Source organism: Aythya ferina (genome assembly GCF_964211825.1).
Source record: "Aythya ferina genome assembly, contig: HAP1_SCAFFOLD_106, whole genome shotgun sequence".
Lineage (NCBI taxonomy): Eukaryota > Metazoa > Chordata > Aves > Anseriformes > Anatidae > Aythya > Aythya ferina.
Genome location: NW_028181413.1, coordinates 300,955 through 437,971, shown reverse-complemented (window position 1 = coordinate 437,971; position 137,017 = coordinate 300,955). Strand labels below are relative to the sequence as shown.

Sequence of the window (137,017 nt, the reverse complement as noted above, 5' to 3'; positions counted from 1 at the left end):
AGAAGATCAGGTAGGTTTAGGGTGGTTTTGGGGTGGATCTATGGCTTTGGGGGTTTTCTTTCGTTTTTGGGTGTGATCCTGTTCTTGTTTGCGTTGTTTTTGACGTGTTTTGGGGTCTCCGTTTGGTTTCGTTGGGTTCTCGTTGGTCGTTAAGTTAAATGGGAGTGGATGGTGGGTTTTGCCCAAGATCAGGTGAGTTTAGAGTGGTTTGGGTGTTGGATCCGTACTTTTTGGGGATTTTCTTCCAGTTTTGGCGGTGATCCCGTTCTTGTTTGGGGTGTTTTTGACGTGTTTTGGGGTCTCCATTGGGTTTTGTTGGGTTTTCCATGGTCATCATGGTGGAAATGCATAAATGGTGGGTTTTGGAGAACATCTGGTATGTTTAGGATGGTTTTGGGGTGGATCTATGGTTTTGGGGGATTTTCTTCCAGTTTTTGGGTGATCGCATTCATGTTTGTGGTGATTTTGACGTGTTTTGGGGTCTCCGTTGGGTTTTGTTTGGTTTTCCATGGTCATCATGGTGGAAAAGGGTAAATTGTGGGTTTTGGAGAACATCAGGTAGGTTTAGGGTGGTTTTGAGGTGCATCTATAGTTTTGAGGGGTTTTCTTCCAGATTTGGGGGTGATCCCGTTTTTGTTTGGGGTGTTTTTGACGTGTTTTGGGGTCTCCGTTGGGTTTCGTTGGCTTCTCGTTGGTCGTTAATTTAAATGGGTGTGGATTGTGGGTTTTGGAGAAGATCAGGTGAGTTTAGTGTGGTTTTGGTGGGCAATTCATAGTTTTTGTGTTTTTTCTTCTGATCCCGTTCTTTTTTGGGGTGTTTTAGACGTGTTTTCCTGTCTCCGTTGCGTTTCGTTGGGTGTTCCGTGGTCATCATGGTGGAAAAGGGTAAATTGTGGGTTTTGAAGAACATCAGGTAGGATTAGGGTGGTTTTGAGGTGGATCTCTGGTTTTGACGGGCTTTCTTCCAGTTTTTGGGTGATCCCATTTGTGTTTGCGGTGGTTTTGACGTGTTTTGGGGTCTCCATTGTGTTTCGTTTGGTTTTCCGTGGTCATCATGGTGGAAAAGGGTAAGTTGCGGGTTTTGGAGAACATCAGGTAGGTATAGGGTGATTTTTGGGGTGGATCTATGGTTTTGGGGGATTTTCTTCCATTTTTGGGGGTGATCCCGTTCTTGTTTGGGGTGTTTTTGACGTGTTTTGGGGTCTCCGTTGGGTTTCGTTTGGTTTTCCGTGGTCATCATGGTGGAAAAGGGTAAGTTGCGGGTTTTGGAGAACATCAGGTAGGTTTGGGGGGACTTTGGGGGTGGATTCTTGGTATTTGGGGTTTTCTTCTCTTTTTTTGGGGTGATCCCTTTCTTTTTTGGGATGTTTTTGACGTGTTTTGCGGTCTTTGTTGGGTTTCATTGGGTTCTCGTTTGACGTTAAGGTAAATGGGAGCGGATTGTGGGTTTTGGAGAAGATCATGTGAGTTTAGTGTGGTTTTGGGGGGCAATGCATAGTTTTTGGTGTTTTTTCTTCTGATCCTGTTCTTTTTTGGGGTGTTTTAGACGTGTTTTGGGGTCTCCGTTGGGTTTCGTTGGGTTTTCCGTGGTCATCATGGTGGAAAAGGGTAAATTGTGGGTTTTGGAAAAGATCAGGTAGGTTTAGGGTGGTTTTGGGGTGGATCTATGGTTTTGGGGGTTTTATTTCGTTTTGGGGGGTGATCCTGTTCCTTTCTGGGGTGTTTGTGACGTGTTTTGGGGTCTCTGTTGTGTTTTGTTGGGTTTTCCTTGGTCATCATGGTGGAAAAGGGTCAATTGTGGGTTTTGGAGAAGATCAGGTAGGTTTAGGGTGGTTTTGGGGTGGATCTATGGCTTTGGGGGTTTTCTTTCGTTTTTGGGTGTGATCCTGTTCTTGTTTGCGGTGTTTTTGACATGTTTTGGGGTCTCCGTTGGTTTCGTTGGGTTCTCGTTGGTCGTTAAGTTAAATGGGAGTGGATGGTGGGTTTTGCAGAAGATCAGGTGAGTTTAGAGTGGTTTGGGGGTTGGATCCGTACTTTTGGGGGATTTTCTTCCAGTTTTGGCGGTGATCCCGTTCTTGTTTGGGGTGTTTTTGATGTGTTTTGGGGTCTCCATTGGGTTTTGTTGGGTTTTCCGTGGTCATCATGGTGGAAATGCATAAATGGTGGGTTTTGGAGAACATCAGGTATGTTTAGGATGGTTTTGGGGTGGATCTATGGTTTTGGGGGATTTTCTTCCAGTTTTTGGGTGATCCCATTCGTGTTTGCGGTTATTTTGACATGTTTTGGGGTCTCCGTTGGGTTTCGTTTGGTTTTCCCTGGTCATCATGGTGGAAAAGGGTAAGTTGCGGGTTTTGGAGAACATCAGGTAGGTTTGGGGGGACTTTGGGGGTGGATTCTTGGTATTTGGGGTTTACTTCTGTTGTTTTGGGGTGATCCCTTTCTTGTTTGGGGTGTTTTTGACGTGTTTTGGGGTCTCCATTGGGTTTTGTTGGGTTTTCCGTGGTCATCATGGTGGAAATGCATAAATGGTGGGTTTTGGAGAAGATCAGGTAGGTTTAGGATGGTTTTGGGGTGGATCTATGGTTTTGGGAGATTTTCTTCCAGTTTTTGGGTGATCCCATTCGTGTTTGCGGTTATTTTGACATGTTTTGGGGTCTCCGTTGGGTTTCGTTTGGTTTTCCCTGGTCATCATGGTGGAAAAGGGTAAGTTGCGGGTTTTGGAGAACATCAGGTAGGTTTGGGGGGACTTTGGGGGTGGATTCTTGGTATTTGGGGTTTACTTCTGTTGTTTTGGGGTGATCCCTTTCTTTTTTGGGTGTTTTTGACGTGTTTTGCGGTCTTTGTTGGGTTTCATTGGGTTCTTGTTTGACGTTAAAGTAAATGGGAGCGGATTGTGGGTTTTGGAGAAGATCATGTGAGTTTAGTGTGGTTTTGGGGGGCAATTCATAGTTTTTGGTGTTTTTTCTTCTGATCCCGTTCTTTTTTGGGGTGTTTTAGACGTGTTTTGGGGTCTCCGTTGGGTTTCGTTGGGTTTTCAGTGGTCATCATGGTGGAAAAGTGTAAATTGTGGGTTTTGGAGAACATCAGGTAGGTTTGGGGTGGTTTTGAGGTGCATCTATAGTTTTGAGGGGTTTTCTTCCAGATTTGGGGGTGATCCCGTTCTTGTTTGCGGTGTTTTTGACGTGTTTTGGGGTCTCCGTTGGGTTTCCTTGGCTTCTCGTTGATCGTTAATTTAAATGGGTGTGGATTGTGGGTTTTGGAGAAGATCAGGTGAGTTTAGAGTGGTTTGGGGGTTGGATCCGTGCTTTTTGGGGATATTCTTCCAGTTTTGGGGGTGATCCCGTTTTTGTTTGGGGTGTTTTTGACGTGTTTTGGGGTCTCTGTTGTGTTTCGTTGGGTTTTCCTTGGTCATCATGTTGGAAAAGGGTCAATTGTGGGTTTTGGAGAAGATCAGGTAGGTTTAGGGTGGTTTTGGGGTGGATCTATGGAATTCGGGCCTTTATTCTGTTTTTTTGGGTGATCCTGTTCTTGTTTGCGGTGTTTTTGACGTGTTTTGGGGTCTCCGTTTGGTTTCGCTGGTTCTCGATGGTCGTTAAGTTAAATGGGAGTGGATGGTGGGTTTTGCAGAAGATCAGGTGAGTTTAGAGTGGTTTGGGGGTTGGATCCGTACTTTTTGGGGATTTTCTTCCAGTTTTGGCGGTGATCCCGTTCTTGTTTGGGGTGTTTTTGACGTGTTTTGGGGTCTCCGTTGGGTTTTGTTGGGTTTTCCGTGGTCATCATGGTGGAAATGCATAAATGGTGGGTTTTGGAGAACATCAGGTAGGTTTAGGATGGTTTTGGGGTGGATCTATGGTTTTGGGGGATTTTCTTCCAGTTTTTGGGTGATCCCATTCGTGTTTGCGGTTATTTTGACATGTTTTGGGGTCTCCGTTGGGTTTCGTTTGGTTTTCCGTGGTCATCATGGTGAAAAAGGGTAAATTGTGGGTTTTGGAAAAGATTAGGTAGGTTTAGGATGGTTTTGGGGTGGATCTATGGTGTTGGGGGTTTTCTTTCGTTTTTGGGGCTGATCCTGTTCCTTGCCGGGGTGTTTTTGACGTGTTTTGTGGGCTCTGTTGGGTTTCGTTGGGTTTTCCATGGTCATCATGTTGGAAAAGGGTCAATTGTGGGTTTTGGAGAACATCAGGTAGGTTTAGGGTGGTTTTGGGGTGGATCTATGGTTTTGGGGGTTTTCTTTCGTTTTTGGGTGTGATCCTGTTCTTGTTTGCGGTGTTTTTGACATGTTTTGGGGTCTCCGTTGGGTTTCGTTGGGTTCTCGTTGGTCGTTAATTTAAATGGGTGTGGATTGTGGGTTTTGCAGAAGATCAGGTGAGTTTAGAGTGGTTTGGGGGTTGGATCCGTGCTTTTTGGAGATTTTCTTCTAGTTTTGGGGGTGATCCCGTTTTTGTTTGGGGTGTTTTTGACGTGTTTTGGGGTCTCCGTTGGGTTTCGTTGGGTTTTCCATCGTCATCATGGTGGAAAAGTGTAAATTGTGGGTTTTGGAGAAGATCAGGTAGGTTTAGGGTGGTTTTGGGGTGGATCTATGGTGTTGGGGATTTTCTTCTAGTTTTGGGGGTGATCCCGTTTTTGTTTGGGGTGTTTTTGACGTGTTTTGGGGTCTCCGTTGGGTTTCGTTGGGTTTTCCGTGGTCATCGTGGTGGAAAAGGGTAAATTGTGCGTTTTGGAGAAGATCAGGGTGCTTTAGGGTGGTTTTGGGGTGGATCTATGGAATTTGGGCCTTTATTCTGTTTTTTGGGTTGATCCTGTTCTTCTTTGCGGTGTTTTTGACGTGTTTTGGGGTCTCCGTTGGGTTTCGTTGGGTTTTCCATGGTCATCATGGTGGAAAAGTGTAAATTGTGGGTTTTGGAGAAGATCAGGTAGGTTTAGGGTGGTTTTGGGGTGGATCTATGGCTTTGGGGGTTTTCTTTCGTTTTTGGGTGTGATCCTGTTCTTGTTTGCGTTGTTTTTGACGTGTTTTGGGGTCTCCGTTTGGTTTCGTTGGGTTCTCGTTGGTCGTTAAGTTAAATGGGAGTGGATGGTGGGTTTTGCCCAAGATCAGGTGAGTTTAGAGTGGTTTGGGTGTTGGATCCGTACTTTTTGGGGATTTTCTTCCAGTTTTGGCGGTGATCCCGTTCTTGTTTGGGGTGTTTTTGACGTGTTTTGGGGTCTCCATTGGGTTTTGTTGGGTTTTCCATGGTCATCATGGTGGAAATGCATAAATGGTGGGTTTTGGAGAACATCTGGTATGTTTAGGATGGTTTTGGGGTGGATCTATGGTTTTGGGGGATTTTCTTCCAGTTTTTGGGTGATCGCATTCATGTTTGTGGTGATTTTGACGTGTTTTGGGGTCTCCGTTGGGTTTTGTTTGGTTTTCCATGGTCATCATGGTGGAAAAGGGTAAATTGTGGGTTTTGGAGAACATCAGGTAGGTTTAGGGTGGTTTTGAGGTGCATCTATAGTTTTGAGGGGTTTTCTTCCAGATTTGGGGGTGATCCCGTTTTTGTTTGGGGTGTTTTTGACGTGTTTTGGGGTCTCCGTTGGGTTTCGTTGGCTTCTCGTTGGTCGTTAATTTAAATGGGTGTGGATTGTGGGTTTTGGAGAAGATCAGGTGAGTTTAGTGTGGTTTTGGGGGGCAATTCATAGTTTTTGTGTTTTTTCTTCTGATCCCGTTCTTTTTTGGGGTGTTTTAGACGTGTTTTCCTGTCTCCGTTGCGTTTCGTTGGGTGTTCCGTGGTCATCATGGTGGAAAAGGGTAAATTGTGGGTTTTGAAGAACATCAGGTAGGATTAGGGTGGTTTTGAGGTGGATCTCTGGTTTTGACGGGCTTTCTTCCAGTTTTTGGGTGATCCCATTTGTGTTTGCGGTGGTTTTGACGTGTTTTGAGGTCTCCGTTGTGTTTCGTTTGGTTTTCCGTGGTCATCATGGTGGAAAAGGGTAAGTTGCGGGTTTTGGAGAACATCAGGTAGGTATAGGGTGATTTTTGGGGTGGATCTATGGTTTTGGGGGATTTTCTTCCATTTTTGGGGGTGATCCCGTTCTTGTTTGGGGTGTTTTTGACGTGTTTTGGGGTCTCCGTTGGGTTTCGTTTGGTTTTCCCTGGTCATCATGGTGGAAAAGGGTAAGTTGCGGGTTTTGGAGAACATCAGGTAGGTTTGGGGGGACTTTGGGGGTGGATTCTTGGTATTTGGGGTTTTCTTCTCTTTTTTTGGGGTGATCCCTTTCTTTTTTGGGATGTTTTTGACGTGTTTTGCGGTCTTTGTTGGTTTCGTTGGGTTCTCGTTGGTCGTTAAGTTAAATGGGAGTGGATGGTGGGTTTTGCAGAAGATCAGGTGAGTTTAGAGTGGTTTGGGGGTTGGATCCGTACTTTGGGGGGATTTTCTTCCAGTTTTGGCGGTGATCCCGTTCTTGTTTGGGGTGTTTTTGACGTGTTTTGGGGTCTCCATTGGGTTTTGTTGGGTTTTCCATGGTCATCATGGTGGAAATGCATAAATGGTGGGTTTTGGAGAACATCAGGTATGTTTAGGATGGAATTTGGGGTGGATCTATGGTTTTGGGGGATTTTCTTCCAGTTTTTGGGTGATCCCATTCGTGTTTGCGGTTATTTTGACATGTTTTGGGGTCTCCGTTGGGTTTCGTTTGGTTTTCCCTGGTCATCATGGTGGAAAAGGGTAAGTTGCGGGTTTTGGAGAACATCAGGTAGGTTTGGGGGGACTTTGGGGGTGGATTCTTGGTATTTGGGGTTTACTTCTGTTGTTTTGGGGTGATCCCTTTCTTTTTTGGGGTGTTTTTGACGTGTTTTGCGGTCTTTGTTGGGTTTCATTGGGTTCTCGTTCACGTTAAGGTAAATGGGAGCGGATTGTGGGTTTTGGAGAAGATCATGTGAGTTTAGTGTGGTTTTGGGGGGCAATTCATAGTTTTTGGTGTTTTTTCTTCTGATCCCGTTCTTTTTTGGGGTGTTTTTGACGTGTTTTGGGGTCTCCGTTGGGTTTCGTTGGGTTTTCCGTGGTCATCATGGTGGAAAAGGGTAAATTGTGGGTTTTGGAGAACATCAGGTAGGTTTAGGGTGGTTTTGGGGTGGATCTATGGTTTTGGGGGTTTTATTTCGTTTTGGGGGGTGATCCTGTTCCTTTCTGGGGTGTTTTTGACGTGTTTTGGGGTCTCTGTTGTGTTTTGTTGGGTTTTCCTTGGTCATCATGGTGGAAAACGGTAAATTGTGGGTTTTGGAGAAGATCAGGTAGGTTTAGGGTGGTTTTGGGGTGGATCTATGGCTTTGGGGGTTTTCTTTCGTTTTTGGGTGTGATCCTGTTCTTGTTTGCGGTGTTTTTGACATGTTTTGGGGTCTCCGTTGGGTTTCGTTGGGTTCTCGTTGGTCGTTAAGTTAAATGGGAGTGGATGGTGGGTTTTGCAGAAGATCAGGTGAGTTTAGAGTGGTTTGGGGGTTGGATCCGTACTTTTGGGGGATTTTCTTCCAGTTTTGGCGGTGATCCCGTTCTTGTTTGGGGTGTTTTTGACGTGTTTTGGGGTCTCCATTGGGTTTTGTTGGGTTTTCCGTGGTCATCATGGTGGAAATGCATAAATGGTGGGTTTTGGAGAACATCAGGTAGGTTTAGGATGGTTTTGGGGTGGATCTATGGTTTTGGGGGATTTTCTTCCAGTTTTTGGGTGATCCCATTCGTGTTTGCGGTTATTTTGACATGTTTTGGGGTCTCCGTTGGGTTTCATTTGGTTTTCCCTGGTCATCATGGTGGAAAAGGGTAAGTTGCGGGTTTTGGAGAACATCAGGTAGGTTTGGGGGGACTTTGGGGGTGGATTCTTGGTATTTGGGGTTTACTTCTGTTGTTTTGGGGTGATCCCTTTCTTGTTTGGGGTGTTTTTGACGTGTTTTGGGGTCTCCATTGGGTTTTGTTGGGTTTTCCGTGGTCATCATGGTGGAAATGCATAAATGGTGGGTTTTGGAGAAGATCAGGTAGGTTTAGGATGGTTTTGGGGTGGATCTATGGTTTTGGGAGATTTTCTTCCAGTTTTTGGGTGATCCCATTCGTGTTTGCGGTTATTTTGACATGTTTTGGGGTCTCCGTTGGGTTTCGTTTGGTTTTCCCTGGTCATCATGGTGGAAAAGGGTAAGTTGCGGGTTTTGGAGAACATCAGGTAGGTTTGGGGGGACTTTGGGGGTGGATTCTTGGTATTTGGGGTTTACTTCTGTTGTTTTGGGGTGATCCCTTTCTTTTTTGGGGTGTTTTTGACGTGTTTTGCGGTCTTTGTTGGGTTTCATTGGGTTCTTGTTTGACGTTAAAGTAAATGGGAGCGGATTGTGGGTTTTGGAGAAGATCATGTGAGTTTAGTGTGGTTTTGGGGGGCAATTCATAGTTTTTGGTGTTTTTTCTTCTGATCCGGTTCTTTTTTGGGGTGTTTTAGACGTGTTTTGGGGTCTCCGTTGGGTTTCGTTGGGTTTTCAGTGGTCATCATGGTGGAAAAGTGTAAATTGTGGGTTTTGGAGAACATCAGGTAGGTTTGGGGTGGTTTTGAGGTGCATCTATAGTTTTGAGGGGTTTTCTTCCAGATTTGGGGGTGATCCCGTTCTTGTTTGCGGTGTTTTTGACGTGTTTTGGGGTCTCCGTTGGGTTTCCTTGGCTTCTCGTTGATCGTTAATTTAAATGGGTGTGGATTGTGGGTTTTGGAGAAGATCAGGTGAGTTTAGAGTGGTTTGGGGGTTGGATCCGTGCTTTTTGGGGATATTCTTCCAGTTTTGGGGGTGATCCCGTTTTTGTTTGGGGTGTTTTTGACGTGTTTTGGGGTCTCTGTTGTGTTTCGTTGGGTTTTCCTTGGTCATCATGTTGGAAAAGTGTCAATTGTGGGTTTTGGAGAAGATCAGGTAGGTTTAGGGTGGTTTTGGGGTGCATCTATGGAATTTGGGCCTTTATTCTGTTTTTTGGGTTGATCCTGTTCTTCTTTGCGGTGTTTTTGACGTGTTTTGGGGTCTTTGTTTTGTTTCGTTGGGTTTTCCGTGGTCATCATGGTGGAAAAGTGTAAATTGTGGGTTTTGCAGAACATCAGGTAGGTTTAGGATGGTTTTGGGGTGGATCTATGGTTTGGGGGGATTTTCTTCCAGTTTTTGGGTGATCCCGTTCGTGTTTGGGGTGATTTTGACATGTTTTGGGGTCTCCGTTGGGTTTTGTTGGGTTTTCCGTGGTCATCATGGTGGAAAAGGGTAAATTGTGGGTTTTGGAAAAGATCAGGTAGGTTTAGGGCTTTTTTGGGGTGGATCTATGGTTTTGGGTTGTTTTTTTTCGTTTTTGGGGGTGATCCTCTTCCTTTCTGGGGTGTTTTTGACGTGTTTTGGGGTCTCTGTTGTGTTTCGTTGGGTTTTCCTTGGTCATCATGTTGGAAAAGGGTCAATTGTGGGTTTTGGAGAAGATCAGGTAGGTTTAGGGTGGTTTTGGGGTGGATCTATGGAATTTGGGCCTTTATTCTGTTTTTTGGGATGATCCTGTTCTTGTTTAGGGTGTTTTTGACGTGTTTTGGGGTCTCCGTTGGGTTTCGTTGGGTTCTCGTTGGTCGTTAAGTTAAATGGGAGTGGATGGTGGGTTTTGCAGAAGATCAGGTGAGTTTAGAGTGGTTTGGGGGTTGGATCCGTACTTTTGGGGGATTTTCTTCCAGTTTTGGGGGTGATCCCGTTCTTGTTTGGGGTGTTTTTGACGTGTTTTGGGGTCTCCATTGGGTTTTGTTGGGTTTTCCATGGTCATCATGGTGGAAATGCATAAATGGTGGGTTTTGGAGAACATCAGGTATGTTTAGGATGGTTTTGGGGTGGATCTATGGTTTTGGGGGATTTTCTTCCAGTTTTTGGGTGATCCCATTCGTGTTTGCGGTTATTTTGACATGTTTTGGGGTCTCCGTTGGGTTTCGTTTGGTTTTCCCTGGTCATCATGGTGGAAAAGGGTAAGTTGCGGGATTTGGAGAACATCAGGTAGGTTTCGGGGGTCTTTGGGGGCGGATTCTTGGTATTTGGGGTTTACTTCTGTTGTTTTGGGGTGATCCCTTTCTTTTTTGGGGTGTTTTTGACGTGTTTTGCGGTCTTTGTTGGGTTTCATTGGGTTCTCGTTTGACGTTAAGGTAAATGGGAGCGGATTGTGGGTTTTGGAGAAGATCATGTGAGTTTAGTGTGGTTTTGGGGGGCAATTCATAGTTTTTGGTGTTTTTTCTTCTGATCCCGTTCTTTTTTGGGGTGTTTTAGACGTGTTTTGGGGTCTCCGTTGGGTTTCGTTGGGTTTTCCGTGGTCATCATGGTGGAAAAGGGTAAATTGTGGGTTTTGGAGAACATCAGGTAGGTTTAGGGTGGTTTTGGGTTGGATCTATGGTTTTGGGGGTTTTATTTCGTTTTGGGGGGTGATCCTGTTCCTTTCTGGGGTGTTTTTGACGTGTTTTGGGGTCTCTGTTGTGTTTTGTTGGGTTTTCCTTGGTCATCATGGTGGAAAACGGTAAATTGTGGGTTTTGGAGAAGATCAGGTAGGTTTAGGGTGGTTTTGGGGTGGATCTATGGCTTTGGGGGTTTTCTTTCGTTTTTGGGTGTGATCCTGTTCTTGTTTGCGGTGTTTTTGACATGTTTTGGGGTCTCCGTTTGGTTTCGTTGGGTTCTCGTTGGTCGTTAAGTTAAATGGGAGTGGATGGTGGGTTTTGCAGAAGATCAGGTGAGTTTAGAGTGGTTTGGGGGTTGGATCCGTACTTTTGGGGGATTTTCTTCCAGATTTGGCGGTGATCCCGTTCTTGTTTGGGGTGTTTTTGACGTGTTTTGGGGTCTCCATTGGGTTTTGTTGGGTTTTCCGTGGTCATCATGGTGGAAATGCATAAATGGTGGGTTTTGGAGAACATCAGGTAGGTTTAGGATGGTTTTGGGGTGGATCTATGGTTTTGGGAGATTTTCTTCCAGTTTTTGGGTGATCCCATTCGTGTTTGCGGTTATTTTGACATGTTTTGGGGTCTCCGTTGGGTTTCGTTTGGTTTTCCCTGGTCATCATGGTGGAAAAGGGTAAGTTGCGGGTTTTGGAGAACATCAGGTAGGTTTGGGGGGTCTTTGGGGGTGGATTCTTGGTATTTGGGGTTTACTTCTGTTGTTTTGGGGTGATCCCTTTCTTGTTTGGGGTGTTTTTGACGTGTTTTGGGGTCTCCATTGGGTTTTGTTGGGTTTTCCGTGGTCATCATGGTGGAAATGCATAAATGGTGGGTTTTGGAGAACATCAGGTAGGTTTAGGATGGTTTTGGGGTGGATCTATGGTTTTGGGAGATTTTCTTCCAGTTTTTGGGTGATCCCATTCGTGTTTGCGGTTATTTTGACATGTTTTGGGGTCTCCGTTGGGTTTCGTTTGGTTTTCCCTGGTCATCATGGTGGAAAAGGGTAAGTTGCGGGTTTTGGAGAACATCAGGTAGGTTTGGGGGGACTTTGGGGGTGGATTCTTGGTATTTGGGGTTTACTTCTGTTGTTTTGGGGTGATCCCTTTCTTGTTTGGGGTGTTTTTGACGTGTTTTGGGGTCTCCATTGGGTTTTGTTGGGTTTTCCGTGGTCATCATGGTGGAAATGCATAAATGGTGGGTTTTGGAGAACATCAGGTAGGTTTAGGATGGTTTTGGGGTGGATCTATGGTTTTGGGAGATTTTCTTCCAGTTTTTGGGTGATCCCATTCGTGTTTGCGGTTATTTTGACATGTTTTGGGGTCTCCGTTGGGTTTCGTTTGGTTTTCCCTGGTCATCATGGTGGAAAAGGGTAAGTTGCGGGTTTTGGAGAACATCAGGTAGGTTTGGGGGGACTTTGGGGGTGGATTCTTGGTATTTGGGGTTTACTTCTGTTGTTTTGGGGTGATCCCTTTCTTTTTTGGGGTGTTTTTGACGTGTTTTGCGGTCTTTGTTGGGTTTCATTGGGTTCTCGTTTGACGTTAAAGTAAATGGGAGCGGATTGTGGGTTTTGGAGAAGATCATGTGAGTTTAGTGTGGTTTTGGGGGGCAATTCATAGTTTTTGGTGTTTTTTCTTCTGATCCGGTTCTTTTTTGGGGTGTTTTAGACGTGTTTTGGGGTCTCCGTTGGGTTTCGTTGGGTTTTCAGTGGTCATCATGGTGGAAAAGTGTAAATTGTGGGTTTTGGAGAACATCAGGTAGGTTTGGGGTGGTTTTGAGGTGCATCTATAGTTTTGAGGGGTTTTCTTCCAGATTTGGGGGTGATCCCGTTCTTGTTTGCGGTGTTTTTGACGTGTTTTGGGGTCTCCGTTGGGTTTCCTTGGCTTCTCGTTGATCGTTAATTTAAATGGGTGTGGATTGTGGGTTTTGGAGAAGATCAGGTGAGTTTAGAGTGGTTTGGGGGTTGGATCCGTGCTTTTTGGGGATATTCTTCCAGTTTTGGGGGTGATCCCGTTTTTGTTTGGGGTGTTTTTGACGTGTTTTGGGGTCTCTGTTGTGTTTCGTTGGGTTTTCCTTGGTCATCATGTTGGAAAAGTGTCAATTGTGGGTTTTGGAGAAGATCAGGTAGGTTTAGGGTGGTTTTGGGGTGCATCTATGGAATTTGGGCCTTTATTCTGTTTTTTGGGTTGATCCTGTTCTTCTTTGCGGTGTTTTTGACGTGTTTTGGGGTCTTTGTTTTGTTTCGTTGGGTTTTCCGTGGTCATCATGGTGGAAAAGTGTAAATTGTGGGTTTTGCAGAACATCAGGTAGGTTTAGGATGGTTTTGGGGTGGATCTATGGTTTGGGGGGATTTTCTTCCAGTTTTTGGGTGATCCCGTTCGTGTTTGGGGTGATTTTGACATGTTTTGGGGTCTCCGTTGGGTTTTGTTGGGTTTTCCGTGGTCATCATGGTGGAAAAGGGTAAATTGTGGGTTTTGGAGAACATCAGGTAGGTTTAGGGTGGTTTGGGGTTGGATCTATGGTTTTGGGGGTTTTATTTCGTTTTGGGGGGTGATCCTGTTCCTTTCTGGGGTGTTTTTGACGTGTTTTGGGGTCTCTGTTGTGTTTTGTTGGGTTTTCCTTGGTCATCATGGTGGAAAACGGTAAATTGTGGGTTTTGGAGAAGATCAGGTAGGTTTAGGGTGGTTTTGGGGTGGATCTATGGCTTTGGGGGTTTTCTTTCGTTTTTGGGTGTGATCCTGTTCTTGTTTGCGGTGTTTTTGACATGTTTTGGGGTCTCCGTTTGGTTTCGTTGGGTTCTCGTTGGTCGTTAAGTTAAATGGGAGTGGATGGTGGGTTTTGCAGAAGATCAGGTGAGTTTAGAGTGGTTTGGGGGTTGGATCCGTACTTTTGGGGGATTTTCTTCCAGATTTGGCGGTGATCCCGTTCTTGTTTGGGGTGTTTTTGACGTGTTTTGGGGTCTCCATTGGGTTTTGTTGGGTTTTCCGTGGTCATCATGGTGGAAATGCATAAATGGTGGGTTTTGGAGAACATCAGGTAGGTTTAGGATGGTTTTGGGGTGGATCTATGGTTTTGGGAGATTTTCTTCCAGTTTTTGGGTGATCCCATTCGTGTTTGCGGTTATTTTGACATGTTTTGGGGTCTCCGTTGGGTTTCGTTTGGTTTTCCCTGGTCATCATGGTGGAAAAGGGTAAGTTGCGGGTTTTGGAGAACATCAGGTAGGTTTGGGGGGACTTTGGGGGTGGATTCTTGGTATTTGGGGTTTACTTCTGTTGTTTTGGGGTGATCCCTTTCTTGTTTGGGGTGTTTTTGACGTGTTTTGGGGTCTCCATTGGGTTTTGTTGGGTTTTCCGTGGTCATCATGGTGGAAATGCATAAATGGTGGGTTTTGGAGAACATCAGGTAGGTTTAGGATGGTTTTGGGGTGGATCTATGGTTTTGGGAGATTTTCTTCCAGTTTTTGGGTGATCCCATTCTTGTTTGCGGTTATTTTGACATGTTTTGGGGTCTCCGTTGGGTTTCGTTTGGTTTTCCCTGGTCATCATGGTGGAAAAGTGGAAGTTGCGGGTTTTGGAGAACATCAGGTAGGTTTGGGGGGACTTTGGGGGTGGATTCTTGGTATTTGGGGTTTACTTCTGTTGTTTTGGGGTGATCCCTTTCTTTTTTGGGGTGTTTTTGACGTGTTTTGCGGTCTTTGTTGGGTTTCATTGGGTTCTTGTTTGACGTTAAAGTAAATGGGAGCGGATTGTGGGTTTTGGAGAAGATCATGTGAGTTTAGTGTGGTTTTGGGGGGCAATTCATAGTTTTTGGTGTTTTTTCTTCTGATCCCGTTCTTTTTTGGGGTGTTTTAGACGTGTTTTGGGGTCTCCGTTGGGTTTCGTTGGGTTTTCAGTGGTCATCATGGTGGAAAAGTGTAAATTGTGGGTTTTGGAGAACATCAGGTAGGTTTGGGGTGGTTTTGAGGTGCATCTATAGTTTTGAGGGGTTTTCTTCCAGATTTGGGGGTGATCCCGTTCTTGTTTGCGGTGTTTTTGACGTGTTTTGGGGTCTCCGTTGGGTTTCCTTGGCTTCTCGTTGATCGTTAATTTAAATGGGTGTGGATTGTGGGTTTTGGAGAAGATCAGGTGAGTTTAGAGTGGTTTGGGGGTTGGATCCGTGCTTTTTGGGGATATTCTTCCAGTTTTGGGGGTGATCCCGTTTTTGTTTGGGGTGTTTTTGACGTGTTTTGGGGTCTCTGTTGTGTTTCGTTGGGTTTTCCTTGGTCATCATGTTGGAAAAGTGTCAATTGTGGGTTTTGGAGAAGATCAGGTAGGTTTAGGGTGGTTTTGGGGTGCATCTATGGAATTTGGGCCTTTATTCTGTTTTTTGGGCTGATCCTGTTCTTCTTTGCGGTGTTTTTGACGTGTTTTGGGGTCTTTGTTTTGTTTCGTTGGGTTTTCCGTGGTCATCATGGTGGAAAAGTGTAAATTGTGGGTTTTGCAGAACATCAGGTAGGTTTAGGATGGTTTTGGGGTGGATCTATGGTTTGGGGGGATTTTCTTCCAGTTTTAGCGGTGATCCCGTTCGTGTTTGGGGTGTTTTTGACGTGTTTTGGGGTCTCCATTGGGTTTTGTTGGGTTTTCCGTGGTCATCATGGTGGAAATGCATAAATGGTGGGTTTTGGAGAACATCAGGTAGGTTTAGGATGGTTTTGGGGTGGATCTATGGTTTTGGGAGATTTTCTTCCAGTTTTTGGGTGATCCCATTCGTGTTTGCGGTTATTTTGACATGTTTTGGGGTCTCCGTTGGGTTTCGTTTGGTTTTCCCTGGTCATCATGGTGGAAAAGGGTAAGTTGCGGGTTTTGGAGAACATCAGGTAGGTTTGGGGGGACTTTGGGGGTGGATTCTTGGTATTTGGGGTTTACTTCTGTTGTTTTGGGGTGATCCCTTTCTTGTTTGGGGTGTTTTTGACGTGTTTTGGGGTCTCCATTGGGTTTTGTTGGGTTTTCCGTGGTCATCATGGTGGAAATGCATAAATGGTGGGTTTTGGAGAACATCAGGTAGGTTTAGGATGGTTTTGGGGTGGATCTATGGTTTTGGGAGATTTTCTTCCAGTTTTTGGGTGATCCCATTCGTGTTTGCGGTTATTTTGACATGTTTTGGGGTCTCCGTTGGGTTTCGTTTGGTTTTCCCTGGTCATCATGGTGGAAAAGGGTAAGTTGCGGGTTTTGGAGAACATCAGGTAGGTTTGGGGGGACTTTGGGGGTGGATTCTTGGTATTTGGGGTTTACTTCTGTTGTTTTGGGGTGATCCCTTTCTTTTTTGGGGTGTTTTTGACGTGTTTTGCGGTCTTTGTTGGGTTTCATTGGGTTCTCGTTTGACGTTAAGGTAAATGGGAGCGGATTGTGGGTTTTGGAGAAGATCATGTGAGTTTAGTGTGGTTTTGGGGGGCAATTCATAGTTTTTGGTGTTTTTTCTTCTGATCCCGTTCTTTTTTGGGGTGTTTTAGACGTGTTTTGGGGTCTCCGTTGGGTTTCGTTGGGTTTTCCGTGGTCATCATGGTGGAAAAGGGTAAATTGTGGGTTTTGGAGAACATCAGGTAGGTTTAGGGTGGTTTTGGGTTGGATCTATGGTTTTGGGGGTTTTATTTCGTTTTGGGGGGTGATCCTGTTCCTTTCTGGGGTGTTTTTGACGTGTTTTGGGGTCTCTGTTGTGTTTTGTTGGGTTTTCCTTGGTCATCATGGTGGAAAACGGTAAATTGTGGGTTTTGGAGAAGATCAGGTAGGTTTAGGGTGGTTTTGGGGTGGATCTATGGCTTTGGGGGTTTTCTTTCGTTTTTGGGTGTGATCCTGTTCTTGTTTGCGGTGTTTTTGACATGTTTTGGGGTCTCCGTTTGGTTTCGTTGGGTTCTCGTTGGTCGTTAAGTTAAATGGGAGTGGATGGTGGGTTTTGCAGAAGATCAGGTGAGTTTAGAGTGGTTTGGGGGTTGGATCCGTACTTTTGGGGGATTTTCTTCCAGTTTTGGCGGTGATCCCGTTCTTGTTTGGGGTGTTTTTGACGTGTTTTGGGGTCTCCATTGGGTTTTGTTGGGTTTTCCGTGGTCATCATGGTGGAAATGCATAAATGGTGGGTTTTGGAGAACATCAGGTAGGTTTAGGATGGTTTTGGGGTGGATCTATGGTTTTGGGAGATTTTCTTCCAGTTTTTGGGTGATCCCATTCGTGTTTGCGGTTATTTTGACATGTTTTGGGGTCTCCGTTGGGTTTCGTTTGGTTTTCCCTGGTCATCATGGTGGAAAAGGGTAAGTTGCGGGTTTTGGAGAACATCAGGTAGGTTTGGGGGGACTTTGGGGGTGGATTCTTGGTATTTGGGGTTTACTTCTGTTGTTTTGGGGTGATCCCTTTCTTGTTTGGGGTGTTTTTGACGTGTTTTGGGGTCTCCATTGGGTTTTGTTGGGTTTTCCGTGGTCATCATGGTGGAAATGCATAAATGGTGGGTTTTGGAGAACATCAGGTAGATTTAGGATGGTTTTGGGGTGGATCTATGGTTTTGGGAGATTTTCTTCCAGTTTTTGGGTGATCCCATTCGTGTTTGCGGTTATTTTGACATGTTTTGGGGTCTCCGTTGGGTTTCGTTTGGTTTTCCCTGGTCATCATGGTGGAAAAGGGTAAGTTGCGGGTTTTGGAGAACATCAGGTAGGTTTGGGGGGACTTTGGGGGTGGATTCTTGGTATTTGGGGTTTACTTCTGTTGTTTTGGGGTGATCCCTTTCTTTTTTGGGGTGTTTTTGACGTGTTTTGCGGTCTTTGTTGGGTTTCATTGGGTTCTTGTTTGACGTTAAAGTAAATGGGAGCGGATTGTGGGTTTTGGAGAAGATCATGTGAGTTTAGTGTGGTTTTGGGGGGCAATTCATAGTTTTTGGTGTTTTTTCTTCTGATCCCGTTCTTTTTTGGGGTGTTTTAGACGTGTTTTGGGGTCTCCGTTGGGTTTCGTTGGGTTTTCAGTGGTCATCATGGTGGAAAAGTGTAAATTGTGGGTTTTGGAGAACATCAGGTAGGTTTGGGGTGGTTTTGAGGTGCATCTATAGTTTTGAGGGGTTTTCTTCCAGATTTGGGGGTGATCCCGTTCTTGTTTGCGGTGTTTTTGACGTGTTTTGGGGTCTCCGTTGGGTTTCCTTGGCTTCTCGTTGATCGTTAATTTAAATGGGTGTGGATTGTGGGTTTTGGAGAAGATCAGGTGAGTTTAGAGTGGTTTGGGGGTTGGATCCGTGCTTTTTGGGGATATTCTTCCAGTTTTGGGGGTGATCCCGTTTTTGTTTGGGGTGTTTTTGACGTGTTTTGGGGTCTCTGTTGTGTTTCGTTGGGTTTTCCTTGGTCATCATGTTGGAAAAGTGTCAATTGTGGGTTTTGGAGAAGATCAGGTAGGTTTAGGGTGGTTTTGGGGTGCATCTATGGAATTTGGGCCTTTATTCTGTTTTTTGGGCTGATCCTGTTCTTCTTTGCGGTGTTTTTGACGTGTTTTGGGGTCTTTGTTTTGTTTCGTTGGGTTTTCCGTGGTCATCATGGTGGAAAAGTGTAAATTGTGGGTTTTGCAGAACATCAGGTAGGTTTAGGATGGTTTTGGGGTGGATCTATGGTTTGGGGGGATTTTCTTCCAGTTTTTGGGTGATCCCGTTCGTGTTTGGGGTGATTTTGACATGTTTTGGGGTCTCCGTTGGGTTTTGTTGGGTTTTCCGTGGTCATCATGGTGGAAAAGGGTAAATTGTGGGTTTTGGAAAAGATCAGGCAGGTTTAGGGCTTTTTTGGGGTGGATCTATGGTTTTGGGGTGTTTTTTTTCGTTTTTGGGGGTGATCCTCTTCCTTTCTGGGGTGTTTTTGACGTGTTTTGGGGTCTCTGTTGTGTTTCGTTGGGTTTTCCTTGGTCATCATGTTGGAAAAGGGTCAATTGTGGGTTTTGGAGAAGATCAGGTAGGTTTAGGGTGGTTTTGGGGTGGATCTATGGAATTTGGGCCTTTATTCTGTTTTTTGGGATGATCCTGTTCTTTTTTAGGGTGTTTTTGACGTGTTTTGGGGTCTCCGTTGGGTTTCGTTGGGTTCTCGTTGGTCGTTAAGTTAAATGGGAGTGGATGGTGGGTTTTGCAGAAGATCAGGTGAGTTTAGGGTGGTTTGTGGGTTGGATCCGTGCTTTTGGGGGATTTTCTTCCAGTTTTGGCGGTGATCCCGTTCTTGTTTGGGGTGTTTTTGACGTGTTTTGGGGTCTCCATTGGGTTTTGTTGGGTTTTCCGTGGTCATCATGGTGGAAAAGTGTAAATTGTGGGTTTTGGAGAAGATCAGGTAGGCTTAGGGTGGTTTTGGGGTGGGTCTATGGTTTTGGGGGATTTTCTTCCAGTTTTTGGGTGATCCCATTCGTGTTTGCGGTGGTTTTGACGTGTTTTGAGTTCTCCGTTGGGTTTCTTTTGGTTTTCCCTTGTCATCATGGTGGAAAAGGGTAAGTTGCGGGTTTTGGAGAACATTAGGTAGGTCTGGGGGGACTTTGGGGGTGGATTCTTGGTATTTGGGGTTTTCTTCTGTTTTTTTGGGGTGATCCCTTTCTTTTTTGGGGTGTTTTTGACGTGTTTTGCGGTCTTTGTTGGGTTTCATTGGGTTCTCGTTTGACGTTAATGTAAATGGGAGCGGATTGTGGGTTTTGGAGAAGATCATGTCAGTTTAGTGTGGTTTTGGGGGGCAATTCATAGTTTTTGGTGTTTTTTCTTCTGATCCCGTTCTTTTTTGGGGTGTTTTTGACGTGTTTTGGGGTCTCTGTTGTGTTTCGTTGGGTTTTTCTTGGTCATCATGGTGGAAAAGGTTCAATTGTGGGTTTTGGAGAACATCAGGTAGGTTTGGGGTGGTTTTGGGGTGGATCTATGGAATTTGGGCCTTTATTCCGTTTTTTGGGATGATCCTGTTCTTGTTTAGGGTGTTTTTGACGTGTTTTGGGGTCTCCGTTGGGTTTCATTGGGTTCTCGTTTGTCGTTAAGTTAAATGGGAGTAGATTGTGGGTTTTAGAAAAGATCAGGTGAGTTTAGGGTGGTTTTGGGGGGAAATTCATAGTTTTTGGTGTTTTTTCTTCTGATCCGGTTCTTTTTTGGGGTGTTTTTGATGTGTTTTGGGGTCTTTGTTGTGTTTCGTTGGGTTTTCCGTGGTCATCATGGTGGAAAAGTGTAAATTGTGGGTTTTGGAGAACATCAGGTAGGTTTAGTGTGGTTTTGAGGTGGATCTATGGTTTTGGGGGTTTTCTTTCGTTTTTGCTTGTGATCCTGTTCTTGTTTGGGGTGTTTTTGACGTGTTTTGGGGTCTCTGTTGGGTTTTGTTGGGTTTTCCATGGTCATCATGGTGGAAAAGTTTAAAATGTGGGTTTTGCAGAAGATCAGGTAGGTTTAGAGTGGTTTTGGGGTTGATCTATGGTTTTGGGGGTTTTCTTTCATTTTTGGTGGTGATCCCGTTCTTGTTTGGTGTGTTTTTGACGTGTTTTGGCGTCTCCGTTGGGTTTTAGTGTGGTTCTTGTTGGTCATCATGTTGAAAAAGGGTAAACTGTGGGTTTTGGAGAACATCAGGTAGCTTAGGGGGCCTTTTGGGGTGGATCTATGGCTTTTTTGGTTTTCTTTCCTTTTTGGTGTGATCCTGTTTATTTTTGTGCTGTTATTGACGTGTTTTGGGGTCTCCGTTGGGTTTTGTTGGGTTTCCATTGGATTTTATCGTGGTTGGGAGTGGATTGTACATTTAGGAGAACATCAGGTAGGTTTAAGGTTTTTAGGGGGTTAAATCACGTTTTTTCTTCTGATCCAGTTTACTTTTGGGGTGTTTTTGACGTGTTTTGGGGTTTCCGTTGTGTTTCGTTGAAATCCTAATGGATTTTATGGTGGTTGGGAGTGGACTTTGGGATTTGGAGAACATCACGTAAGTTTAGGGTGGTTTTCGGATTGGATCCGTGCTTTTTGGGGATTTTCTTCCAGTTTTGGGGGTGATGTCGTTTTTCTTAGGGCTGTTTTTGACGTGTTTTGGGGTCTCCATTGGGTTTCGTTGGGTTTTCCGTGGTCATCGTGATGGAAAAGGGTAAATTGTGGAATTTGGAGAACATCAGGTAGGTTTACGGTGGTTTTTGGGTGGATCTATGGTTTCTGGGGGTTTTCTTTTTTTGTTGTTGTTTTTTTTTTTTTTTTTTTTTTTTTTTTTCTCCCAAGAACCATATAAATTACATGCAATACATTGTACATAGAGATTAATATCAAAATGCAATACACATCACGTGCACTTTAAGCTGGACTCTAGTATATGGCAAACACACCAGGGTACATATTGCTTTGAAACCACCATTTTTTTAATGTCATGCATACCACATAATATTCAGTCTTTTGTTTTGTATTTCTCTGATTTTATACAAATATACCAGTGCTTATTATACTATTTACTGGAAAAGAATAAAAAAATCAGATCTGTGTGCCCTCTTCAAATCAAAATTTTGTTCTGAGAGCACTGGATAAATATATATACACACACCAACAAGTGTCATAAGCTTTGCCTTTGCTGACGGAAGATAAATAGTACAAAGAAAGTCTGTCTAGTTTGTTTTACAGGCTTGTCTTTCTCAGTATGGAACAAACTGACCTCCCTGGTCTAACTTTGCAGTTGCCTATTCTGCCTTTGTCCTGCAGAGAAGAGCAAGAAAGGAACAAATCTATTTTTGCACCCCAAAAACGCATTAGAGGAGGATTATCACACCCACCTAAGGGTACTTCCTTGTTTGTTTATAAAGCACAAAGCATTTCTCTTGGACAGTCTCTGTTGCTGGCCTCTTTTGTGCCTTCCATTTATAATAAAGATATTAAGATGCTTACCCCTTGCTTGTTTTTTTTTTTTTTTATTTGTTTGTTTGTTTGTTTTTGTTTTTTTTAAAGAACAGTGGAAGTGGAGAGTCGGATGACAAGCAAGAACAAACACTAGAAACTCCTTGTTCTGCCCCTGCTTTTTAATCACCCAGCATCACCCCGGCTGCAAAACAGCCTCTGCTGATTTACCTGCTTGTTAAAGCACCCCACAGGCTGCAAGTGCGGTGTGCTAGGTGTCAAGTTATATTTAACGGTGCACACGTAACCATTCATCTTCCCACAGTCGAAGCACAGAACAGCCTCTTGCTAACACAACTCATCCCTGCTGCTGCAAGAAACCCTAAGGCCTGCAGGAAAACCTCAAGCTAAGAGTTCCAAAGCAAAAGCAGAAAACGCATCATTTGTACTCTTTCTATTTGAGGGAATTCTAGCTGCTAAATGCTGCCTACATCTGAGGGCACGTTCTGAGGCTGCCGGGAAGGACACTCAACACCCACTGACAGCAGGAGTGCAAAGATGCCAGCCAAGAAGGCAAAGGTTAGAGCTGAACGCTGCCTCAGCTTCCTCCAGCAGCCAGCTGGGGGTCACCTTTCACCACGCTCTCTGAGACTCGGAGCCCCGAGTTACCGCAGCCGCCACGTACAGCTGCTCCTTGCTGGCCCAAACTATTTGAACAGTCTTCAGACTTCAGGGACCTGTTTTACGACAGCCTCAAGATCAAATTCATCTGTTCCTGAAGGCGCTGATCGTCCTGCTGTTTCTGTAGCTGTCAAAGAACAATCCTGAACTGAGGCACTCGTCTGATCAAACAGTGCTTCGGCACAGATTTGTCTTTAGCTTGACACATCAAGGTGAAGAGGAATCGATTCTTGCAAGCAACCTCTCAAGCAGGGATCTAATAAGGTGACCAAAACGACAGATCTGTTGTGCAGATCTGAGCACGTCACTCTGCAGGGAATCACTTTCAAGCCTAAGATGTTTCACCCATCTCCCTGCCCCAGAGCGACACAAGGAAAGCTCTTAAGCAATTGCTAGCCTCTCCTCAGTGCTCACGAGTCCCAAATCACTAATTTTACAATATATAAACCATGGCAGCTGGCACCTAGTTGGCACACGGTGACACTGCACACGTTGGCAGTGCTGTCAGGAGCTGGAAAGTCAGGGGTGAGGGGGTTAAGGGAAAACCACACATCAGTTTAGCAACTTGGCTCCCGTAGGATACTTCCTACGGCAGGAGTTTTAGCAAAGTCCCTCCCTCAGAGGGACCTGCTGGCTAATTAAAACAGGACTTCTGCTGGAGCAGTCAGAAGGCAGCAGGGTATCAGGAGATATCCAGTGGGCATCACCGTCAGCCTGTGGCAGTTTGGGGTCCAGGTATCAGTGGTTATGCGTGGTTTTCTCTGCTTCACTTTCTCCAAAGCTGTGAAAAAATAGTTCTTTTACAGCACTGTACAGTCACACGTTACGGATGGAACCAGCTGCATCAACTTCCAGTACGACGGTGTTGGAAAAAGGTGCCTTTGGTGGTCAGGAGCACAACAGCTCTGGTGAGGTGTTATTTAAGTGTGTTCTTACATCTGAGTTTCCTCATAGCAGTATGTAGCTGAGGGGGTCCAGGTTTCCCAGGTAAGATTGATGTTTTTTCTCCTACCAAGCACCAGCTCAGTATACAAAGCTCTGTTAATAACACCCAAGCGTGTAGATGTTAAACTGAAACTGCTTTTAAACCTATTTGTTGTTACGAAAATAGCTTAATACACCATCTTCACAGGGTAAAAATTCACATGGAAGGACAAAAAAACCCAGAAGCGCTTCCTGAGCTTCAGTTTACCAACAGCACCATCGGATTTAGATCCTGGCCTGGCAGCCAGGATGCAGGGTCTGTAAGCATTGCTGCGATGTGCAAGTGCCAAGGCAGGTTTCTGGCCTGCCCTGAATAAAATACCTTTTTTTTTTAATACAAACAGCGTGCCAGGTACGCTGTAATGCCAATGTGCCAGCTCAATAGAGGATGTCAAACAACAGAGGCGTTTATCCTAATTTCTGGCATGAAAACACTTTTAACAGCATTCTTTTCATGAAGAAAACCCTCTCTATCTTCTCCAATGCTCCAGGATCTGCTGCAGCTGCAGCAGCCGCGCTGGTACAACCCACATCTTTGCCAAATCTTTTCAATAATTGTGCTTTACCTCGGCAATGTTGAGGTCACTCCTCTTCCTCCTCCAGCTGAGCAAGCAGCTCGCTGGCTCTGCCACACCGCAGGTGCGGAAGCGAAAGCTGGGAACACAGGAGTCAAACTCTCAGTGCTCACAAAGCCACCAGGGCAGAGGGCTGACACAGAGGCACCCCGGATCCGCTCTCCCTCCCCGCTGCGAGGCTCGCAGCAGCCCCAACCCGAAGCACACACAATGCTTCGCATGGTGATGTCACCGCTGATTCTGAGTCCCCACGTGAGGATCTGCTTCACCACTCTCAACGTTGGTGTTGGTTTTTGATTTTTGTTTTTTTTTTTTTTCTTTTAAACATTCTCAGCTTATGGGAAACCATCAGGTAAACCACAGATCGCTAGGGAAGAAGGCCCACACGAGGGAAGTCCGTGCTTTTCTTCCAGGCAGTGGCACGTGCTTTAACACGCCGCGTTCGACAAAGCAGCTCTCCCCGTTTTGCTCAGTGGCAACAGGCACGACTGCAACGCACACAGGTGTAGGCAGCACCTGCAGGTCCCAAACCCTTAACCCGTTTTTAGAGAGCACCAATTTTTTAAGTAGTGCTTTTCCCTTAATCCATGACCCCTTCTTTCCTTTATTTCTATCGGGTGGCTCTCCTCCATTTTCCTCCTCAGTGTCTGAGCAGACACTGGGAATCGTTTCCGGAGGAAGGGCACGGCTGAAGCTCCTCCATCTACTCTCCGAGAAAAGAGAGTATGTTAAAGAATACATCTTTCCTTTCTTTTCCCTTTTTTAAATACAATTTCTGAAATCAACGCTGCGGCCTGGCAGCAAATACCTACGGGACTAAAGGTGATTCCTCATCCCCACTGTAACGTTGTAGTTAACCTCCCAACGAACCCATCTCCCCAGGAAGCGGCCATTTGAGATGGGAAGGGGCAGAGCAAGAGGAAGCTCTCCTTAGCCTAGCTCTTCCCCCAACACCACCTCGCCACCCAGCACCAAATTCAATTCACCTGCTCCGCCCGATCACTCGAACGGGCGTCCGACGCTGGCACACGCCGCAGCGGTGGTTCTGACGTGCCTTAAATCACCTCTCCGCAGAATATCTCGGGTCTGTACGCTCAAATAACGCAGTATTTGAGAAATAACGCCCAGAGCTCACACTCTGAGTGCAGCCCAACAGCACCGAAGCACCGGTAGGCTAAACATTCCAAACCTGGCAACAAGGCTGACCCAAGCAACAGCACGGAACCCTTCTGCACCTTCAGCGTGGACATCAGCGTAAGGAAACACAGACCTCCTCGATCCAAATTTTAAGCGAGAAACGCAAAAGGTCACCCAACCGGCTTGTTTTCAGCAAGCTAAAGGAGAAATTAAGGCGACAACCGGGTGCATCCAGAGTTAGTCAGATCCTGAAGGCAGTTCCTTGGGGGAACGGAGGAGCAACGCGCCAGATGAGGGCTGCCTTACAGCGCACCCCTTAGAGGCACTGCTACGGAAGGAAGGCAGAAGGTTGGAACTCGAAAGAACTAGCAAGGCGCCCGTTAAGGGGGAAATCTTTCATTTTTTTCTCAGCAGAACCTCCCCTCTCCCTCCCCCCCCCCCCAACCCCCCCATGAAGGCAGACCGGGGACTCTTTGCTTCCTTAGGGAGAGGGCAGGGACGGGGCAGGGTGGTGGGACAGATGGCCAGAGGTTCGGATGGACGGACAGACAGCCGGACAGAGGGCCCAGCAAGGCCTGACGAAGAGCTCAGGAGCGGGAGGGAAGGGCAGGGCGAGGGGAAAGGCAGAGAAGTACAAATCTCTTTTTCCTTGTGATAACTTTTCTTGACCAAAAAACACGATTGTGAATGAGGCAAAATGAAAGATGTAACATGGGGACGTGCGGATACTCACGATGATGCAGCCTTCTATCCGCATGTTCACCTGCTCATAGAGCCACACCTGGATCCTCGACCTCTGCAGAACGAAGGAGGAGAGTAAGTCGGGCCACAAACACTGAGCACTTTTGTTCTCTCATGTGTTCAGAAATACCTGCTAGCCACAGCCACGACAGCTCCCAAACGCTCCGAGGAGCAACTCTCAGGGGCAGTTCCAATGTGCAATCTGACATTTGAGCGTTATACCATCGGGTGAATACTACACGTTTGGTGAAGAACACGTTTCCAGTCACAAGGGAACACCCCTGCACGCCCGGCTACACGAGGGGGAAATGCCGGGCTCCTTGTGCCCACCAGCACACCGCACAGCTCTCCATCCCCCACAAACCCGTCCCGGGACACAGCCAGGAGCCGAAAACTCACCGAGGGGAATCCCCAGACCCTCCCCACTCCCCCCACACTCCCCAAATCCCCATCCCCGCCCCCTCCCCGCGGTACTCACGTTCTGCAGGTAGCGGAAGATGAGGTTCTGGGGCGCTGCGTTAAGGGCTCAGCACGGGGACGACAGTTCCGGGCTCGGGACAAGGCCCCAAACCCCACAGCGAGGCCTCAGGGCCCCGCGACAAGGCCTCAAGGCCCGGGCCGAGCCCCCTGAGGTCCGAGCCGCCCCCCACCCACCTCCCCGGCACCCCCCAGCCGCAGGAAGGATACGATGGGCTGCACCATCACCTTCTGCACCTTCTGGCCCTGCCCGCGGTACGCCATGGCTGCTGCCGCCTCGCCGCTCCCGCTCCCAGCACCGCAGGCAGAAGAGGCGAAGGCTGATGGTAGAACAGGGCTTCTTGGGGTGAAGGGAAAGCGAGGGCAGGTGGGCGCAGTCTCTGAGCTCTCCTCCTCCTGAGTTTGCTTTTTCTCCCCCATTTCTGAGCCGGCAGAAGTCCCCGTGAAGTCCTTCGGCACGATGAAGGCCTGCGTGAGCTCCAGCAGCAGTTTCGTCGGCGGAGGTTTTCCCTGGTGGGGCCGGGGCGTCACAGCACACACACACACACACACACAGAGACGCGTGGTTTTGTCCAAACATTAAGTATTTACAACAAATTCGACAAGCGCTTTTCCTCTGCCAGCAGCAAATGCCTGAGGGCCCCCACAGCTTCACAAATCATAGCGGGAAGTGCCTACCGTGCCGCGAAAAGTTCGGAAAATAATTCAAAATTGATCTGCTAGGGGAAAAAAAACGATGGCTGGTGGCAGGGTACACAATACACCCGAATCTCAGCTCTGTCCTCCGCAGGGTCAGTGCCCACGCCCAAGTGCGATGCTGATGGCACCCGAACATTTGCTGTAGCAGGCAGCAGAGCCAGCAGCTCAGGGGAGCAACTTTTAAAACCAAGAGGCACTTAAACAACCCTTCATCGACCCTGTGACTGCGGCAGAGTCCCGACTGCTCGCCCCGGAGTCCTCACACAGGCAAAAAGCACCAACCAAAGCCTGGGGGAACTTTGGTATAGCACAAGAGAAGGGAGTGGGGGTAGTGGAGCCGCATGGCAGAGCTGCTGCTTTTCACCATTTGATCCTCCCTGATAATTGAAAGGAAGGCTGGGTGGGCTGACCCCCACCCCCATTCCTGGCAGCAAGTTTGGTCCACAACACACTGGAACAACGATTCTGCTCCCTCCCACCCCTACAGCTTCATCATCTGACACGGGTACAGTCAAAACAATGGCATACACGAGTAAAAGTCAAGAGTTGACATAGTAACTCCAGGATTTGGCTATCAACTGTCCGAGAAATCAGAACACCGAAGCTTCACAATGTGCCCAACATCGAGTTGTGCCAAGGGCGGAGGAAGGAAGAAGCTTTACATTTAAGCCTTCAGAGCATCGCTCCATCAGAAGATCGATTTGCAGCCACCATGGCGTGCCAATGGAGATCTTTCTGTGCCAAAAGAAGTGCTTTGTCCTCTCGATATCGAAGGTAACCACCTATAGTTACAGAATGGATGCACAAGACCTTAACTCTGACCAGCAGGGAAATTTAGGACAACTGAGGGCAGATCCTGCCAATTTCTACCACTTCGGACTGTGCTTTAAGTCTCATTGCAAAGCCTCAGTTAGAAAAAGGATCACCTCGGGGTATCCAACAAGAAGAACAGTTTTAATTTTTATTTTTTTTTTAATTATACCCTAGGACTACGCAGTTCAGCTGTCAATCATCTCGGAGAGTTCAAGGAGGAGGTCATCCTCGTCCTTCCCTGGGTCTAAGTCGATTTCGGCTTCCAGTCTGCCTCCTGAGATTTCCCAAAGTAGCTTCTCAAAATCTTCATCCGCAGATAAGGGCACGTTCCCTGTGGAACTCAGCCAGCGTGTCCGTGCCTCTTCTGGCTGGGAAGAAGCTGAGGTCGAGGTCTCGAGATCCATCTCCATCTGCTCCTCAAATCTTTCAGGGCTTCCAAGACGCACTTCAGGTCTTGGGAGAGCAAGAAAGAACAATCAGGATATGCCATTTCTTAACGGGAAATCCTTTTCCTGCAAACCGGCTCTTAAAACTGTAGGCAAGCCCTCCTATGCTTCAATCTTACACAGGGATTGTTATCAATCAACCCAGGGCTACATTTAGAGCCCGATGTGTTACCAGGTACATTTTTCAGTCTGGGGGTTTATCTGTGAAGCCAGGGCACCTGGAGTTGAGGTGGCATTCTTGAGGACCAAAAGGCAGAGGACACTACTCATCATCTATCACCTCACGAGGAAGTAGAACTTCACCTCATCCTCGTTCAGGTATTCAGACAACCCAAGAAGTCACCGGAAAGCTGTGCTGACTTGCAGCATTTCAAGAAAGCCTAATTAAGCAATCCTGCTAGCTGCTAGAAAGTGGTTTCAGGTGACTTATTCCTTTGATGGATTTTGGCTTCAATTATCTCAGAACCCTCATTTTTTCCCACATGTGACAGAACTTATGTTTCCCTGGGGATATACACTGATTAAGAAAAAGAACAAGTTGGGGTTGTCACCTGTTTGGGGGATTTTCTTCAAGTCTGATGGCTGGGACGTGCTCCGGCACGTCTGAAACACCCTAGAAAGCAGCAAAACAGTATTTATGACACATGGGTAAAAGATTCCTTAATAGCTTTTTCCTCCACACTGCTTCTCCTCTGGCATTGCGGAGCCGTGGCCAAAATACAAAACCAAGGTGCTCCTGAAGAAAGTTCACATTCACCTGGAGGTTACTCACGATCTGGTGTCTTTTAAGAACATGGCATTAATGGACAAAATCCCCCACACCAGAGAAATCACAGCATCAGAGTACCGGTTAAAGAGTGCCATTCATCTCATAAATACAGAAGGGTTCTACAAGCATCCTGGAGACAGCTACTGGATTTCTAAGGAAACAGAAGGCCTGCAGAACGTTTGAGTTTTCCACCTTTTCAAATAGAGGAGGGTAGAAATTTAACAAGGGATCCATCGCTGCATTAGCCCCTGGCCTTACCATGGCTGCTTTTCTGGCTGGAGGTCCCATCATGTCAGCATCAAAGGCAGTCTGTAGTTCCACAGCTGCTATGGCAGACGGGTAACTCCCAGGTGCCTTACGTTTCAGTGCCTTCTTCTTGGGGAAAGTGACTTTCCCACGCGAAGGCTTCGCAGATGTCATAAAGTTGGCTAGAGTAAAAGGAAGAGAGAACTGATACAGTCTTGCTCTGCCTCAGGAAAAATCCAGGTTCTCTTAATCATTTCCACAGTCCTTCTACACACTTAAATGCATTTGGCCAGCACAATTACACCGCCATTGCCTGGATTCTCAGGAATCTTTTCCACATAGTAAACTCTGTCTACCAACAAGCCATACAAAGGAACAAAGAAACCGAAGAGCTACAGTAAATAATAATCCAGGACAAGGGAAACCTCAGACACATAGCAATCCTAAGTGCAAGCTAGGTTCACAAATATAGACAGCTTTTATATTTAAAGTCCCGCTCCCGCTAGGAAAGGAAAAAGCAGCAGTTATAGTAGGACAAGAGTGTATGCAACTCTTGTACCAGCTTCCTCTCCCTTGCAGTGATGTCCCACAGTTAAGTTGTTCTACAAAGTCCACATTTGTAGTGTCATTTTCTAGTCTCCCGTTCCTTACCTAACATCTGGCTGGCAGGAAAAGAAACAAACTAAGAAAAAGAAAGTACACCCTTCGCTTCGTAGCACTGCGTGGCAAAATGCACCCAGCCAGAGTTACAGCATGAGAATTGTCATCTTCTGTCTGTATTTCAGAAGACAACCTAAGTAACTCTTAACCTTCAACACTTACTTTTAGCTTCCTGGCCCTGAAATTGAGCTGCCACTTTCCCTGCTGGTTCAGTATTAAAGAAGCCAGCAGTAGATTTGACAGCAGCTTCCTCCTGCCGAAGCTTCTCTTGTTGTTCTCTCTGCTGCCACTTCTCCCACCGTCTCTCTTCAAAGCTCTTCTCTGGACATTTACGAGTTCCACTCTGCTGAGTGGGCTAGAAGGAAAGAAAAGTAGTGCATGAGTAGGACAAAAAAAATAAATAAAATCCGTGGAGATTTCGTTAAGAAAATCTGATCAGCAATCCCTCCAAAATGGTCTTGATGTGGAACAGCATATTAATCTCGTTCAGGTTACTGTTGGTTTTTTTGTTTGTTTGTTTGTTTGGTTTTTTTCCCATAAAATTCTGCCTGTAACAAGAGCCATGCTTTACTATGGACGCAGTCTCACATATCTGCAATATCCACTATGGCAAGCTTCTTTAAACAGCTAGGGTGTTCTGCTGTACATCTATTTATCACATTCTTTTTAAGCAGCAGAAAGTCATACAAGTTCCCCTATACAGTATCCACTGACAGATTGATTTCCTTGAACACAGAACTCTGGCCTTCTGTATTAAATCCTTCATGTCTGACAGATCAAGTCAGTAAGAACAAAAAGAATTCCCTCCACGTTAACTGTGTAGATTTCAGCTGGTGCTAACAGGGTTTCTTTCTTGCTGTGGTATAAACAGACTGATTCCAAGTTTGAGGATTACAGAGTTGTCTGGAAATGCTGCTGGCGATAGGATTTAGACTGCACTGCAGCTCCTACCAGCTGCTGAAGGGTAAGAACACACTCAAGAGGGTGGCACACGGTGAGTAACAAAACTTGTCAGAATTATCAGAAATTGTACGAATGTATGTGTGTCTTCACAGAGGACTCACCTGTACATCAGGTCCAGAGGAAAGTTTAGGAAAAGGCCGGTTCAATTCCACTGCCTTCTTTTCTTCTTTTTCAGGTGCTTTAAAAAAAGACAAAAAAAAGTGTTGTCAACGGCAGAAATAAAGAAAGCTGGGTACTTGTTTCCTTTGTGCATTTATTTCCTTGTGTCCCATGAGAGAGAGAGAGAAAGGCTACAATGTGCAAGCCATTCAGCATTTATCCATGAAGCAGATCCTGAGCAAACTGAACTTGCTCAATATGGGAAGCACCTCACTGGGGCAGGCATTAAAGCATCTTATTACCTGTTAGTTTTGTGCTCCATAAAGATTTCTGCTCTGCTGGGGCAGGTCCGGGTTGTGCTGAGGGAGCTGGCACATCTCCTTCACTCTGCTGCATCCGCAGAGCTTTCTCACGCTTTATTTCTTCCAAGGTTTTAACACGCACTTCTCCTTCTGGCTTGACTTTTCCTGCCGGCTCCTTCGCCTGCCCTTTGCTGGGCCCGGACAGAGCGAGCTGCTTCTTGGACTCACCCTGAATTTTGCTCTTGCTATGGCATTCTCCTGCTTTTTTCTTCTCTTCTACCAAGCGATTATTCTTTTTTTCAGACAAGGCTTCAGAGAAAGTTTGCATGCGACCTGCACGAGCAGCTCTTGCCCCTGCGCTGGAATCTTCAGTTTTACCGTGCCCTTCAGCCTCGGCTTTGGCTTGAGGTTCGCGTCTCTGAAGAGCTTTCTCACGACGGATTTCCTCCAGTGTTTTCACATGGATCTCTCCCATCGGCTTAGCAGCCTTCCCTGTCATCATCAAGAAATGAGGAGAAGCACCAACATTTAAAGAGAGTCCAGCAATATTTTAAGTCTCCAAAATTTGTCAGAGCACTAAGGAAAACTCATCTTGAGCGTTCCCAATAATGCATCTTAGAACAATATCCTTAGAACAACATTCTCCTCCTCCTCTGAGCCACTTGTATTTTGAAGACCAGCCCTATCCAGAGAGAACTGCTACACAGAAATGCTGCTTTACTTTATTACTTTTTCAGACTGCATTTCAAATTCCTGCTCCTGGCAGTGGTTCTATTCTAATTGTACGTAACGGTTCACAGAAGCAGCTAAAAACCTCGACAAGGCACAAGTAGAAAATAAACACACACCTAGAGACAGAGTTCTGATAGTGGCTGTCAGAAGAGCTTCAGCACTCAACCAAGAGGCGTCAGTTCTTTGTTTTCGTTTAAATTAGTTTGTAGGGATGTATGAAAGCAGTCCAAGTTTGTGGAAAGGAAGGAGGAGAAAGCATATTTAAGATCTAGCTGTTACCTCTCTCAGTACTGGTCTGTTTAGGAGGTAATCCCAGCCTGTCCTTCAGAGACTTGGGAACTCGAACTTCAAAACAGAAAAAGAATGAATTAGGGAGGCTGCATAATGTCAACTTCAGGTTCACATTTCAAAACAAGACAGGAAAGGTAACTTTGAATCCCAGTGATTACGACCTCAGCCAACATGCAAAAAGAAACATCACTGGAAAAGGACAAACAGAAAGACTAAATACGAAACCCAGGAATCCAATCCAGATGCCCGTTTAGTACCTGTCTCTCTCTTGGGTGCTTTGTCAGCATTTCCCGGAGCCTCTACCTTCTTCCCCAGCCTTTCAGCAAGGCTGCGCTTCACTGGAAGGCTGCCTACATCATCTTCAGAGAAAACAAGGAATATTGTAAGAACTTTTCTTTGCAGGAAGGTTTGAGAACAGTCAACAATAAGCTTCTCTTTTTCAAGCATATTTTCATAGAATTGCCTTTCAGCTGCTAAATGATTTATTTTTTTTTTTTTTCCGTTTCTGCCGTCAACACAGATCTCCACTGCAATGTATTTTCCTTTCATACATCACAAATACTCTTTAATGCAGTCATATATAGAAGGCAGCACCTACGTAACAGCTCGTAAAAAGTTCTCACCCGCGGAGGCTTTCCGTTTTCCTTGTCTATCAGCAAGATCTACTCGAACCACAGGTTCCTCCCCTAAAACAAAAGGGAATTTTTTTTTCTATTTCACAGAAACCAGTAGACAACAGAAATATTATCCTGTTAGCCCATGTCCAAAAAACCCTAGTCAGACACTGTTTTGACAGCTAAACCACACAAACTCATATTTTAACTATAATTAACATGGAAAAAAATATTAATAGTCTCAGTGCTTGCTTCAAATTCCAGCTGAGATAGTAGAGAGTGAATCTGAGTCTGCTTGACACCTATACTTTGTGCAGAACAAAGCTGCATAAGCAAGCAGAATATTCTTAGGTGCAAATGCTGAGAAATATTCCTTTCTAAGGTGAATGTCTACGAGTAAAAGTACTTCCACACTTTTTTCCCTTTAAAAGGCATTTGCACAGCTCTAAACAATTTATACACAAACACCTGTCATACTGTGTCCACACCTGCCACTGTACGCCTTTTTAATGCTTCAGAAATTGCTTCTTATATAGCACTGGCTTCTACAGCTCGCTCTTCTCGTTACTCTTCTGTTTTTCAGTTACCCCCCTATTGGCATACTGACACTTTTTTTTTTCTCCTGCCACTGCGCTTAACCTGAGCACCAAATCTTTCCAGTACAACCAGGGACTTTAAGCATAAAAGCACGTTTTGAACAGAAGGCAGCACCAGAAGGCTAACATGGGTGAATTGTTTTAATTATTGCTTAACCCTCCAGTTTACGAGTAATGAAATCAAAACAAAAGCATTCATTATTACCTTTCTTGGAAGACACTGTCACAGTTCTCACCACTGTCCGGACATTTTCCTCTTCTGGAGCAGGAAAAATCATAGAATCAACGGGACGAAGAGAAGATCTTGAAGAACCTTCTGTTCAGAGCAACCAAAACATAAGGAAGTTTACCCAACATAAAAAACTATCACAAAGAACAAAAAACTTTAAATGATTTGTTACTGTCAAAAATACAGCAAGCAGAGCATGTAAAGAAGAGAGGTGACTAATTTGCCTCTGGTTGCCCTTTGGACTCCCATTTAGAATACCAGCTGGCTGAGAATCAGGTTGCTTTATGCCCCCAGCTAAAAATGGAAGTCTGTCCCTCAAGCAGCTCCCAGTCACCATCACCTGCCGTGAACAGGATAAGAAAGTAGGCAATATTAACTCACCACCGTGTCTCTTATTTTTTTCCTTCATCTTCTGCCATTTGATTTCCTCAAGTGTTTTTATTCCAAAATTCAGATTGCCCTCTGAAAACAGGAAACAGTTCATGAGACAGGCTTAGAGGCACTCACTGAGGACCACAGGTCCTCAGGCTTCTTAGCGCTCAGGAACTTTCTGAAGTATTTTGAATAAAGCCTGTCAACACTCCTCACAAGTGAAAGAGCCATAGAACCAATGGCATTTTGCCCCTCCTTTCATCCTTCAGGGTTCAAAATGTAGTTTTAATTTTAATCCATTTACACGATATTAGATCCACATTTTAATCCATTTACACGATATTAGATCCCTCTATCGTTAGATATGGCTTATCAACAGTGGTTGCAAGGCTGCACGTGCAGCCATTTAAACTCCATGCTGTGGCCCTGTTTTGTTCTCCAAAAGTAAAGAAAAGGAGTTCACCTTTCTGACCCAATGGGCACATGATGGTATTAATGGCAGAAATGAGATCATGGAAATAACCGACTCCATTCAGCACCCCTACATTTTGTTGTGTTTTTACACCACGCTGCTTTTGACTTAACTGTCAAGTTCTTCTGATTTATCCTACTAAGGTGCTGGCATACCTTGTTTAGTAGTAATAGAACTGCCTTTCCGAGTGGAAATCACCCGTAATCCATTTTTGCCTTCCGCAGCTGGATGCTGGACGGGAGTTTTAGTTTCTTCTCCTTCCTCAGAAAGTTGGTCTGAAGGGGAAAAATCGATTCAGTTATGCATAGACCAGGTTGGTCATGATTACGTAGCTCATGCAGTGACACTTCAGCCCATGGTTCATACAAAAAACTTTGTTGCTGTTTTGTTTTTTTTTGTTTGTTTGTTTGTTTGTTTGATTGTTTTTAAACAGCTACACTGACCTGATGAACTCCTAAGTAGAATACACTAGGACAAAACATCTAGGACTCTAGATTCTCTCTGCAGCTTTAACTACTACACAACACATTGCTCTTCAGACAGAAAAAAGAAATTTCCTTCCTAGTTTCACATAGAATTTTACAGAAAAGACCAGCTAAAGCCAGGAGTGGTTCTAAGCTTTCCTCCAACGTTTCAGCTTCTGTCCACTGACTGCCAGACAAAGCCACCAGTGACCTGGCCAGACTGCCTGCCCTATCGCTAGTCAGACCTCAGGTCATCTGTGATTTATACACTCATTTACAGCACAGATTCCTTCCAAGAACCAAAGATTTAACACATTCATTTACAGCACAAATTCCTTCAAGAACCAAAGATTTAACACATTCATTTACAGCACAAATTCCTTCAAGAACCAAAGATTTAACACATTCATTTACAGCACAAATTCCTTCAAGAAACAAAGATTTACACAATCATTTACAGCACAAATTCCTTCCAAGAACCAAAACATGCTCACCATCATCATCTTCATCATCATCTGCAGCATTGATTAACACTGGAGGGTGTGTAGGGCTTGGGACATTTTCAGAGTTTTCCACTTTCGTCACCCCCTTAGCTGTGGAGAGGGATTTGACTGGACAGAAAGTTTGTTTTGCTGCAGTGACATCTGAGCCACTTTCAGATCATCGTCCGCGCACTCAGGCGGACTTGGCAGTGTAGCTAGAGGAAGAGGAGGATCATCGGTAATATGGCAGTTTAAAACTTTGACCACAATGCAAAGAGATGGTAGCAAAGGCAGATAACCCGCACAGACAACGAATTCAGCATCTCCTTTTGCCCATCCCATCACTGCTTACACCGTGAACAATGATTTCCCTTCCAACAACAACACATCTCCCTACCACCCAGCAAAAGCGGAAACAACAGGAAGCAAACTGCAAGGCAAACATCACACAAAGCAAAGAGAAGCTGAGCACGAAAGCAGAAAACAAACACCAGCAGTACACTCGGTGCAGTACACCTATGACTGCAGACCTTTTCCTGCCCTCACAAATGAACAGTTACCTGACGCCCCCTACAGGATTGGCACCCACTAAGTAATACTCAAAATTAATTCTTCAGCGCTTAAAGAAAAAGGACCTAAACTCACTCTTGCTTGGTGGTAAGAATTGTCCATCGATGTAACGTCCCTTTGCATGATGAAAAGCACAGTTGGCTTTCTGACAGCCTCCCGGCTGCTTCTCCCAGTAGCAAGGAATCTCACTGCGCTTTTTCTGAAGACAGAAAGAAAGAAAAGCTCGTGATAACATGCACCTGAGGCTTGCAAAGAGATGCACAGCTCCAGATCGTGACAGCTGTCACAACACAGTGCTGAAACAGCATTCCAAAGGTCAGTTTCTCAGTTAAGTGTAGTATTTCTGGGCATATTCACAAAGTTTGCATAAGCTGTAACCACTATGCACATTTAGTTTGGTCATCACTCAGTTTGAGAAGACAGGCACTCTCAGACATCACTTGAGGGTGGCTTAAACTAATACACCTAGGATTATACTAGGATTATTCAGAGGGAAAAAGAACATCTGAAATTGCCTAGGTTAACCCTGTCTAGAACTACTTCTTGGAGACTTAGTTCTGCTGCACCTTTAACTTTCCCCACTTCCTACCCCAGGCAGCTACAACAGCGTTATCTGAAGGACTGTGGGTCAGAAGACACCTGATAGTTCATTATCAAGCCTGCTCCCATGAGGATAGAACAGCCTGTTTATTACCCCCCTGCTCCAGCACGTTTTAGCAGTCTATTTAACAGCTATTCTGCATCTCTTGAGAAAACTGTCAGCATCTAATAAAAAAAAAATAAACAAATATCTTGCTAAGACATACCTAAGGCATTGATTTTATTTCCCTCTGCTTCCTCCCACCCCCTCTCTTGGTAACAGAAACCAGTATGATTTTGAAGCAAACAAATCTATCCTGCAAAAGCGCAATCAGTACACCTACGGCACTGAAAAATGCTTTTGTGGATTTATTTTGAGAACACATTGTTAGGCACTCACGTCAATTTCCATGTGTCTGAATCGGCAGACATTCCTGAAACAACGACCCTCCTGCCACAGCTTGCAGACCGTCTCATTGCCCAGAGCAGCTTCGCAGTGGCGGTAGGCACATTTGTCTCCCTGGAACCAAAAGGAAACCAACAAGGAAAATAGAGTACAGCCTCAAAAATGGCCATGCTGCTGCCTAATGGTGCTACAACTGAATTCACAATCTATCTGGTTCTCAAGTTAACCAAAGACCAGTGTGCTTCCTCCTCCTAATCTACTCCTTCCTGAAAAAAGGGGAGAAAAAAGCAAAGCAAAGGAAAGCCAGCCATACCTTGCTACAGGTAGAATAGAAATAGAAGTAGCAATCGTCTCCTTGTTTAGACATGCCGACGAGTTCTGCTAACAAGCTCGGGTTCTCTCCACAGGGACTTCCTCTGCTCTTGGAGAGAGCTGTCTTCACCCTTGCTTGGGCTGAAAGTCTTCTACTGGCTTGTGATCAGTGAAATCTTCTTTTTAAAAGTAACCCGAAAGAAAGTAACAAGTGAAAAATAATGAGGAACAAACATTTTTCCAGCTTTCTTCAGTTAATCAAATCAAGTTATCAGTCTCTCAAAGAGAGCAAAGCCTTGAAATCAGCTGTTACATGAACTAACTAAATATTAAAGTTCTGTAAAGCTGCCAGGAGCTTTGTCAGCAAGCGTTCTCTTCCACATCCTCAATAATATGACCTGGAGCACATCTGGAAGCCTGAAAACGGAGTCACTCCTTAAAAAACCACCTGATGATACATGCAAGTCAATAATCAACTATGGCTACAAATAACTTCTCTAGAACACAGTTAGGACGCATTAAACAGCACGTTCCAGGCCCTGTGGGTCTTCGATTTCACCTACCTGGACAACCTCAGCAAAGTTATCGATCTTCAAAGGCTTCCAGTTAACTGCTCCTGTAGGCCGAACCAAGACTGAATCCGTGAATTAATAATAAAGGGGTAGGAAGAATTTTCCTCCTCACTTTGCCAAGGGAACCTCTCATCCACAATTCAAACATAGGATGCGCTTTTAAACAGCTTATAACTAAGAGAGGAAGCAAGTCCATTTGAATGCTCTCTCAGACTGGATGCAGCCACGGTTAGTTAGCTCTTCAAAAAAATAAAAAACAAAAACCAAAACAAAACAAAAACAAAAAAAAAACAGCGCATTTAGAGATGAACTCGTGATTCAAAGTGGCTGCAAAAATGAGGCTCCATCTTCCACAGCCGGACAATTTAACTTTTTTTTTCTTTTTTTTTTTTTAATTTAAAATTCAGCATGTTCCAATCTCTGGTCTTCAAGATTTCTTCACCTATTAAGAAAACACAAAAACCTTTCCCCGTCTTTATTACCTGTACAGCAAAAAACATACCAGTGCATCTAAATCCACAGATGTGCATACGCATACACACATCTGTGTTTATACACACACGAGGAGGGAGTGAGAGAAAGTTAGCGAGAGCGACAGTGAAAATCAGAATTTTTGCCTTTTCGACACAGAGAGCGCGTAAAAATTCTCTCATTTTGAGGGAACTAGAAAAAAATGGAGGCTCTGCAAAAGATTTTGATGAGTATGCCTTCGAGGCCGATGCTTTGTAACATGAGGGATCTGGGGGCCAGCACACAAATATGCATACGGATGTACATGCATACAGGATAAACATATCTATACACACAAGCGTGCACAGTAGATGTTGTATGATCTCCATATCGAGAACAACTCGTAGCCCTGATCAGACATGTAGAGTTGCAATCAATTAACAGCAGCAAGACAGCAGATCAAGGGTACAGCAAGCTTTGAGAGGCAGGGGAATGCTCACTTTGCCAGTGGCACGGCTGCATGATACCAAGGATTTTGAATTACTTTGATTTTTTGGAAGCAATTTGGTTTTTCTTTCTGCGCTGTAGCTGTGGTGGTTTTACCGTGCTGGGCAGCTAAACCCCACAACCGCTCTCTCACTCCCCCTCCTTTAGATGAGGAGGGGGAGAAGTAAAGCAAAGAACAACTCACGGGTTGAGATAAGGATAATTTAATTAAAGGGAAAAAATTATAATAATTAAATAAAGACTACCATGAACTAAACAATTTAACTAAGGGGAAATAAAAAGGGAAAGGGGAAAAGGAAAAATAAAAAGAAGGGAGGAAAACAAACAAACAAAATAAATGAAGGCTATATGGAAGTGCAGAGGAAAGAAATTACTCTCTACTTCCCACAAATGAGCCATGATTGACCACGTCCTTGAAGCAAGGCCTCAACGCACGCAGCCGGTGTTCGAGAGGAGGACCGACGTTTTCCCAACGAGAGCCCACCCCTCCCCTCTTCTTCCTGTTTCCACCTTTTATTGCTGAGTGGGACATCACATGGTATGGAATATCCCTTTGATTGGTTTAGGTCAGCTGCCCTAGTGATGTTTCTCTCCTCACCTTTTTGCCCACCCCCTAGGAGGGTTAGAGAAAGGCCCAATGCTGTGCCACTGCTGCTCAGCAGTACACACAACACTGGTGTGATAACACTGCTGTTCCAGCTACAAGTACAGAGTACGGCACTGTATGGGCTGCTGCAGGGAAAGTAAACATTCCAGCCAGACCCAGTACAGTAGCAAATACCACAGGTTTGCCATCACGTGCTGTTCCCTAATCCATATATCCATCATCAGCCATTGCTGCAGGATCATGAAAGGTTAGAGAAGACGACTTAGGTCCAATTTAACAGCCAATGAGTTTTCGATGAGCAGAGCTGCAACAGATTTTATTTCGCCACAAGCATTTTTTTTTCTTTTTTTCTGATATGAAGTCAGAAATTTTGATTTTTTTTTTTTTTTAAAGACACTAAATGTCACAAAACCTGCAACCAGACCAGATAAAGTTCAATTCAGAGTGATTCTGAATCCTTTCATTAAAACGCTGCACATTTCTGTGCAAATTATTTCTGACTCTTCTGGACAAAAGTGGATGAAATAGTTCTTACAAATTAATAATAAAAGGTTGGAAGCTTTTACTCACACAAACACTAGTGAATTTTCCAGGAAATATTGTTTTGGCAGGGAATTTTCCCAAATCTAAAATAAAGAGAGGAAAAGTTGGGTTCTCATATTAGTTACTGCTTTTGACTGCTGGACAAAGGGAATAAAAACAGTAGTTAAGTGCAAGGTTTCCTTCTCTTCTTTAGTATGGGTAGGAATCGTCACTTCGGACCTTTAGCACCTTCAGAAACACACCCAGTGCCATGCAGGTTCCTCTGCAGCTACTTCTAACAATTACTGGTGCTCCTTAGCATGGAAGTTTGACTCAAAACACTCTCCAGATTTAGCTCTTTTGACTGCCCAAGGAGCTCATCATTTTGCTTGTTGCCTTCCATTTTCCTGAACACACCGGGAACGCTGTTCAGAATCTGAATGGATCTGGTCTAAGGAATGGGAAGAAAGCAAAACCAACGATACCTTGCAGTATTCCAAATTCCAAAAAAGCAGTCTCATTTTAAAAAGGACCTCAAAAGCTTTTTTTTTTTTTTTAAACTGACATCTGCCAACATAGCAATCCAAGCGCTAAACCAACTGAAGTTGCCCCTGAAAGCCTGAATAAAAATGAGTAACTCTGGTGCACTCAGCAGGTCTGTAATAGAAGTTGGTAAGGGTTTTAGATTTCTTTTTTTTTGCTCCAGGGTGCTGGTAAAATTTTTGCATTAAGAGATTTTGAACCTTTTGTACCAAAGAATTAGAGATGCGCTACAGTGCCAGTAGCTGGGGGTCTGGAAATACACACCAACAAGTGTCATAAGCTTTGCCTTTGCTGAAGGAAGATGAATACTACAAAGAAAATCTGTCTAGTTTGTTTTACAGGCTTGTCTTTCTCAGTACGGAACAAACTGACCTCCCTGGTCTAACTTTGCAGTGCCTATTCTGCCTTTGTCCTGCAGAGACGAGCAAGAAAGGAACAAATCTATTTTTGCACCCCAAAAACGCATTAGAGGAGGATTATCACACCCACCTAAGGGTACTTCCTTGTTTGTTTATAAAGCACAAAGCATTTCTCTTGGACAGTCTCTGTTGCTGGCCTCTTTTGTGCCTTCCATTTATAATAAAGATATTAAGATGCTTACCCCTTGCTTGTTTTTTTTTTTTATTTGTTTGTTTGTTTGTTTTTGTTTTTTTTAAAGAACAGTGGAAGTGGAGAGTCGGATGACAAGCAAGAACAAACACTAGAAACTCCTTGTTCTGCCCCTGCTTTTTAATCACCCAGCATCACCCCGGCTGCAAAACAGCCTCTGCTGATTTACCTGCTTGTTAAAGCACCCCACAGGCTGCAAGTGCGGTGTGCTAGGTGTCAAGTTATATTTAACGGTGCACACGTAACCATTCATCTTCCCACAGTCGAAGCACAGAACAGCCTCTTGCTAACACAACTCATCCCTGCTGCTGCAAGAAACCTCATGGCCTGCAGGAAAACCTCAAGCTAAGAGTTCCAAAGCAAAAGCAGAAAACGCATCATTTGTACTCTTTCTATTTGAGGGAATTCTAGCTGCTAAATGCTGCCTACATCTGAGGGCACGTTCTGAGGCTGCCGGGAAGGACACTCAACACCCACTGACAGCAGGAGTGCAAAGATGCCAGCCAAGAAGGCAAAGGTTAGAGCTGAACGCTGCCTCAGCTTCCTCCAGCAGCCAGCTGGGGGTCACCTTTCACCACGCTCTCTGAGACTCGGAGCCCCGAGTTACCGCAGCCGCCACGTACAGCTGCTCCTTGCTGGCCCAAACTATTTGAACAGTCTTCAGACTTCAGGGACCTGTTTTACGACAGCCTCAAGATCAAATTCATCTGTTCCTGAAGGCGCTGATCGTCCTGCTGTTTCTGTAGCTGTCAAAGAACAATCCTGAACTGAGGCACTCGTCTGATCAAACAGTGCTTCGGCACAGATTTGTCTTTAGCTTGACACATCAAGGTGAAGAGGAATCGATTCTTGCAAGCAACCTCTCAAGCAGGGATCTAATAAGGTGACCAAAACGACAGATCTGTTGTGCAGATCTGAGCACGTCACTCTGCAGGGAATCACTTTCAAGCCTAAGATGTTTCACCCATCTCCCTGCCCCAGAGCGACACAAGGAAAGCTCTTAAGCAATTGCTAGCCTCTCCTCAGTGCTCACGAGTCCCAAATCACTAATTTTACAATATATAAACCATGGCAGCTGGCACCTAGTTGGCACACGGTGACACTGCACACGTTGGCAGTGCTGTCAGGAGCTGGAAAGTCAGGGGTGAGGGGGTTAAGGGAAAACCACACATCAGTTTAGCAACTTGGCTCCCGTAGGATACTTCCTACGGCAGGAGTTTTAGCAAAGTCCCTCCCTCAGAGGGACCTGCTGGCTAATTAAAACAGGACTTCTGCTGGAGCAGTCAGAAGGCAGCAGGGTATCAGGAGATATCCAGTGGGCATCACCGTCAGCCTGTGGCAGTTTGGGGTCCAGGTATCAGTGGTTATGCGTGGTTTTCTCTGCTTCACTTTCTCCAAAGCTGTGAAAAAATAGTTCTTTTACAGCACTGTACAGTCACACGTTACGGATGGAACCAGCTGCATCAACTTCCAGTACGACGGTGTTGGAAAAAGGTGCCTTTGGTGGTCAGGAGCACAACAGCTCTGGTGAGGTGTTATTTAAGTGTGTTCTTACATCTGAGTTTCCTCATAGCAGTATGTAGCTGAGGGGGTCCAGGTTTCCCAGGTAAGATTGATGTTTTTTCTCCTACCAAGCACCAGCTCAGTATACAAAGCTCTGTTAATAACACCCAAGCGTGTAGATGTTAAACTGAAACTGCTTTTAAACCTATTTGTTGTTACGAAAATAGCTTAATACACCATCTTCACAGGGTAAAAATTCACATGGAAGGACAAAAAAACCCAGAAGCGCTTCCTGAGCTTCAGTTTACCAACAGCACCATCGGATTTAGATCCTGGCCTGGCAGCCAGGATACAGGGTCTGTAAGCATTGCTGCGATGTGCAAGTGCCAAGGCAGGTTTCTGGCCTGCCCTGAATAAAATACCTTTTTTTTTTAATACAAACAGCGTGCCAGGTACGCTGTAATGCCAATGTGCCAGCTCAATAGAGGATGTCAAACAACAGAGGCGTTTATCCTAATTTCTGGCATGAAAACACTTTTAACAGCATTCTTTTCATGAAGAAAACCCTCTCTATCTTCTCCAATGCTCCAGGATCTGCTGCAGCTGCAGCAGCCGCGCTGGTACAACCCACATCTTTGCCAAATCTTTTCAATAATTGTGCTTTACCTCGGCAATGTTGAGGTCACTCCTCTTCCTCCTCCAGCTGAGCAAGCAGCTCGCTGGCTCTGCCACACCGCAGGTGCGGAAGCGAAAGCTGGGAACACAGGAGTCAAACTCTCAGTGCTCACAAAGCCACCAGGGCAGAGGGCTGACACAGAGGCACCCCGGATCCGCTCTCCCTCCCCGCTGCGAGGCTCGCAGCAGCCCCAACCCGAAGCACACACAATGCTTCGCATGGTGATGTCACCGCTGATTCTGAGTCCCCACGTGAGGATCTGCTTCACCACTCTCAACGTTGGTGTTGGTTTTTGATTTTTGTTTTTTTTTTTTTTTCTTTTAAACATTCTCAGCTTATGGGAAACCATCAGGTAAACCACAGATCGCTAGGGAAGAAGGCCCACACGAGGGAAGTCCGTGCTTTTCTTCCAGGCAGTGGCACGTGCTTTAACACGCCGCGTTCGACAAAGCAGCTCTCCCCGTTTTGCTCAGTGGCAACAGGCACGACTGCAACGCACACAGGTGTAGGCAGCACCTGCAGGTCCCAAACCCTTAACCCGTTTTTAGAGAGCACCAATTTTTTAAGTAGTGCTTTTCCCTTAATCCATGACCCCTTCTTTCCTTTATTTCTATCGGGTGGCTCTCCTCCATTTTCCTCCTCAGTGTCTGAGCAGACACTGGGAATCGTTTCCGGAGGAAGGGCACGGCTGAAGCTCCTCCATCTACTCTCCGAGAAAAGAGAGTATGTTAAAGAATACATCTTTCCTTTCTTTTCCCTTTTTTAAATACAATTTCTGAAATCAATGCTGCGGCCTGGCAGCAAATACCTACGGGACTAAAGGTGATTCCTCATCCCCACTGTAACGTTGTAGTTAACCTCCCAACGAACCCATCTCCCCAGGAAGCGGCCATTTGAGATGGGAAGGGGCAGAGCAAGAGGAAGCTCTCCTTAGCCTAGCTCTTCCCCCAACACCACCTCGCCACCCAGCACCAAATTCAATTCACCTGCTCCGCCCGATCACTCGAACGGGCGTCCGACGCTGGCACACGCCGCAGCGGTGGTTCTGACGTGCCTTAAATCACCTCTCCGCAGAATATCTCGGGTCTGTACGCTCAAATAACGCAGTATTTGAGAAATAACGCCCAGAGCTCACACTCTGAGTGCAGCCCAACAGCACCGAAGCACCGGTAGGCTAAACATTCCAAACCTGGCAACAAGGCTGACCCAAGCAACAGCACGGAACCCTTCTGCACCTTCAGCGTGGACATCAGCGTAAGGAAACACAGACCTCCTCGATCCAAATTTTAAGCGAGAAACGCAAAAGGTCACCCAACCGGCTTGTTTTCAGCAAGCTAAAGGAGAAATTAAGGCGACAACCGGGTGCATCCAGAGTTAGTCAGATCCTGAAGGCAGTTCCTTGGGGGAACGGAGGAGCAACGCGCCAGATGAGGGCTGCCTTACAGCGCACCCCTTAGAGGCACTGCTACGGAAGGAAGGCAGAAGGTTGGAACTCGAAAGAACTCGCAAGGCGCCCGTTAAGGGGGAAATCTTTCATTTTTTTCTCAGCAGAACCTCCCCTCTCCCTCCCCCCTCGCCCCCCCCATGAAGGCAGACCGGGGACTCTTTGCTTCCTTAGGGAGAGGGCAGGGACGGGGCAGGGTGGTGGGACAGATGGCCAGAGGTTCGGATGGACGGACAGACAGCCGGACAGAGGGCCCAGCAAGGCCTGACGAAGGGCTCAGGAGCGGGAGGGAAGGGCAGGGCGAGGGGAAAGGCAGAGAAGTACAAATCTCTTTTTCCTTGTGATAACTTTTCTTGACCAAAAAACACGATTGTGAATGAGGCAAAATGAAAGATGTAACATGGGGACGTGCGGATACTCACGATGATGCAGCCTTCTATCCGCATGTTCACCTGCTCATAGAGCCACACCTGGATCCTCGACCTCTGCAGAACGAAGGAGGAGAGTAAGTCGGGCCACAAACACTGAGCACTTTTGTTCTCTCATGTGTTCAGAAATACCTGCTAGCCACAGCCACGACAGCTCCCAAACGCTCCGAGGAGCAACTCTCAGGGGCAGTTCCAATGTGCAATCTGACATTTGAGCGTTATACCATCGGGTGAATACTACACGTTTGGTGAAGAACACGTTTCCAGTCACAAGGGAACACCCCTGCACGCCCGGCTACACGAGGGGGAAATGCCGGGCTCCTTGTGCCCACCAGCACACCGCACAGCTCTCCATCCCCCACAAACCCGTCCCGGGACACAGCCAGGAGCCGAAAACTCACCGAGGGGAATCCCCAGACCCTCCCCACTCCCCCCACACTCCCCAAATCCCCATCCCCGCCCCCTCCCCGCGGTACTCACGTTCTGCAGGTAGCGGAAGATGAGGTTCTGGGGCGCTGCGTTAAGGGCTCAGCACGGGGACGACAGTTCCGGGCTCGGGACAAGGCCCCAAACCCCACAGCGAGGCCTCAGGGCCCCGCGACAAGGCCTCAAGGCCCGGGCCGAGCCCCCTGAGGTCCGAGCCGCCCCCCACCCACCTCCCCGGCACCCCCCAGCCGCAGGAAGGATACGATGGGCTGCACCATCACCTTCTGCACCTTCTGGCCCTGCCCGCGGTACGCCATGGCTGCTGCCGCCTCGCCGCTCCCGCTCCCAGCACCGCAGGCAGAAGAGGCGAAGGCTGATGGTAGAACAGGGCTTCTTGGGGTGAAGGGAAAGCGAGGGCAGGTGGGCGCAGTCTCTGAGCTCTCCTCCTCCTGAGTTTGCTTTTTCTCCCCCATTTCTGAGCCGGCAGAAGTCCCCGTGAAGTCCTTCGGCACGATGAAGGCCTGCGTGAGCTCCAGCAGCAGTTTCGTCGGCGGAGGTTTTCCCTGGTGGGGCCGGGGCGTCACAGCACACACACACACACACACACAGAGACGCGTGGTTTTGTCCAAACATTAAGTATTTACAACAAATTCGACAAGCGCTTTTCCTCTGCCAGCAGCAAATGCCTGAGGGCCCCCACAGCTTCACAAATCATAGCGGGAAGTGCCTACCGTGCCGCGAAAAGTTCGGAAAATAATTCAAAATTGATCTGCTAGGGGAAAAAAAACGATGGCTGGTGGCAGGGTACACAATACACCCGAATCTCAGCTCTGTCCTCCGCAGGGTCAGTGCCCACGCCCAAGTGCGATGCTGATGGCACCCGAACATTTGCTGTAGCAGGCAGCAGAGCCAGCAGCTCAGGGGAGCAACTTTTAAAACCAAGAGGCACTTAAACAACCCTTCATCGACCCTGTGACTGCGGCAGAGTCCCGACTGCTCGCCCCGGAGTCCTCACACAGGCAAAAAGCACCAACCAAAGCCTGGGGGAACTTTGGTATAGCACAAGAGAAGGGAGTGGGGGTAGTGGAGCCGCATGGCAGAGCTGCTGCTTTTCACCATTTGATCCTCCCTGATAATTGAAAGGAAGGCTGGGTGGGCTGACCCCCACCCCCATTCCTGGCAGCAAGTTTGGTCCACAACACACTGGAACAACGATTCTGCTCCCTCCCACCCCTACAGCTTCATCATCTGACACGGGTACAGTCAAAACAATGGCATACACGAGTAAAAGTCAAGAGTTGACATAGTAACTCCAGGATTTGGCTATCAACTGTCCGAGAAATCAGAACACCGAAGCTTCACAATGTGCCCAACATCGAGTTGTGCCAAGGGCGGAGGAAGGAAGAAGCTTTACATTTAAGCCTTCAGAGCATCGCTCCATCAGAAGATCGATTTGCAGCCACCATGGCGTGCCAATGGAGATCTTTCTGTGCCAAAAGAAGTGCTTTGTCCTCTCGATATCGAAGGTAACCACCTATAGTTACAGAATGGATGCACAAGACCTTAACTCTGACCAGCAGGGAAATTTAGGACAACTGAGGGCAGATCCTGCCAATTTCTACCACTTCGGACTGTGCTTTAAGTCTCATTGCAAAGCCTCAGTTAGAAAAAGGATCACCTCGGGGTATCCAACAAGAAGAACAGTTTTAATTTTTATTTTTTTTTTAATTATACCCTAGGACTACGCAGTTCAGCTGTCAATCATCTCGGAGAGTTCAAGGAGGAGGTCATCCTCGTCCTTCCCTGGGTCTAAGTCGATTTCGGCTTCCAGTCTGCCTCCTGAGATTTCCCAAAGTAGCTTCTCAAAATCTTCATCCGCAGATAAGGGCACGTTCCCTGTGGAACTCAGCCAGCGTGTCCGTGCCTCTTCTGGCTGGGAAGAAGCTGAGGTCGAGGTCTCGAGATCCATCTCCATCTGCTCCTCAAATCTTTCAGGGCTTCCAAGACGCACTTCAGGTCTTGGGAGAGCAAGAAAGAACAATCAGGATATGCCATTTCTTAACGGGAAATCCTTTTCCTGCAAACCGGCTCTTAAAACTGTAGGCAAGCCCTCCTATGCTTCAATCTTACACAGGGATTGTTATCAATCAACCCAGGGCTACATTTAGAGCCCGATGTGTTACCAGGTACATTTTTCAGTCTGGGGGTTTATCTGTGAAGCCAGGGCACCTGGAGTTGAGGTGGCATTCTTGAGGACCAAAAGGCAGAGGACACTACTCATCATCTATCACCTCACGAGGAAGTAGAACTTCACCTCATCCTCGTTCAGGTATTCAGACAACCCAAGAAGTCACCGGAAAGCTGTGCTGACTTGCAGCATTTCAAGAAAGCCTAATTAAGCAATCCTGCTAGCTGCTAGAAAGTGGTTTCAGGTGACTTATTCCTTTGATGGATTTTGGCTTCAATTATCTCAGAACCCTCATTTTTTCCCACATGTGACAGAACTTATGTTTCCCTGGGGATATACACTGATTAAGAAAAAGAACAAGTTGGGGTTGTCACCTGTTTGGGGGATTTTCTTCAAGTCTGATGGCTGGGACGTGCTCCGGCACGTCTGAAACACCCTAGAAAGCAGCAAAACAGTATTTATGACACATGGGTAAAAGATTCCTTAATAGCTTTTTCCTCCACACTGCTTCTCCTCTGGCATTGCGGAGCCGTGGCCAAAATACAAAACCAAGGTGCTCCTGAAGAAAGTTCACATTCACCTGGAGGTTACTCACGATCTGGTGTCTTTTAAGAACATGGCATTAATGGACAAAATCCCCCACACCAGAGAAATCACAGCATCAGAGTACCGGTTAAAGAGTGCCATTCATCTCATAAATACAGAAGGGTTCTACAAGCATCCTGGAGACAGCTACTGGATTTCTAAGGAAACAGAAGGCCTGCAGAACGTTTGAGTTTTCCACCTTTTCAAATAGAGGAGGGTAGAAATTTAACAAGGGATCCATCGCTGCATTAGCCCCTGGCCTTACCATGGCTGCTTTTCTGGCTGGAGGTCCCATCATGTCAGCATCAAAGGCAGTCTGTAGTTCCACAGCTGCTATGGCAGACGGGTAACTCCCAGGTGCCTTACGTTTCAGTGCCTTCTTCTTGGGGAAAGTGACTTTCCCACGCGAAGGCTTCGCAGATGTCATAAAGTTGGCTAGAGTAAAAGGAAGAGAGAACTGATACAGTCTTGCTCTGCCTCAGGAAAAATCCAGGTTCTCTTAATCATTTCCACAGTCCTTCTACACACTTAAATGCATTTGGCCAGCACAATTACACCGCCATTGCCTGGATTCTCAGGAATCTTTTCCACATAGTAAACTCTGTCTACCAACAAGCCATACAAAGGAACAAAGAAACCGAAGAGCTACAGTAAATAATAATCCAGGACAAGGGAAACCTCAGACACATAGCAATCCTAAGTGCAAGCTAGGTTCACAAATATAGACAGCTTTTATATTTAAAGTCCCGCTCCCGCTAGGAAAGGAAAAAGCAGCAGTTATAGTAGGACAAGAGTGTATGCAACTCTTGTACCAGCTTCCTCTCCCTTGCAGTGATGTCCCACAGTTAAGTTGTTCTACAAAGTCCACATTTGTAGTGTCATTTTCTAGTCTCCCGTTCCTTACCTAACATCTGGCTGGCAGGAAAAGAAACAAACTAAGAAAAAGAAAGTACACCCTTCGCTTCGTAGCACTGCGTGGCAAAATGCACCCAGCCAGAGTTACAGCATGAGAATTGTCATCTTCTGTCTGTATTTCAGAAGACAACCTAAGTAACTCTTAACCTTCAACACTTACTTTTAGCTTCCTGGCCCTGAAATTGAGCTGCCACTTTCCCTGCTGGTTCAGTATTAAAGAAGCCAGCAGTAGATTTGACAGCAGCTTCCTCCTGCCGAAGCTTCTCTTGTTGTTCTCTCTGTTGCCACTTCTCCCACCGTCTCTCTTCAAAGCTCTTCTCTGGACATTTACGAGTTCCACTCTGCCGAGTGGGCTAGAAGGAAAGAAAAGTAGTGCATGAATAGGACAAAAAAAATAAATAAAATCCGTGGAGATTTCGTTAAGAAAATCTGATCAGCAATCCCTCCAAAATGGTCTTGATGTGGAACAGCATATTAATCTCGTTCAGGTTACTGTTGGTTTTTTTTTTTTTTTTGTTTGTTTGTTTGTTTTCCCATAAAATTCTGCCTGTAACAAGAGCCATGCTTTACTATGGACGCAGTCTCACATATCTGCAATATCCACTATGGCAAGCTTCTTTAAACAGCTAGGGTGTTCTGCTGTACATCTATTTATCACATTCTTTTTAAGCAGCAGAAAGTCATACAAGTTCCCCTATACAGTATCCACTGACAGATTGATTTCCTTGAACACAGAACTCTGGCCTTCTGTATTAAATCCTTCATGTCTGACAGATCAAGTCAGTAAGAACAAAAAGAATTCCCTCCACGTTAACTGTGTAGATTTCAGCTGGTGCTAACAGGGTTTCTTTCTTGCTGTGGTATAAACAGACTGATTCCAAGTTTGAGGATTACAGAGTTGTCTGGAAATGCTGCTGGCGATAGGATTTAGACTGCACTGCAGCTCCTACCAGCTGCTGAAGGGTAAGAACACACTCAAGAGGGTGGCACACGGTGAGTAACAAAACTTGTCAGAATTATCAGAAATTGTACGAATGTATGTGTGTCTTCACAGAGGACTCACCTGTACATCAGGTCCAGAGGAAAGTTTAGGAAAAGGCCGGTTCAATTCCACTGCCTTCTTTTCTTCTTTTTCAGGTGCTTTAAAAAAAGACAAAAAAAAGTGTTGTCAACGGCAGAAATAAAGAAAGCTGGGTACTTGTTTCCTTTGTGCATTTATTTCCTTGTGTCCCATGAGAGAGAGAGAGAAAGGCTACAATGTGCAAGCCATTCAGCATTTATCCATGAAGCAGATCCTGAGCAAACTGAACTTGCTCAATATGGGAAGCACCTCACTGGGGCAGGCATTAAAGCATCTTATTACCTGTTAGTTTTGTGCTCCATAAAGATTTCTGCTCTGCTGGGGCAGGTCTGGGTTGTGCTGAGGGAGCTGGCACATCTCCTTCACTCTGCTGCATCCGCAGAGCTTTCTCACGCTTTATTTCTTCCAAGGTTTTAACACGCACTTCTCCTTCTGGCTTGACTTTTCCTGCCGGCTCCTTCGCCTGCCCTTTGCTGGGCCCGGACAGAGCGAGCTGCTTCTTGGACTCACCCTGAATTTTGCTCTTGCTATGGCATTCTCCTGCTTTTTTCTTCTCTTCTACCAAGCGATTATTCTTTTTTTCAGACAAGGCTTCAGAGAAAGTTTGCATGCGACCTGCACGAGCAGCTCTTGCCCCTGCGCTGGAATCTTCAGTTTTACCGTGCCCTTCAGCCTCGGCTTTGGCTTGAGGTTCGCGTCTCTGAAGAGCTTTCTCACGACGGATTTCCTCCAGTGTTTTCACATGGATCTCTCCCATCGGCTTAGCAGCCTTCCCTGTCATCATCAAGAAATGAGGAGAAGCACCAACATTTAAAGAGAGTCCAGCAATATTTTAAGTCTCCAAAATTTGTCAGAGCACTAAGGAAAACTCATCTTGAGCGTTCCCAATAAATCATCTTAGAACAATATCCTTAGAACAACATTCTCCTCCTCCTCTGAGCCACTTGTATTTTGAAGACCAGCCCTATCCAGAGAGAACTGCTACACAGAAATGCTGCTTTACTTTATTACTTTTTCAGACTGCATTTCAAATTCCTGCTCCTGGCAGTGGTTCTATTCTAATTGTACGTAACGGTTCACAGAAGCAGCTAAAAACCTCGACAAGGCACAAGTAGAAAATAAACACACACCTAGAGCCAGAGTTCTGATAGTGGCTTTCAGAAGAGCTTCAGCACTCAACCAAGAGGCGTCAGTTCTTTGTTTTCGTTTAAATTAGTTTGTAGGGATGTATGAAAGCAGTCCAAGTTCGTGGAAAGGACGGAGGAGAAAGCATATTTAAGATCTAGCTGTTACCTCTCTCAGTACTGGTCTGTTTAGGAGGTAATCCCAGCCTGTCCTTCAGAGACTTGGGAACTCGAACTGCAAAACAGAAAAAGAACGAATTAGGGAGGCTGCATAATGTCAACTTCAGGTTCACATTTCAAAACAAGACAGGAAAGGTAACTTTGAATCCCAGTGATTATGACCTCAGCCAACATGCAAAAAGAAACATCACTGGAAAAGGACAAACAGAAAGACTAAATACGAAACCCAGGAATCCAATCCAGATGCCCGTTTAGTACCTGTCTCTCTCTTGGGTGCTTTGTCAGCACTTCCCGGAGCCTCTACCTTCTTCCCCAGCCTTTCAGCAAGGCTGCGCTTCACTGGAAGGCTGCCTACATCATCTTCAGAGAAAACAAGGAATATTGTAAGAACTTTTCTTTGCAGGAAGGTTTGAGAACAGTTAACAATAAGCTTCTCTTTTTCAAGCATATTTTCATAGAATTGCCTTTCAGCTGCTAAATGATTTATTTTTTTTTTTTTCCGTTTCTGCCGTCAACACAGATCTCCACTGCAATGTATTTTCCTTTCATACATCACAAATACTCTTTAATGCAGTCATATATAGAAGGCAGCACCTACGTAACAGCTCGTAAAAAGTTCTCACCCGCGGAGGCTTTCCGTTTTCCTTGTCTATCAGCAAGATCTACTCGAACCACAGGTTCCTCCCCTAAAACAAAAGGGAATTTTTTTTTCTATTTCACAGAAACCAGTAGACAACAGAAATATTATCCTGTTAGCCCATGTCCAAAAAACCCTAGTCAGACACTGTTTTGACAGCTAGACCACACAAACTCATATTTTAACTATAATTAACATGGAAAAAAAATATTAATAGTCTCAGTGCTTGCTTCAAATTCCAGCTGAGATAGTAGAGAGTGAATCTGAGTCTGCTTGACACCTATACTTTGTGCAGAACAAAGCTGCATAAGCAAGCAGAATATTCTTAGGTGCAAATGCTGAGAAATACTCCTTTCTAAGGTGAATGTCTACGAGTAAAAGTACTTCCACACTTTTTTCCCTTTAAAAGGCATTTGCACAGCTCTAAACAATTTATACACAAACACCTGTCATACTGTGTCCACACCTGCCACTGTACGCCTTTTTAATGCTTCAGAAATTGCTTCTTATATAGCACTGGCTTCTACAGCTCGCTCTTCTCGTTACTCTTCTGTTTTTCAGTTACCCCCCTATTGGCATACTGACACTTTTTTTTTTCTCCTGCCACTGCGCTTAACCTGAGCACCAAATCTTTCCAGTACAACCAGGGACTTTAAGCATAAAAGCACGTTTTGAACAGAAGGCAGCACCAGAAGGCTAACATGGGTGAATTGTTTTAATTATTGCTTAACCCTCCAGTTTAGGAGTAATGAAATCAAAACAAAAGCATTCATTATTACCTTTCTTGGAAGACACTGTCACAGTTCTCACCACTGTCCGGACATTTTCCTCTTCTGGAGCAGGAAAAATCATAGAATCAACGGGACGAAGAGAAGATCTTGAAGAACCTTCTGTTCAGAGCAACCAAAACATAAGGAAGTTTACCCAACATAAAAAACTATCACAAAGAACAAAAAACTTTAAATGATTTGTTACTGTCAAAAATACAGCAAGCAGAGCATGTAAAGAAGAGAGGTGACTAATTTGCCTCTGGTTGCCCTTTGGACTCCCATTTAGAATACCAGCTGGCTGAGAATCAGGTTGCTTTATGCCCCCAGCTAAAAATGGAAGTCTGTCCCTCAAGCAGCTCCCAGTCACCATCACCTGCCGTGAACAGGGTAAGAAAGTAGGCAATATTAACTCACCACCGTGTCTCTTATTTTTTTCCTTCATCTTCTGCCATTTGATTTCCTCAAGTGTTTTTATTCCAAAATTCAGATTGCCCTCTGAAAACAGGAAACAGTTCATGAGACAGGCTTAGAGGCACTCACTGAGGACCACAGATCCTCAGGCTTCTTAGCGCTCAGGAACTTTCTGAAGTATTTCGAATAAAGCCTGTCAACACTCCTCACAAGTGAAAGAGCCATAGAACCAATGGCATTTTGCCCCTCCTTTCATCCTTCAGGGTTCAAAATGTAGTTTTAATTTTAATCCATTTACACAATATTAGATCCCTCTATCGTTAGATATGGCTTATCAACAGTGGTTGCAAGGCTGCACGTGCAGCCATTTAAACTCCATGCTGTGGCCCTGTTTTGTTCTCCAAAAGTAAAGAAAAGGAGTTCACCTTTCTGACCCAATGGGCACATGATGGTATTAATGGCAGAAATGAGATCATGGAAATAACCGACTCCATTCAGCACCCCTACATTTTGTTGTGTTTTTACACCACGCTGCTTTTGACTTAACTGTCAAGTTCTTCTGATTTATCCTACTAAGGTGCTGGCATACCTTGTTTAGTAGTAATAGAACTGCCTTTCCGAGTGGAAATCACCCGTAATCCATTTTTGCCTTCCGCAGCTGGATGCTGGACGGGAGTTTTAGTTTCTTCTCCTTCCTCAGAAAGTTGGTCTGAAGGGGAAAAATCGATTCAGTTATGCATAGACCAGGTTGGTCATGATTACGTAGCTCATGCAGTGACACTTCAGCCCATGGTTCATACAAAAAACTTTGTTGCTGTTTTGTTTTTTTTTTGTTTGTTTGTTTGTTTGTTTGATTGTTTTTAAACAGCTACACTGACCTGATGAACTCCTAAGTAGAATACACTAGGACAAAACATCTAGGACTCTAGATTCTCTCTGCAGCTTTAACTACTACACAACACATTGCTCTTCAGACAGAAAAAAGAAATTTCCTTCCTAGTTTCACATAGAATTTTACAGAAAAGACCAGCTAAAGCCAGGAGTGGTTCTAAGCTTTCCTCCAACGTTTCAGCTTCTGTCCACTGACTGCCAGACAAAGCCACCAGGGACCTGGCCAGACTGCCTGCCCTATCGCTAGTCAGACCTCAGGTCATCTGTGATTTATACACTCATTTACAGCACAGATTCCTTCCAAGAACCAAAGATTTAACACATTCATTTACAGCACAAATTCCTTCAAGAACCAAAGATTTAACACATTCATTTACAGCACAAATTCCTTCAAGAACCAAAGATTTAACACATTCATTTACAGCACAAATTCCTTCAAGAAACAAAGATTTACACAATCATTTACAGCACAAATTCCTTCCAAGAACCAAAACATGCTCACCATCATCATCTTCATCATCATCTGCAGCATTGATTAACACTGGAGGGTGTGTAGGGCTTGGGACATTTTCAGAGTTTTCCACTTTCGTCACCCCCTTAGCTGTGGAGAGGGATTTGACTGGACAGAAAGTTTGTTTTGCTGCAGTGACATCTGAGCCACTTTCAGATCATCGTCCGCGCACTCAGGCGGACTTGGCAGTGTAGCTAGAGGAAGAGGAGGATCATCGGTAATATGGCAGTTTAAAACTTTGACCACAATGCAAAGAGATGGTAGCAAAGGCAGATAACCCGCACAGACAACGAATTCAGCATCTCCTTTTGCCCATCCCATCACTGCTTACACCGTGAACAATGATTTCCCTTCCAACAACAACACATCTCCCTACCACCCAGCAAAAGCGGAAACAACAGGAAGCAAACTGCAAGGCAAACATCACACAAAGCAAAGAGAAGCTGAGCACGAAAGCAGAAAACAAACACCAGCAGTACACTCGGTGCAGTACACCTATGACTGCAGACCTTTTCCTGCCCTCACAAATGAACAGTTACCTGACGCCCCCTACAGGATTGGCACCCACTAAGTAATACTCAAAATTAATTCTTCAGCGCTTAAAGAAAAAGGACCTAAACTCACTCTTGCTTGGTGGTAAGAATTGTCCATCGATGTAACGTCCCTTTGCATGATGAAAAGCACAGTTGGCTTTCTGACAGCCTCCCGGCTGCTTCTCCCAGTAGCAAGGAATCTCACTGCGCTTTTTCTGAAGACAGAAAGAAAGAAAAGCTCGTGATAACATGCACCTGAGGCTTGCAAAGAGATGCACAGCTCCAGATCGTGACAGCTGTCACAACACAGTGCTGAAACAGCATTCCAAAGGTCAGTTTCTCAGTTAAGTGTAGTATTTCTGGGCATATTCACAAAGTTTGCATAAGCTGTAACCACTATGCACATTTAGTTTGGTCATCACTCAGTTTGAGAAGACAGGCACTCTCAGACATCACTTGAGGGTGGCTTAAACTAATACACCTAGGATTATACTAGGATTATTCAGAGGGAAAAAGAACATCTGAAATTGCCTAGGTTAACCCTGTCTAGAACTACTTCTTGGAGACTTAGTTCTGCTGCACCTTTAACTTTCCCCACTTCCTACCCCAGGCAGCTACAACAGCGTTATCTGAAGGACTGTGGGTCAGAAGACACCTGATAGTTCATTATCAAGCCTGCTCCCATGAGGATAGAACAGCCTGTTTATTACCCCCCTGCTCCAGCACGTTTTAGCAGTCTATTTAACAGCTATTCTGCATCTCTTGAGAAAACTGTCAGCATCTAATAAAAAAAAAATAAACAAATATCTTGCTAAGACATACCTAAGGCATTGATTTTATTTCCCTCTGCTTCCTCCCACCCCCTCTCTTGGTAACAGAAACCAGTATGATTTTGAAGCAAACAAATCTATCCTGCAAAAGCGCAATCAGCACACCTACGGCACTGAAAAATGCTTTTGTGGATTTATTTTGAGAACACATTGTTAGGCACTCACGTCAATTTCCATGTGTCTGAATCGGCAGACATTCCTGAAACAACGACCCTCCTGCCACAGCTTGCAGACCGTCTCATTGCCCAGAGCAGCTTCGCAGTGGCGGTAGGCACATTTGTCTCCCTGGAACCAAAAGGAAACCAACAAGGAAAATAGAGTACAGCCTCAAAAATGGCCATGCTGCTGCCTAATGGTGCTACAAATGAATTCACAATCTATCTGGTTCTCAAGTTAACCAAAGACCAGTGTGCTTCCTCCTCCTAATCTACTCCTTCCTGAAAAAAAGGGGGAAAAAAAGCAAAGCAAAGGAAAGCCAGCCATACCTTGCTACAGGTAGAATAGAAATAGAAGTAGCAATCGTCTCCTTGTTTAGACATGCCGACGAGTTCTGCTAACAAGCTCGGGTTCTCTCCACAGGGACTTCCTCTGCTCTTGGAGAGAGCTGTCTTCACCCTTGCTTGGGCTGAAAGTCTTCTACTGGCTTGTGATCAGTGAAATCTTCTTTTTAAAAGTAACCCGAAAGAAAGTAACAAGTGAAAAATAATGAGGAACAAACATTTTTCCAGCTTTCTTCAGTTAATCAAATCAAGTTATCAGTCTCTCAAAGAGAGCAAAGCCTTGAAATCAGCTGTTACATGAACTAACTAAATATTAAAGTTCTGTAAAGCTGCCAGGAGCTTTGTCAGCAAGCGTTCTCTTCCACATCCTCAATAATATGACCTGGAGCACATCTGGAAGCCTGAAAACGGAGTCACTCCTTAAAAAACCACCTGATGATACATGCAAGTCAATAATCAACTATGGCTACAAATAACTTCTCTAGAACACAGTTAGGACGCATTAAACAGCACGTTCCAGGCCCTGTGGGTCTTCGATTTCACCTACCTGGACAACCTCAGCAAAGTTATCGATCTTCAAAGGCTTCCAGTTAACTGCTCCTGTAGGCCGAACCAAGACTGAATCCGTGAATTAATAATAAAGGGGTAGGAAGAATTTTCCTCCTCACTTTGCCAAGGGAACCTCTCATCCACAATTCAAACACAGGATGCGCTTTTAAACAGCTTATAACTAAGAGAGGAAGCAAGTCCATTTGAATGCTCTCTCAGACTGGATGCAGCCACGGTTAGTTAGCTCTTCAAAAAAATAAAAAACAAAAACCAAAACAAAACAAAAACAAAAAAAAAAACAGCGCATTTAGAGATGAACTCGTGATTCAAAGTGGCTGCAAAAATGAGGCTCCATCTTCCACAGCCGGACAATTTAACTTTTTTTTTCTTTTTTTTTTTTTTAATTTAAAATTCAGCATGTTCCAATCTCTGGTCTTCAAGATTTCTTCACCTATTAAGAAAACACAAAAACCTTTCCCCGTCTTTATTACCTGTACAGCAAAAAACATACCAGTGCATCTAAATCCACAGATGTGCATACGCATACACACATCTGTGTTTATACACACACGAGGAGGGAGTGAGAGAAAGTTAGCGAGAGCGACAGTGAAAATCAGAATTTTTGCCTTTTCGACACAGAGAGCGCGTAAAAATTCTCTCATTTTGAGGGAACTAGAAAAAAATGGAGGCTCTGCAAAAGATTTTGATGAGTATGCCTTCGAGGCCGATGCTTTGTAACATGAGGGATCTGGGGGCCAGCACACAAATATGCATACGGATGTACATGCATACAGGATAAACATATCTATACACACAAGCGTGCACAGTAGATGTTGTATGATCTCCATATCGAGAACAACTCGTAGCCCTGATCAGACATGTAGAGTTGCAATCAATTAACAGCAGCAAGACAGCAGATCAAGGGTACAGCAAGCTTTGAGAGGCAGGGGAATGCTCACTTTGCCAGTGGCACGGCTGCATGATACCAAGGATTTTGAATTACTTTGATTTTTTGGAAGCAATTTGGTTTTTCTTTCTGCGCTGTAGCTGTGGTGGTTTTACCGTGCTGAGCAGCTAAACCCCACAACCGCTCTCTCACTCCCCCTCCTTTAGATGAGGAGGGGGAGAAGTAAAGCAAAGAACAACTCACGGGTTGAGATAAGGATAATTTAATTAAAGGGAAAAAATTATAATAATTAAATAAAGACTACCATGAACTAAACAATTTAACTAAGGGGAAATAAAAAGGGAAAGGGGAAAAGGAAAAATAAAAAGAAGGGAGGAAAACAAACAAACAAAATAAATGAAGGCTATATGGAAGTGCAGAGGAAAGAAATTACTCTCTACTTCCCACAAATGAGCCATGATTGACCACGTCCTTGAAGCAAGGCCTCAACGCACGCAGCCGGTGTTCGAGAGGAGGACCGACGTTTTCCCAACGAGAGCCCACCCCTCCCCTCTTCTTCCTGTTTCCACCTTTTATTGCTGAGTGGGACATCACATGGTATGGAATATCCCTTTGATTGGTTTAGGTCAGCTGCCCTAGTGATGTTTCTCTCCTCACCTTTTTGCCCACCCCCTAGGAGGGTTAGAGAAAGGCCCAATGCTGTGCCACTGCTGCTCAGCAGTACACACAACACTGGTGTGATAACACTGCTGTTCCAGCTACAAGTACAGAGTACGGCACTGTATGGGCTGCTGCAGGGAAAGTAAACATTCCAGCCAGACCCAGTACAGTAGCAAATACCACAGGTTTGCCATCACGTGCTGTTCCCTAATCCATATATCCATCATCAGCCATTGCTGCAGGATCATGAAAGGTTAGAGAAGACGACTTAGGTCCAATTTAACAGCCAATGAGTTTTCGATGAGCAGAGCTGCAACAGATTTTATTTCGCCACAAGCATTTTTTTTTCTTTTTTTCTGATATGAAGTCAGAAATTTTGATTTTTTTTTTTTTTAAAGACACTAAATGTCACAAAACCTGCAACCAGTTCAAATTAGAGTGATTCTGAATCCTTTCATTAAAACGCTGCACATTTCTGTGCAAATTATTTCTGACTCTTCTGGACAAAAGTGGATGAAATAGTTCTTACAAATTAATAATAAAAGGTTGGAAGCTTTTACTCACACAAACACTAGTGAATTTTCCAGGAAATATTGTTTTGGCAGGGAATTTTCCCAAATCTAAAATAAAGAGAGGAAAAGTTGGGTTCTCATATTAGTTACTGCTTTTGACTGCTGGACAAAGGGAATAAAAACAGTAGTTAAGTGCAAGGTTTCCTTCTCTTCTTTAGTATGGATAGGAATCGTCACTTCGGACCTTTAGCACCTTCAGAAATACACCCAGTGCCATGCAGGTTCCTCTGCAGCTACTTCTAACAATTACTGGTGCTCCTTAGCATGGAAGTTTGACTCAAAACACTCTCCAGATTTAGCTCTTTTGACTGCCCAAGGAGCTCATCATTTTGCTTGTTGCCTTCCATTTTCCTGAACACACCGGGAACGCTGTTCAGAATCTGAATGGATCTGGTCTAAGGAATGGGAAGAAAGCAAAACCAACGATACCTTGCAGTATTCCAAATTCCAAAAAAGCAGTCTCATTTTAAAAAGGACCTCAAAAGCTTTTTTTTTTTTTAAACTGACATCTGCCAACATAGCAATCCAAGCGCTAAACCAACTGAAGTTGCCCCTGAAAGCCTGAATAAAAATGAGTAACTCTGGTGCACTCAGCAGGTCTGTAATAGAAGTTGGTAAGGGTTTTAGATTTCTTTTTTTTTTGCTCCAGGGTGCTGGTAAAATTTTTGCATTAAGAGATTTTGAACCTTTTGTACCAAAGAATTAGAGATGCGCTACAGTGCCAGTAGCTGGGGGTCTGGAAATACACACCAACAAGTGTCATAAGCTTTGCCTTTGCTGAAGGAAGATGAATAGTACAAAGAAAATCTGTCTAGTTTGTTTTACAGGCTTGTCTTTCTCAGTACGGAACAAACTGACCTCCCTGGTCTAACTTTGCAGTGCCTATTCTGCCTTTGTCCTGCAGAGAAGAGCAAGAAAGGAACAAATCTATTTTTGCACCCCAAAAACGCATTAGAGGAGGATTATCACACCCACCTAAGGGTACTTCCTTGTTTGTTTATAAAGCACAAAGCATTTCTCTTGGACAGTCTCTGTTGCTGGCCTCTTTTGTGCCTTCCATTTATAATAAAGATATTAAGATGCTTACCCCTTGCTTGTTTTTTTTTTTTTTTTATTTGTTTGTTTGTTTGTTTTTGTTTTTTTTTAAAGAACAGTGGAAGTGGAGAGTCGGATGACAAGCAAGAACAAACACTAGAAACTCCTTGTTCTGCCCCTGCTTTTTAATCACCCAGCATCACCCCGGCTGCAAAACAGCCTCTGCTGATTTACCTGCTTGTTAAAGCACCCCACAGGCTGCAAGTGCGGTGTGCTAGGTGTCAAGTTATATTTAACGGTGCACACGTAACCATTCATCTTCCCACAGTCGAAGCACAGAACAGCCTCTTGCTAACACAACTCATCCCTGCTGCTGCAAGAAACCTCATGGCCTGCAGGAAAACCTCAAGCTAAGAGTTCCAAAGCAAAAGCAGAAAACGCATCATTTGTACTCTTTCTATTTGAGGGAATTCTAGCTGCTAAATGCTGCCTACATCTGAGGGCACGTTCTGAGGCTGCCGGGAAGGACACTCAACACCCACTGACAGCAGGAGTGCAAAGATGCCAGCCAAGAAGGCAAAGGTTAGAGCTGAACGCTGCCTCAGCTTCCTCCAGCAGCCAGCTGGGGGTCACCTTTCACCACGCTCTCTGAGACTCGGAGCCCCGAGTTACCGCAGCCGCCACGTACAGCTGCTCCTTGCTGGCCCAAACTATTTGAACAGTCTTCAGACTTCAGGGACCTGTTTTACGACAGCCTCAAGATCAAATTCATCTGTTCCTGAAGGCGCTGATCGTCCTGCTGTTTCTGTAGCTGTCAAAGAACAATCCTGAACTGAGGCACTCGTCTGATCAAACAGTGCTTCGGCACAGATTTGTCTTTAGCTTGACACATCAAGGTGAAGAGGAATCGATTCTTGCAAGCAACCTCTCAAGCAGGGATCTAATAAGGTGACCAAAACGACAGATCTGTTGTGCAGATCTGAGCACGTCACTCTGCAGGGAATCACTTTCAAGCCTAAGATGTTTCACCCATCTCCCTGCCCCAGAGCGACACAAGGAAAGCTCTTAAGCAATTGCTAGCCTCTCCTCAGTGCTCACGAGTCCCAAATCACTAATTTTACAATATATAAACCATGGCAGCTGGCACCTAGTTGGCACACGGTGACACTGCACACGTTGGCAGTGCTGTCAGGAGCTGGAAAGTCAGGGGTGAGGGGGTTAAGGGAAAACCACACATCAGTTTAGCAACTTGGCTCCCGTAGGATACTTCCTACGGCAGGAGTTTTAGCAAAGTCCCTCCCTCAGAGGGACCTGCTGGCTAATTAAAACAGGACTTCTGCTGGAGCAGTCAGAAGGCAGCAGGGTATCAGGAGATATCCAGTGGGCATCACCGTCAGCCTGTGGCAGTTTGGGGTCCAGGTATCAGTGGTTATGTGTGGTTTTCTCTGCTTCACTTTCTCCAAAGCTGTGAAAAAATAGTTCTTTTACAGCACTGTACAGTCACACGTTACGGATGGAACCAGCTGCATCAACTTCCAGTACGACGGTGTTGGAAAAAGGTGCCTTTGGTGGTCAGGAGCACAACAGCTCTGGTGAGGTGTTATTTAAGTGTGTTCTTACATCTGAGTTTCCTCATAGCAGTATGTAGCTGAGGGGGTCCAGGTTTCCCAGGTAAGATTGATGTTTTTTCTCCTACCAAGCACCAGCTCAGTATACAAAGCTCTGTTAATAACACCCAAGCGTGTAGATGTTAAACTGAAACTGCTTTTAAACCTATTTGTTGTTACGAAAATAGCTTAATACACCATCTTCACAGGGTAAAAATTCACATGGAAGGACAAAAAAACCCAGAAGCGCTTCCTGAGCTTCAGTTTACCAACAGCACCATCGGATTTAGATCCTGGCCTGGCAGCCAGGATACAGGGTCTGTAAGCATTGCTGCGATGTGCAAGTGCCAAGGCAGGTTTCTGGCCTGCCCTGAATAAAATACCTTTTTTTTTTAATACAAACAGCGTGCCAGGTACGCTGTAATGCCAATGTGCCAGCTCAATAGAGGATGTCAAACAACAGAGGCGTTTATCCTAATTTCTGGCATGAAAACACTTTTAACAGCATTCTTTTCATGAAGAAAACCCTCTCTATCTTCTCCAATGCTCCAGGATCTGCTGCAGCTGCAGCAGCCGCGCTGGTACAACCCACATCTTTGCCAAATCTTTTCAATAATTGTGCTTTACCTCGGCAATGTTGAGGTCACTCCTCTTCCTCCTCCAGCTGAGCAAGCAGCTCGCTGGCTCTGCCACACCGCAGGTGCGGAAGCGAAAGCTGGGAACACAGGAGTCAAACTCTCAGTGCTCACAAAGCCACCAGGGCAGAGGGCTGACACAGAGGCACCCCGGATCCGCTCTCCCTCCCCGCTGCGAGGCTCGCAGCAGCCCCAACCCGAAGCACACACAATGCTTCGCATGGTGATGTCACCGCTGATTCTGAGTCCCCACGTGAGGATCTGCTTCACCACTCTCAACGTTGGTGTTGGTTTTTGATTTTTGTTTTTTTTTTTTTTCTTTTAAACATTCTCAGCTTATGGGAAACCATCAGGTAAACCACAGATCGCTAGGGAAGAAGGCCCACACGAGGGAAGTCCGTGCTTTTCTTCCAGGCAGTGGCACGTGCTTTAACACGCCGCGTTCGACAAAGCAGCTCTCCCCGTTTTGCTCAGTGGCAACAGGCACGACTGCAACGCACACAGGTGTAGGCAGCACCTGCAGGTCCCAAACCCTTAACCCGTTTTTAGAGAGCACCAATTTTTTAAGTAGTGCTTTTCCCTTAATCCATGACCCCTTCTTTCCTTTATTTCTATCGGGTGGCTCTCCTCCATTTTCCTCCTCAGTGTCTGAGCAGACACTGGGAATCGTTTCCGGAGGAAGGGCACGGCTGAAGCTCCTCCATCTACTCTCCGAGAAAAGAGAGTATGTTAAAGAATACATCTTTCCTTTCTTTTCCCTTTTTTAAATACAATTTCTGAAATCAACGCTGCGGCCTGGCAGCAAATACCTACGGGACTAAAGGTGATTCCTCATCCCCACTGTAACGTTGTAGTTAACCTCCCAACGAACCCATCTCCCCAGGAAGCGGCCATTTGAGATGGGAAGGGGCAGAGCAAGAGGAAGCTCTCCTTAGCCTAGCTCTTCCCCCAACACCACCTCGCCACCCAGCACCAAATTCAATTCACCTGCTCCGCCCGATCACTCGAACGGGCGTCCGACGCTGGCACACGCCGCAGCGGTGGTTCTGACGTGCCTTAAATCACCTCTCCGCAGAATATCTCGGGTCTGTACGCTCAAATAACGCAGTATTTGAGAAATAACGCCCAGAGCTCACACTCTGAGTGCAGCCCAACAGCACCGAAGCACCGGTAGGCTAAACATTCCAAACCTGGCAACAAGGCTGACCCAAGCAACAGCACGGAACCCTTCTGCACCTTCAGCGTGGACATCAGCGTAAGGAAACACAGACCTCCTCGATCCAAATTTTAAGCGAGAAACGCAAAAGGTCACCCAACCGGCTTGTTTTCAGCAAGCTAAAGGAGAAATTAAGGCGACAACCGGGTGCATCCAGAGTTAGTCAGATCCTGAAGGCAGTTCCTTGGGGGAACGGAGGAGCAACGCGCCAGATGAGGGCTGCCTTACAGCGCACCCCTTAGAGGCACTGCTACGGAAGGAAGGCAGAAGGTTGGAACTCGAAAGAACTAGCAAGGCGCCCGTTAAGGGGGAAATCTTTCATTTTTTTCTCAGCAGAACCTCCCCTCTCCCTCCCCCCCCCCCCAACCCCCCCATGAAGGCAGACCGGGGACTCTTTGCTTCCTTAGGGAGAGGGCAGGGACGGGGCAGGGTGGTGGGACAGATGGCCAGAGGTTCGGATGGACGGACAGACAGCCGGACAGAGGGCCCAGCAAGGCCTGACGAAGAGCTCAGGAGCGGGAGGGAAGGGCAGGGCGAGGGGAAAGGCAGAGAAGTACAAATCTCTTTTTCCTTGTGATAACTTTTCTTGACCAAAAAACACGATTGTGAATGAGGCAAAATGAAAGATGTAACATGGGGACGTGCGGATACTCACGATGATGCAGCCTTCTATCCGCATGTTCACCTGCTCATAGAGCCACACCTGGATCCTCGACCTCTGCAGAACGAAGGAGGAGAGTAAGTCGGGCCACAAACACTGAGCACTTTTGTTCTCTCATGTGTTCAGAAATACCTGCTAGCCACAGCCACGACAGCTCCCAAACGCTCCGAGGAGCAACTCTCAGGGGCAGTTCCAATGTGCAATCTGACATTTGAGCGTTATACCATCGGGTGAATACTACACGTTTGGTGAAGAACACGTTTCCAGTCACAAGGGAACACCCCTGCACGCCCGGCTACACGAGGGGGAAATGCCGGGCTCCTTGTGCCCACCAGCACACCGCACAGCTCTCCATCCCCCACAAACCCGTCCCGGGACACAGCCAGGAGCCGAAAACTCACCGAGGGGAATCCCCAGACCCTCCCCACTCCCCCCACACTCCCCAAATCCCCATCCCCGCCCCCTCCCCGCGGTACTCACGTTCTGCAGGTAGCGGAAGATGAGGTTCTGGGGCGCTGCGTTAAGGGCTCAGCACGGGGACGACAGTTCCGGGCTCGGGACAAGGCCCCAAACCCCACAGCGAGGCCTCAGGGCCCCGCGACAAGGCCTCAAGGCCCGGGCCGAGCCCCCTGAGGTCCGAGCCGCCCCCCACCCACCTCCCCGGCACCCCCCAGCCGCAGGAAGGATACGATGGGCTGCACCATCACCTTCTGCACCTTCTGGCCCTGTCCGCGGTACGCCATGGCTGCTGCCGCCTCGCCGCTCCCGCTCCCAGCACCGCAGGCAGAAGAGGCGAAGGCTGATGGTAGAACAGGGCTTCTTGGGGTGAAGGGAAAGCGAGGGCAGGTGGGCGCAGTCTCTGAGCTCTCCTCCTCCTGAGTTTGCTTTTTCTCCCCCATTTCTGAGCCGGCAGAAGTCCCCGTGAAGTCCTTCGGCACGATGAAGGCCTGCGTGAGCTCCAGCAGCAGTTTCGTCGGCGGAGGTTTTCCCTGGTGGGGCCGGGGCGTCACAGCACACACACACACACACACACACAGAGACGCGTGGTTTTGTCCAAACATTAAGTATTTACAACAAATTCGACAAGCGCTTTTCCTCTGCCAGCAGCAAATGCCTGAGGGCCCCCACAGCTTCACAAATCATAGCGGGAAGTGCCTACCGTGCCGCGAAAAGTTCGGAAAATAATTCAAAATTGATCTGCTAGGGGAAAAAAAACGATGGCTGGTGGCAGGGTACACAATACACCCGAATCTCAGCTCTGTCCTCCGCAGGGTCAGTGCCCACGCCCAAGTGCGATGCTGATGGCACCCGAACATTTGCTGTAGCAGGCAGCAGAGCCAGCAGCTCAGGGGAGCAACTTTTAAAACCAAGAGGCACTTAAACAACCCTTCATCGACCCTGTGACTGCGGCAGAGTCCCGACTGCTCGCCCCGGAGTCCTCACACAGGCAAAAAGCACCAACCAAAGCCTGGGGGAACTTTGGTATAGCACAAGAGAAGGGAGTGGGGGTAGTGGAGCCGCATGGCAGAGCTGCTGCTTTTCACCATTTGATCCTCCCTGATAATTGAAAGGAAGGCTGGGTGGGCTGACCCCCACCCCCATTCCTGGCAGCAAGTTTGGTCCACAACACACTGGAACAACGATTCTGCTCCCTCCCACCCCTACAGCTTCATCATCTGACACGGGTACAGTCAAAACAATGGCATACACGAGTAAAAGTCAAGAGTTGACATAGTAACTCCAGGATTTGGCTATCAACTGTCCGAGAAATCAGAACACCGAAGCTTCACAATGTGCCCAACATCGAGTTGTGCCAAGGGCGGAGGAAGGAAGAAGCTTTACATTTAAGCCTTCAGAGCATCGCTCCATCAGAAGATCGATTTGCAGCCACCATGGCGTGCCAATGGAGATCTTTCTGTGCCAAAAGAAGTGCTTTGTCCTCTCGATATCGAAGGTAACCACCTATAGTTACAGAATGGATGCACAAGACCTTAACTCTGACCAGCAGGGAAATTTAGGACAACTGAGGGCAGATCCTGCCAATTTCTACCACTTCGGACTGTGCTTTAAGTCTCATTGCAAAGCCTCAGTTAGAAAAAGGATCACCTCGGGGTATCCAACAAGAAGAACAGTTTTAATTTTTATTTTTTTTTTAATTATACCCTAGGACTACGCAGTTCAGCTGTCAATCATCTCGGAGAGTTCAAGGAGGAGGTCATCCTCGTCCTTCCCTGGGTCTAAGTCGATTTCGGCTTCCAGTCTGCCTCCTGAGATTTCCCAAAGTAGCTTCTCAAAATCTTCATCCGCAGATAAGGGCACGTTCCCTGTGGAACTCAGCCAGCGTGTCCGTGCCTCTTCTGGCTGGGAAGAAGCTGAGGTCGAGGTCTCGAGATCCATCTCCATCTGCTCCTCAAATCTTTCAGGGCTTCCAAGACGCACTTCAGGTCTTGGGAGAGCAAGAAAGAACAATCAGGATATGCCATTTCTTAACGGGAAATCCTTTTCCTGCAAACCGGCTCTTAAAACTGTAGGCAAGCCCTCCTATGCTTCAATCTTACACAGGGATTGTTATCAATCAACCCAGGGCTACATTTAGAGCCCGATGTGTTACCAGGTACATTTTTCAGTCTGGGGGTTTATCTGTGAAGCCAGGGCACCTGGAGTTGAGGTGGCATTCTTGAGGACCAAAAGGCAGAGGACACTACTCATCATCTATCACCTCACGAGGAAGTAGAACTTCACCTCATCCTCGTTCAGGTATTCAGACAACCCAAGAAGTCACCGGAAAGCTGTGCTGACTTGCAGCATTTCAAGAAAGCCTAATTAAGCAATCCTGCTAGCTGCTAGAAAGTGGTTTCAGGTGACTTATTCCTTTGATGGATTTTGGCTTCAATTATCTCAGAACCCTCATTTTTTCCCACATGTGACAGAACTTATGTTTCCCTGGGGATATACACTGATTAAGAAAAAGAACAAGTTGGGGTTGTCACCTGTTTGGGGGATTTTCTTCAAGTCTGATGGCTGGGACGTGCTCCGGCACGTCTGAAACACCCTAGAAAGCAGCAAAACAGTATTTATGACACATGGGTAAAAGATTCCTTAATAGCTTTTTCCTCCACACTGCTTCTCCTCTGGCATTGCGGAGCCGTGGCCAAAATACAAAACCAAGGTGCTCCTGAAGAAAGTTCACATTCACCTGGAGGTTACTCACGATCTGGTGTCTTTTAAGAACATGGCATTAATGGACAAAATCCCCCACACCAGAGAAATCACAGCATCAGAGTACCGGTTAAAGAGTGCCATTCATCTCATAAATACAGAAGGGTTCTACAAGCATCCTGGAGACAGCTACTGGATTTCTAAGGAAACAGAAGGCCTGCAGAACGTTTGAGTTTTCCACCTTTTCAAATAGAGGAGGGTAGAAATTTAACAAGGGATCCATCGCTGCATTAGCCCCTGGCCTTACCATGGCTGCTTTTCTGGCTGGAGGTCCCATCATGTCAGCATCAAAGGCAGTCTGTAGTTCCACAGCTGCTATGGCAGACGGGTAACTCCCAGGTGCCTTACGTTTCAGTGCCTTCTTCTTGGGGAAAGTGACTTTCCCACGCGAAGGCTTCGCAGATGTCATAAAGTTGGCTAGAGTAAAAGGAAGAGAGAACTGATACAGTCTTGCTCTGCCTCAGGAAAAATCCAGGTTCTCTTAATCATTTCCACAGTCCTTCTACACACTTAAATGCATTTGGCCAGCACAATTACACCGCCATTGCCTGGATTCTCAGGAATCTTTTCCACATAGTAAACTCTGTCTACCAACAAGCCATACAAAGGAACAAAGAAACCGAAGAGCTACAGTAAATAATAATCCAGGACAAGGGAAACCTCAGACACATAGCAATCCTAAGTGCAAGCTAGGTTCACAAATATAGACAGCTTTTATATTTAAAGTCCCGCTCCCGCTAGGAAAGGAAAAAGCAGCAGTTATAGTAGGACAAGAGTGTATGCAACTCTTGTACCAGCTTCCTCTCCCTTGCAGTGATGTCCCACAGTTAAGTTGTTCTACAAAGTCCACATTTGTAGTGTCATTTTCTAGTCTCCCGTTCCTTACCTAACATCTGGCTGGCAGGAAAAGAAACAAACTAAGAAAAAGAAAGTACACCCTTCGCTTCGTAGCACTGCGTGGCAAAATGCACCCAGCCAGAGTTACAGCATGAGAATTGTCATCTTCTGTCTGTATTTCAGAAGACAACCTAAGTAACTCTTAACCTTCAACACTTACTTTTAGCTTCCTGGCCCTGAAATTGAGCTGCCACTTTCCCTGCTGGTTCAGTATTAAAGAAGCCAGCAGTAGATTTGACAGCAGCTTCCTCCTGCCGAAGCTTCTCTTGTTGTTCTCTCTGTTGCCACTTCTCCCACCGTCTCTCTTCAAAGCTCTTCTCTGGACATTTACGAGTTCCACTCTGCTGAGTGGGCTAGAAGGAAAGAAAAGTAGTGCATGAGTAGGACAAAAAAAAATAAATAAAATCCGTGGAGATTTCGTTAAGAAAATCTGATCAGCAATCCCTCCAAAATGGTCTTGATGTGGAACAGCATATTAATCTCGTTCAGGTTACTGTTGGTTTTTTTGTTTGTTTGTTTGTTTGTTTGTTTTCCCATAAAATTCTGCCTGTAACAAGAGCCATGCTTTACTATGGACGCAGTCTCACATATCTGCAATATCCACTATGGCAAGCTTCTTTAAACAGCTAGGGTGTTCTGCTGTACATCTATTTATCACATTCTTTTTAAGCAGCAGAAAGTCATACAAGTTCCCCTATACAGTATCCACTGACAGATTGATTTCCTTGAACACAGAACTCTGGCCTTCTGTATTAAATCCTTCATGTCTGACAGATCAAGTCAGTAAGAACAAAAAGAATTCCCTCCACGTTAACTGTGTAGATTTCAGCTGGTGCTAACAGGGTTTCTTTCTTGCTGTGGTATAAACAGACTGATTCCAAGTTTGAGGATTACAGAGTTGTCTGGAAATGCTGCTGGCGATAGGATTTAGACTGCACTGCAGCTCCTACCAGCTGCTGAAGGGTAAGAACACACTCAAGAGGGTGGCACACGGTGAGTAACAAAACTTGTCAGAATTATCAGAAATTGTACGAATGTATGTGTGTCTTCACAGAGGACTCACCTGTACATCAGGTCCAGAGGAAAGTTTAGGAAAAGGCCGGTTCAATTCCACTGCCTTCTTTTCTTCTTTTTCAGGTGCTTTAAAAAAAGACAAAAAAAAGTGTTGTCAACGGCAGAAATAAAGAAAGCTGGGTACTTGTTTCCTTTGTGCATTTATTTCCTTGTGTCCCATGAGAGAGAGAGAGAAAGGCTACAATGTGCAAGCCATTCAGCATTTATCCATGAAGCAGATCCTGAGCAAACTGAACTTGCTCAATATGGGAAGCACCTCACTGGGGCAGGCATTAAAGCATCTTATTACCTGTTAGTTTTGTGCTCCATAAAGATTTCTGCTCTGCTGGGGCAGGTCCGGGTTGTGCTGAGGGAGCTGGCACATCTCCTTCACTCTGCTGCATCCGCAGAGCTTTCTCACGCTTTATTTCTTCCAAGGTTTTAACACGCACTTCTCCTTCTGGCTTGACTTTTCCTGCCGGCTCCTTCGCCTGCCCTTTGCTGGGCCCGGACAGAGCGAGCTGCTTCTTGGACTCACCCTGAATTTTGCTCTTGCTATGGCATTCTCCTGCTTTTTTCTTCTCTTCTACCAAGCGATTATTCTTTTTTTCAGACAAGGCTTCAGAGAAAGTTTGCATGCGACCTGCACGAGCAGCTCTTGCCCCTGCGCTGGAATCTTCAGTTTTACCATGCCCTTCAGCCTCGGCTTTGGCTTGAGGTTCGCGTCTCTGAAGAGCTTTCTCACGACGGATTTCCTCCAGTGTTTTCACATGGATCTCTCCCATCGGCTTAGCAGCCTTCCCTGTCATCATCAAGAAATGAGGAGAAGCACCAACATTTAAAGAGAGTCCAGCAATATTTTAAGTCTCCAAAATTTGTCAGAGCACTAAGGAAAACTCATCTTGAGCGTTCCCAATAATGCATCTTAGAACAATATCCTTAGAACAACATTCTCCTCCTCCTCTGAGCCACTTGTATTTTGAAGACCAGCCCTATCCAGAGAGAACTGCTACACAGAAATGCTGCTTTACGGGAGTTTTAGTTTCTTCTCCTTCCTCAGAAAGTTGGTCTGAAGGGGAAAAATCGATTCAGTTATGCATAGACCAGGTTGGTCATGATTACGTAGCTCATGCAGTGACACTTCAGCCCATGGTTCATATAAAAAACTTTGTTGCTGGTTTTTTTTTGTTTGTTTGTTTGTTTGTTTGTTTTTAAACAGCTACACTGACCTGATGAACTCCTAAGTAGAATACACTAGGACAAAACATCTAGGACTCTAGATTCTCTCTGCAGCTTTAACTACTACACAACACATTGCTCTTCAGACAGAAAAAAGAAATTTCCTTCCTAGTTTCACATAGAATTTTACAGAAAAGACCAGCTAAAGCCAGGAGTGGTTCTAAGCTTTCCTCCAACGTTTCAGCTTCTGTCCACTGACTGCCAGACAAAGCCACCAGGGACCTGGCCAGACTGCCTGCCCTATCGCTAGTCAGACCTCAGGTCATCTGTGATTTATACACTCATTTACAGCACAGATTCCTTCCAAGAACCAAAGATTTAACACATTCATTTACAGCACAAATTCCTTCAAGAACCAAAGATTTAACACATTCATTTACAGCACAAATTCCTTCAAGAGACAAAGATTTACACAATCATTTACAGCACAAATTCCTTCCAAGAACCAAAACATGCTCACCATCATCATCTTCATCATCATCTGCAGCATTGATTACAACTGGAGGGTGTGTAGGGCTTGGGACATTTTCAGAGTTTTCCACTTTCGTCACCCCCTTAGCTGTGGAGAGGGATTTGACTGGACAGAAAGTTTGTTTTGCTGCAGTGACATCTGAGCCACTTTCAGATCATCGTCCGCGCACTCAGGCGGACTTGGCAGTGTAGCTAGAGGAAGAGGAGGATCATCGGTAATATGGCAGTTTAAAACTTTGACCACAATGCAAAGAGATGGTAGCAAAGGCAGATAACCCGCACAGACAACGAATTCAGCATCTCCTTTTGCCCATCCCATCACTGCTTACACCGTGAACAATGATTTCCCTTCCAACAACAACACATCTCCCTACCACCCAGCAAAAGCGGAAACAACAGGAAGCAAACTGCAAGGCAAACATCACACAAAGCAAAGAGAAGCTGAGCACGAAAGCAGAAAACAAACACCAGCAGTACACTCGGTGCAGTACACCTATGACTGCAGACCTTTTCCTGCCCTCACAAATGAACAGTTACCTGACGCCCCCTACAGGATTGGCACCCACTAAGTAATACTCAAAATTAATTCTTCAGCGCTTAAAGAAAAAGGACCTAAACTCACTCTTGCTTGGTGGTAAGAATTGTCCATCGATGTAACGTCCCTTTGCATGATGAAAAGCACAGTTGGCTTTCTGACAGCCTCCCGGCTGCTTCTCCCAGTAGCAAGGAATCTCACTGCGCTTTTTCTGAAGACAGAAAGAAAGAAAAGCTCGTGATAACATGCACCTGAGGCTTGCAAAGAGATGCACAGCTCCAGATCGTGACAGCTGTCACAACACAGTGCTGAAACAGCATTCCAAAGGTCAGTTTCTCAGTTAAGTGTAGTATTTCTGGGCATATTCACAAAGTTTGCATAAGCTGTAACCACTATGCACATTTAGTTTGGTCATCACTCAGTTTGAGAAGACAGGCACTCTCAGACATCACTTGAGGGTGGCTTAAACTAATACACCTAGGATTATACTAGGATTATTCAGAGGGAAAAAGAACATCTGAAATTGCCTAGGTTAACCCTGTCTAGAACTACTTCTTGGAGACTTAGTTCTGCTGCACCTTTAACTTTCCCCACTTCCTACCCCAGGCAGCTACAACAGCGTTATCTGAAGGACTGTGGGTCAGAAGACACCTGATAGTTCATTATCAAGCCTGCTCCCATGAGGATAGAACAGCCTGTTTATTACCCCCCTGCTCCAGCACGTTTTAGCAGTCTATTTAACAGCTATTCTGCATCTCTTGAGAAAACTGTCAGCATCTAATAAAAAAAAATAAACAAATATCTTGCTAAGACATACCTAAGGCATTGATTTTATTTCCCTCTGCTTCCTCCCACCCCCTCTCTTGGTAACAGAAACCAGTATGATTTTGAAGCAAACAAATCTATCCTGCAAAAGCGCAATCAGTACACCTACGGCACTGAAAAATGCTTTTGTGGATTTATTTTGAGAACACATTGTTAGGCACTCACGTCAATTTCCATGTGTCTGAATCGGCAGACATTCCTGAAACAACGACCCTCCTGCCACAGCTTGCAGACCGTCTCATTGCCCAGAGCAGCTTCGCAGTGGCGGTAGGCACATTTGTCTCCCTGGAACCAAAAGGAAACCAACAAGGAAAATAGAGTACAGCCTCAAAAATGGCCATGCTGCTGCCTAATGGTGCTACAACTGAATTCACAATCTATCTGGTTCTCAAGTTAACCAAAGACCAGTGTGCTTCCTCCTCCTAATCTACTCCTTCCTGAAAAAAGGGGAGAAAAAAGCAAAGCAAAGGAAAGCCAGCCATACCTTGCTACAGGTAGAATAGAAATAGAAGTAGCAATCGTCTCCTTGTTTAGACATGCCGACGAGTTCTGCTAACAAGCTCGGGTTCTCTCCACAGGGACTTCCTCTGCTCTTGGAGAGAGCTGTCTTCACCCTTGCTTGGGCTGAAAGTCTTCTACTGGCTTGTGATCAGTGAAATCTTCTTTTTAAAAGTAACCCGAAAGAAAGTAACAAGTGAAAAATAATGAGGAACAAACATTTTTCCAGCTTTCTTCAGTTAATCAAATCAAGTTATCAGTCTCTCAAAGAGAGCAAAGCCTTGAAATCAGCTGTTACATGAACTAACTAAATATTAAAGTTCTGTAAAGCTGCCAGGAGCTTTGTCAGCAAGCGTTCTCTTCCACATCCTCAATAATATGACCTGGAGCACATCTGGAAGCCTGAAAACGGAGTCACTCCTTAAAAAACCACCTGATGATACATGCAAGTCAATAATCAACTATGGCTACAAATAACTTCTCTAGAACACAGTTAGGACGCATTAAACAGCACGTTCCAGGCCCTGTGGGTCTTCGATTTCACCTACCTGGACAACCTCAGCAAAGTTATCGATCTTCAAAGGCTTCCAGTTAACTGCTCCTGTAGGCCGAACCAAGACTGAATCCGTGAATTAATAATAAAGGGGTAGGAAGAATTTTCCTCCTCACTTTGCCAAGGGAACCTCTCATCCACAATTCAAACATAGGATGCGCTTTTAAACAGCTTATAACTAAGAGAGGAAGCAAGTCCATTTGAATGCTCTCTCAGACTGGATGCAGCCACGGTTAGTTAGCTCTTCAAAAAAATAAAAAACAAAAACCAAAACAAAACAAAAACAAAAAAAAAACAGCGCATTTAGAGATGAACTCGTGATTCAAAGTGGCTGCAAAAATGAGGCTCCATCTTCCACAGCCGGACAATTTAACTTTTTTTTTCTTTTTTTTTTTTTTTAATTTAAAATTCAGCATGTTCCAATCTCTGGTCTTCAAGATTTCTTCACCTATTAAGAAAACACAAAAACCTTTCCCCGTCTTTATTACCTGTACAGCAAAAAACATACCAGTGCATCTAAATCCACAGATGTGCATACGCATACACACATCTGTGTTTATACACACACGAGGAGGGAGTGAGAGAAAGTTAGCGAGAGCGACAGTGAAAATCAGAATTTTTGCCTTTTCGACACAGAGAGCGCGTAAAAATTCTCTCATTTTGAGGGAACTAGAAAAAAATGGAGGCTCTGCAAAAGATTTTGATGAGTATGCCTTCGAGGCCGATGCTTTGTAACATGAGGGATCTGGGGGCCAGCACACAAATATGCATACGGATGTACATGCATACAGGATAAACATATCTATACACACAAGCGTGCACAGTAGATGTTGTATGATCTCCATATCGAGAACAACTCGTAGCCCTGATCAGACATGTAGAGTTGCAATCAATTAACAGCAGCAAGACAGCAGATCAAGGGTACAGCAAGCTTTGAGAGGCAGGGGAATGCTCACTTTGCCAGTGGCACGGCTGCATGATACCAAGGATTTTGAATTACTTTGATTTTTTGGAAGCAATTTGGTTTTTCTTTCTGCGCTGTAGCTGTGGTGGTTTTACCGTGCTGGGCAGCTAAACCCCACAACCGCTCTCTCACTCCCCCTCCTTTAGATGAGGAGGGGGAGAAGTAAAGCAAAGAACAACTCACGGGTTGAGATAAGGATAATTTAATTAAAGGGAAAAAATTATAATAATTAAATAAAGACTACCATGAACTAAACAATTTAACTAAGGGGAAATAAAAAGGGAAAGGGGAAAAGGAAAAATAAAAAGAAGGGAGGAAAACAAACAAACAAAATAAATGAAGGCTATATGGAAGTGCAGAGGAAAGAAATTACTCTCTACTTCCCACAAATGAGCCATGATTGACCACGTCCTTGAAGCAAGGCCTCAACGCACGCAGCCGGTGTTCGAGAGGAGGACCGACGTTTTCCCAACGAGAGCCCACCCCTCCCCTCTTCTTCCTGTTTCCACCTTTTATTGCTGAGTGGGACATCACATGGTATGGAATATCCCTTTGATTGGTTTAGGTCAGCTGCCCTAGTGATGTTTCTCTCCTCACCTTTTTGCCCACCCCCTAGGAGGGTTAGAGAAAGGCCCAATGCTGTGCCACTGCTGCTCAGCAGTACACACAACACTGGTGTGATAACACTGCTGTTCCAGCTACAAGTACAGAGTACGGCACTGTATGGGCTGCTGCAGGGAAAGTAAACATTCCAGCCAGACCCAGTACAGTAGCAAATACCACAGGTTTGCCATCACGTGCTGTTCCCTAATCCATATATCCATCATCAGCCATTGCTGCAGGATCATGAAAGGTTAGAGAAGACGACTTAGGTCCAATTTAACAGCCAATGAGTTTTCGATGAGCAGAGCTGCAACAGATTTTATTTCGCCACAAGCATTTTTTTTTCTTTTTTTCTGATATGAAGTCAGAAATTTTGATTTTTTTTTTTTTTAAAGACACTAAATGTCACAAAACCTGCAACCAGTTCAAATTAGAGTGATTCTGAATCCTTTCATTAAAACGCTGCACATTTCTGTGCAAATTATTTCTGACTCTTCTGGACAAAAGTGGATGAAATAGTTCTTACAAATTAATAATAAAAGGTTGGAAGCTTTTACTCACACAAACACTAGTGAATTTTCCAGGAAATATTGTTTTGGCAGGGAATTTTCCCAAATCTAAAATAAAGAGAGGAAAAGTTGGGTTCTCATATTAGTTACTGCTTTTGACTGCTGGACAAAGGGAATAAAAACAGTAGTTAAGTGCAAGGTTTCCTTCTCTTCTTTAGTATGGATAGGAATCGTCACTTCGGACCTTTAGCACCTTCAGAAATACACCCAGTGCCATGCAGGTTCCTCTGCAGCTACTTCTAACAATTACTGGTGCTCCTTAGCATGGAAGTTTGACTCAAAACACTCTCCAGATTTAGCTCTTTTGACTGCCCAAGGAGCTCATCATTTTGCTTGTTGCCTTCCATTTTCCTGAACACACCGGGAACGCTGTTCAGAATCTGAATGGATCTGGTCTAAGGAATGGGAAGAAAGCAAAACCAACGATACCTTGCAGTATTCCAAATTCCAAAAAAGCAGTCTCATTTTAAAAAGGACCTCAAAAGCTTTTTTTTTTTTTAAACTGACATCTGCCAACATAGCAATCCAAGCGCTAAACCAACTGAAGTTGCCCCTGAAAGCCTGAATAAAAATGAGTAACTCTGGTGCACTCAGCAGGTCTGTAATAGAAGTTGGTAAGGGTTTTAGATTTCTTTTTTTTTTGCTCCAGGGTGCTGGTAAAATTTTTGCATTAAGAGATTTTGAACCTTTTGTACCAAAGAATTAGAGATGCGCTACAGTGCCAGTAGCTGGGGGTCTGGAAATACACACCAACAAGTGTCATAAGCTTTGCCTTTGCTGAAGGAAGATGAATAGTACAAAGAAAATCTGTCTAGTTTGTTTTACAGGCTTGTCTTTCTCAGTACGGAACAAACTGACCTCCCTGGTCTAACTTTGCAGTGCCTATTCTGCCTTTGTCCTGCAGAGAAGAGCAAGAAAGGAACAAATCTATTTTTGCACCCCAAAAACGCATTAGAGGAGGATTATCACACCCACCTAAGGGTACTTCCTTGTTTGTTTATAAAGCACAAAGCATTTCTCTTGGACAGTCTCTGTTGCTGGCCTCTTTTGTGCCTTCCATTTATAATAAAGATATTAAGATGCTTACCCCTTGCTTGTTTTTTTTTTTTATTTGTTTGTTTGTTTGTTTTTGTTTTTTTTAAAGAACAGTGGAAGTGGAGAGTCGGATGACAAGCAAGAACAAACACTAGAAACTCCTTGTTCTGCCCCTGCTTTTTAATCACCCAGCATCACCCCGGCTGCAAAACAGCCTCTGCTGATTTACCTGCTTGTTAAAGCACCCCACAGGCTGCAAGTGCGGTGTGCTAGGTGTCAAGTTATATTTAACGGTGCACACGTAACCATTCATCTTCCCACAGTCGAAGCACAGAACAGCTTCTTGCTAACACAACTCATCCCTGCTGCTGCAAGAAACCTCATGGCCTGCAGGAAAACCTCAAGCTAAGAGTTCCAAAGCAAAAGCAGAAAACGCATCATTTGTACTCTTTCTATTTGAGGGAATTCTAGCTGCTAAATGCTGCCTACATCTGAGGGCACGTTCTGAGGCTGCCGGGAAGGACACTCAACACCCACTGACAGCAGGAGTGCAAAGATGCCAGCCAAGAAGGCAAAGGTTAGAGCTGAACGCTGCCTCAGCTTCCTCCAGCAGCCAGCTGGGGGTCACCTTTCACCACGCTCTCTGAGACTCGGAGCCCCGAGTTACCGCAGCCGCCACGTACAGCTGCTCCTTGCTGGCCCAAACTATTTGAACAGTCTTCAGACTTCAGGGACCTGTTTTACGACAGCCTCAAGATCAAATTCATCTGTTCCTGAAGGCGCTGATCGTCCTGCTGTTTCTGTAGCTGTCAAAGAACAATCCTGAACTGAGGCACTCGTCTGATCAAACAGTGCTTCGGCACAGATTTGTCTTTAGCTTGACACATCAAGGTGAAGAGGAATCGATTCTTGCAAGCAACCTCTCAAGCAGGGATCTAATAAGGTGACCAAAACGACAGATCTGTTGTGCAGATCTGAGCACGTCACTCTGCAGGGAATCACTTTCAAGCCTAAGATGTTTCACCCATCTCCCTGCCCCAGAGCGACACAAGGAAAGCTCTTAAGCAATTGCTAGCCTCTCCTCAGTGCTCACGAGTCCCAAATCACTAATTTTACAATATATAAACCATGGCAGCTGGCACCTAGATGGCACACGGTGACACTGCACACGTTGGCAGTGCTGTCAGGAGCTGGAAAGTCAGGGGTGAGGGGGTTAAGGGAAAACCACACATCAGTTTAGCAACTTGGCTCCCGTAGGATACTTCCTACGGCAGGAGTTTTAGCAAAGTCCCTCCCTCAGAGGGACCTGCTGGCTAATTAAAACAGGACTTCTGCTGGAGCAGTCAGAAGGCAGCAGGGTATCAGGAGATATCCAGTGGGCATCACCGTCAGCCTGTGGCAGTTTGGGGTCCAGGTATCAGTGGTTATGCGTGGTTTTCTCTGCTTCACTTTCTCCAAAGCTGTGAAAAAATAGTTCTTTTACAGCACTGTACAGTCACACGTTACGGATGGAACCAGCTGCATCAACTTCCAGTACGACGGTGTTGGAAAAAAGGTGCCTTTGGTGGTCAGGAGCACAACAGCTCTGGTGAGGTGTTATTTAAGTGTGTTCTTACATCTGAGTTTCCTCATAGCAGTATGTAGCTGAGGGGGTCCAGGTTTCCCAGGTAAGATTGATGTTTTTTCTCCTACCAAGCACCAGCTCAGTATACAAAGCTCTGTTAATAACACCCAAGCGTGTAGATGTTAAACTGAAACTGCTTTTAAACCTATTTGTTGTTACGAAAATAGCTTAATACACCATCTTCACAGGGTAAAAATTCACATGGAAGGACAAAAAAACCCAGAAGCGCTTCCTGAGCTTCAGTTTACCAACAGCACCATCGGATTTAGATCCTGGCCTGGCAGCCAGGATGCAGGGTCTGTAAGCATTGCTGCGATGTGCAAGTGCCAAGGCAGGTTTCTGGCCTGCCCTGAATAAAATACCTTTTTTTTTTAATACAAACAGCGTGCCAGGTACGCTGTAATGCCAATGTGCCAGCTCAATAGAGGATGTCAAACAACAGAGGCGTTTATCCTAATTTCTGGCATGAAAACACTTTTAACAGCATTCTTTTCATGAAGAAAACCCTCTCTATCTTCTCCAATGCTCCAGGATCTGCTGCACCTGCAGGAGCCGCGCTGGTACAACCCACATCTTTGCCAAATCTTTTCAATAATTGTGCTTTACCTCGGCAATGTTGAGGTCACTCCTCTTCCTCCTCCAGCTGAGCAAGCAGCTCGCTGGCTCTGCCACACCGCAGGTGCGGAAGCGAAAGCTGGGAACACAGGAGTCAAACTCTCAGTGCTCACAAAGCCACCAGGGCAGAGGGCTGACACAGAGGCACCCCGGATCCGCTCTCCCTCCCCGCTGCGAGGCTCGCAGCAGCCCCAACCCGAAGCACACACAATGCTTCGCATGGTGATGTCACCGCTGATTCTGAGTCCCCACGTGAGGATCTGCTTCACCACTCTCAACGTTGGTGTTGGTTTTTGATTTTTGTTTTTTTTTTTTTTTCTTTTAAACATTCTCAGCTTATGGGAAACCATCAGGTAAACCACAGATCGCTAGGGAAGAAGGCCCACACGAGGGAAGTCCGTGCTTTTCTTCCAGGCAGTGGCACGTGCTTTAACACGCCGCGTTCGACAAAGCAGCTCTCCCCGTTTTGCTCAGTGGCAACAGGCACGACTGCAACGCACACAGGTGTAGGCAGCACCTGCAGGTCCCAAACCCTTAACCCGTTTTTAGAGAGCACCAATTTTTTAAGTAGTGCTTTTCCCTTAATCCATGACCCCTTCTTTCCTTTATTTCTATCGGGTGGCTCTCCTCCATTTTCCTCCTCAGTGTCTGAGCAGACACTGGGAATCGTTTCCGGAGGAAGGGCACGGCTGAAGCTCCTCCATCTACTCTCCGAGAAAAGAGAGTATGTTAAAGAATACATCTTTCCTTTCTTTTCCCTTTTTTAAATACAATTTCTGAAATCAACGCTGCGGCCTGGCAGCAAATACCTACGGGACTAAAGGTGATTCCTCATCCCCACTGTAACGTTGTAGTTAACCTCCCAACGAACCCATCTCCCCAGGAAGCGGCCATTTGAGATGGGAAGGGGCAGAGCAAGAGGAAGCTCTCCTTAGCCTAGCTCTTCCCCCAACACCACCTCGCCACCCAGCACCAAATTCAATTCACCTGCTCCGCCCGATCACTCGAACGGGCGTCCGACGCTGGCACACGCCGCAGCGGTGGTTCTGACGTGCCTTAAATCACCTCTCCGCAGAATATCTCGGGTCTGTACGCTCAAATAACGCAGTATTTGAGAAATAACGCCCAGAGCTCACACTCTGAGTGCAGCCCAACAGCACCGAAGCACCGGTAGGCTAAACATTCCAAACCTGGCAACAAGGCTGACCCAAGCAACAGCACGGAACCCTTCTGCACCTTCAGCGTGGACATCAGCGTAAGGAAACACAGACCTCCTCGATCCAAATTTTAAGCGAGAAACGCAAAAGGTCACCCAACCGGCTTGTTTTCAGCAAGCTAAAGGAGAAATTAAGGCGACAACCGGGTGCATCCAGAGTTAGTCAGATCCTGAAGGCAGTTCCTTGGGGGAACGGAGGAGCAACGCGCCAGATGAGGGCTGCCTTACAGCGCACCCCTTAGAGGCACTGCTACGGAAGGAAGGCAGAAGGTTGGAACTCGAAAGAACTCGCAAGGCGCCCGTTAAGGGGGAAATCTTTCATTTTTTTCTCAGCAGAACCTCCCCTCTCCCTCCCCCCCCCCCCAACCCCCCCATGAAGGCAGACCGGGGACTCTTTGCTTCCTTAGGGAGAGGGCAGGGACGGGGCAGGGTGGTGGGACAGATGGCCAGAGGTTCGGATGGACGGACAGACAGCCGGACAGAGGGCCCAGCAAGGCCTGACGAAGAGCTCAGGAGCGGGAGGGAAGGGCAGGGCGAGGGGATAGGCAGAGAAGTACAAATCTCTTTTTCCTTGTGATAACTTTTCTTGACCAAAAAACACGATTGTGAATGAGGCAAAATGAAAGATGTAACATGGGGACGTGCGGATACTCACGATGATGCAGCCTTCTATCCGCATGTTCACCTGCTCATAGAGCCACACCTGGATCCTCGACCTCTGCAGAACGAAGGAGGAGAGTAAGTCGGGCCACAAACACTGAGCACTTTTGTTCTCTCATGTGTTCAGAAATACCTGCTAGCCACAGCCACGACAGCTCCCAAACGCTCCGAGGAGCAACTCTCAGGGGCAGTTCCAATGTGCAATCTGACATTTGAGCGTTATACCATCGGGTGAATACTACACGTTTGGTGAAGAACACGTTTCCAGTCACAAGGGAACACCCCTGCACGCCCGGCTACACGAGGGGGAAATGCCGGGCTCCTTGTGCCCACCAGCACACCGCACAGCTCTCCATCCCCCACAAACCCGTCCCGGGACACAGCCAGGAGCCGAAAACTCACCGAGGGGAATCCCCAGACCCTCCCCACTCCCCCCACACTCCCCAAATCCCCATCCCCGCCCCCTCCCCGCGGTACTCACGTTCTGCAGGTAGCGGAAGATGAGGTTCTGGGGCGCTGCGTTAAGGGCTCAGCACGGGGACGACAGTTCCGGGCTCGGGACAAGGCCCCAAACCCCACAGCAAGGCCTCAGGGCCCCGCGACAAGGCCTCAAGGCCCGGGCCGAGCCCCCTGAGGTCCGAGCCGCCCCCCACCCACCTCCCCGGCACCCCCCAGCCGCAGGAAGGATACGATGGGCTGCACCATCACCTTCTGCACCTTCTGGCCCTGCCCGCGGTACGCCATGGCTGCTGCCGCCTCGCCGCTCCCGCTCCCAGCACCGCAGGCAGAAGAGGCGAAGGCTGATGGTAGAACAGGGCTTCTTGGGGTGAAGGGAAAGCGAGGGCAGGTGGGCGCAGTCTCTGAGCTCTCCTCCTCCTGAGTTTGCTCTTTCTCCCCCATTTCTGAGCCGGCAGAAGTCCCCGTGAAGTCCTTCGGCACGATGAAGGCCTGCGTGAGCTCCAGCAGCAGTTTCGTCGGCGGAGGTTTTCCCTGGTGGGGCCGGGGCGTCACAGCACACACACACACACACACAGAGACGCGTGGTTTTGTCCAAACATTAAGTATTTACAACAAATTCGACAAGCGCTTTTCCTCTGCCAGCAGCAAATGCCTGAGGGCCCCCACAGCTTCACAAATCATAGCGGGAAGTGCCTACCGTGCCGCGAAAAGTTCGGAAAATAATTCAAAATTGATCTGCTAGGGGAAAAAAAACGATGGCTGGTGGCAGGGTACACAATACACCCGAATCTCAGCTCTGTCCTCCGCAGGGTCAGTGCCCACGCCCAAGTGCGATGCTGATGGCACCCGAACATTTGCTGTAGCAGGCAGCAGAGCCAGCAGCTCAGGGGAGCAACTTTTAAAACCAAGAGGCACTTAAACAACCCTTCATCGACCCTGTGACTGCGGCAGAGTCCCGACTGCTCGCCCCGGAGTCCTCACACAGGCAAAAAGCACCAACCAAAGCCTGGGGGAACTTTGGTATAGCACAAGAGAAGGGAGTGGGGGTAGTGGAGCCGCATGGCAGAGCTGCTGCTTTTCACCATTTGATCCTCCCTGATAATTGAAAGGAAGGCTGGGTGGGCTGACCCCCACCCCCATTCCTGGCAGCAAGTTTGGTCCACAACACACTGGAACAACGATTCTGCTCCCTCCCACCCCTACAGCTTCATCATCTGACACGGGTACAGTCAAAACAATGGCATACACGAGTAAAAGTCAAGAGTTGACATAGTAACTCCAGGATTTGGCTATCAACTGTCCGAGAAATCAGAACACCGAAGCTTCACAATGTGCCCAACATCGAGTTGTGCCAAGGGCGGAGGAAGGAAGAAGCTTTACATTTAAGCCTTCAGAGCATCGCTCCATCAGAAGATCGATTTGCAGCCACCATGGCGTGCCAATGGAGATCTTTCTGTGCCAAAAGAAGTGCTTTGTCCTCTCGATATCGAAGGTAACCACCTATAGTTACAGAATGGATGCACAAGACCTTAACTCTGACCAGCAGGGAAATTTAGGACAACTGAGGGCAGATCCTGCCAATTTCTACCACTTCGGACTGTGCTTTAAGTCTCATTGCAAAGCCTCAGTTAGAAAAAGGATCACCTCGGGGTATCCAACAAGAAGAACAGTTTTAATTTTTATTTTTTTTTTAATTATACCCTAGGACTACGCAGTTCAGCTGTCAATCATCTCGGAGAGTTCAAGGAGGAGGTCATCCTCGTCCTTCCCTGGGTCTAAGTCGATTTCGGCTTCCAGTCTGCCTCCTGAGATTTCCCAAAGTAGCTTCTCAAAATCTTCATCCGCAGATAAGGGCACGTTCCCTGTGGAACTCAGCCAGCGTGTCCGTGCCTCTTCTGGCTGGGAAGAAGCTGAGGTCGAGGTCTCGAGATCCATCTCCATCTGCTCCTCAAATCTTTCCGGGCTTCCAAGACGCACTTCAGGTCTTGGGAGAGCAAGAAAGAACAATCAGGATATGCCATTTCTTAACGGGAAATCCTTTTCCTGCAAACCGGCTCTTAAAACTGTAGGCAAGCCCTCCTATGCTTCAATCTTACACAGGGATTGTTATCAATCAACCCAGGGCTACATTTAGAGCCCGATGTGTTACCAGGTACATTTTTCAGTCTGGGGGTTTATCTGTGAAGCCAGGGCACCTGGAGTTGAGGTGGCATTCTTGAGGACCAAAAGGCAGAGGACACTACTCATCATCTATCACCTCACGAGGAAGTAGAACTTCACCTCATCCTCGTTCAGGTATTCAGACAACCCAAGAAGTCACCGGAAAGCTGTGCTGACTTGCAGCATTTCAAGAAAGCCTAATTAAGCAATCCTGCTAGCTGCTAGAAAGTGGTTTCAGGTGACTTATTCCTTTGATGGATTTTGGCTTCAATTATCTCAGAACCCTCATTTTTTCCCACATGTGACAGAACTTATGTTTCCCTGGGGATATACACTGATTAAGAAAAAGAACAAGTTGGGGTTGTCACCTGTTTGGGGGATTTTCTTCAAGTCTGATGGCTGGGACGTGCTCCGGCACGTCTGAAACACCCTAGAAAGCAGCAAAACAGTATTTATGACACATGGGTAAAAGATTCCTTAATAGCTTTTTCCTCCACACTGCTTCTCCTCTGGCATTGCGGAGCCGTGGCCAAAATACAAAACCAAGGTGCTCCTGAAGAAAGTTCACATTCACCTGGAGGTTACTCACGATCTGGTGTCTTTTAAGAACATGGCATTAATGGACAAAATCCCCCACACCAGAGAAATCACAGCATCAGAGTACCGGTTAAAGAGTGCCATTCATCTCATAAATACAGAAGGGTTCTACAAGCATCCTGGAGACAGCTACTGGATTTCTAAGGAAACAGAAGGCCTGCAGAACGTTTGAGTTTTCCACCTTTTCAAATAGAGGAGGGTAGAAATTTAACAAGGGATCCATCGCTGCATTAGCCCCTGGCCTTACCATGGCTGCTTTTCTGGCTGGAGGTCCCATCATGTCAGCATCAAAGGCAGTCTGTAGTTCCACAGCTGCTATGGCAGACGGGTAACTCCCAGGTGCCTTACGTTTCAGTGCCTTCTTCTTGGGGAAAGTGACTTTCCCACGCGAAGGCTTCGCAGATGTCATAAAGTTGGCTAGAGTAAAAGGAAGAGAGAACTGATACAGTCTTGCTCTGCCTCAGGAAAAATCCAGGTTCTCTTAATCATTTCCACAGTCCTTCTACACACTTAAATGCATTTGGCCAGCACAATTACACCGCCATTGCCTGGATTCTCAGGAATCTTTTCCACATAGTAAACTCTGTCTACCAACAAGCCATACAAAGGAACAAAGAAACCGAAGAGCTACAGTAAATAATAATCCAGGACAAGGGAAACCTCAGACACATAGCAATCCTAAGTGCAAGCTAGGTTCACAAATATAGACAGCTTTTATATTTAAAGTCCCGCTCCCGCTAGGAAAGGAAAAAGCAGCAGTTATAGTAGGACAAGAGTGTATGCAACTCTTGTACCAGCTTCCTCTCCCTTGCAGTGATGTCCCACAGTTAAGTTGTTCTACAAAGTCCACATTTGTAGTGTCATTTTCTAGTCTCCCGTTCCTTACCTAACATCTGGCTGGCAGGAAAAGAAACAAACTAAGAAAAAGAAAGTACACCCTTCGCTTCGTAGCACTGCGTGGCAAAATGCACCCAGCCAGAGTTACAGCATGAGAATTGTCATCTTCTGTCTGTATTTCAGAAGACAACCTAAGTAACTCTTAACCTTCAACACTTACTTTTAGCTTCCTGGCCCTGAAATTGAGCTGCCACTTTCCCTGCTGGTTCAGTATTAAAGAAGCCAGCAGTAGATTTGACAGCAGCTTCCTCCTGCCGAAGCTTCTCTTGTTGTTCTCTCTGCTGCCACTTCTCCCACCGTCTCTCTTCAAAGCTCTTCTCTGGACATTTACGAGTTCCACTCTGCTGAGTGGGCTAGAAGGAAAGAAAAGTAGTGCATGAGTAGGACAAAAAAAATAAATAAAATCCGTGGAGATTTCGTTAAGAAAATCTGATCAGCAATCCCTCCAAAATGGTCTTGATGTGGAACAGCATATTAATCTCGTTCAGGTTACTGTTGGTTTTTTTGTTTGTTTGTTTGTTTGGTTTTTTTCCCATAAAATTCTGCCTGTAACAAGAGCCATGCTTTACTATGGACGCAGTCTCACATATCTGCAATATCCACTATGGCAAGCTTCTTTAAACAGCTAGGGTGTTCTGCTGTACATCTATTTATCACATTCTTTTTAAGCAGCAGAAAGTCATACAAGTTCCCCTATACAGTATCCACTGACAGATTGATTTCCTTGAACACAGAACTCTGGCCTTCTGTATTAAATCCTTCATGTCTGACAGATCAAGTCAGTAAGAACAAAAAGAATTCCCTCCACGTTAACTGTGTAGATTTCAGCTGGTGCTAACAGGGTTTCTTTCTTGCTGTGGTATAAACAGACTGATTCCAAGTTTGAGGATTACAGAGTTGTCTGGAAATGCTGCTGGCGATAGGATTTAGACTGCACTGCAGCTCCTACCAGCTGCTGAAGGGTAAGAACACACTCAAGAGGGTGGCACACGGTGAGTAACAAAACTTGTCAGAATTATCAGAAATTGTACGAATGTATGTGTGTCTTCACAGAGGACTCACCTGTACATCAGGTCCAGAGGAAAGTTTAGGAAAAGGCCGGTTCAATTCCACTGCCTTCTTTTCTTCTTTTTCAGGTGCTTTAAAAAAAGACAAAAAAAAGTGTTGTCAACGGCAGAAATAAAGAAAGCTGGGTACTTGTTTCCTTTGTGCATTTATTTCCTTGTGTCCCATGAGAGAGAGAGAGAAAGGCTACAATGTGCAAGCCATTCAGCATTTATCCATGAAGCAGATCCTGAGCAAACTGAACTTGCTCAATATGGGAAGCACCTCACTGGGGCAGGCATTAAAGCATCTTATTACCTGTTAGTTTTGTGCTCCATAAAGATTTCTGCTCTGCTGGGGCAGGTCCGGGTTGTGCTGAGGGAGCTGGCACATCTCCTTCACTCTGCTGCATCCGCAGAGCTTTCTCACGCTTTATTTCTTCCAAGGTTTTAACACGCACTTCTCCTTCTGGCTTGACTTTTCCTGCCGGCTCCTTCGCCTGCCCTTTGCTGGGCCCGGACAGAGCGAGCTGCTTCTTGGACTCACCCTGAATTTTGCTCTTGCTATGGCATTCTCCTGCTTTTTTCTTCTCTTCTACCAAGCGATTATTCTTTTTTTCAGACAAGGCTTCAGAGAAAGTTTGCATGCGACCTGCACGAGCAGCTCTTGCCCCTGCGCTGGAATCTTCAGTTTTACCGTGCCCTTCAGCCTCGGCTTTGGCTTGAGGTTCGCGTCTCTGAAGAGCTTTCTCACGACGGATTTCCTCCAGTGTTTTCACATGGATCTCTCCCATCGGCTTAGCAGCCTTCCCTGTCATCATCAAGAAATGAGGAGAAGCACCAACATTTAAAGAGAGTCCAGCAATATTTTAAGTCTCCAAAATTTGTCAGAGCACTAAGGAAAACTCATCTTGAGCGTTCCCAATAATGCATCTTAGAACAATATCCTTAGAACAACATTCTCCTCCTCCTCTGAGCCACTTGTATTTTGAAGACCAGCCCTATCCAGAGAGAACTGCTACACAGAAATGCTGCTTTACTTTATTACTTTTTCAGACTGCATTTCAAATTCCTGCTCCTGGCAGTGGTTCTATTCTAATTGTACGTAACGGTTCACAGAAGCAGCTAAAAACCTCGACAAGGCACAAGTAGAAAATAAACACACACCTAGAGCCAGAGTTCTGATAGTGGCTGTCAGAAGAGCTTCAGCACTCAACCAAGAGGCGTCAGTTCTTTGTTTTCGTTTAAATTAGTTTGTAGGGATGTATGAAAGCAGTCCAAGTTCGTGGAAAGGACGGAGGAGAAAGCATATTTAAGATCTAGCTGTTACCTCTCTCAGTACTGGTCTGTTTAGGAGGTAATCCCAGCCTGTCCTTCAGAGACTTGGGAACTCGAACTGCAAAACAGAAAAAGAACGAATTAGGGAGGCTGCATAATGTCAACTTCAGGTTCACATTTCAAAACAAGACAGGAAAGGTAGCTTTGAATCCCAGTGATTACGACCTCAGCCAACATGCAAAAAGAAACATCACTGGAAAAGGACAAACAGAAAGACTAAATACGAAACCCAGGAATCCAATCCAGATGCCCGTTTAGTACCTGTCTCTCTCTTGGGTGCTTTGTCAGCATTTCCCGGAGCCTCTACCTTCTTCCCCAGCCTTTCAGCAAGGCTGCGCTTCACTGGAAGGCTGCCTACATCATCTTCAGAGAAAACAAGGAATATTGTAAGAACTTTTCTTTGCAGGAAGGTTTGAGAACAGTCAACAATAAGCTTCTCTTTTTCAAGCATATTTTCATAGAATTGCCTTTCAGCTGCTAAATGATTTTTTTTTTTTTTTTCCATTTCTGCCGTCAACACAGATCTCCACTGCAATGTATTTTCCTTTCATACATCACAAATACTCTTTAATGCAGTCATATATAGAAGGCAGCACCTACGTAACAGCTCGTAAAAAGTTCTCACCCGCGGAGGCTTTCCGTTTTCCTTGTCTATCAGCAAGATCTACTCGAACCACAGGTTCCTCCCCTAAAACAAAAGGGAATTTTTTTTTCTATTTCACAGAAACCAGTAGACAACAGAAATATTATCCTGTTAGCCCATGTCCAAAAAACCCTAGTCAGACACTGTTTTGACAGCTAGACCACACAAACTCATATTTTAACTATAATTAACATGGAAAAAAAATATTAATAGTCTCAGTGCTTGCTTCAAATTCCAGCTGAGATAGTAGAGAGTGAATCTGAGTCTGCTTGACACCTATACTTTGTGCAGAACAAAGCTGCATAAGCAAGCAGAATATTCTTAGGTGCAAATGCTGAGAAATATTCCTTTCTAAGGTGAATGTCTACGAGTAAAAGTACTTCCACACTTTTTTCCCTTTAAAAGGCATTTGCACAGCTCTAAACAATTTATACACAAACACCTGTCATACTGTGTCCACACCTGCCACTGTACGCCTCTTTAATGCTTCAGAAATTGCTTCTTATATAGCACTGGCTTCTACAGCTCGCTCTTCTCGTTACTCTTCTGTTTTTCAGTTACCCCCCTATTGGCATACTGACACTTTTTTTTTTCTCCTGCCACTGCACTTAACCTGAGCACCAAATCTTTCCAGTACAACCAGGGACTTTAAGCATAAAAGCACGTTTTGAACAGAAGGCAGCACCAGAAGGCTAACATGGGTGAATTGTTTTAATTATTGCTTAACCCTCCAGTTTAGGAGTAATGAAATCAAAACAAAAGCATTCATTATTACCTTTCTTGGAAGACACTGTCACAGTTCTCACCACTGTCCGGACATTTTCCTCTTCTGGAGCAGGAAAAATCATAGAATCAACGGGACGAAGAGAAGATCTTGAAGAACCTTCTGTTCAGAGCAACCAAAACATAAGGAAGTTTACCCAACGTAAAAAACTATCACAAAGAACAAAAAACTTTAAATGATTTGTTACTGTCAAAAATACAGCAAGCAGAGCATGTAAAGAAGAGAGGTGACTAATTTGCCTCTGGTTGCCCTTTGGACTCCCATTTAGAATACCAGCTGGCTGAGAATCAGGTTGCTTTATGCCCCCAGCTAAAAATGGAAGTCTGTCCCTCAAGCAGCTCCCAGTCACCATCACCTGCCGTGAACAGGATAAGAAAGTAGGCAATATTAACTCACCACCGTGTCTCTTATTTTTTTCCTTCATCTTCTGCCATTTGATTTCCTCAAGTGTTTTTATTCCAAAATTCAGATTGCCCTCTGAAAACAGGAAACAGTTCATGAGACAGGCTTAGAGGCACTCACTGAGGACCACAGGTCCTCAGGCTTCTTAGCGCTCAGGAACTTTCTGAAGTATTTCGAATAAAGCCTGTCAACACTCCTCACAAGTGAAAGAGCCATAGAACCAATGGCATTTTGCCCCTCCTTTCATCCTTCAGGGTTCAAAATGTAGTTTTAATTTTAATCCATTTACACAATATTAGATCCCTCTATCGTTAGATATGGCTTATCAACAGTGGTTGCAAGGCTGCACGTGCAGCCATTTAAACTCCATGCTGTGGCCCTGTTTTGTTCTCCAAAAGTAAAGAAAAGGAGTTCACCTTTCTGACCCAATGGGCACATGATGGTATTAATGGCAGAAATGAGATCATGGAAATAACCGACTCCATTCAGCACCCCTACATTTTGTTGTGTTTTTACACCACGCTGCTTTTGACTTAACTGTCAAGTTCTTCTGATTTATCCTACTAAGGTGCTGGCATACCTTGTTTAGTAGTAATAGAACTGCCTTTCCGAGTGGAAATCACCCGTAATCCATTTTTGCCTTCCGCAGCTGGATGCTGGACGGGAGTTTTAGTTTCTTCTCCTTCCTCAGAAAGTTGGTCTGAAGGGGAAAAATCGATTCAGTTATGCATAGACCAGGTTGGTCATGATTACGTAGCTCATGCAGTGACACTTCAGCCCATGGTTCATATAAAAAACTTTTTTGCTGTTTTGTTTTGTTTGTTTGTTTGTTTGATTGATTGTTTTTAAACAGCTACACTGACCTGATGAACTCCTAAGTAGAATACACTAGGACAAAACATCTAGGACTCTAGATTCTCTCTGCAGCTTTAACTACTACACAACACATTGCTCTTCAGACAGAAAAAAGAAATTTCCTTCCTAGTTTCACATAGAACTTTACACAAAAGACCAGCTAAAGCCAGGAGTGGTTCTAAGCTTTCCTCCAACGTTTCAGCTTCTGTCCACTGACTGCCAGACAAAGCCACCAGGGACCTGGCCAGACTGCCTGCCCTATCGCTAGTCAGACCTCAGGTCATCTGTGATTTATACACTCATTTACAGCACAGATTCCTTCCAAGAACCAAAGATTTAACACATTCATTTACAGCACAAATTCCTTCCAAGAACCAAAACATGCTCACCATCATCATCTTCATCATCATCTGCAGCATTGATTACAACTGGAGGGTGTGTAGGGCTTGGGACATTTTCAGAGTTTTCCACTTTCGTCACCCCCTTAGCTGTGGAGAGGGATTTGACTGGACAGAAAGTTTGTTTTGCTGCAGTGACATCTGAGCCACTTTCAGATCATCGTCCGCGCACTCAGGCGGACTTGGCAGTGTAGCTAGAGGAAGAGGAGGATCATCGGTAATATGGCAGTTTAAAACTTTGACCACAATGCAAAGAGATGGTAGCAAAGGCAGATAACCCGCACAGACAACGAATTCAGCATCTCCTTTTGCCCATCCCATCACTGCTTACACCGTGAACAATGATTTCCCTTCCAACAACAACACATCTCCCTACCACCCAGCAAAAGCGGAAACAACAGGAAGCAAACTGCAAGCCAAACATCACACAAAGCAAAGAGAAGCTGAGCACGAAAGCAGAAAACAAACACCAGCAGTACACTCGGTGCAGTACACCTATGACTGCAGACCTTTTCCTGCCCTCACAAATGAACAGTTACCTGACGCCCCCTACAGGATTGGCACCCACTAAGTAATACTCAAAATTAATTCTTCAGCGCTTAAAGAAAAAGGACCTAAACTCACTCTTGCTTGGTGGTAAGAATTGTCCATCGATGTAACGTCCCTTTGCATGATGAAAAGCACAGTTGGCTTTCTGACAGCCTCCCGGCTGCTTCTCCCAGTAGCAAGGAATCTCACTGCGCTTTTTCTGAAGACAGAAAGAAAGAAAAGCTCGTGATAACATGCACCTGAGGCTTGCAAAGAGATGCACAGCTCCAGATCGTGACAGCTGTCACAACACAGTGCTGAAACAGCATTCCAAAGGTCAGTTTCTCAGTTAAGTGTAGTATTTCTGGGCATATTCACAAAGTTTGCATAAGCTGTAACCACTATGCACATTTAGTTTGGTCATCACTCAGTTTGAGAAGACAGGCACTCTCAGACATCACTTGAGGGTGGCTTAAACTAATACACCTAGGATTATACTAGGATTATTCAGAGGGAAAAAGAACATCTGAAATTGCCTAGGTTAACCCTGTCTAGAACTACTTCTTGGAGACTTAGTTCTGCTGCACCTTTAACTTTCCCCACTTCCTACCCCAGGCAGCTACAACAGCGTTATCTGAAGGACTGTGGGTCAGAAGACACCTGATAGTTCATTATCAAGCCTGCTCCCATGAGGATAGAACAGCCTGTTTATTACCCCCCTGCTCCAGCACGTTTTAGCAGTCTATTTAACAGCTATTCTGCATCTCTTGAGAAAACTGTCAGCATCTAATAAAAAAAAATAAACAAATATCTTGCTAAGACATACCTAAGGCATTGATTTTATTTCCCTCTGCTTCCTCCCACCCCCTCTCTTGGTAACAGAAACCAGTATGATTTTGAAGCAAACAAATCTATCCTGCAAAAGCGCAATCAGTACACCTACGGCACTGAAAAATGCTTTTGTGGATTTATTTTGAGAACACATTGTTAGGCACTCACGTCAATTTCCATGTGTCTGAATCGGCAGACATTCCTGAAACAACGACCCTCCTGCCACAGCTTGCAGACCGTCTCATTGCCCAGAGCAGCTTCGCAGTGGCGGTAGGCACATTTGTCTCCCTGGAACCAAAAGGAAACCAACAAGGAAAATAGAGTACAGCCTCAAAAATGGCCATGCTGCTGCCTAATGGTGCTACAACTGAATTCACAATCTATCTGGTTCTCAAGTTAACCAAAGACCAGTGTGCTTCCTCCTCCTAATCTACTCCTTCCTGAAAAAAGAGGAGAAAAAAGCAAAGCAAAGGAAAGCCAGCCATACCTTGCTACAGGTAGAATAGAAATAGAAGTAGCAATCGTCTCCTTGTTTAGACATGCCGACGAGTTCTGCTAACAAGCTCGGGTTCTCTCCACAGGGACTTCCTCTGCTCTTGGAGAGAGCTGTCTTCACCCTTGCTTGGGCTGAAAGTCTTCTACTGGCTTGTGATCAGTGAAATCTTCTTTTTAAAAGTAACCCGAAAGAAAGTAACAAGTGAAAAATAATGAGGAACAAACATTTTTCCAGCTTTCTTCAGTTAATCAAATCAAGTTATCAGTCTCTCAAAGAGAGCAAAGCCTTGAAATCAGCTGTTACATGAACTAACTAAATATTAAAGTTCTGTAAAGCTGCCAGGAGCTTTGTCAGCAAGCGTTCTCTTCCACATCCTCAATAATATGACCTGGAGCACATCTGGAAGCCTGAAAACGGAGTCACTCCTTAAAAAACCACCTGATGATACATGCAAGTCAATAATCAACTATGGCTACAAATAACTTCTCTAGAACACAGTTAGGACGCATTAAACAGCACGTTCCAGGCCCTGTGGGTCTTCGATTTCACCTACCTGGACAACCTCAGCAAAGTTATCGATCTTCAAAGGCTTCCAGTTAACTGCTCCTGTAGGCCGAACCAAGACTGAATCCGTGAATTAATAATAAAGGGGTAGGAAGAATTTTCCTCCTCACTTTGCCAAGGGAACCTCTCATCCACAATTCAAACATAGGATGCGCTTTTAAACAGCTTATAACTAAGAGAGGAAGCAAGTCCATTTGAATGCTCTCTCAGACTGGATGCAGCCACGGTTAGTTAGCTCTTCAAAAAAATAAAAAACAAAAACCAAAACAAAACAAAAACAAAAAAAAAACAGCGCATTTAGAGATGAACTCGTGATTCAAAGTGGCTGCAAAAATGAGGCTCCATCTTCCACAGCCGGACAATTTAACTTTTTTTTTCTTTTTTTTTTTTTAATTTAAAATTCAGCATGTTCCAATCTCTGGTCTTCAAGATTTCTTCACCTATTAAGAAAACACAAAAACCTTTCCCCGTCTTTATTACCTGTACAGCAAAAAACACACCAGTGCATCTAAATCCACAGATGTGCATACGCATACACACATCTGTGTTTATACACACACGAGGAGGGAGTGAGAGAAAGTTAGCGAGAGCGACAGTGAAAATCAGAATTTTTGCCTTTTCGACACAGAGAGCGCGTAAAAATTCTCTCATTTTGAGGGAACTAGAAAAAAATGGAGGCTCTGCAAAAGATTTTGATGAGTATGCCTTCGAGGCCGATGCTTTGTAACATGAGGGATCTGGGGGCCAGCACACAAATATGCATACGGATGTACATGCATACAGGATAAACATATCTATACACACAAGCGTGCACAGTAGATGTTGTATGATCTCCATATCGAGAACAACTCGTAGCCCTGATCAGACATGTAGAGTTGCAATCAATTAACAGCAGCAAGACAGCAGATCAAGGGTACAGCAAGCTTTGAGAGGCAGGGGAATGCTCACTTTGCCAGTGGCACGGCTGCATGATACCAAGGATTTTGAATTACTTTGATTTTTTGGAAGCAATTTGGTTTTTCTTTCTGCGCTGTAGCTGTGGTGGTTTTACCGTGCTGGGCAGCTAAACCCCACAACCGCTCTCTCACTCCCCCTCCTTTAGATGAGGAGGGGGAGAAGTAAAGCAAAGAACAACTCACGGGTTGAGATAAGGATAATTTAATTAAAGGGAAAAAATTATAATAATTAAATAAAGACTACCATGAACTAAACAATTTAACTAAGGGGAAATAAAAAGGGAAAGGGGAAAAGGAAAAATAAAAAGAAGGGAGGAAAACAAACAAACAAAATAAATGAAGGCTATATGGAAGTGCAGAGGAAAGAAATTACTCTCTACTTCCCACAAATGAGCCATGATTGACCACGTCCTTGAAGCAAGGCCTCAACGCACGCAGCCGGTGTTCGAGAGGAGGACCGACGTTTTCCCAACGAGAGCCCACCCCTCCCCTCTTCTTCCTGTTTCCACCTTTTATTGCTGAGTGGGACATCACATGGTATGGAATATCCCTTTGATTGGTTTAGGTCAGCTGCCCTAGTGATGTTTCTCTCCTCACCTTTTTGCCCACCCCCTAGGAGGGTTAGAGAAAGGCCCAATGCTGTGCCACTGCTGCTCAGCAGTACACACAACACTGGTGTGATAACACTGCTGTTCCAGCTACAAGTACAGAGTACGGCACTGTATGGGCTGCTGCAGGGAAAGTAAACATTCCAGCCAGACCCAGTACAGTAGCAAATACCACAGGTTTGCCATCACGTGCTGTTCCCTAATCCATATATCCATCATCAGCCATTGCTGCAGGATCATGAAAGGTTAGAGAAGACGACTTAGGTCCAATTTAACAGCCAATGAGTTTTCGATGAGCAGAGCTGCAACAGATTTTATTTCGCCACAAGCATTTTTTTTTCTTTTTTTCTGATATGAAGTCAGAAATTTTGATTTTTTTTTTTTTTTAAAGACACTAAATGTCACAAAACCTGCAACCAGACCAGATAAAGTTCAATTCAGAGTGATTCTGAATCCTTTCATTAAAACGCTGCACATTTCTGTGCAAATTATTTCTGACTCTTCTGGACAAAAGTGGATGAAATAGTTCTTACAAATTAATAATAAAAGGTTGGAAGCTTTTACTCACACAAACACTAGTGAATTTTCCAGGAAATATTGTTTTGGCAGGGAATTTTCCCAAATCTAAAATAAAGAGAGGAAAAGTTGGGTTCTCATATTAGTTACTGCTTTTGACTGCTGGACAAAGGGAATAAAAACAGTAGTTAAGTGCAAGGTTTCCTTCTCTTCTTTAGTATGGGTAGGAATCGTCACTTCGGACCTTTAGCACCTTCAGAAACACACCCAGTGCCATGCAGGTTCCTCTGCAGCTACTTCTAACAATTACTGGTGCTCCTTAGCATGGAAGTTTGACTCAAAACACTCTCCAGATTTAGCTCTTTTGACTGCCCAAGGAGCTCATCATTTTGCTTGTTGCCTTCCATTTTCCTGAACACACCGGGAACGCTGTTCAGAATCTGAATGGATCTGGTCTAAGGAATGGGAAGAAAGCAAAACCAACGATACCTTGCAGTATTCCAAATTCCAAAAAAGCAGTCTCATTTTAAAAAGGACCTCAAAAGCTTTTTTTTTTTTTAAACTGACATCTGCCAACATAGCAATCCAAGCGCTAAACCAACTGAAGTTGCCCCTGAAAGCCTGAATAAAAATGAGTAACTCTGGTGCACTCAGCAGGTCTGTAATAGAAGTTGGTAAGGGTTTTAGATTTCTTTTTTTTTTGCTCCAGGGTGCTGGTAAAATTTTTGCATTAAGAGATTTTGAACCTTTTGTACCAAAGAATTAGAGATGCGCTACAGTGCCAGTAGCTGGGGGTCTGGAAATACACACCAACAAGTGTCATAAGCTTTGCCTTTGCTGAAGGAAGATGAATAGTACAAAGAAAATCTGTCTAGTTTGTTTTACAGGCTTGTCTTTCTCAGTACGGAACAAACTGACCTCCCTGGTCTAACTTTGCAGTGCCTATTCTGCCTTTGTCCTGCAGAGAAGAGCAAGAAAGGAACAAATCTATTTTTGCACCCCAAAAACGCATTAGAGGAGGATTATCACACCCACCTAAGGGTACTTCCTTGTTTGTTTATAAAGCACAAAGCATTTCTCTTGGACAGTCTCTGTTGCTGGCCTCTTTTGTGCCTTCCATTTATAATAAAGATATTAAGATGCTTACCCCTTGCTTGTTTTTTTTTTTTTTATTTGTTTGTTTGTTTGTTTTTGTTTTTTTTAAAGAACAGTGGAAGTGGAGAGTCGGATGACAAGCAAGAACAAACACTAGAAACTCCTTGTTCTGCCCCTGCTTTTTAATCACCCAGCATCACCCCGGCTGCAAAACAGCCTCTGCTGATTTACCTGCTTGTTAAAGCACCCCACAGGCTGCAAGTGCGGTGTGCTAGGTGTCAAGTTATATTTAACGGTGCACACGTAACCATTCATCTTCCCACAGTCGAAGCACAGAACAGCCTCTTGCTAACACAACTCATCCCTGCTGCTGCAAGAAACCTCATGGCCTGCAGGAAAACCTCAAGCTAAGAGTTCCAAAGCAAAAGCAGAAAACGCATCATTTGTACTCTTTCTATTTGAGGGAATTCTAGCTGCTAAATGCTGCCTACATCTGAGGGCACGTTCTGAGGCTGCCGGGAAGGACACTCAACACCCACTGACAGCAGGAGTGCAAAGATGCCAGCCAAGAAGGCAAAGGTTAGAGCTGAACGCTGCCTCAGCTTCCTCCAGCAGCCAGCTGGGGGTCACCTTTCACCACGCTCTCTGAGACTCGGAGCCCCGAGTTACCGCAGCCGCCACGTACAGCTGCTCCTTGCTGGCCCAAACTATTTGAACAGTCTTCAGACTTCAGGGACCTGTTTTACGACAGCCTCAAGATCAAATTCATCTGTTCCTGAAGGCGCTGATCGTCCTGCTGTTTCTGTAGCTGTCAAAGAACAATCCTGAACTGAGGCACTCGTCTGATCAAACAGTGCTTCGGCACAGATTTGTCTTTAGCTTGACACATCAAGGTGAAGAGGAATCGATTCTTGCAAGCAACCTCTCAAGCAGGGATCTAATAAGGTGACCAAAACGACAGATCTGTTGTGCAGATCTGAGCACGTCACTCTGCAGGGAATCACTTTCAAGCCTAAGATGTTTCACCCATCTCCCTGCCCCAGAGCGACACAAGGAAAGCTCTTAAGCAATTGCTAGCCTCTCCTCAGTGCTCACGAGTCCCAAATCACTAATTTTACAATATATAAACCATGGCAGCTGGCACCTAGATGGCACACGGTGACACTGCACACGTTGGCAGTGCTGTCAGGAGCTGGAAAGTCAGGGGTGAGGGGGTTAAGGGAAAACCACACATCAGTTTAGCAACTTGGCTCCCGTAGGATACTTCCTACGGCAGGAGTTTTAGCAAAGTCCCTCCCTCAGAGGGACCTGCTGGCTAATTAAAACAGGACTTCTGCTGGAGCAGTCAGAAGGCAGCAGGGTATCAGGAGATATCCAGTGGGCATCACCGTCAGCCTGTGGCAGTTTGGGGTCCAGGTATCAGTGGTTATGCGTGGTTTTCTCTGCTTCACTTTCTCCAAAGCTGTGAAAAAATAGTTCTTTTACAGCACTGTACAGTCACACGTTACGGATGGAACCAGCTGCATCAACTTCCAGTACGACGGTGTTGGAAAAAGGTGCCTTTGGTGGTCAGGAGCACAACAGCTCTGGTGAGGTGTTATTTAAGTGTGTTCTTACATCTGAGTTTCCTCATAGCAGTATGTAGCTGAGGGGGTCCAGGTTTCCCAGGTAAGATTGATGTTTTTTCTCCTACCAAGCACCAGCTCAGTATACAAAGCTCTGTTAATAACACCCAAGCGTGTAGATGTTAAACTGAAACTGCTTTTAAACCTATTTGTTGTTACGAAAATAGCTTAATACACCATCTTCACAGGGTAAAAATTCACATGGAAGGACAAAAAAACCCAGAAGCGCTTCCTGAGCTTCAGTTTACCAACAGCACCATCGGATTTAGATCCTGGCCTGGCAGCCAGGATGCAGGGTCTGTAAGCATTGCTGCGATGTGCAAGTGCCAAGGCAGGTTTCTGGCCTGCCCTGAATAAAATACCTTTTTTTTTTAATACAAACAGCGTGCCAGGTACGCTGTAATGCCAATGTGCCAGCTCAATAGAGGATGTCAAACAACAGAGGCGTTTATCCTAATTTCTGGCATGAAAACACTTTTAACAGCATTCTTTTCATGAAGAAAACCCTCTCTATCTTCTCCAATGCTCCAGGATCTGCTGCAGCTGCAGCAGCCGCGCTGGTACAACCCACATCTTTGCCAAATCTTTTCAATAATTGTGCTTTACCTCGGCAATGTTGAGGTCACTCCTCTTCCTCCTCCAGCTGAGCAAGCAGCTCGCTGGCTCTGCCACACCGCAGGTGCGGAAGCGAAAGCTGGGAACACAGGAGTCAAACTCTCAGTGCTCACAAAGCCACCAGGGCAGAGGGCTGACACAGAGGCACCCCGGATCCGCTCTCCCTCCCCGCTGCGAGGCTCGCAGCAGCCCCAACCCGAAGCACACACAATGCTTCGCATGGTGATGTCACCGCTGATTCTGAGTCCCCACGTGAGGATCTGCTTCACCACTCTCAACGTTGGTGTTGGTTTTTGATTTTTGTTTTTTTTTTTTTTTCTTTTAAACATTCTCAGCTTATGGGAAACCATCAGGTAAACCACAGATCGCTAGGGAAGAAGGCCCACACGAGGGAAGTCCGTGCTTTTCTTCCAGGCAGTGGCACGTGCTTTAACACGCCGCGTTCGACAAAGCAGCTCTCCCCGTTTTGCTCAGTGGCAACAGGCACGACTGCAACGCACACAGGTGTAGGCAGCACCTGCAGGTCCCAAACCCTTAACCCGTTTTTAGAGAGCACCAATTTTTTAAGTAGTGCTTTTCCCTTAATCCATGACCCCTTCTTTCCTTTATTTCTATCGGGTGGCTCTCCTCCATTTTCCTCCTCAGTGTCTGAGCAGACACTGGGAATCGTTTCCGGAGGAAGGGCACGGCTGAAGCTCCTCCATCTACTCTCCGAGAAAAGAGAGTATGTTAAAGAATACATCTTTCCTTTCTTTTCCCTTTTTTAAATACAATTTCTGAAATCAACGCTGCGGCCTGGCAGCAAATACCTACGGGACTAAAGGTGATTCCTCATCCTCACTGTAACGTTGTAGTTAACCTCCCAACGAACCCATCTCCCCAGGAAGCGGCCATTTGAGATGGGAAGGGGCAGAGCAAGAGGAAGCTCTCCTTAGCCTAGCTCTTCCCCCAACATCACCTCGCCACCCAGCACCAAATTCAATTCACCTGCTCCGCCCGATCACTCGAACGGGCGTCCGACGCTGGCACACGCCGCAGCGGTGGTTCTGACGTGCCTTAAATCACCTCTCCGCAGAGTATCTCGGGTCTGTACGCTCAAATAACGCAGTATTTGAGAAATAACGCCCAGAGCTCACACTCTGAGTGCAGCCCAACAGCACCGAAGCACCGGTAGGCTAAACATTCCAAACCTGGCAACAAGGCTGACCCAAGCAACAGCACGGAACCCTTCTGCACCTTCAGCGTGGACATCAGCGTAAGGAAACACAGACCTCCTCGATCCAAATTTTAAGCGAGAAACGCAAAAGGTCACCCAACCGGCTTGTTTTCAGCAAGCTAAAGGAGAAATTAAGGCGACAACCGGGTGCATCCAGAGTTAGTCAGATCCTGAAGGCAGTTCCTTGGGGGAACGGAGGAGCAACGCGCCAGATGAGGGCTGCCTTACAGCGCACCCCTTGGAGGCACTGCTACGGAAGGAAGGCAGAAGGTTGGAACTCGAAAGAACTCGCAAGGCGCCCGTTAAGGGGGAAATCTTTCATTTTTTTCTCAGCAGAACCTCCCCTCTCCCCCCTACCCCCCCCATGAAGGCAGCCCGGGGACTCTTTGCTTCCTTAGGGAGAGGGCAGGGACGGGGCAGGGTGGTGGGACAGATGGCCAGAGGGTCAGATGCACGGACAGACAGACAGCCGGACAGAGGGCCCAGCAAGGCCTGACGAAGGGTTCAGGAGCGGGAGGGAAGGGCAGGGCGAGGGGAAGGGCGGCCCCGGGCCTGACAGGAGACCTTGGGCCTAACCCCGGGCAGCAGCTCCGCGTCTCACAGGGCCCAGAAGGGGCTGGTACAGGGGGAGGGAACACCCCAGCCCCCAGCCCTGCCTCCAGGCCCTGCGCCCTTCACCCCCCCCCCTCCCCTAAGGGCACCCCGACCCACAGGGCCCGCGACACGGCCTGCTCCCCCTCAGGGCAGCAGAGGGGAGCCCGGCCGGGCAGGAGGCCTTTCCCCTGCCCCCCGCTGGTCTATGAAGGGCTCTAGTTACCGGCGAGCAGGGATTTTTACTGATACTGGCCGGACAACAAAGACTACTTATTAGAGAAGTACAATTCTTTTTTTCCTTGTGATAACTTTTCTTGACCAAAAAACACGATTGTGAATGAGGGAAAATGAAAGATGTAACATGGGAACGTGCGGATACTCACGATGATGCAGCCTTCTATCCGCATGTTCGCTGCGCTGCTGGGATAGCAGCTGCGGGAGCCTGGCAGCAGAGGGCAGTGAAGCCAAGCAGCTGGGATCCGTCTCTGGGGAAGGGGGCACTGAGAAAGCGCTTGCAAACGGGGCACAAGCCCTCAGCCTCTGGAGGCGGCGCCTGTCAGGCGTGAAGGAAAGGGATCCCTTCACGGAAGATGCTGTGGGCTTGCTGAGGCTCGAAGAACAGACGGTGCTGGCTGCTACCAGCGTGCTGCAGCAGCGGCAAGACAGAGCCGTGGTGGTTTTCCTCAGCTGGGCAGCTGAGCTCCAGCACAAGCGCTCTCTCCCTGCCCCTCCTCCAACGCCAAGGGGAGAAAAGAGGCTGGCAAGGGCTCAAGGGCTGCCAGAAGGACAGGGAGATCACTCCACAAGGAGCGTCACGGGCAAAGCAGGCTCAGCACAGCCTGTTCCAGTCCAGCCCGGGGCCTGCTCCTGCGGGGGCTCTCCACAGGCCGCGGCCTCCTCCAGGCCACAGCCACCTGCTCCACCGGGGGCTCCTCCACCCGCAGGGGGGCTGCAGCGTGGAGATCTGCTCCACGGGGGACCCATGGGCTGCAGGGGGACAGCCTGCTCCACCAGGGGCACAGCCTGCTCCACCAGGGGCCTCTCCCTGCACAGGCCGCAGGGGAACTGCTGCTGTGAGCCTGGAGCACCTCCTGCCTCCTGCTGCACGGACCTTGGGGACTGCACAGAGCTTTCTCACTCCTCCCTGAGCCAGACGCTGCTGGGCAGCAGCTTTTGTTCCCTTTCTTAGATGCAAGATCTTCTTAAATTCAGTCCAGCCAAGTAGGAAAAGTAAATGTGGACAGCTGTATCTTGGCAAAGAAGATAGTAGGGAGCAAGGAGGTTCAGCAGTCAAGGTGGAAGGTGATGCCATGAGGCTTACAGGCTAGTAATGTTCTAGTGAAACCCAGCCTTCCTAAAGAAACCTGCCTGACTACTTGATGTGAATAACAGACTCTGTTCAGCTCTTTCCTAACATAGAAACGGTGCTGACTGCTTCTTCAGAGTAACAGAAGTTCGTGATACTACTGAAGTAGTTGTGGTTCAGATGTAGATCTGATTTCTCGTAAGCACACTGAATTCACAACTGTTGATCCTCCAGAGGAGGCTTTGCAATTGAACACCTGGAGAATAGGTAAATTTCCCGCTGTTGTTCTCCTCTCCTCTTGTTTTGTTTTGTTTTGTTTTGTTTTGTTTTGTTTTGTTCCTAGTAGCATAGGCTTAAGACTCTGAAGAAACAGGCTGCTTTTTTTCATTTCCAGCACTGGCTGTTTCTCCTGAGCCCCGCCTTCTATTTTTGCAGTCATAGGATATGTGGATGTAAATTCGTGGAGAGAGGTAGAAAACTCTTTCAACTGGTGTTTTTTCGGCTATGTGGGGAGAACAAATAGAGTGGCTTTGAATATTCTGGCTCTTATTCAGAGCAGCATGTGGAGGGAGACAGATGCGTTTGCTTTTTTAGTGCAATGGCTTCAGAAGCAAGAGGGGAAAAAACACTTTCTCTGGGAGCTGAAGAAGGTGTCCTAATCACAGGAGAGGTTTCTAAATGGCATATCTTTGCGAGGGTTCCTGTAGTTCGGAGGTTTTTGTTTGTTTGTTCGACGTTGGAAGGTTTTACTCTTAATATTCACGTCCTTCAGCAGAAGTGAGAAATGTGATTTTATTTTGTGCAGTGTCGTGGACCCTCCGAAATCTCCTGGGAATGATGAATACCTCGCCCAGTACCAATGTGATGACCGTGGAGACAAGGAGAAACCAAGAAGATCAAAACAACGTGACCTCATTTCAAAAGAAACCGTTTTGTCCGGCAAAGAGTCTTGTGAGCCTGGTGAGAAATTGCGGCAAACTTCCTCTCTCAAGTCTGACACTGAATGTAGCTCTAAAAACCTTTCCTCCTCAGCTGTTACAGAGAGATGCCAAGATACAAAGGACAAGACTAAAACCACTGAGAAAGAGCATTACGAATGCAAGAGGGAACATGCTCCTAGTGAAGAGAAGGAGAGTCAAAAAGCAGGTCCTTCCAGCAAGAGAAGGGTAAAGTTGAATACAAAGAATACAAACTTGAGCTCCTGATTGGCTTCATGCTGAACTCTGTGCTGTTCTTGTCCTAATCTTGGTCTCTCCATAGATAATATGGTTTAAATCCAAATAGAATCGTGCGATGAGGAAGATCTCACTGCAACAAATTCAACATCTAAAATCAAAGTTGACATTTTCCGTGATTTTCTTCCTGAGCAGAAGTGTGCAGTACTCCTTTTATATTAACGTAGAGATTATTTCAAACAGTCTTGAAGTGCTTGATGACTTAACAGTCTGCAGATTTATTATCAAATCAAAAAAACCCCGACTTGGTAGACTATTTTTTTCCCAGTTTTGAATGACCACTAGGAAGAAGGTTATTCCGGCATCAAAAAAGTCATGTGGAATGTATCAAAATTTACTGAACCAGTAAGTAAAAATTATATTTTTCTATTAGTTCCATTGTTTCAACTCTTCAGACGCTTATGGATGGCATAGATAACAGAGGGGAGATCGTGGTAATCGGAGCTACCAACAGACTGGATTCTATAGATCCTGCTTTACGAAGACCAGGACGCTTTGGCAGACAGTTCCTCTTCAACTTGCCAAATTAAGAGGTGAGAACTTAAATTCAACGTTAGTGCTACCATGGCAAAGTCCAACTTTATAGGAAAAAAAAGTAATTGACAACTTGAACAAAAGAGTGACACGTGGAGACACTGCGTTGTTCCATGGAGGGCAAATCTGGTACTGGATATATATGGTCAGGATGATACCACCAAGTAGTTAGTTCTATAATCAAACCTTTAATTCCCAAAGTTGTACCTGTTTGCTTAATTATTTAGTCCACTTGGGCGCTTTCATCATGAAGTTGTGTTTTTGGTCTCAATCCTTCCCTTATGAGTGAATAGTGGACGTGTTTGCATTTGATTGTGCCCCGGATCAGTGGTAGTAGTTTGAGTCATAATTCTTTTCTTCTTTATAGTAATTGTAGCAATTGGAAGCATTGTGCCAGAAGTGCTTTCTGTGAATTTACTGGCTGGAAAGCAAATGTGATGAAGTAATGAGACTGTCCCAATGAAAGCTTGCTAAGTTTTAGAGAAGTTTTTTGGACAGCAAAGAAATGTTTCTGGATAAATTTTTCATTACAGTATTTTCCTCTGGGTCCTTAGGTCTCGTAGTTTGGAAACTTGTTATTGAAGCTATAAATGCCTTTTCTTTCACTGTAGGTTCCTAGAAAAAGTTCAGTATAACAAATAAGAAATATTCAATTTCCTGGTTGACAATGCAGAGTGTATATTAAATAACTGTAAAATACTTGAAAGTTGAGCAAGTAAGAAAAGTGTATTAGTAGATGAGGGGTTTTGAGGGAGGACTGTTTTTTTTGTCTGTTTGTTTGCCTTTTGGTTTGTTTGTTTCTTGTTGGTATTTTTAAGGAAAACTTGGGACAAGCTAAAATGCAATGATTTTGCTTCAGGGTTGGAAAAGAAATTTTCAAGATTCATACTTGTGACTGGACCCCTCAGCCACCGGACATGTTGCTTGATGAACTAGCTGAGAAATGCATTGGTAAGACTGAAACAGAAACGGATTCTTGCTTGTGACCAAGTTGTAAAGAACCTTAGCTTGTACCAGGCAGTACCCATGCTCTTGTGCCTTGCTGCACAACTAGTCAACGAGGCAGCTGGCACACCTTCATAGCAATCTGAGTGAGATGCTTTCATCTATTTACTCTTTGTTATCGTTCCTCTTGTTGTCTGAGAACATTAAATGGTTCTGGGGCATCTTCCTCAAGAGTATAGTTTTTGATGAGGAGTCTGCTTCAGCTGCATAAGCGCAGGATATCAGGCAGTGAGCAACATGAAACACCCCTGCAGAGCGGTAGCACTTTGAATTCCCTGTTAAGCTGTTTGGTTTTGGCATTACAAATTCTTTAAATGTTGCATGTTGTAAACCTGGGCCTTGACCGATGTAACGTTTGATTTTTGTTTGTTAGGATACTGTGGTGCAGATATCAAATCCCTCTGTACTGAAGCTGTGCTGTGCTCTCTACGCCGATGCTATCCTCAGATTTATGCAAGTAGGGAGAAGTTGCTACTAGACGTTAATTCTATTAAAATAAAAGCAAAGGACTTTTTCATGGCTATGAAGAAGGTTGTTCCAGCTTCAAACCGGATCAAGGCTTCACCCGTATAAGCACTATCACCCATTTTCAAGCCACTTTTTCAAAGATCAGTAGAGAATATTTTACAAGTTGTGCAGAAGATCTTCCCGCATGCACAGCTTGCGCTAAAGAAGGACCGACAGCAAGGTATAACCACAGCATCCACTTCTTTATAATTCTGCTAAAGCAAAAACTTGCGGTTTGTGCAATCAACTTAAACCTTTCAGACATAATGGTGGTAGAATTTTATTATTTCCATGTGCATGTCTTTTTTTTGGGCAAGTCTGGAATACAACGCATAGGTTTTATTGTGGATTCGAAACTGAAATGCCAAATGGAAGCTCTGAATGACTCAAAACACAGTAAAGGACGATGCGTTCTCTACTGAAGCATCCTGCTTCTGAGGGCAGCTAAGATAATTAGCATTTGTAGAGGTTGACTTGAGGTTTGAAGTATAAGGCACCTATTTTTCTTTCAAAAATCAAAACTCAGATCTTTGGAGGGGAAGCATTTCTAGGTCAATGTTTCTAATTCCTTTCTGAAGAATGTCAGGACCAGGATACAAGTATAACTGGTCTAAGCTAAATATTGTTTTAGCTATCATCATTTTTAACCAGTCTCCTAATTTAAATGTTTGTGGATCGTACTATACACGTGAGATCAATTAGCATTGATATTTACTAGATGAATGGAATTCTGTGGCCATCACATCCTTTATCCCCATGCTTTCATTGTGGGAACCTCCTCCAGAAAGAAATGGTCTTGTTTGTTTTTGTTTTATTTTAGCTATTTAGCAACTGCAGAAATTGTTCGTAATCTGCTTTATTCTAAGGGGGAGAAAAAAATCACCAAGAGTAGCGTACCTTATACGTACACATCAGTGGGACTTAGTACAGCTTTGTAGGGCCTTGTTCCATCTCCTTAGATCTGTGGTGGGCTGAACTCTAGGAAATAGCTTTCAGTGTGTGCTCTCAAATGAAGAAAGGGTTTTGGCACTGATTTAGAAGCTGTATTAATGGAAGAGAAAGAGACAAAGGCTATTCAGGAAAGTTAACAAACCTCTTTTGCCTTTCAGACCATTTCAATCCTATTTTACAAGATGATATGTTTGACAGTGATGACGATGCATCCTTGGTTTCTGGAGATGAATTAAAAGATGGAATGCCTGACGGACCAGAGAAAAATTGCCTCTGTTTCAGCAGGTAAAGAAAGATAGATCCCTGTTACGTTTAAATTCTCAGGTCTGCTGAGTCTTTGTAAACAGTTCCAGCTGTTAAAAGTGCGAGGGGTGGTAGACGAAGGGGCAACATCAAGTTTGTGTGTTGAAGGGGTGCTTGGTATTCACAAGAAGAAAGGGTGGAGGGACTAAAGTTGTAATGAAGTTGCTCTGAATGACCAAATTGAAAAGCCCAGGCTTCTCTTCGTAAGCCAAAGTGATCCGTAGACTACCAGAACACGTTGACTTAATCCATGGCATTCTTTGAAAGACTCAAGACCACATAAATGTGCAGTCTGTCCTTTTAGCTAAAAATACCCCAACTTTATGGGTTTGTGTTGCCACCTTTTGCCCTTCTGTTTTCCAGGATTGTTAAACCAGTAGTGAATTATGTAGCAGAAAGAAAACTGAGAAAGGGCTTGTTAAAACACCTTGAGAGAAAATTGAATGGTGTCTTTATTTGTTAAGCCACCGAGTTGTGTTAATCTTGTGATATTTTAGTATGGAAGTCATGCAAGCCCACAGTTGGAAAGTTAGATCATGTTGTCACAGCTGGATCAGTTATTTTTCTCAGTTTCTATTGCTGTGCTGTCCAGAAGATTTTCTGTGCTTTAGAGCAAGGCTAAGTCTCTAGCATCTTTGATTTAAGCCAGCAGAGGTACAGCCTGATTGTAGTGGGGAAACAAATGCTCCTCACCAATTTATTTTTAAATAAAAATAAATTTATAATAAAGTAAATAATAAATATATAATAAATAATAAATTTATAATAAAGTAAAGCAAGATTGCAGGGATATTAATTTGCAGTCTTGGTTTAGTAAAGAATAGGAAACACAAGGGAAGAAGGTGAAACAATTGGAATGACTGAATAACTTAACTGGAAATCTTACATGTATTTAATGTACCGCTGCCATTTGGATTATTTGGGGAGGGAAAAGAAAGTCTATAGGAAAATTACTTGGAACATCTGTGTGTCTATTCAGCACCTCATTTATAAACTTGTTTTCTTAACTCCTGTTCTAGGAGTGCTTTCTGTGAACCAACATCATGCCAGCCCCGTCTGCTAATAGTAAAAAAGAAGGGTACGGCCAGGTTTCTTACGTGGCACCCGCGGTGTTGCACGCTTTGGAGAAATTTCCCGTTCACACCCTGGACCTTTCTGTTCTGCTTACAAACGTTGCATCGCCAGAAGAAATCTGTGGACAGGTACCTTTTTTCTTTTTCTTCTCATCGGATTCACTGACTGTATGTAAAGGATCAATGGAGTTGCAAGTAAGGTGAGCAAAATTCATTGGTAATGGAGGTGGCCTTGTTTTAATGTGCTGGGATGTTTGCTTCTGTCTGAAAATGCCCTTTTCTTTTAGACAGCACCACAAACAATCTGGATGTTGTACATGTCGACATTTTCCATACCCAGTTTTACAGTGAGGCTGTTGCTAGCAGCTCAGGAAGCTGGGCGGTGTTGCTAATAAACATCTCTTTGTGGAAAGAAATGCTGCTCATGTCACTGGGATCCAGAAAGTAGTTCTCATTGCCTCCTAAGACTGTGTGCTCCCAGTAGATGGCTCTGTATCAGACTGCATGTCGGCTACTTTTTGTAGCCTTCTTCTAAATTATATTAGTAAGGCAACCAAGGTTTGGGGCTTCTGTTTATTTTGTTTTCGCACGGACATACACAACTTGTGCTGTTGCAGTATGTGCAATAAAAGCATTAACATTCAGAAAACACTTCATTTGCACGGTGATGTGGTTTTAACTAGAAAAAATGAACAGATTTGGTGTTTTTACTTTTAGGCAGGAAATCCATTTTCTTGTTTGGCATCACTACCTTAAAATATTTTTACCTTTAGTGGAAACATTTGAGAGCCATACAAGTAAGGACAGACATGTTACACGACTGAATACTGATGTGTCCCTTAAGAGGGACATTTCCTTTCTTTGTTATGCGATGATTGTGGCTGTGGCCATATAGTTACGGTGTCTAGCCACTGCCTGAATATATCCTTCCCATCTTCTGACTAGAGTTCTCCGAATACTGATAATCTGAAAGGGTGCACAGAGAAATTCCTTATGTGAAAGGATGCTTGCCACTCTGTTCACGCAGTTTCATTTCATGGGGCAGTCAGATGGCTATGTAGCTATGTATTAAGAGGTTCTTGTACGTGTTTTAGTTTTCTTACGCAAGCTTTCCTTTTCACTAGCTGATCCGAAATGCTCAGAAGACAGCACCAAGCACAATTTATGTCCCAGATATCCATTTATGGTGGGACAACGCTGGACCTGCCTTGAAACTTACTTTTCTAACTCTACTACGTAACATTCCAGCATTTTCGCCAGTTTTGCTGCTTGCTCCGTCTGATGTACGTCACTCAGATCTCCCAGAAGAGGTATTTGTCAATACTTTTCTTACTATTTCTTCAGTGTCTTGTAATTTATATATGCTTTCAGCATCAAAATGCTGTGCTTTCTTAAATGCATGCTGTTATTACTCAGGCACCCTAACAAATCACTTAAAATTTGCTTAGAGAAAAAGAATACTGTGAAAGCATCTGCTTCAGGTTTTTTCTGAATCAAGCAAGTGACTTTCACCCCCTTCTCACACATGCAAATAATAAATTAATACAATAATTCTGGTGGCTACAAAGTGGTTCAGTCAAGAATATGAAGTGCTTGAAATGACAAGAGGATGTTCTTACTGAAGAGATTTCTTCTGACAGTCTGCCATTCCATGCTATGTTGGGTAAACTGCTAATAATGCAATTTAGTAGAGAATTGAAACACTTTGATTAAAAAAAAAATAAATAAATCAGTTTCTTTCTTCATATAGGCCAAAGCTTTCCAAGCTGGAAAGCTGAGTTCCAATTTCTGCTAAAGTAACTTTGGAATCGAATTCTAGTTGTAGTCCTAAATAAAGTGTAGTAAAAGTACGTGCAGAACTTCATTGACTTCTGAGAGTTTACATTAAGGGAAGGTGCCCAAAACAGGACCACGCTGTTGTCATTCTGATGATTTGGTTTCAGTCATTGGGGGAAGAGAACGGGTCTTACCTAGACGTGTTTATTATCAACTGCTTTGAAAGTGCTTGAGTTCCCACAGAAGTTTTTGTACAGGCTGTAAATTCCTTCTAAAATAAGTAGTGAAATTCCTTACCTACCTTTTAATACTAGAACTTGAAAATGGAGGAAGACGTAGAGGTACTAGCTACTTCAGACACCTTTTGGGAGAGAAATAAAAACTCAGCAAAAAGCCCTCACTTGTCTGCTGAAGCCTTTCTCTTCCCTCTATAGCCATAAAGGTTCTAAGTAAAGGCTGCAGCAAGGCAAGTAAATACAAAGGAGGCGGTGTTCGATGTGGTGAAAGCCATTACTTTATCAGTGTAGCGTACAATCCCTTCACCAAGCATTAATTCTATAGGTGATTCTTAAAGGTGATATTTGAATTTGCCGTGCCAGCCTGTGAAAATGTAGCGTTTTAAGGCCAGGAAGATAACTTTTTTCAGTTTGTGTTCTTCAGGTTATTCTTAATTTGAAAAGGTACTCGTCTTTTTGGAATAGAAGATGAGTTTTTTGTGGCCTTAAATCTGAAATGTCTCTCGTCCTTCTGCTTTAGATCCAAAAATTATTTAATAAGGAATTTGGAGAAGTGTGCAATATTGAGTTGCCTGGTAGGGCAGAGAGAGCATCTTTTTTTGAGGACCTAATTCTAAATGAAGTGGCTAAGCCTCCTGTAAAGAAAAGAGGTGAGGAGGATATGAGAAGTACATCTAAAACTTTCCTATCGAAGTTACTAGCTCTTTGGGCTTTGCTTTGGTGGTCATTTTCTGTCAGTAATTTGTCATATGCTTGTATTTGAGTACTGTAAATTGGCTAATTTTTCCTGATGAATTGAAGTTGATTGGACATTGGAAGTCGTGCCTGTAGCACCACCAGCTGAGCCTCAGAAGCCACAAGAGTGATCCCCACAAAAGTAGGGATGTTGGAGGAGGAAGAGGAGGATACCTTGCGTGACCTTAGAATTTTCTTGAGGGACGTTACTCACAGACTTGCCACTGACAGACATTTCAGGGAATTTGCAAAGCCCGTTGACCCACAGAAGGTAAAGTAGTGCTGATCTGTGTGTGTCTGTAACTTCTCAGTGTTCGTATTTCTCAGCGTTTTGGGTGAGGTTCAACTTTGTTTTTAGGGCTGCACTGTAAGGATTTTGCAAGAAGCAGAGGCAGTGCTTTTACTTCTGCTGACTCTCAAATGTGTCTTATGGGATTATTCGCTGAAAGCCCTGGTTTCATTCTAAAAAGCCAGTCCAAATGCCAACACAGTTTGCTCGTGAAAAGGCTTTGATATGTAGGCGTGTCACAGCACTGAAAAGCACAGAGATCTTTCCTTATAATTACAAACAGTATTTACAGGACTACTTTAATGAAGTCTGAAGCCCTTTATTGGACTGTCAGTTCCTGTGGGAACAGGAATAAGAGCAGCAGTTTGTAAAAATAAGTTTTGAGATCCTGTTCTCTGTTTCATCTGGAACTCCTCAATAGGAATCAACCATAAGTGCAGTGTGTTTTCTTTTTCCTCCAATTGGCTGCTTAGATGCCTTTTTCTCCTTAATTTATGAGATAAGCCTAAACTAGGGGCGTATATTTCAAAGACAGATGTAACTTGAATATACCTGCGGATCAGCAAAGTCCTCTTCTTGTGGGCATCCACTGGCTTTTCTTCCCCTTTTCTCCTAGGTTCTTGAGCTGTGAAAAATCTAGACAGATACATATGTCCTCATCTGAACTGGTCATTAGTCTCCTCTTCTGGTCTGAGGGAAGAAATGAGCACCTCAGGGCCCAGTTATCTCATTCTAAAGTAGATGCCTGCAATAGGTACTTCACAGGTGCAATTCATGCACCTTTTCCTCAATGTCGACAACGAAGAGAATGCCGGATGGCTTGCTCAGCTTTCACTGTTGTGATTTTCTGAAGCAAAGTGAAATGAATCTCCCACCCTCAGTGTTTCTTCTCTACCATGCACATGCTTCTGACCTCCCTACTTCTTGTTGTCCTCTCGTGGCCGCTCTAATGAAAAATGAAAAAGCCCTTCCATTTTTGAGAAGCAAACTGGTTAATTTCAGCGTCTTCTGATGCATCGCAAATGTTCAGGGTTTTTAGGAAGTCGTTTATTTAAAGTTTTCAGAATAATTTTAGTAGACAGTGTGCAAGGTTATGAAAACCTCTGAATGCTTGTATTTGATCTGCAGGTACCTGACTATGCCACAAGGATTAAAGAGCCGATGGATCTTTCAACAGTTCTGACTCAAATTGACTCGTGCCAGTACCTCGCTGCAGGAGACTAGCTGAAGGACATCAATCTAATCTGTAACAATGCCTTAGAGTACTACCCGGATCAAAGATCTACAGGTGAGGATGTGCTTTTTAGCCCTAGTTTAAAAAATCTGTCAAACGTATAGATGGAGAAATGCTGTGTGCGGACAATAGACTTCGGATGGATTAGATGATTTTGGACGTCCAGACTGTAAATATTTTATCATTTTGCTACTTGGGCATGGAATTGTGATATAAGTGTTCCCAAGGAACTAGTGCTTTTGTTTTAATTAACTTCGATGTTATGCTGAAAATATTCACTGAGAGAACCTTTCGGAACCAACCTATGAAGAAAGCAATTTTTTTCTGTGATCAAAACAGTTTCATTGGTTGGTAGACAACATTCAGTTAAAGTCTGTAAAATTTCAGATCGTCACAGCACCTATGTTTTGCAAGACACTGCATATTCAATGGTGAGGAACGAAACGGATACAGAGTTTGGACGACTTTGTGAACAAATTAAAGAATCTCGTGAGAAAAGAGGTACGTGCTTTAACGCTAAGGATTTGAAGACTTGTCTCTGCATTTGTAACTAAAAATGCACGACGAAGATCTTTGGTATCTATTCTTTCTTGCAAGGTCGCACCTCTGCAGCGTGGCTCCATGCGACAGCTCCAAGTCACCACAGCAGAACCCTGCTACTGAAGACGAGAAACCAGATGAAGAGAGTAATGAAAATGAGGAGGTGCCAGCGGCACCTGTAGATGCCAGTACACCCATTTCTAATGGCAAGTTGCATTTTATTCAGCTGCTCTTGTCGTTCATACCTTCTCTGTTCTTGAGGCGCAACAGGTGTCTCTGATGCCTGGCTCTTTATGGCAGAGGTATTTTGTTTTCAAATTGACTTCCAAATGGGAGAGAGAAATCCAGAGGTCATTCATTCAATATAGTGATGAATTAAAGTTCAAAGAAAGTTGGTTCATTTGATGTACTCTCACTGGAACTTCATTTTGTAAACAGAACGACCCCCCACTCAAGGATATCACAGCTTCCCTCCCGTACTAAAAATGATAGTACTCACCCTTGTAGGAGCAGCAATGTGAAGAAGGTCAAGGGCAGTAAGAAGGGTTCAAAGCTTTGATATAACAAGCCTTACACTTTTTTTGACAGAGCTCCTAATAAGCATCTTTAGCAAGGTCTGGAGATGGGAGAAAAACTCAAACTAGATTTTAATTCTAGGATGTATAATGTCAAGCTTGACTGTTCCTCTGAACAGTCAATTGAATTTAATTTTTTTTAATTTAAATTAATTAGTTTAGTTTTTTTAATTTAAATTCAATTGAATTTAAAGTTTTGAATTTAAATTCCAATTGAATTTATTGAAAAAAATTCCAATTGAATTTAAAGTTTTTGTTGTTGTTTTTCACGAAACACTAAGTTTATGTGAAAGGTTTTGCTGCAATATCTTTTTGCCAAGGATATTAAGCTTAAGTTATCCACAAGAAAATGGTGGGGAGAGGGAAGCTTTAGTTTTGAAAGCTTTTTTTTTTTTTTTTTTTTTTTTTTCTCTCCAGGTTTTTCTTGAGCACAGCAGCGTTTCAGTGTCTGCCTGCCATTAGTTGCCCCACTACCAAGTCAGGAGGGTCAATTAAACTTGCGTGAGGCAGAATTTCTTTATCTGAATCTACGTGGTTCACATAAATATATTCTTGTTTCCTTCTTTCCCTAGGATTATTCTTCTCCCAGTATTGAATGTTTCAACGGACACCGTTTAAGATCAATGAGCAAAAGCATCCTGCGGTGTTCAGTCTCCAGCTTTGAAGAAAGTATGGCGATACTGAGGGGAAATGTCAAGAGAAGATGCTTTTCAAGGTACTGTATTTCTATATGTTCAATCTCTGTTCGATTTGTAGATTGAAAAGCAAGAGAGAAAGCATGTGCAGTGAGTTGTGGCCTGATAAACCTCCGGCTAAAATCAGCAGAGGCCTGTGAGCATGCTGATGGCGTACCAGTACCTTAAAACTAGAGTCCCTCTTCTCAGTGAAAGTCTCCCGCTTTTCTAAAAAAACCTGTTTTTTTTTTTTTCCCAACCCCTTTGAGGTGTTCTTGTGGTTTAGCCCGGCCGGCAGCTAAACACCACACAGCCCTTCTGCAACCCTCCCACCTCCCTCTCTGGAACGGGGGAGAGAAATGGGAAAGTGAAGCCCACGAGTTGAGATAAAGACAGTTTATTAAGACAGGAAAATAATAATGATGATGATGATGATGATGATAGTACTGCTACTAGTAATGTGTACAAAACAAGTGATGTACAATGCAGTTGCTCACTACCCGCTGACCAGTGCCCAGCGTAACCCCTAGCAGCCCGGCTGCCCCGCCCTATCCATGGTGCAGCGTGTTGCCATAAGGCATAGAATTCTTTGGCCAGTTGGGGTCGGCCATCCTGAGTCTGTCCCCTCGCAGCTGTTGCTGTGCGCCGATTCTGATCGCCAGTAGGACAGTGAGACACCGAAAGGTCCTTGGCTTGTTGTAAGTACTGCTCTGCAGCAATTGAAACATCGGGGTGGTATCAGCACTCTTCTAAACATCCTTTCACACATTCTAAGCCAAAACATAGCAACCTACCCGCTACTAGGAGGAGAACTAACTCTGTCCTAACTGAAACCAGGACATGTATCTTTTCCACTTGGGTGCTATTGCTCATAATTTTGAGAATTCAACACGAGCAAGCTAGGAAATGTGGGTACATACAGAACCGCGTGTATATGGCACGCAACAGACTTGGGATGTGGATCCTGCGTGAGGCCTACAGGCTTCTCTTTGTATACCATGGAGCACTGGCTTGTAAACATGGTGAAATTTCCCATCCTTGATGGGTCTAATACAACAAGTCTTTTCTCCCTTCTCTGCCCTGTCCTCTTTCTTAATGTAGGCAGTTGAGAAAGCCAAAATTGGAACGAAAAAAAGAATATAACACAGGTAAGTGGCTGTAAGTCCCCGGGATACCTATTTACGCTGGTTACTGAAGAGGATGGCACTTGGTCACTCCATGGCTTTCATTTGGCCCCAAAGCCTTCTGTAGTCATCTGAATTCACTCCTCAGTGACTTTTCTGTGAAGAGAGGTAGGTGCAAATAGGAGATTTTATGAATTCCTTGGGGAGGGAGCAGTGTGAATTGCAGCTTGGTAGGCACAAAGCAAACTGTTCTAATTGTGCAAAGTAAATCGATACTTGATAAGTTCAAACTTAGTTTTATAGCTGGCAAGCACAAAAGTAAACCTTAGCTGTGATCCTACCAGCACAGTGGTGTAGCTCTTCCCTTCCCCTTGTCCTCTTGTCTCTTTTAATGACAGTGCAAGCAACAAACCTGTGCCAAAGGGTGCTGTATGGTAAACAATGGGCAGGCTTTTTTCTAAAAAGCACGAGTTTGAGTTATCTGGTGTTTGGGTGTTTCTCTTGAAACGATTCTTCCCTCCTTGAGCTGTTAGATCCTAATGCAGGAAATGGAAGTGCTGCATGCATAAACAGAGTAATCAAACATACACCTCTTAGGAAGAGGCTTGCAATGTCATAGTGTTTGTTTTGAGCACTGTTAGATACAGTTTGACATGAATGGAGTGAAAACACCTTAGAGAAAGGTGTTGATTGTTCTCACTTTTCCAAGACAGAAATAACTGGAGTAGATTTCCCTCCTGCATGGAACAAAAGTTGCACGTTTGTTTTTGTCTGGCTAGCTTTCAGTCTCTTTAAAAATTTCCCCACAGGTCCCAGTTTTAAGTAGACAGTTTAAACGTGCAGAGCGATAAAGAAGTGGAATGCAGTGGTTGTGACAACAACTTCTGATCTGAAATGTAAAGAAAAATCAATCCACTTCAGGGTGCCTTTTTTGTTTGTCTGTTTACATTTTACAAGAGCAACGGTGAAATAAGGAGAATCCCATCTTCACTGTTTCAAAATCCTTTGTTTCTGCGTTTCAGTCACCAGAACATTGAGGAGCAGAGCTGGTGCAAAAACTGTGAGACGAGTCCACGGAGAAAACAGGGACTTGGAGCTGCGCCGCAGCTGTAGAGTCGGACACAGTCAGTACTCGACTACTAACTCATCCATTCTATTTGACAAACTTATGACAAAGTAAGTCATCTTTTCTTGCAGACCTCTTAGAATGATCTTTCTTAGCAAGCCTTTGCACTATGGCATGATGTTGGCCTCGACTTGCTCTTTATTTTGACAGCAAAGAGTTATGGCTGCTCCTGGCATTTCCTTCATGTTTACAGGGAGACACCGTTACCTGGCTAGATAAACAGATTTTCTTGAAGGTGCTATTTCAGCATATAAGAATTGATTTAAAAAACAACAACAACAACAAAAGTGCTTCATGGCTTACTAGTTTTGTAATCTCACATTTCTCCAGGAATACTTGATTTGCTGCATTTCACCATTACACTCGTCAGCACCGCTGATTCTGGTTTATCACTATTTGCATTGCAAATATCCTTGTCCAAAGCTTAAACTGATGTATGCACTGCTTGAAAACAAAACCTGAAGTTGCAGAGCAGAAGACTCAAGTCATTATGTTAGCAGCTGTGTAACCATACTGCTTTCCAAGCATAAGATGTCCAGCTTATTTTGTTTCTATGAAGAGTTTAAATGGCTCCCGTTAAGCAAAGATGTCCCCACACTGATACTTACTATTAAGCAAGGATTCCACCTCCTTTGGCTGAGGTCTGCTCCCTTACTCATATTCGAACATTCATCCAAGTAGCCTGCAATTCCACACTCTCGGTGGAAAGTCCATAGAATAGAAAAGGTTCCTCCAGTCTCTTCCTCAGCCTTTTTTTTTTGAAGCATGCAATAAAGCAAAACATTCACAGGCTGCCCTTCCATGCAAAACAAGGCAAATTAGTAAGACAGGAGCCACAAAACTGATTGTCCTTTAAAGTTAAAATGAGATTTGAAATAGATCAAGTTAGCAAGTGTTGTAAGTCTGTAGCTAAGTCTGGTTTTGCCAATGCAGCACAATTCCCTATCACGTAGCCAGAGCTGCTTCTGTAGCTCCAAGAAGCAAAACTGCTTTGAACAAATACTGTGTCATCAAAGCATTCGTTGGCTCAGCAGGCACGGCTCAGGTTCAACAAGTTTGTGAAAAAATGAGTACTAACAGAAGCAGCAGGGTCCAAAGAAACACTTTATGTCCCCACTGCGAAATGAGGGGCTTTACCTTGAGTGTTATGCACACTGTCAATAGAAAAGCACTGTAACAGAATCTGCCACGGCAGTCTGCATGTTACTGAAAGACCATCGGAGTAGGACTGCAGCAAGATCGTTCCGAAGTTACAAAAAAAACATGGGGGTGGGAGTTTAGTTGCGTTAGATAACACAATCTTAGATAAAGATTTTGGTCTTAACGTAAAAGTAAGGATGTCTACTGATCTCTTCAACTCCAACAACTGAAGCCCAAGTCTGAAAAATCGCCTTTAAGAATGCAAAGAAAATATTTAACTCTTCTGTATGTTCATACTTTGCTATCAAGCAAAGGAATGAATGCTGATGCCTTAACTATGTAGGGCTGTAGCTTACAGAGAGACTACACCTTCCTGTTTTTTTCCCTTTAAAAACGTTAAATGCACGTGAAATTATTTGGGGGTGTTTTCACATGCAAAGCCTAATGCAGTGCATGCAAGCCCTGTCATCTTCTTCCTCTAGTAGTGTCGCGTTAAGGGGTGTAGCCAATTGACCGTCATGGGTCCCGTCGGATTCAGGGTGCTGAACTATCACGGTCACGGATTCACCAACAACGCAGTACGGCCTCGCTCTAGTCGCGTTCAAGGAGAACTCTCACAGCTAGGAAGAATGCAATTAAGTGCAATTTCTTACGGCGACAGGTACACAGGTTCTTTGGATTGTCAGTGATAAATTCACTGTCTGCAAAAGCAAGCTAGCATGCATGAAATGCACAGGCACACAGCCTAGGTATTAAGACATGAAAAAGCATCAAAACTCTAGAGATTTCTAAGATTCCACAGAGACGCCTGGTATAAGCAAGCGTTCAGATCTTACCCCACGGCGTCCCAATGGAGTGGGGGTGGGGGAGTGAGAGGCTCAGCCTGTCGAGTGATGTCAGAAGGAATCCTTCCTGATAGTATCTTCCCTAACATCCCCTTTCTCTTAAACCAATTGGTATTATTTTCTATCTTTAAGGTGGAGCTTGAGTGACTCTAGTCGTGCATATCTTGGTTGTGCTTGGTAGAAATGATCTCACTTGCGTTTAAAGGTACAGACTGTGAGAAATTCCGAGGGCGTGCTCAGTGAGGGGTGGTTGCACCTTGGAGGCGGGGTGCTTTTGGAATGGAGGTGTGCTTATGATGCCTAGTCGCTTAAGGCAATTACTCCACAAGTAGTAACTTAGTGTTGATTTAACTACAGCATATCTAAAACATAAGAAGGATGTTAGTAAGGAAGAAGCTGATGAAACCAGTCCTTAAATCTTACTACTTATTGTGCGTGAGCAGACTGGCGTGAGTTTTAGCTATACTGGCAAATATCAAACCACACCTGTGTCGTCCCAGAGCTGGGAAAAAAAAAAAAAAAAAAAAAAAAAACAAGGAAATGTTGAAGCAAATAGGGAGGCCTGTAGCTTGTGCAGTCTTCTAGCTGAGAAAATAAAGAAGGAGAGAGACAGGTAGCCTTGAGCTAGCAGAAGCAAGGAAGAGAAGGGCTAAAAGGGAAAAAACAGGAAGGAGAACACGAGCTCCAGACTGACCTATAGTAACCTTTTTCTCATTAAGGGTCATTAGCACATTAAAAATCACACCTGTCAAAATGCTAATCTATGCTAATGTGGGATTCGGTGTGTGTGTCCCCTCTCCTGTTCCCCCTCCCCCCCGGTATTCCTCTGTAATGCACAAGCTCAGTGGAGATAAGTTAGGTGAGCTGTAATAACCAATCCAAAGGAGCCAAAGAGAGAGTTTTCACAAGTTTCCTGTGTATAAATGATGACGATTCCAGTCAGAGGTGTGCTTGCTTTGCGAAAGATGGCCAAGTACCTGACTCTGCAGAGTTCTATAAGTAATTATATAATTAAAAGACCTTTGTGTGCATTCCGACTCTGGGTGCTTATTGGCGTGGTGCACTCTGCACGAACCTGCGGACAACATCTGTACTCAATGTCATGCCTACAGACAACCCTTTACTGTTGGGACCTGCATATTTTTCTGTGCATTCAACACAACCCCTTTGGCACAACTAGTTAACCACATAGCTGCCAGTCCACCACTCAGTTGCACTTGTGAAGAGGAAAAGCTATTTCCATCTACTGTAGGAGCACATCCTCTAAATGCAAGCTTCACTCAGCTGGTCATTTACTGCAGGACAAGATTTGAAAACTGTTGTTGAGTTCTGGGTTTCCTGCTTACAGGAAAAATTAAGTGCTAGATCACCCTCTACTCCGCTTTGTCTGCTGCATTTAATGGAGATTAAACTGATTTCGTTTGCTCCTCCGTTTATGGACAATGAGCTGAAGGAACAGGTACAGCACATTAGCCTGGAATGCCTTCCCTCCCAACCAAAGTAAACTGGATCTGTAACTAACACAAGCAGAAGCAAGGCTTCCGTGTTTTCAGCTGAATAAAGTTCCAACAAAATCATCCTCTGGGATTTGAAGCTTACTTCACATGACACGCCAATGACTCTTTTCCCTCTATTGTAAAGCGGATCCCTGCTGTTAGTTGCTCTAGAAGCAAAAGAATCATCGTTTTGGTTAACAAATAGCCGCTTCTGCAAATGAGAAGTGTTGTGTTCTCTCTTCCCTTTGAATGACTCCACACTTCTCATCAGCTACTGGATTGCTGACCTAGAATCAGAGAACATCCCAAGGTGGAAAGGACTCCCAATAATCACCAAGTCCAACTCGTGGCTCCACACAGGAACCACCCCAAAGTGAGACCCAATGTCTGAGAGCATTGTTCAACACTTGTTGACCTCCGTCAGGCTCGGTGCCATGAGCAGTGCCCTGGGCAGCTGTCTCAGTAGCCAGCCACCCCCTCAGCGCAGCACCTGAGGCGCACAGGGCTCGGCGGGACGGCCCGGGAGGGGAGGACGGCGGGGCGAAGTGGCAGCTCCCTCAGAGCCGTCTCCCCGCCGCCTCGGCCGCATGTCGGGGCTTTTTTGTGTCGGGGCTTTTTCGTGTCGCGCCCTCAGGCTCTCGCCGTGGGTGAGATGCTGCTCCCCAGTGCGGACCCCTTGCACGCGGGGCCTGCCCGCGGCGGCGGTGGGAGGGAAACCCCAACCCCAAAGCCCTCCCGGCAGGGAGAGCTCGGGGTGAGGGCCGATCCGGCACCGACAGTAAACACACGCCGGAGGAAACGCTCTGGTTTTAGCCATGAGCAGCGCGGCCAGGTTCACAAGGCGTCACGCTGGAGCTCCGAGTTCGGCGGCGTTCCGAGGCCGTTGTGGCGGTTGTGGAGACGGCCCCGGCTGAGGTGGCTGCTGCTGTCGCTGCTGTCCCCTCTGTCCCTGCTGTTGCCGCTGTTGCCGCTGTTCCCGGACCTTGGAGACCCCCGGCGGCTCCCTGTGCCAGGCCCTGTGGCCCCGGGGAGCTGCCCGCCGCCTCGTCGGCCAGCCCGGCAGCAATCCTGCCAGCACAGAATAGCCCACTGCGTTTCAGGGTAAAGTGACGATTAATTTCTATTTCCTGGCCTGGGTGCTGCTTTCTTCTTTAAGGAAGCTTCAAGGTTAAAGGTTCAACTCAGTTATGTCAGGGTTCAACTCCGTTTCGTGAAGGGGCTCTTGTACGAAAGCTTAAGCTGGGATTGACTCTCTGCTAAGCGGAGGCCAAACATGGACCTACTGAGAAGCAGGTCCTAAGTGATAACATTTTCTAAAGAGACTGCTAAACACATCTGAAGAGTGCTGCTGCAGAACTCTGAATGGGGGGATAGCAACTGTCTTAAGTGATCTGGAATCTTGAATTTACTTTTCAATGGACAAGAGGTGTGTCTCTCAAGGCAAACAAAGAGAGGAGTAACACCCGATACTCATGTCAACATAAATTTATGCTCAGAGCGTAGGTGTAGGAACAGCATCGGTATGTATATGGAACATCGGGAGAGGAAGCTCTATCGGTATTTACAGTTTTTCTACTACCTTGTCAGAGAGACGTCATCTCCAAATGAGAAATGGATGTATTTTGAAAAAGTGGTGGTGGATCGGATTTCTTCTTTCTAGTGTTAATATTTGCTCTTGAATCGTACTTAATACCTGGTAACACCTCAATCAGTTGTCAAAAATAAACTTAAAAATGTGTAAGGCTTATCTCATTGGTCAGTATAAAGATCAAGGTCTTCCCTTCCCTTCCCTTCCCTTCCCTTCCCTTCCCTTCCCTTCCCTTCCCTTCCCTTCCCTTCCCTTCCCTTCCCTTCCCTTCCCTTCCCTTCCCTTCCCTTCCCTTCCCTTCCCTTCCCTTCCCTTCCCTTCCCTTCCCTTCCCTTCCCTTCCCTTCCCTTCCCTTCCCTTCCCTTTCTCCCCAGTATTGTTTTTCTGTTCTCCTTCTCACTGCAGTCTTGATTTTGTTTCTTGTCCCTTAAGTATGTTTTCAATGTGTTGCTGAAACATTTTCCCTTTCAATCCTAAAAAAGGAGCTGTCACTGGTGAAGATCAGAGCTTATCCCTGAGCCCAGGAGCTGTCACCTTAGTCTTCCAATCAGACAAGGACGACTTCATTTCTCATGTAAATGCATTTGTCAGGTTTGCGTATTGTTTTTTCAGGAATGGAAAGTGTGTATAGAATGGATTTAAAATCAATTTTAAATGTAAAACGTCAAGGCAAAAAAAGTTCTAATTACAACCTCTGCACACAATTTGCCAGCTGTGGGACTAGGAGTTTTCTTATTTACTGTGTTTTGTTTAACGTGTCTGAAGTTTAATGGATAGCAATCAAGGCGTGCTAGAAATCTGAAAGCACTTTATGCTTTGTTCTCTCCGTCATTTTGGTATAACAAACTAGCTTATGTTTTAAACCCTCCATGAGGTTAGTGGTTTCCCTAAAGGTAACAAGTCCCTGTGTGCTACAGTAAAACAGTAACAAAACATGAAGTACAGAAGTTCATCCTGTCATTATTCAGCTTCTGCCTATGGACACACAGCTATGCTTATTTAAAGCGGTATCACCTTGAAACCTAATCAGCATTTTAAAAAGGACTTTGTAGCAGTTATTGGCTTTTGTCCTGGAGGGCTGAGGTTTGTTTTGTTTTGTTTTACATTCAGCATTTCCGTTTCTAGCTTACATTCCCCTGTTGTTTTGCATGAGGAAAACGTGCAACTTTACAAAGTAGAACGGAAAGAGCTGCTTTTTTCAGTTTGTCGTAGGAGTTTTAAATGTGGTAGGAGTAAAACACCAGAAGTACTGCTGCCAAAGTTATATTCAAACTCGTCTTTCTTGGAGAAGCAGAAGAAGCCCAGGGAGAAATAAATTTGCAAACATGCTCTTCATGCTCTCCTTTCCCAAGATTTCTCTGAGATATAGCCCATCCTCTGTGGGTTTTGAGGTATATGGTTCCCAGGAGTGAAAAGGAGGGCCAAACATCTCTCCTCTTGGATCTCAACATGCCAGGGCTTTAGTGTACTGCCACTTACGGCTCCGCTTTTTCACCTGGAAAAAGCGACCACATGATGTAGACTGAGGAGCCCTCAGAAATTAACTTGCTATCACCAAGTGACGCCCATGAAAGGTGTATTTAAAAGCTAGGCTCATTATAGAATCACAACGAACCCCTCATGACTGGTGCAGTAGACAGTGAGGTAGAGGGCGAGCCCTGGAAAGACAGAAGAAAAGTAGCAGTGAGTTCTGGGTACCTTTGTGCAGACGAAACAGAAAAACGCAGGCAGTGAAGTAATAGTGTTCCGTTACTCATGCCAGCAATAGATAATTGCAACAATTATCTATTAGATCATAGGTACTAATTAACAGATAATTGCGCAACTCCGGAAATCAATAAATAACTGATTCCCCTCAGAGAATGTCTTCTACATTTTTATATTAAAAAGACTCCAGAGTTGTAATGGATTAAAATCCTACGGAAGGGAAAGAAATGGCATCAGCCACTAGTTCTGCAGAAGCTAGAAGTAATACTGATAGAGTTTAGATGGAAATTTTCACTTTGTGTGTTTAGTTTGGGGATTCTTTTTAAATCATTCATACCAGCGATTTAGTTCTTAAGGCTGTTTCTTTGAGATTAAGTGACAGGACTTCTGCTACTCTTTTCTTCTTGGAATGCTTCTTGATATTCTTACGTCAACCAGAACTTCTGTCTCTGTCGCAGATGTGAACAATGACCGTAGCTAAGAAGCCCAAATCTTCAAAGCCTAAAAAGCCCTCTTCAAGGCGGTCTGGCAAATCCAAGAAACCAAGTCCTAAAATACTGATGGCACGCACCACCAACTGGGGCCGGATAGTGCCTGCAGAAGATTCAAGCCAAGTCTCTGTGGCCCAAGGACGTGGAGGTGCTATTTACTGTAGATCATCTGAAAAATCTAAGGCTTTTGCCCCAAGAGATCTAAGTAAGTGTGCGTTTTATCCTGCCTCCATTTTCTTCAAAGCAAAAGTAGAAAATGCAGTTCTTACTTGTTGCACTGATAGAGAAGGGGACTACTGTGAACAAAGACTTCAAAAGCGAATCCCCTAAGGCAACTGAAGTGACTGATGTTACAGAAATTAATTTTGATATATTTACAGTCAACAGAGAAATGTGGGGAGCTTTTTGTAATGCACAGATTCCTCCATGTCTTTTCTGTTTTGCAAAGAAAAGTGTTTGATGGTTGCTATTCACAGCTTCCATTCTTCACAGGTTTTTTGAATGATAACATTGCTCAGGAAAAAACCTGGTATCTGTAGGGGTACCGTCATTCCTAGTTCCTAGTTTTTACGTTTTTACCGTATAATTTCAAGTCTAAGTTTGTGGTTTAAGTTATAATAAGGAAAAAAACAGTAGTTGAGTTAATCAGGTTAAAGATTATAGATGGAGAGGAACTTGGCATTAGGTGCTACAAACAGAATGGCAGTTAGCCTTGCCTTAGAAAAATTAAAATGGTTGACTAAAGTTGTTTGGTTTTTTTTCCCCAAAACATTGTGTTGACCAGCCAATTTGAATTTGGTGGTATTAAAGCTGTCTGCAATAAGTTTTTCTGGTTTGGATTGTAGCTAGCTCCTCTAGGTGCTCCTGCAGAATAGTATTTTTTTAAATACCTTTCTTAGAAACAAACAAACAAAATCTCTTTTTAAATTTAACTTTCTTGCAGTCGTTAATGATGGAATTGCTCCGCCACAGAGCATTCTTTTTCCACCTGAGAAGATTTGTATGGATTGGCGAGAAACACAAAGTGTTGGAGTTGGCCTATACAATCTTGGCAACACATGTTTTCTTAATGCTACCCTACAGTGTTTGACCTACACACCCCCACTTGCCAATTACATGCTTTCTCTTGAGCACAGCCAGTCATGTGAGTACTTTCTAACAGTATTTTGAATCTGTTGGATAGCTCTGAAGGTGAAAGAACAGCAGTGATTCTGTGAGATAAGCTTATTTGCCTGATTTTACCTGTAGAAGCTGGCTTTGAGCACCGTATTAGCAGTGGGCTCCGAATAGCATATGGAGTGCAATTAATGCACCATGTTTTATTTAGTTAGTTAGTTATTTGTTTGTTTGTTTATTAAAGGATCATTTATTGCTTCATGGGAATAATGAAGTGCATTGGACAGTAATGCATTTAGTAGTAATTTTGGAGAGTAATACATTTTGCAGCCTGTGGAGTTCACATTCCTGTCAGCCTTTACAACTGCGACTTTGCAGTAGTCTTTTAGATTTCTCATCACAAAATGCATTTGAATACAGGCTTAGTGGATATTTTTCTTCTGTAAAGTTGTGTGAAATGAAATGTTACAAGACTGTTGGGACATTGGCATCTTGGGAGAATAGAATGTAGCAAGGAGAGTGGATATTGTATCTATAGTTTAAATTGTACTTAGATGTTTGTAGTTATGGATATTTCGCTGGACTGGGATGCTTTGTTCTTTCACTCTTCAGGTCGTGAACAAGATTTTTGCATGATGTGCACGATGGAGACTCACATTAACCAGGCCCTGCATTGCACTGTTGATGCCATCGAGCCTACGCATGTTATCAGTAATCTCAGTCGTAAGTGGCTTCAGATGTGTTTCTTTTCGATAGCTTGTAATCTTCAAATAATTATTTGATGTGTCTAAGTGGTTTTAACACTCAAATGAAGAGAGATTCTAGAAATACAAGAATGATTTCATTTTTAAATGGGGTCAATACTATCATCTTCTTATTTAGGAATAGGAGAACATTTCCGTTTTGGCAGTCAAGAAGACGCACACGAGTTCTTGCGCTATACTGTTGATGCTATGCAGGAAGCGTGCTTGAACGGAAGCACCGAGTAAGCATAAACAAGTTCACTTTCATACATTCTCTAGCACCTTCTAGTCCTTTATTTACTCTCAGAAATGATCTCTAGCACTTTTTAGTGCCTTATTTACTATCAGCAACGAAAGTCTACATCATCCTTGGTTTTCATCAAACTCTTTGAAGAGTTAACTCTGTGCCTTAAATCTTCTGAGGTCTGATTATAATTTATTTCCAGATTGGACAGATCTTCTCAAGCTACCACCATCATTCATCAAATATTTGGAGGATTTCTAAGATCGAGAGGTACTTGAAAAAATATTCCTGTCCTTAGAACTGATCTGTGTCTTTTGTCGGTAGTAAAGCAGTCTGTAGTTTGTCTAAAGTAGTATCTGTCAACAACTTGAATTTGGACAGTTAGTCTCCTTCACATAATGTTAAGCATTTATATTTTGCTTCCAGTGAAGTGCTTGAATTGCAAAGCAGTTTCGGATACGTATGAGGCATTTCTTGATATCACTTTGGATATAAAGGTAAGATGTTTTCTAAATATAATTCATGATGTTTAAGTACATGCATAACTTTCTAAATTAAACTTGTTTAACTTAAAAAACCAAACCACATATAATGTTAAAACATAAGAGCTTGGTGGTGCTAAGGAAGTGGATTGGACTTTGTCCTTCTGTGGAACCCATGTAAATAGTCTCCACATTTGCATTGGGTTTAAGGGGAAGGAGTTCTCTTTCTGCAAAAATGATAATGCTGTCATACTTCTTTGTTGTTCTACCTCAATATACATCTAATTGTTAGACTGATGAATTTGTCCCCAGTATTGATGACAAAGCACACTATAGATGCTGTCTAGGCTACTGGAAAAGTATTTGTTCCAAAGTCAAATGCCTTCCAGGTGAGGTCAATGCTGAGCATGCTCTTTCTGCCTCCTTCTTCACAGTGCTCCTAGTAGATCGCTTGAGTATGTTAGTAAGATTCTCTTATAAACTACTAGTGTGTCTCTGGAATTTTGAATTACGGTGACTTTACGCTCTTCTTTCTCGCTGCTCTAGGCGGTTTCGTCTGTTACCAGAGCTCTGGAACTCTTTGTGAAACCTGAAGAGCTGGATGGAGAGAATTGCTATAAATGTAGCGAGTAAGATTTTGACGGATTAGGTCTTAATCCTAGATGTCAGTTTTCTATGTTGCATGACTCTGTTGGACTACCTCTAAACTTTGGATCTACTTACAAGTTTTGTGGAAGTTTATAAAAGACTTGGATTTTTGTTTCTTTGGAGGGGGGAAGTCTTGTTCATAGGCATTCCATATGGGTTTGCAATTCTCTGGCTTGTATTTTGCCATCAGAATTCAAAAAGAGGTGCTTTTGTTCTTTCTATTTATTAGCTCTCGACAGTACTTTTCTTGATGTAAACTGCCCAGTTTCCGTTGTTCTCTGGGCTAGTGGCTAATTTTCACTGCTTACGCCGTAGGTCCTACCTTGGAGCGGGCAATGTGTCAAACTGAACTATTTTGTTTCAAAGGATGGCAGATGGTTTCAGTGTCTTTCCAGACAAGCTCAGTACATGAAGACTTCCTACTGTTAAATGTCTCCCTCCTGTAGAATGACCATGTGCTTCTGTTGTATTTTTGATGTTGATAGTCGACCTATGTTGGAGATTATTTGCAATTTCTAGTCCTGGGGACCAAGGCTCTCTCGTTCCGCTTTCAGTATTTGTATTTCCCTTGAAAGCTGAAAGAATGTATCCAGGATTGGAGTTCAAATAGCCACTTTTGTAGACCAAGAAATGGTACCTTGCCATCCAACCTGGTAATACCCTTTCGTGAGAGATTCCTGTTCCCGCTATGCTCTGAGTTGTTGGGAAAATTGACCTTCTTCTCTGTATTAACAAACCTGACACGCAGTGCATGGGTTTATGAAAAGAAAAAAGACCAACCTATTATGCAAGTAAATATCATTCAAATAGCATAGGCATGCGTGAGACATTAAAAGGAGTTTGTTTTGGGGGCGAAAAAAGAAGATGCCTTCAAACACTTATCTCTGCTTGTTTTTAAGGTGTAAAAAGATGGTTCCTGCGTCCAAGAGATTTACCATACACCGTTCTTCCCAGGTTCTCACAATATCACTGAAAAGATTTGCAGATTTCACAGGTGGAAAGATCAACAAGGTATATTTACCACTGTAATGCAACTATATCATTGTGTAATGGGACATCCCCCAAAGCTGAAAGTTGTTAATATTTTCAGACAATAATTGTAGACTAACGACTATGGCTTATTCTTTCTCTTAATATCAATAAAGTTCCCGCTTGACAAGAAGCATATGCTTTCCTCTGAGAAGGCTGATTCATCAGGAAACAGTTCTCTGCAACTTCTAGTCTTAACCATTGTTTATGGGAAGACTTATTTGTAGTGAATCAAGAAATATATTCTAGAAATATATTCTAGAAATAAATTCTAGTCTGTGTTTTTTGGAAGTGTTTTTCTCTGGCTAGTCCACGAAGTACTCTGGGATAATTTTTCTATCTTCTTGGTGTCTCTTTAGGAGGTGAAATATCCGGAGTATTTGGACCTGAGAGCCTACATGTCGCAGTCAATGGGAGAACCACTGCTCTATGCCTTATACGCGGTGCTGGTACATCACGGTGTCAACTGTCACTCAGGACACTATATATGCTATGTAAAGGTAGAAGTCAACAGCATTTCTAACAGGGTAAAGGTTGTGCTGGCAAACCAATTAAAGCATGACTAGCAGCTACTGTTTCTAGGGAAAAAGATTTCATTATATTTTTATTGGACATGTGTGTATTTTGTTCCTATCCGTGATTTCAATTGGAAAACGTGCAATTCACCTAAAGAAATCGTTGTCTTTATTTGCAGGCTGGTAATGGACTTTGGTATCAGATGAATGATGCTAAAGTAGTGCATACTGACATTAAAAGAGTTCTTGGTCAGCAAGCTTACATACTTTTTTATATCAGGTAATAACAAATCTTAAAATGTGTTCAGAAGAGATTTACTTTCCCGTTATTGATATTTTTATGTTTTGCAAGTGTTTTTCTTGCTATCCGGGGAGAAGATTATTATTTGTCTAATTCAGTTCTGTCTAACCTGAAATTCTCTGTGTCGTTTATTATCTTTTGTTGCTTGGCCTTAAACTGCAGCACTTGTGTAAATTGCTATCTATGTGTTATCTGTAGCTGGCTAATTTAGAGAAGGAGAGAAATGAAGGTCATCTGTGGTGTAAGAATGAATTATTGCTCTGCAAGTGATAGTCTTAGTAGGAAGACTGTTCTCTACTTTTCAGTTTGTAGTCTTGGCGAAGCCTTCTGTAGAGAAGGCTTCCATATCGTATGAGCTGTTCCTCTAAAATGATAGGATGGGATTTAATCCAAGAGTAGGCTGAAAGAAAAACTAAACTACGATCACTGCTCTTTTCTGAAGGCGCTATGATTTGACACTTGGAGAACGTGCGTTTTACTTGCCAGCTCCATCTTATCCCTGTTTATTCCCTCCTGGTCAGCAAGGGACTAATAGTAAGCAGGCTGGATTTATGGGACCACGACTTCTTCCTCATATGATTAAGGTAATTCAGGGAAGTGGGAGGGCAGATAACGGCACCAAACTGCTAGTGGGTTTGGGGTTTGGTGTGGGGTTTTTGGTTTGGTTTTCGGCATCTTAGTTTTGTTTTCCTTCCCACGCTGCAGCTTTCTTCACAGCCCTCATGCTACAGCCAGAGTCACTCAAACAGTGTTTACTGCTAAATTGTGCAGCCATGCGACTCCATTACTTTATACCTCCAAGACAGCTTTCTAAAGCACAGAGAGCTACGCTCTTTGACAATTTAAGCAGAGTGTACTAATCCTCAAATCATTTAAAAGAGGACTTGTTTTTCCTATCCTCGTCACTTTAGCTAAGACAGGGAAAACTAATTGTCTTATTCCTGAGCACCAGAACAATTATTTCAGGCTTTTCAGGGTATGTTTAAAGGGGAAAATAAATATATTTGGGAATAGCAGCAGGTAATGTTAAGTTGCTTGGCTGTTTTTCAAAGATGATGTTAATTTGATACCAATCTGCAGTAAACCAAAAGCAGGAATTGAATACGCTTATTGGACTTGCATTTATCCTTAAAGGGCAGTGTGTTTTTCTTTTTAGGTGTTAAGACCATTTGTAGAAACACTCAGTAGGAGAGTTTTGTGTTTCAAAATGTTACATGCAGTGTTTGTGTTAATCCATCTTGCAATTTCTTCTTCTTAAATACAGAATTCAAGCCGTTTAAATGGAAATGGATCCATAAAAGAGGACGCAAAGACCACTGGTGTCACCCTAAAAAGGCCATCTTCAGCACCACCAATGGCCTGTGTTCAAAACCAGGCAATTACCAGGCCTTCAATGACTGATACGTCAAGAAAACAGAAGATCACCATCAGTATTCACAATAAATTGCCTGCTCGTCAGACTGTGTCACAGCCTGACTGTCTTAGCAGTGCTGTGGAGGATGAAGATCTCTACCAGGCTGTTCCTTCATCCACAATTACAAATTCGGTAATGCAAATGAAGCAAATGCAAACAAACAAAAAAGTTTCTGATGAAATTTTTGTGGAGCCAACAGTGAATGAAAATCCTAAACTCAGCTCTGATAACACAGTCCCTTATGGTGCAGAATCTTCAGGAAAATCTGAGGAGGAGTCAAAGGGCTTATTTCAAAGGAATTGCAATGCAATGTCCTCTAATGGAATTTCGGTTGGAAAGGTAGTCCGTACATTGCAGCATTCCAACTCTTCCTGTCAGAATGCTGACAAAGGAAGATCCCAGCATGAGCTGCCAAAAACAGATTCACTAAATGGTGCTATTAGGTTAGTTAATGAATCTAAAGAAAACGGACTGAAACTTGATGATTCCACTTGCCGAGTTGAACATGTTAAACCTTCTGAGATGTTCTTTTCTAAAACAAATGGATTGCTTGAAACATAGATTTGCTCCATCGAGAATTTCTCACCTACGATGTATCTGGAAGTGTTTATTGTGTTCCTAATTCAGGTGAAATACTGAGAAAACACAGCACAAATGTGATCGTAAGACTTTGTCGTATTATCCCATTAGAATTTGAAGACCTGAGCTTACATTAGAACTTGTCAACTTAAGCTCAGCTGAGATAAAAATTCCTAATTTCATAAAGTAGATTTTGGGGGGTGAGTTGGGGTTATCTTTGAAGTGTAGATAACGCATACAACTCACAGCGGTCTTGCTTACCATTTAATGGAGACATTCTGACAAGACTAGTCCTCAGTACTACTACAAATAGTATTTTTTTGTCTGCTGACTTGTGCGTTTTAATTGCAGATGCCTGGAGCTATGCCTTCAGTCAATTGAGAAGTCATCACGGAGTCCCTCACAGCCAGCCAGCTGAACAGCTTGTCAGAGGAAATGAGGTAAAATGAGCACAGTCTTATTAAGACAAGACTTTATGGAAGTTCGTTACAGTTTTATCTGTCTACTAATAGTACTTAATGGAAGGATTTAAATTAGTACAATTCCATACTGTGTGTCCAGTGTCACGAACAGAACTAATGATCAGCACTGAGCATATCACTCTGATGCAGGTTGGTGCCTCAAGGAGAACTTGTGTTCCTTTATAGAATGTTTTTCCGTTTTTCTCCACTGTCTGGAGAAACATTGGCTGTTCCCCGCTCGCCCCTATGCCTTTTTTCTCAGAGCAGCAGGTGGAAGGAGACAGATGCGTTTGCTTTTTTAGTGCAATGGCTTCAGAAGCAAGAGGGGAAAAAACACTTTCTCTGGGAGCTGAAGAAGGTGTCCTAATCACAGGAGAGGTTTCTAAATGGCATATCTTTGCGAGCGTTCCTGTAGTCCGGAGGTTTTTGTTTGTTTGCTCGACGTTGGAAGGTTTTACTCTTAATATTCACGTCCTTCAGCAGAAGTGAGAAATGGGTTTTTATTTTATGCAGTGTTGCGGAACCTCTGAAATCTCCTGGGAATGATGAATACCTCGCCCAGTACCAATGTGATGACCGTGGAGACAAGAAGAAACCAAGAAGATCAAAAGAACGTGACCTCATTTCAAAAGAAACCGTTTTGTACGGCAAAGAGTCTTGTGAGCCTGGTGAGAAATTGCGGCAAACTTCCTCTCTCAAGTGTGACACTGAATGTAGCTCTAAAAACCTTTCCTCCTTAGCTATTGCAGATAGACGCCAAGATACAAAGGACAAGACTAAAACCACTGACAAAGAGCATTACTGAAGCAAGAGGGAACATGCTCCTAGTGAAGAGAAGGAGAGTCAAAAAGCAGGTCCTTCCAGCAAGAGGAGGTGTTCTCAGAGCGTGGAATTTGTTGAGCAAAAGAGTCACAAGCAGGAGTACTGGGAGGGAAGCAGGTACAGATCTTTCCCTCGTGAAAGAAACAGCCCTGAGAATGGCAGAAGAGCAGTCAAATATTCAAAGTACAGATCTGGCAGTGGAGGAAGATCAGAACAAGGTAGCAATAGATACTACCGATCCAAAGGGGAAAGAAGTTGGAGCAGAGAAAGATACTATCGAGACGAAGCACGGAGATGGGAAAGATGTAGCTATTACAATGATTACTATTCACCTCATGCAACAGGAGACAGTAGAGAGAGAAAGTTCTCTCACGGCGGTGCAGCCTTTGACAGATCGACTGCAACTTACTACAGCAGGTCACATAAGCATTATCGTTACAAAAGCGGATGGCCTCACGGTTCCCTCTTGAGAGAGGAAGATGTACGTCGCTTTAGCACACCCCGAGCAGACTTGCATTGTTGCTCGGTACCTCAGCAACATTCCGGAAGACATTCTCGTGAAAGACATGCGCTTCCACCTGTGTCAGCTCATTTGGAGAACTGTCGCCAGAAAAATGAAACAGAAGGAAACAGAAAAAGAAAATATACCCGTGCAGAAGGTAGTGAAAGTGAAATAGAAAGGAAAGACAGAAAGATAGAAAAGGAGCTTTTAGGTGGTGAAAAAAATGCAAAAATATCACAAGTTCTGGAAGAAAAAGAAGTCTAAGGATAAAGATGGAGAGAAGGATTCCAAGTAAGCAAGGATTCCAGCATACTCCGCATTTTTTATCCTAATTCTTTTCTGGGTGCTTCTCATGTCTTCCTTTTTTTTTTTTTTTTTTTCCTGGTAGTTTCTAAGTTATTTAGATAGCATCAGCTGGCTGGGGATCATGTTGTTAGGTTGATCAGTGAAGATAGGAAAGCTCTTGCTGAATTGTGTCAGAGCACTAGCTTTGGACCACATAGTTCGAATCACATCCGTACACCATTCCAGATTAGGTTAAAAGATTTTTTCTGCTTGCACGTATTCCAGAGCTAGCCATTGTTAATGATCTGTGTACAAACCAGGACCTATGGTCCTTCAATCTGATGGCTTAAGTTTGCTGCATCTAAAGTAAGTTGCGTGTGCACAAAGCACCACAAAATAGCTGGCATGCTGCAAATCATCACCTGTGGTAAAATAAATCAAGTTTCATATAGGCAACAAGTGCCACATCTTTTTTTCCCTTTTTAACTTGCATGTTTCTTTCAGACTTCATGATCTGTGTTTCTGTGCGCTTCACTTTGACAATGCCAATCGCAAGCGTAAGAAAAAGAAGAAAAAGGAGAAGAAAAAGAAGAAAAAGGAGAAACACCAGGAAAGCGAAAGGCTCCTTGGAACACTTAGATCCTCGTTTCCAGAAGATAACGCGGGAGAAGAAGGAAGAATCCCATCCTCCAGATGGCTCTTCATGTCAGTAATGCAGAAGTGAGAGCAGTAAACAACCTTACAAGGAAGGGAAGACTTCCAGTGCAGGCGAAAGCAAGAAATACAGCTCCATCACATCCAACAACTATACTAAAGGTAAGCGGCCGCAGCGTGTTTGAGGAATTCCTTTTATATTAATCTCGAGATTATTTCAAACAGTCTTGAAGTGCTTGATGACTTAACAGTCTGCAGATTTATTATCAAATCAAAAAAACCCCCGACTTGGTAGACTATTTTTTTCCCAGTTTTGAATGACCACTAGGAAAGAAGGCCTGAAATAAAGAGGTTAAAGGCAAATGGTTTTCATCTGGTTTGATGATGAAGTGGCAAACAAGAGGAAGAGTTGCAAGCTCCCTTCTTAAATTCAGTCCAGCCAAGTAGGAAAAGTAAATGTGGACAGCTGTATCTTGGCAAAGAAGATAGTAGGCAGCAAGGAGGTTTAGCAGTCAAGATGGAAGGTGATGCCATGAGGCTTACAGGCTAGTAATGTTCTAATGAATCGCAGCCTTCCTAAAAAAAAACCTGCCTGAATAATTCATGTGAATAACATACTACCTTCAGCTATTTCAGCTTCTTGCTGTACAGCTGAATGCCTTTTACGTAATGTTTGGAGAAGTAAAATCTCGGAAGAGGTTTTCATATCTTTTGCCCAGTTTGGATGATGAAGTAAATTGCCAGAGTCAGTAGATTCTGGCACTGACAAGCTTCTTCAAGCTTAAGAGCGAGTGCAATTGTTTCCAAGCATTTTTCTTTTCTGAGACAGGGAGCACCAGAAGTTGTCATCTTAAAATACGACATGGAGGGGAGGCTGGTTGTTCACACATTCTTGCCAACATTCATGCAATCTGTCCCATTATCAAGAACAAAATTAGGGACTGAACGGAGGTCTTTCAATTTCCAGTGTTGCAAAAATGGACTTTTTACGATACTAATGTCAAAAGAATCCTGATTGTACTGGACTGGAAGTATCTCTTCTAGCTGAAAAATCAGGAAGAGCACAGAAGAAAATGCCTCTGCTCTACTGCTCTTCGGGCTTCAGTGAATTCTCTGGCCAGCAGATGGCGAACTCGTTCTTTCTAAACCAGTCCAAAGTAGAGGAAGAAAGTAAACGTCTTGCATGCATTACACAAGCGCGGGGCATGGGGATCCCTGGGCTATATGCGTGAAAGAGATGTTCGTTGATAAATACAGCAGTACCCACCCCACTTGGATACACTGCTTGCAAGGTAAGCAGGATAGGAGGGCTGTGCAAAGCAATTCTGTTAAATTGAGGAATTCAAGTATTTCGTCAAGCCTAAAGATACTAATTAGTTTCCTTTTGGGGAAGGTCAGTCTTTCAAAGCAAAGAAAAAATGTCTCTTAAGCAGGATTTTCTGAATGGTGGAATCTAATCTGAAAAACGACCACTTCCACATGTTAATTATTTGCTAGTTTATTATTTTTAATTTTCTACTGTATTGAAGCTCTCAAAGAAGCTAGGGACAGACTAGGAGCAACGGAGGACTTGTTAGAGTGCCTTTTCAACCGGAATCATGTTCCTTTGAATAAATGAACAAGGATAGCTAGTGACAATTTGTGATTTAAGGAAATTGCAGATACGTGAGAGAAAGAGCAGCATTAAAGCAGTTAAATTCCTGCATTCCTAAGTGTTCTCTCTAGCAAGTTTCTGAACGCTTCTGTTCTGTGGCTAGGATTTGGTCAGCTTTGATCACTAGTAAACCAAGGATGCTGTCCAGTCAAACCTTCAAATGACTGTAACTTACCTAAGGGCAACCATTTGCTATCAAAGCAGGTAGCTTTGTCCTACTATTCTGTACAGCTCACCAATTTTAGCATAGAATTCAAATGTAGTCCGTTTAATGGGAGGGCTTTGGAAGCCGCCTTCTCCAGTCAGTTCAGCCCTGTAGTCAGAGAGCAGATCAATCCGTGTACAGGGTTGTGACTTCTCTCTTTGGAAAGAAAACCAGTGAGCCAGACAGTTCCATGTAGACTATCACAGCAGGGAATGACATTTCTTCCCTTTGTCTTTCAGATGCAGAGCTTACTGCTGGAAGCCTTCAATACTCAGACTAAACCTACCATCAAATCCGACAACCTTTTTACCATCGAAACGCAACAACTTCTTACCGTCAAACCCAACAACGTCTTATGACTTCTTACCATCAAAAACCCAACAACTTCTTACAATTTCTTACTGTCAATCCCAACGTCTTCTTACCGTCAAAACCGACTGCCTTTTACAGTCAAAACTGACTGCCTTTTACCTTCACAACCGACGATGCAACCTCATCATGTTATAAATGAAGTCTCAACTCCCTCTGAATTTAGTAACATAAAAGAATATTTATAAAAGGCAAGTAAACAGCGCTGGGTGCGTGGGGAGTCTATGCTCTACCACCATGCGCACCCAACTGTCAAACTTTCCAAATATATAGAGGACATTGCTGTTACATATTTACAAGAAACCCAAGTACGCCTATACATATGGATATCCTATCCCCGCTTCATATTAGAATTCTCTTTGTGGCGGTCCTTGTGGGTGAAAGGCTCACGGTTTCCCCATCACCATTAGCAACCTTTTGTTCCAGACTGCAGGAGCGGCTTCGACTGTCTCCCTCTTCTTCTGCACATGCTCTGCCCACCACAAGGTTCCCAAAAGCAACAAAACGGGATTGCTTTTCCCGCGTTTCATTAACCCTTGAAACCACACTAATAATATTATTATCATATAACATAAAACAATAAATGTTAACAGTTCTAACCAGCAACCCCCCCAGCAACTTCCGTGCCTTGTGCCTTAACAGAGGGGAAAACAAGCAACCCCAGACAGCAGGGCGTTGCCTCAATCCCCCTTCTTTATTTCCTCTAACCTCTTTACATTCCTGATGACCTCACCGTTAAGAGTCTGATGTTATCATCAACCAGGAGGCTTTCCGACCCCCATTGCCACATTCCCAAATCTCTCCCTTCTTTATTAATATCAGCCATTTTTCTGACACAAATTACCACTCCATATATAACAATCCCTCCTCTTCTTTTGAATGTCATTAATTCGTGTCCTGGCTTTGAATTTGGCCAAGGCCAATTGAACCATAAAAGAATGCTTTCACAATATTCTCTGTAAGATTTATAAACAAGTTTTTAGCAATGGTTGGAATCCCATAGTTAGCTCGTGTTTCAATTTCATGATTCCGCAGGGTGTATAATAATTGTACTTTTCCCAGTTAACCCTCCTTCATTATTAGCTCTTACCTCTATCCGCCATTGATAGGGGACCTCTTTCAGCTTGTAACTGGTTATCTTATTGCTTTCATTACATCGAGCATACTCTGGTTTCCATAGCATAGGTTTAACAGGCATAGTAGTGTTTGTTCCTGAATTCTTCCCCTCCGGGTGTTAACAATACATTCACTACAATTCTGAGACCAATAACATGTAATTAGGAGAGGTCCGGTAAAGGCCATGTTACCCGGTGGTTATTACCCTAAGGGGTTGCAGCCCTTGGTAAACCTTCTTGAGCCACAGTACTGGTCCCTTCTCCGGTCTTGCCCTCTCCCTGATGCTTCTTAGGAAATGGTCCAGACTTACACACGCAATAGTTCTTCTATTTGCGTTCAACTTTTCCACGAGTTAGTGGGGGCTCGATTCAAAGCAGATAACCAATCATCTAGGTAAATTTTCCCACCTATTATTTTAAAATTTTCAGGTAATTCAAGATGTTGTGGGTATCTCTACTGGAGGTGGCACTCCCCCTATGGGATTTTGGGGTCCCCCAATCCTTCTATTAGGGCCTTTATATGAGTTTCCAATGATGGCTAATATTCTAATCAGTACAAGATTTAATATACATACAATTAGCATCCAAAGGGTAGCTATGCCCTGATATGCTTCAAGTTCTTTTAAGCTTAACTTTCGGATCTCCAGAAGTAGACTCAACCTTCCAGGTTCCTGTTACGGGTCCCTTTACTCGTGATGCATGTGTTCACCCCTTTTCCACCGTTCTTCTAGCCGTCTCTTTCGTAGTTCAGTAAAGTCCACCTGTATTCTCTCAAATGGTCAATATGCAATTCGTCTTCCTCCAGCAGGTGCTTGCCTAATCACCTTCTTATTCACCTTTTGACATGTTAAGCATCCTTGGATGGTTTGTTTGGCTATCTCATATATTCCTACAGACCCATAAAATTTTAGAAATTGATCACTCAATGCTTTTGTTCCCCAGTGGGTTTGTAGGTGTAGCTGTAAAAGTAGACACCTAGTTTGTTCCTTTGGCAGTATTTCTCTTCCATCAGGCAGAATCCATTTTCCTTCTTTCAGTTCTGCTCCTATGGTCTTTATAATTTTTATTTCTGCTTCTGTATACTTTTTCTCTTGTGTCCCTTTTCCGTTATCCGTTTCTTGTAGGGTGAGGACTACATCATGCTTCCTAAGAGCTGCTTCCCTAGCTTCTCTATCCACTAGGTTATTCCCTCTTATGTGGAAGGCAGTTCCCTTTTGATGTCCTCTGACATGTACCACAGCAATCTCCCTAGGTCCTCTCAGTGCCTGCAATATTTGAGTAACTAAAGTTTGGTGAATCAGCCCTTTTCCCTGTGTGCCTATGAGTCCCCTTTCTTCCCAAATTTTCCCAAATGGGTGGACTATTCTATAAGCAT

At 44.6% G+C, this 137,017-nt stretch overlaps 11 protein-coding genes, 2 long non-coding RNA genes and 2 pseudogenes across 20 annotated transcripts; 3 read left to right on the top strand and 12 right to left on the bottom strand.

Moving 5' to 3' along the window:
• Positions 1-20,734: 20,734 nt before the first annotated feature.
• LOC311428662 (zinc finger CCCH domain-containing protein 11A-like) lies at positions 20,735-39,131 on the bottom strand. Of its 4 annotated transcripts, none has more exons than XM_084540011.1 (6): positions 38,844-38,954; positions 37,497-37,549; positions 36,935-37,112; positions 36,616-36,735; positions 35,712-35,835; positions 20,735-21,084 (listed from the first exon to the last, which is right to left on the bottom strand). In XM_084540011.1, the coding sequence occupies exons 3-6, from the start codon at positions 36,986-36,988 to the stop codon at positions 21,053-21,055; spliced, it is 330 nt and encodes a 109-aa protein (XP_084396137.1). In that variant the 5' UTR covers positions 36,989-37,112; positions 37,497-37,549; positions 38,844-38,954; the 3' UTR covers positions 20,735-21,052. The 4 variants fall into 4 exon arrangements, 3 of the variants coding, with proteins under 3 accessions (XP_084396137.1, XP_084396138.1, XP_084396136.1); XM_084540012.1 differs by having other exon boundaries at positions 38,851-38,951; XR_014687810.1 differs by lacking the exon at positions 36,935-37,112 and having other exon boundaries at positions 38,851-38,951.
• Positions 25,064-26,238, bottom strand: LOC311428653 (uncharacterized protein). Its single transcript, XM_084540003.1, has 3 exons — positions 26,028-26,238; positions 25,819-25,845; positions 25,064-25,395 (listed from the first exon to the last, which is right to left on the bottom strand). Exons 1-3 carry the CDS (start codon positions 26,235-26,237, stop codon positions 25,081-25,083), a joined length of 552 nt encoding a protein of 183 aa, XP_084396129.1. The 5' UTR covers position 26,238; the 3' UTR covers positions 25,064-25,080.
• LOC311428654 (zinc finger CCCH domain-containing protein 11A-like) lies at positions 26,384-29,246 on the bottom strand. Its single transcript, XM_084540004.1, has 3 exons — positions 28,803-29,246; positions 28,327-28,388; positions 26,384-27,782 (listed from the first exon to the last, which is right to left on the bottom strand). The coding sequence occupies exons 1-3, from the start codon at positions 28,962-28,964 to the stop codon at positions 27,515-27,517; spliced, it is 492 nt and encodes a 163-aa protein (XP_084396130.1). The 5' UTR covers positions 28,965-29,246; the 3' UTR covers positions 26,384-27,514.
• Positions 39,132-44,517: 5,386 nt separating the features above from the next.
• LOC311428659 (uncharacterized protein) lies at positions 44,518-45,693 on the bottom strand (the record flags this gene model as incomplete). Its single annotated transcript, XM_084540008.1, has 3 exons — positions 44,518-44,851; positions 45,275-45,301; positions 45,484-45,693. 3 exons carry the CDS (start codon positions 45,691-45,693, stop codon positions 44,537-44,539), a joined length of 552 nt encoding a protein of 183 aa, XP_084396134.1. The 3' UTR covers positions 44,518-44,536.
• Positions 45,694-45,776: 83 nt separating this feature from the next.
• LOC311428660 (zinc finger CCCH domain-containing protein 11A-like) lies at positions 45,777-48,696 on the bottom strand. The gene is made up of 3 exons (XM_084540009.1): positions 48,259-48,696; positions 47,783-47,844; positions 45,777-47,238 (listed from the first exon to the last, which is right to left on the bottom strand). The coding sequence occupies exons 1-3, from the start codon at positions 48,418-48,420 to the stop codon at positions 46,971-46,973; spliced, it is 492 nt and encodes a 163-aa protein (XP_084396135.1). The 5' UTR covers positions 48,421-48,696; the 3' UTR covers positions 45,777-46,970.
• Positions 48,697-54,504: 5,808 nt separating this feature from the next.
• On the bottom strand, positions 54,505-56,976 carry LOC311428664 (zinc finger CCCH domain-containing protein 11A-like). The gene is made up of 5 exons (XM_084540015.1): positions 56,924-56,976; positions 56,362-56,539; positions 56,042-56,161; positions 55,138-55,261; positions 54,505-54,707 (listed from the first exon to the last, which is right to left on the bottom strand). Exons 2-5 carry the CDS (start codon positions 56,413-56,415, stop codon positions 54,592-54,594), a joined length of 414 nt encoding a protein of 137 aa, XP_084396141.1. The 5' UTR covers positions 56,416-56,539; positions 56,924-56,976; the 3' UTR covers positions 54,505-54,591.
• A 6,965-nt stretch (positions 56,977-63,941) lies between these two features.
• LOC311428658 (uncharacterized protein) lies at positions 63,942-66,363 on the bottom strand. The gene is made up of 3 exons (XM_084540007.1): positions 64,908-66,363; positions 64,699-64,725; positions 63,942-64,275 (listed from the first exon to the last, which is right to left on the bottom strand). The coding sequence occupies exons 1-3, from the start codon at positions 65,277-65,279 to the stop codon at positions 63,961-63,963; spliced, it is 714 nt and encodes a 237-aa protein (XP_084396133.1). The 5' UTR covers positions 65,280-66,363; the 3' UTR covers positions 63,942-63,960.
• Positions 66,364-66,396: 33 nt separating this feature from the next.
• LOC311428657 (zinc finger CCCH domain-containing protein 11A pseudogene) lies at positions 66,397-68,122 on the bottom strand (annotated as a pseudogene). The gene is made up of 3 exons: positions 67,685-68,122; positions 67,209-67,270; positions 66,397-66,664 (listed from the first exon to the last, which is right to left on the bottom strand). The product of its transcript is annotated as a zinc finger CCCH domain-containing protein 11A pseudogene (transcript).
• A 3,436-nt stretch (positions 68,123-71,558) lies between these two features.
• On the bottom strand, positions 71,559-74,960 carry LOC311428665 (zinc finger CCCH domain-containing protein 11A-like). The gene is made up of 5 exons (XM_084540016.1): positions 74,860-74,960; positions 73,504-73,556; positions 72,942-73,119; positions 72,623-72,742; positions 71,559-71,843 (listed from the first exon to the last, which is right to left on the bottom strand). The coding sequence occupies exons 3-5, from the start codon at positions 72,993-72,995 to the stop codon at positions 71,688-71,690; spliced, it is 330 nt and encodes a 109-aa protein (XP_084396142.1). The 5' UTR covers positions 72,996-73,119; positions 73,504-73,556; positions 74,860-74,960; the 3' UTR covers positions 71,559-71,687.
• Positions 74,961-76,450: 1,490 nt separating this feature from the next.
• Positions 76,451-100,516, bottom strand: LOC311428663 (zinc finger CCCH domain-containing protein 11A-like). Of its 2 annotated transcripts, XM_084540013.1 has the most exons (8): positions 100,398-100,516; positions 94,922-94,977; positions 92,779-92,831; positions 92,217-92,394; positions 91,898-92,017; positions 90,995-91,118; positions 90,362-90,564; positions 89,697-89,817 (listed from the first exon to the last, which is right to left on the bottom strand). In XM_084540013.1, the coding sequence occupies exons 4-7, from the start codon at positions 92,268-92,270 to the stop codon at positions 90,449-90,451; spliced, it is 414 nt and encodes a 137-aa protein (XP_084396139.1). In that variant the 5' UTR covers positions 92,271-92,394; positions 92,779-92,831; positions 94,922-94,977; positions 100,398-100,516; the 3' UTR covers positions 89,697-89,817; positions 90,362-90,448. The 2 variants fall into 2 exon arrangements, with proteins under 2 accessions (XP_084396140.1, XP_084396139.1); XM_084540014.1 differs by lacking the exons at positions 89,697-89,817; positions 90,362-90,564 and adding an exon at positions 76,451-76,542.
• LOC311428655 (uncharacterized protein) lies at positions 79,736-81,823 on the bottom strand (the record flags this gene model as incomplete). Its single annotated transcript, XM_084540005.1, has 4 exons — positions 81,485-81,823; positions 81,276-81,302; positions 80,692-80,852; positions 79,736-79,793 (listed from the first exon to the last, which is right to left on the bottom strand). Exons 1-4 carry the CDS (start codon positions 81,692-81,694, stop codon positions 79,736-79,738), a joined length of 456 nt encoding a protein of 151 aa, XP_084396131.1. The 5' UTR covers positions 81,695-81,823.
• LOC311428668 (zinc finger CCCH domain-containing protein 11A pseudogene) lies at positions 82,970-84,692 on the bottom strand (annotated as a pseudogene). Its single transcript has 3 exons — positions 84,258-84,692; positions 83,782-83,843; positions 82,970-83,237 (listed from the first exon to the last, which is right to left on the bottom strand). The product of its transcript is annotated as a zinc finger CCCH domain-containing protein 11A pseudogene (transcript).
• A 1,835-nt stretch (positions 100,517-102,351) lies between the features above and the next one.
• LOC311428661 lies at positions 102,352-104,770 on the top strand. Of its 2 annotated transcripts, XR_014687808.1 has the most exons (4): positions 102,352-102,486; positions 102,929-103,088; positions 103,949-104,040; positions 104,468-104,770. It is a non-coding gene; the product is annotated as an uncharacterized lncRNA (long non-coding RNA). The 2 variants fall into 2 exon arrangements; XR_014687809.1 differs by having other exon boundaries at positions 102,388-103,088.
• A 2,127-nt stretch (positions 104,771-106,897) lies between these two features.
• Positions 106,898-111,227, top strand: LOC311428667. The gene is made up of 5 exons (XR_014687811.1): positions 106,898-107,057; positions 108,053-108,238; positions 109,461-109,590; positions 109,742-109,946; positions 111,093-111,227. It is a non-coding gene; the product is annotated as an uncharacterized lncRNA (long non-coding RNA).
• A 597-nt stretch (positions 111,228-111,824) lies between these two features.
• Positions 111,825-129,701, top strand: LOC311428656 (ubiquitin carboxyl-terminal hydrolase 42-like; the record flags this gene model as incomplete). Its single annotated transcript, XM_084540006.1, has 15 exons — positions 111,825-111,944; positions 112,886-113,028; positions 114,089-114,135; positions 115,134-115,287; positions 120,789-120,880; positions 122,472-122,709; positions 123,448-123,648; positions 124,233-124,343; positions 124,503-124,605; positions 124,810-124,877; positions 125,034-125,104; positions 125,636-125,718; positions 126,637-126,748; positions 127,126-127,215; positions 129,687-129,701. The coding sequence occupies exons 6-15, from the start codon at positions 122,481-122,483 to the stop codon at positions 129,699-129,701; spliced, it is 1,083 nt and encodes a 360-aa protein (XP_084396132.1). The 5' UTR covers positions 111,825-111,944; positions 112,886-113,028; positions 114,089-114,135; positions 115,134-115,287; positions 120,789-120,880; positions 122,472-122,480.
• Between the last annotated feature and the right edge of the window lie 7,316 nt (positions 129,702-137,017).

Bases quoted from the DNA above. Each gene is read 5' to 3' on its own strand.
- LOC311428653 (XM_084540003.1), bottom strand. From the start codon at position 26,237: ATGGGGGAGAAAAAGCAAACTCAGGAGGAGGAGAGCTCAGAGACTGCG. The intron at 25,846-26,027 runs GTATCCTTCCTG...GCAGCGCCCCAG, and splicing joins AGGTGATGGTGCAGCCCATC to AACCTCATCTTCCGCTACCT. The intron at 25,396-25,818 runs GTGAGTACCGCG...TTCGTTCTGCAG, and splicing joins TCTTCCGCTACCTGCAGAAC to AGGTCGAGGATCCAGGTGTG.
- LOC311428654 (XM_084540004.1), bottom strand. From the start codon at position 28,964: ATGACATCTGCGAAGCCTTCGCGTGGGAAAGTCACTTTCCCCAAGAAG. The intron at 28,389-28,802 runs GTAAGGCCAGGG...GCTGCTTTCTAG, and splicing joins CAGCCAGAAAAGCAGCCATG to GGTGTTTCAGACGTGCCGGA. The intron at 27,783-28,326 runs GTGACAACCCCA...TGCTCTCCCAAG, and splicing joins GAAGAAAATCCCCCAAACAG to ACCTGAAGTGCGTCTTGGAA.
- LOC311428662 (XM_084540010.1), bottom strand. From the start codon at position 38,994: ATGTCCCACTCAGCAATAAAAGGTGGAAACAGGAAGAAGAGGGGAGGG. The intron at 36,736-37,496 runs GTAGGTGAAATC...TTTTGGTTCCAG, and splicing joins ACTTTGCTGAGGTTGTCCAG to GGAGACAAATGTGCCTACCG. The intron at 35,836-36,615 runs GTGAGTGCCTAA...TTCTGTCTTCAG, and splicing joins TCAGACACATGGAAATTGAC to AAAAAGCGCAGTGAGATTCC.
- LOC311428660 (XM_084540009.1), bottom strand. From the start codon at position 48,420: ATGACATCTGCGAAGCCTTCGCGTGGGAAAGTCACTTTCCCCAAGAAG. The intron at 47,845-48,258 runs GTAAGGCCAGGG...GCTGCTTTCTAG, and splicing joins CAGCCAGAAAAGCAGCCATG to GGTGTTTCAGACGTGCCGGA. The intron at 47,239-47,782 runs GTGACAACCCCA...TGCTCTCCCAAG, and splicing joins GAAGAAAATCCCCCAAACAG to ACCTGAAGTGCGTCTTGGAA.
- LOC311428664 (XM_084540015.1), bottom strand. From the start codon at position 56,415: ATGTCTAAACAAGGAGACGATTGCTACTTCTATTTCTATTCTACCTGT. The intron at 56,162-56,361 runs GTATGGCTGGCT...TTTTGGTTCCAG, and splicing joins TCTATTCTACCTGTAGCAAG to GGAGACAAATGTGCCTACCG. The intron at 54,708-55,137 runs GTGAGTTTAGGT...CTCTTCCTCTAG, and splicing joins ATTCTTACCACCAAGCAAGA to CTACACTGCCAAGTCCGCCT.
- LOC311428658 (XM_084540007.1), bottom strand. From the start codon at position 65,279: ATGTTTGGACAAAACCACGCGTCTCTGTGTGTGTGTGTGTGTGTGTGT. The intron at 64,726-64,907 runs GTATCCTTCCTG...GCAGCGCCCCAG, and splicing joins AGGTGATGGTGCAGCCCATC to AACCTCATCTTCCGCTACCT. The intron at 64,276-64,698 runs GTGAGTACCGCG...TTCGTTCTGCAG, and splicing joins TCTTCCGCTACCTGCAGAAC to AGGTCGAGGATCCAGGTGTG.
- LOC311428665 (XM_084540016.1), bottom strand. From the start codon at position 72,995: ATGTCTAAACAAGGAGACGATTGCTACTTCTATTTCTATTCTACCTGT. The intron at 72,743-72,941 runs GTATGGCTGGCT...TTTTGGTTCCAG, and splicing joins TCTATTCTACCTGTAGCAAG to GGAGACAAATGTGCCTACCG. The intron at 71,844-72,622 runs GTGAGTGCCTAA...TTCTGTCTTCAG, and splicing joins TCAGACACATGGAAATTGAC to AAAAAGCGCAGTGAGATTCC.
- LOC311428663 (XM_084540013.1), bottom strand. From the start codon at position 92,270: ATGTCTAAACAAGGAGACGATTGCTACTTCTATTTCTATTCTACCTGT. The intron at 92,018-92,216 runs GTATGGCTGGCT...TTTTGGTTCCAG, and splicing joins TCTATTCTACCTGTAGCAAG to GGAGACAAATGTGCCTACCG. The intron at 90,565-90,994 runs GTGAGTTTAGGT...CTCTTCCTCTAG, and splicing joins ATTCTTACCACCAAGCAAGA to CTACACTGCCAAGTCCGCCT.